At 46.9% G+C, this 144,179-nt stretch overlaps 8 protein-coding genes, 1 non-coding gene and 1 pseudogene across 9 annotated transcripts in view; 7 read left to right on the top strand and 3 right to left on the bottom strand.

The window, feature by feature from the left end:
- Nucleotides 1–430, top strand: part of LOC119436537 (sex-determining region Y protein) — a 3,798-nt gene extending 3,368 nt beyond the window's left edge. The window contains exon 2 of the mRNA XM_037703411.2: nt 1–430. This exon is cut by the window's left edge and continues 431 nt beyond it. Coding sequence (XP_037559339.2) covers nt 1–172 — 172 coding nt within the window. The 3' untranslated portion in view covers nt 173–430.
- A 16,172-nt stretch (nt 431–16,602) lies between these two features.
- LOC119436529 (sex-determining region Y protein) lies at nt 16,603–17,337 on the bottom strand. The gene has a single exon (XM_037703400.1). The coding sequence runs from the start codon at nt 17,335–17,337 to the stop codon at nt 16,603–16,605; it is 735 nt and encodes a 244-aa protein (XP_037559328.1).
- Nucleotides 17,338–25,993: 8,656 nt separating this feature from the next.
- On the bottom strand, nt 25,994–26,731 carry LOC119436519 (transcription factor sem-2). Its single transcript, XM_037703389.1, has one exon. It carries the CDS (start codon nt 26,729–26,731, stop codon nt 25,994–25,996), a length of 738 nt encoding a protein of 245 aa, XP_037559317.1.
- A 5,579-nt stretch (nt 26,732–32,310) lies between these two features.
- LOC119436510 (sex-determining region Y protein) lies at nt 32,311–33,084 on the bottom strand. The gene has a single exon (XM_037703378.1). It carries the CDS (start codon nt 33,082–33,084, stop codon nt 32,311–32,313), a length of 774 nt encoding a protein of 257 aa, XP_037559306.1.
- A 3,464-nt stretch (nt 33,085–36,548) lies between these two features.
- On the top strand, nt 36,549–38,965 carry LOC119436502 (putative uncharacterized protein DDB_G0271606; annotated as a pseudogene).
- Nucleotides 38,966–48,559: 9,594 nt separating this feature from the next.
- LOC119436492 (sex-determining region Y protein) lies at nt 48,560–49,186 on the top strand. The gene has a single exon (XM_037703356.1). The coding sequence runs from the start codon at nt 48,560–48,562 to the stop codon at nt 49,184–49,186; it is 627 nt and encodes a 208-aa protein (XP_037559284.1).
- Nucleotides 49,187–51,781: 2,595 nt separating this feature from the next.
- On the top strand, nt 51,782–96,693 carry LOC119436659 (uncharacterized). Its single transcript, XM_037703617.2, has 9 exons — nt 51,782–53,641; nt 69,282–69,530; nt 75,291–75,472; nt 76,859–77,497; nt 77,898–78,068; nt 79,323–79,423; nt 80,970–81,223; nt 84,811–84,977; nt 95,610–96,693. The coding sequence occupies exons 1-9, from the start codon at nt 53,587–53,589 to the stop codon at nt 95,793–95,795; spliced, it is 2,004 nt and encodes a 667-aa protein (XP_037559545.1). The 5' UTR covers nt 51,782–53,586; the 3' UTR covers nt 95,796–96,693.
- Nucleotides 96,694–98,582: 1,889 nt separating this feature from the next.
- Nucleotides 98,583–98,654, top strand: Trnat-agu (transfer RNA threonine (anticodon AGU)). The gene has a single exon. It is a non-coding gene; the product is annotated as a tRNA-Thr (tRNA).
- Nucleotides 98,655–106,004: 7,350 nt separating this feature from the next.
- On the top strand, nt 106,005–108,816 carry LOC125942724 (uncharacterized). Its single transcript, XM_049660992.1, has 2 exons — nt 106,005–106,681; nt 108,514–108,816. The coding sequence occupies exons 1-2, from the start codon at nt 106,054–106,056 to the stop codon at nt 108,759–108,761; spliced, it is 876 nt and encodes a 291-aa protein (XP_049516949.1). The 5' UTR covers nt 106,005–106,053; the 3' UTR covers nt 108,762–108,816.
- Nucleotides 108,817–111,653: 2,837 nt separating this feature from the next.
- Nucleotides 111,654–119,910, top strand: LOC119436484 (endothelin-converting enzyme 1). The gene is made up of 3 exons (XM_037703346.1): nt 111,654–111,773; nt 116,069–117,988; nt 119,740–119,910. The coding sequence occupies exons 1-3, from the start codon at nt 111,654–111,656 to the stop codon at nt 119,908–119,910; spliced, it is 2,211 nt and encodes a 736-aa protein (XP_037559274.1).
- Nucleotides 119,911–144,179: the final 24,269 nt, after the last annotated feature.

The raw sequence follows: 144,179 nt of genomic DNA, 5'->3' as shown, positions 1-144,179 counted from the left end.
TGCTGCCTGGGGTGGCGCTTCGGGCACCGGTCAGAAAACACCGGTCGCTATAGGCAGGCGACCACTGTCCCGGACCCAGCATCGGATCACTCGGCTGCGTGGCCCTACAACGTGCACCGGTTCCATGGTCCTCTGCCATCGTCGCTGCGTCGGGCGAACAGAGGCAGCGTGAGGCAATTTGAAGCAGCTCGCGCATTCAGCCAGTCCAAACGCCACACGCCCCATGGATGAAAATAACCAGCTATCGCCCGCACTCCTGGACGAAGATGAATACAACGACTCGTCTGTGGAGAGCTCGTCGTTCGATCACGCAGGAAGATTCCTGGACAACCTTGGTTCTGCCGATGACGCTCTCGGCGAAGGTCAGCTATCTGGCTCCACTGCTGCATAGAATCGCCAGCACGCGCCTGCGAAGCATTCAGCGCCTGCGGCTGCAGACAGCGCATCATGAGCAGAAAACTTTTTCCTCACCCACATAGTCACGGCATTTAGCGCGAGAGTGCTAGCTCGCACTAAATGTTTGTAAGCTCTATTGATTATCGCAAAGAATGCAAATAGAATGTGACTGCTGTGTGTTCTTTGTTTATGAGGAAGCAGTTACGACCTCTTAGGTGTCACGTGTTACGTGCACCAATTACGCTGCGATGTCTTTCCTAGAGACCCCTCGCCAACATAAATGTGGAAAGGAGTGAATGCTTTCCGCGTTTTGCGAAAATGAAATGGGATGCTAAGATCTCTCAACCGCTATTCTGCTCCAGGATTAAACTAGCTGTGATGAAATTATGACAGCTTATGAGCCTATATGAGAGCTGATGAAACTAGCCAATCCCTGGCTCAGTAGTGGACGTGGTATACAGTGGCTTTTGACGTGAAACATCTTTAAGATCTGTCCGGAGGAGTCGCTTGCTAAAACTACATGTAACGAAAACGTGTTTTAGCATTATTGCTTATATCTTTGAAACCACACTCCCACGCACCTAAATTTGGTATCTTTGTGTAGACAAAAGAAGCCATTATTTGATAATACTTACCGCGCGTGTGCAGATGGCGTCGTTGTCACTCCAGGCATGACGCAATCGGAGCTACACGTAAATTTAGCCTCGCGCGCGGCGTTCTGAGAGGTTTAGCTCGGCAGTACGTTTGCCCATCTGAGCAGGAATGACCGCGTTTGAGAATGTTTACCATGCCATAGTAGGTATAATTTATCAAGCTCAAACCGGCGCTCATCAGGAGTTATAAGGCTGACAAGTGTGCAATTTGTTGCAGAAATTCCACGCTTGCTCGGCTGTGCCTTCCTATATACGCCTCCTGAAATCAAGGGTTCGTGGGATCTCTGCTATCAGTGAACCAATTTGAAAAATTCTTGCGGTAGAATGCTCCCTAGAGATCGCGCAACAACTTCCAGCGTATAAACAAAATTTTGATTTGGGGCCTGGTGAGGGGTCCTTAAAGAAAAAATGCTTTGACCCGTGGAGTAAGGTGCACGATAAAGGGGAACGGGCAACAATGTGTTTACTAGTGCAGCAGAAATATCTTTGCGGGAAGCAGTACAAATATAATCCAGACTAAGACGAGCCTTTAGAAAGTAAATGTAATCGTATCCATCGTCGTCGCCTCGGTGCACACACACGTTCATGCCCGAACGATGCTTGATAACCAGGGGCGGAATTTTATAACGGTTCCGAAAGCGAACCGGTTCGCTTGCTCTTACGTGATTGGTCAGAATTGCGGTTGCGTCAGCGGCCGTCAGAGACAGCGGGGCGGTACCGCAAATTTTGAACACGTCATGCATGTATCAATCATTTTCAAAGTGAACCTGTCGTCGTCCATGAATGGAGCCGGCGAAGAGGTAGCCCGCTTTGGGTTCCGTTGCTGTGGCTTGGGTGTTTGCTTGCGACCTTCCGTCGAAATCTGTCCGTCACGTAAGACAATGAATGGCTCATACCCCCTTAAGCAATGACTCATACTCCTGTAAACGCGGTCTCCCCATTAGGACGACAAAAGGGAAGTGAAATTCTACGCTGGAATGATGAGCGGCTGAGGAAGAAGACAACGACGACGATGAGAAGTGGCACGAGCGCGTTCGCGCGGTTGCGCCGAGGGGCGCCAACGAGCCAGCTGTGGAAGAAGACGACGACGCTCGAGCCATTGCTGATGATGATAGTATTCGGCTTACGGGCGACAGACGGGCGAATCGGCTAGCCACATACAGCTTCGCTGTAATATGCTAGGGCCGACTACACAAAGCTTTTGCACGTGCTTTGTGTGGCTTGCATCTTTTCTCACGGACATTTACTGTGTAAGGACTTTTCTGTGAATACAGGCCCTGGAAGTGTCATTTCCTTGACGTCTGCTGAAGCCAAAAGATCGACGATCACAGCGGTCATGTATTGCACGGGCTATTTCCTCAATTTGATCCATTGGTTACCATCAGTCGCTACGTGTGGCCGATACCGGTGATAGCGGGGGCGCGCCTTAGTGCGAGAGAATCGCAAAGGGGGGTGGGAAAATGTAATATTAAAAAAAAGTCACTACAAAGAGCAGCTCCAGTTCTGTATTTGTAAGTAAATTAACACGGGGTTACCGAAGTAAAGTTAGATTAAACAAATTAAACAAATTCGGGCGCATATTTTAACACAAAGAAAGGGCATCTTGCACTCCTGTCTTCTTAACAATTCTTGCGATAGATGTGATAAAATACAGCAAACTTGAGCGTCTCTTTCGGATCTGAACTCATTTAGCACGACAGCAGCCATTCTCCTACAGTGAAGAACACCACCTTATTTTTGCTTGACTTTTTACTCGAATAATTGCTCTCATTCACACGGGGGAATGGGCAAGAAGCCAGCGGTTACATGGTTCTTTGTTGGGGTAGCGGAGGAATGCAGTCGTAGAATAATGTTTTAATTTAAAGTAAGAAATTGAAAAAAAAGAATAAATATTTGGTATAATATTAAAACTATAGTTATAACTTCAGTGATATTAGAGAAAGAAATTTGTCGTTTTGGCACCGACACTGTGAGTTCCAGGAGCCGCTAGTCTGTATACGTCCAAGTTGCACAAACGTTTTGGTCCTACTGTGTCGGCGATTTAAAGAAGAAAAATGCAGTATAGGTGCCAGGCTAACACCGCTACCAATACAGGTAGAGGGAGAACAGAACTAGAACCACGACAAAAAATTACTCCATATCCCGCTAAAGGGAACCATGTGTGGATGCGAAGCAGCGGGACGATGGTTAGCTTGAGCGGGAAATGGTTTCGCGGCAGCGGCCCGAGCGCTCATCGCGGCGCAGCACAGGAGAGAGAATGAGGCGCGTGCGCTCCGTCATTTTCATACCGCGGAACTACGGTGGCACCCAAAGCGGAGTATGCAGCTGTCGCACACTTGTCGTACGCGCCGCTCCGGATTCCTAGAGGACAGAAAGGGGGGAGCATAGGAGAATAGAGAGAGGGGGAGGGGACGCGCATGCACTGTGGGGGTGTGGCACACGGGCCCCGCTCCCTATAGGATTCCTAGAGGAGAGAAATGGGAGGAGCGTGGGAGAGGAGAGAGGGGGAGAGGACGCGCATGCGCTGTGGAGGTTATGGGACGCGGGAGGGATGGACAGAGCCGCCGGCAAGAAATGCTTCGCATTTGAAAGTGTGGGAATGCGTGACTCTCGCGCGTCCATTGATGTTGTTTTCCCCGCATAGCTCGCGTCTAGCGCCAGCGGTGGTCGTAGTGGTTGCGGCGCATTGCGAGAGATGGAGCAAGTGTCGCGATGCTAACGCCACCGAACGGCGGGGTGACTTGGGAGAAAAAGGTCGAAGCCTCTTCCTCTTTGGGTTGGGATGGGTGAGCGACGCGGAAGTCCCGCGCGTGCGCCGATGCACGCTTCGCGAGACGTCTCGCGTGGCTCGGAGCGGTATGGACGAACACGGATCGTTCGAACGCGCCACCGTTCGCGTGACCGTACACGTGAACGACCAGGCGATGGTGTCATAGCATGGGGCGAACATATTCGCTCGCTATCCGGCCGCGGTGAGTCGGACTTCCTTGATTTGTCGCGCGCCCATGTGAATTTTCTATGCATTGTAACTCGGCTAGCATGCATTAGTGTATGAAAGGTGCAATAAATGCCCTTTTGACTATTTGCACTACTGTGTTGTCGTTCCTTTGTCCCGAGAGCACGTGTGAGACCCCACAAAAGATGATGTCTTTATGCTTATGACAATGTCAAAATTAAATTTAAGTGTTTTAGAGGCCACAGCCACCGATGTGGCACGCCGTAGTGGGAGTCTCTGGAATAATTTTGACTTCCTGGGGTTCTTTAACTTGCACCGAAATCCAAGTAAACTAGCGTTTTCGCATTCCGCCACCATCTAAATCCGGCCGCCGCGACCAGGACTGACGACCTCGTGCTTAGCAAAACAACGCCATAGCTGCTATAAGTTACCGCGGCGGGTGCATGATAGTGCGACAGAAGACATAAAGTAAGTCTGCTAACAAGCTGTCAGGCAATATAAAAGGAAATCTGGATTATTGGTTGTTAGTACAAAAAAATGTCACAGTTTCGCCCTAAGGGCGAAGCAATGAATGCGATAGCAACACAGCAATGTCATACGAAGTAAGGTGAGCGGCTTGGTAGCAATATGAGTTGTAGTAAACATGAGCTGATTAAGTAAGCAGGCGTGCTGCGGCGTAAGTAGACCGACATGAAGAGAGACTCGATGACCACGAGAAGGCGCGTGTGAAACGGTGGTGTTGATGAGAAGCGCTTCCCGTGGGCAGCGCTTGTAGGCAGCGCTGACACACCTGTAGCGCTGCACTGCCGACCCGGGCAGCATTGGATGTGTAGCGTGCGTTGGAAAATGTGGCCCGACTATTACTAACTGTTTGAACAAGCGTGGTGTGAGCGCGCACAAACAAACATGAATCGATCACACTGAATGACTGCAGACAACGACTGTCAAAACGCTGGCAGCGAGCGCATACGCCGCGCAGCGGGTGAAGGTACGTGCGGTCTATCGCTTCAACGGAAACTGAGCGGCGAATGCACGGAGCATAAAGGTCAGAGCCGTGTGGAGATAAGAGACTGTGCGGGCGAGCGAGCGACGAGCACGGTTGTTGGCAGAGTAGAAGTGCGCCCCCCCTCCCGCGCTCCCTCCGGCGCTGGCTTCCCGCTTCCTTGCTTGCGCGTGGGTGTTTCAGTGCGTTCGCTCTCCGTGATAGCGCGCGTCCCCGCACGCTTCCGCTCGGGCATACGGCGCGCGGCGAAGATTTTATCTATAGGGAACCTCACGCCGACGGCGACGGCAGAAATCCGGTTGAAGTGTCCATATAATTGCTATCGCAATAAAAATAATGCAAAAGTCGGGACATTTGGCGTTGCGACAAACAGGGCCAAGTCCCTACTCGGGACATTTACGCAAAAGTCGGGACTGTAACGCTAAATTCGAGACGGTTCGCAAACCGATATTAGTCAGCTTTATCATGTTTTCTTTCCCACATCGGACGAATAACGTCTCATGTGCTTATAAGAGGACGGTGCTGTTGCCTCTGTGACACGACTTTGAAGGGGCGAACGTCTTTGTCACCACATGAGATGATTAGGATATGGGCAAGTTTTGCCCATTCGAAAGCCATTATACCTAGATCATTATAAGGTAATAAAAAGATTCGGGCGCAGCTAGAGTGGACGCAGGACGCAGCTAGAGTGTGGTACGTGCAACTTTGTGTGCGTGCTGCAGACGGTGTACATGGGTACTAGTTAGGGAACAGAAATGACGTAACCAAATACATAAGTTACATTTAATTAGGCATTAGAAAACTTAGATGTCTAACTTATGTTACAGTTGGTGGCAGTCTTACGGTCGAATTTTGCACTTGTGCTCACTCCCTGTTCGTAGTGGGCTCGTTTGTTTTGCAGAGGGTGTTTGCGAACTATATATAGTAAAGAAATGACCCCCCCTACTGGTGGCGCCCGACGCTGTCCTTCGCCGTTCGAGCCCGCCGCACTCGAAGATGGGTGGCACTCCTGCGTTTTCCTCAGCCTCCTAGGCTTGCCCTCCCTATGAAGATGTACATGCTCCACCCTGGTCAAAAGGGTTGGGTAACCCTGTGTCTTACTGCCCGAATCTCTTCACGCCATTTCTGGGCCCGTGTCGAACGCAGGGGGCCATAGCCGAGCAAGCGTGAAATTTCTGCAAAAAATTGCACACTTGTCGGCCTAATAAATCTTGATGAGCGCCGGTTCGAGCTTGATAAATTATACCTACTATGATATAGTAAACTTTCTCAAACGTTGTCATTATGCTCAAATGAACACATACAATGTCATACATACAAGCTTATAAGCCTCTCGGAACGCCGCCCGCGAGGCTAAATTCAGCGCAGATTGCGTCATGCGTGGCGTGACGACGACGCCATCCGCGCATGCGAGGTATCGATGATCTGATAACGGCTTATTTCGTCTACACAACGACACCAAATTAGGGCGCGTGGGTAGTGCGGTTTCAAAGATATAAGCGGTAATGCTATAACACGTTTTCGTTGCACGTGGTTTAAGCAAGCGACCCCTCCTGCCTGATCTTAAAGATGTTTCACGTCAAAAGCCAGTGGGTATACGACGTCCACTGAGCCAGGGATTGTCTTGTTTCATCAACTCTCAGATAGGCTCGCAAGCTGTGATCAAATAAACTAGTTTAACCCTGGGGCAGAAGAGAGCTTGCGAGATCCTAGCTTCCCACTTCATTTCCTCAAAACGCGGAACGCATTCGCTCCTTTCGGCATTTATGCTAGCGAGGGGCCTCTGAGAAAGACATCTCAGCTTAATTGGCACGTGACACCTAAGAGGTCGTAACTGTTTCCTCATAAACGAAGAACACACAGCAGTCGAATTCCCTATGCATTCTTTGTGATGATCAATAGAGATTATAAAACTATAAGTGCGAGCTAGAACTCTCGCGCTAAAAACCGCGACAATGTGGGTGAGGAACAAGTTTTCTGCTGCTGGTACACTGTCTGTAGCAGCATGAGCTGAAAGCTTCGCAGGGGCGTGCTGGCGGCTCTATGCTGCAGTGGAGCCAGACAGCTGACTTTGGCCGGCAGCGTCATCGGCAGAACCCAGGGTGTCCAAGAATCTGCCCGCGCGATCGAACGACGTGCTGTCCAGAGACGAGTCGTTGTATTCATCTTCGTCCAGGAGTGCGGGCGATAGCTGGTTATTTGCATCCATTGGGCTGGCTGAATGCGCGAGCTGTTTCAAATTGCGCCACGCTGCCTCTGTTCGCCCGACGCAGTGACGGTGGCAGAGGACCGCGGAACTGGTGCACGCTGTAGGGCCGCGCAGCCGAGTGATCCGACGCTGGGGCCGGGACAGTGGTGGCCTGCTTATAGAGAGCGGTGTTTTATGACCGGTGCCGCAAGCACCACCCCAGGCAGCACTGGTTGCACAGCGTTTCTTCATCTGCGGCGGCCGCGACAGCGGCAGATCTTGTTGCTGCTGCTGGCACTCCGGGGTGCCTCGACCATGGGTCGCGGCCGTGGAAGGGCTCGACTGCTGCTCCTCGTTCCCGGAACTGTCATTCTTTGTCTTGCTTGCAAATTTCTTGGTGCTGCGCTCCTGCTCCTTGCGCCGCCGGGCCTTACGCGCATTGTACATGTAGTCGAGGTACTTCCTTCGGTGGACGGCGGCAGCTTCGGCCGCCTTGCGCTGGTAGGGCTCCTTGTCGCTGGCGCCGAGAGTACGCCACAGCTTGCCCAGGCGGCTGCTCACTCGCTGGTTGTTTTCATTCGCATTCTCGGCGACCATCCATCGCCTATTCTCTTGTGCAAACATCATGGAGGAGTTCGGAAGCTGTGGAACGTGCGATCGCTGCTAGTAGCTATGCTGCAACTCGTTGCTCAACGATGCATCCGCCAAGTCGTGATCGGAGGCCAGATCACACACCACCGCCGTCACCGCTTCTGCTGCAGATGCGCTGTTTGTAACAGCAGGTGCTGAATGCTTCACAGGGGCGTACTGGTGGTCCTCTGTTCCAGCGGAGCCAGCGACCGACGAGGATGGCTGATCTTCGCCGGAAGCGCCGTGTGCAAAACCCAGAGTGTCCAGGAATCCACCCTGATGATGATGATTATGATGGTAATAATGATGATGATGCCTTATTAAATGACACCAACTCACTGTGGGGCATAGGCCACGAACCAGGTGGTAATATGATAAAAAAATGGAAAATAAATAAATAATCGGAGATGAGAAAGAAACCAATATAAATGAAATAAAATAGTGTGAAAAAGGTAGTCAGCCTTGCATATACACGTAGAGTAGCATGAACTTAATAATAAAAATACCTAAAGTAAAAAGTCAACGTAAGAAATAAGTTAAATGTCTAAAACATAATATTATTAATATTATTGCGGTGAATTTGTATTTTTGCTATTCGAAATTTGTAATTTGAGAATTGATGGATAAATAAATCAATCATGGTAATGGGAAATATTATGCAGGTAGTCTTTTTGTGTCGCCGAGGTAATTATAACTCGACAAACGTTCCTGTGGCTGTATCCTGATAGCAATGATCAGAGTGAGAGTAGAACAGCAGTGCATGAATGCAGCCCTAGATTACGGAGCGCAATTTACAAACATCGTTTTCGTTGCGTAGAAAACCGCCGGCACGAATCCACCCTGTCCGAAAGACGATCTGTTACCTTCGTCTTCTTATCTTTTCCTCTTAGCTCGTGGCTCATACCCACTACACGGGAGATTGCCCGAGACTCGGAGGGATAAGAAGGAGAGAGAGAAATTTAATGATACGAAATGCAGAGAGGTCGGCCTGAGGTATATTCCTCTAGCCAGCTACTCCGCGTTGGGTGAAGGGGAAGAGGGAAAGAAAGAGGCGCATTATGGGTGACGACGTCGAAAGAAGGAGGATGTAGAATGACAAGCAATTTGGTATACTCAAAGCCTACAGTCCAGGCCCGTACTTTTTAAAAAGTCCAGAAACGCCAGTACTCAACTGAGCGTCTGGCCAAGGACCTAAAATAACGTCCGCTGAAAACGCTGGGCTGTCGAGACGCGTAAGGTGACTGCTCAACTTTTGACGCTCTTTTGCGTCCTTAGGACAGTCACAAATCACATGACCTCTAGTCTCATTCACCTTGCACAACTCACAGTCTGGAGACTCGGTGCGTCGCATGAGGTGCACGTATCCACGCGTAAACGCTACCCCGAACCTTATCCTGTGCAGGAGACTGGCACGGCTGCCTTTAAGTTTCGGTGGTAGGCTAAATTTCATGGTAGGGTCCAATCTCTGGAGTCCTCTGTGACCATTATCCGGATTGTCCCAGTGCTTTTCTGTCGATTTTCAGATGGCACTGGAGAGAAGGCAGTTGGCGTCCGCTCTTGAAAAAAATAATTGCAAGCATGCAGTTACTCTGGTTCTTTGAGTGCTTTCTTCGCTTCGGTATGGGCCAGGTTGTTGCCGTGTATACCACGGTGACTAAGAATCCACTGAAATGTAATGTGGTGGCCGTTCTCTTGCGCTAAAGTTCTCTTGCGTTCGGCAGTTTGAAGAGCCAACACTCTGTAAGAGCTTTCTTTCAATATCACTTTAAGTAGTTGCAGAGCTGATTTTGCGTCATTGAAGACCGCCCATACTTGAGGAGGCTGTCGCGAAATATATTGAACTGCCTCTCTGATTGCCACTAGTTCCTTACATGTTGTAGTCGTCTTGTTACACAGACGAAAGCGTCGAATGACTTGATGCACAGGCACGACGAAAGCCGCACCAGACGCATATGACGAGACCGATCCGTCTGTATACACTTTCACCGAGGAGCCATATTCTTTCGACATATATTCAAGTGTTAAATGTCTGGAGCCGACGATAGGTAGTAGCGAGTTTTGCGAAATTCCGGGAATAGACAGATGTTTTTTCGAGAAAGGTAATGAATATGGAAATATAAATTGCACTTTTAAATTTACGAGAAAGGATCAATTCAATAAGAAAGATTCAAGGAAATAATGACGTCAGCCTGAAATAAAATGTACTACTAGTGCCATTACTAATAAATGAACCACGTTAATTACTTGAAATCGATAATAATATCCTCGACGGCGGCGCAAACATCCCCGTTGTTGTATCCCCGAGAGTCGAAGCTCCAAATGGAGGATAACGGGAGCTGTCAGATCCGGGCCAAATTGCGAATGAAAATTTCAAATATTTTTTTTATGAGTATAGTGAAGCCGCGGTACTACAAAAAATGTGATCTATCGAATCGTCTCCGTTACAGAAAACGCATAGAAAGAGTTCAACAGACTAAATCTGTGTAGGTAAAGAAAGATTCAGAGAGAGAACTCGGCAGCGTAATTCGGTGAGAACTACTTCAAGCCCGTGTGTATTGAAAAAAAAATCACTAAGCCAGGAATCTAAGAGCTTCCGATGCTCAGGAGAAGCAGTCAATATGGTTTTAGACACCGCTTGCTCAACTGTACGCATTTGGAATCAAGCCGCAGCGAAGCAGGTCGACGATGGTACCACCAGAAGGACTGCGACGGTACCACCTGTACCACCGGAAGGACTGCAACCTTGAAGGGACGCCGTGGTCATTGAGTCTGCAATCTCTGTCAGAACGCTCAGATGCAAAGCAACGTTGGAATCTCAGTGACGCGAAGCTTGTTCGAGTGGAGGCAGCGGCAGTAGTGGATGACACGAGCACAGAATGTTAGCTATATTCGTCAAGAGTACGAAGGCGTGCATGATGCTTCTCGAGGGAAGAATGTTGATGAAAGGTGCATGGGTGCGGAACAGTACGACAAGTATCTAAAGATATCGGCGGATCCCACGCATATGTGATAAGCGGAGCTTTCTTTGATGTTTAATGAAAAGTCTTCCTTCACTTCTGCTTCGTCCATTTTATTAATATTGCTCAACGCTTCTCGTTCAATGAACACTCTAGTTCCATTCTGTAAATTTCCTTATTCACACTTGGCTGATTCTGTTGCCGACTTCTCATTCACTTCTCTATAGCCGACTTCTATTTTTTTGTTGCCAACTTCTTCACTGATGTGTTAGCTCAACGCTCCTCATTCCATGCACGCTCTGGTCAAATTTTGTTCCCTTTGCATCTTTCTCCACATTCTGCTTTGGTTGGCAGCTTCTTCATTTCCCTCCTCTTGTCCCTACTTGTCTATTTAGGCTCCCACCCCATTTGCACATACCTCAGATACTCAGTGCAGACACCCAGTGGCAAATATTCACTGGTCCATGTGGTATAATCGGCAAGACAGCAGAATTCAGCAGCTAGCACCCGCAACGAGGGGAGAAGAGACAAAGAAAGGTTCGCTTTAATATATTTACGTCTTCACATCCCTTGTGGCAGAGTAGCACATCCATTCTGTGTAAGGTGACCAGACCAGACGTCCCGATTTGGGCGGGCCCGCGTTTACAGCCATAGTCACACTGTCCCACGAGTTACGTCTGGGACGGTAATTTTTGTCCCGCTTTAGCCTGTCCGGACCCCGAGTTGTCCCGAACTGCCTGTCCTGGTAGGTCTAGGGACCAGCCTGGAAGTGGTACCTAATGGGCTGTTCACTTTTTCGGGTTTTCATGGTGGCGCCACCTTCAAAAGGAATTGAAAGGAGGCGGCAAAGCCAAACAGTGTCGGACGTTAGTCAACTGCATCTACGATCTTGCGACTGTTCGGAAAGCGAACAATTCGGTTGCCCTAACGTGATTGGTCAGAATTACGCTTTTGCTGGCGACATTTAAGCGCGATAGCAGACTCATACACTAAGTGTGCGTTCCAATTCTTCCGGCCTGGCTGAATCTGCTAGAACCGACACCGACAGGAGGCTCTAGATGTCGTTCAATTCCTCGTCGAGCTATGGAAAAAGAAATACCAGTCTGCTTCAGCATCGGAAATGCGTCAATGTGCTGAGATGTTCTTCATTGATACACGCACATTCCCAGTCTAATAGCTCTAATAGTTCTGCCAAGCCTGCAGCTGCAATGTACTTCTCAATGCAGTGGCTAATGAGCTGTAGCTGCCGCAGCCAAGCCAAAGCGCACTGACCACGCCACCTTACTTGTCACACGTGTGGTGATGAAAGCACAAGGAATAATGCTGAAACCAAAGTGCAAACTTACTGAATAGCTTGGAAAATATGGTTACCCGTCGCATAAAAACACTTGAAATAAATGTTGAATTTCGCTGGATTCTCCGCCCCCTCCGCCCCCCGGATAGGCTGCGGAAAGGGTCGACGAACAAAGAGATAGACTCTGTGACTAGAGCAGCTGTATTATTGGAAGCGCTTTTTTCGCTGGGCGAGAACTACTGCTCTCAACTCATTCAAAAAATAGAAAAAAATAAATATCTGTATAGGTATTTATGAAATCTGGCAATCGAAAAAGAAAAAGACCAATCAAGTTCAGAACAAAAAAAATTATTCCTGATAATTCTTCACACTCCGATGAGTTAGTTGAAACGACAACGCTTGTTGAAATTGTCATTATATGATCTTGAAGTAGTCCATTTATAGTGCACCATATTATTTCAGTAGAGGCAAAATAATCATTAGTTGGAAGAATATATCTCGAATTTTCTCATTCAGTGGCTTTCGTAATCTAGTCAAGTTTGCACAGAATAACCTGACGCGTATGAAATTGAGGCCACTGAACAAGAAAAAATAAATAAATGAAGCTTCGAGGTAAACTATTTGCGAGCCGCTCAAAGATGATTCATAAAGCCTTAAGAAGTATCCTTCGGTCAAAAGACGAAATCGGCACGAAATAAGCGTAATTCGCGCTTCCAGATACAATGTATGGTGCTTGCCTCAAACGATGGCAGCTCATAACCAGGACATAAGCGCAACGCTTCTCGCTCCAAGAGAATCGGTGGTCGAACCTTCTACGCAGGAGACCAATAAAATAAAAAGCCGCCAAATTCTAGGCCAGGACGAATGTAGTACGTGCGGTATACCATTAAAAGTGCCTGTCTACCATAGTCGATCTTTGGTTGCTCAACTTTCGCAGTATTCCGATCGCACGCAGACCTTTTGCAGCAACACCATCAACATGTGGGCTAGAATTAAGATATTCCTAATAAATTGCACCAAGGTACCTAACGAATCCTGCTTGTAGAATAACATCAAGGTGATATATGAGTGAAATATGAACTGGGTCTGTGATGGTGAAAACTAGAACCGCACATTTACCAATATTTTGGGCCATGTGTAATTTACCCAACCTAGTTTATCTAGGTACGCCTGCAAAATCTGGAAACGTGGGTGAATACACAAGCCTTGGCGAAATCGGCAATGTCATCAGCGTAAAGTAAATATACTGACACAACGTAGCCAGCTGAGGAAGAAGACAACGACGACGATGAGAAGTGGCACGAGCGCGTTCGCGCGGTTGCGCCGAGGGGCGCCAACGAGCCAGCTTTGGAAGAAGATGACGACGCTCGAGCCATTGCTGATGATGATAGAATTCGGCTTACGGGCGACAGACGGACGAATCGGCTAGCCACATGCAGCTTCGCTGTAATATGCTAGGGCCGGCTACACAAAGCTTTTGCACGTGCTATGTGTGGCTTTCTCACACAAAGCACGTGCAAATCTTTTCTCAGGGACATTTACTGTGCAAGGACTTTTCTGTGAATACAGGCCCTGGAAGTGTCATTTCCTTGACGTTTGCTGAAGCCAAAAGATCAAGTATCAAAGCGGTCATGTATTGCACGGGCTATTTCCTCAATTTGATCCATTGGTTACCCTCAGTCGCTACGTGTGGCCGATAGCGGTGATAGCGGGGGCGCGCCTTAGTGCGAGAGAATCGCAAAGGGGGGTGGGAAAATGTAATATTTAAAAAAAAAACGTCACTACAAAGAGCAGCCCCAGTTCTTTATTTGTAAGTAAATTAACACGGGTTTACCGAAGTAAAGTTAGATTAAACAAACTAAACAAATTCTGGCGCATATTTTAACACAAAGAAAGGGCATCTTGCACTCTTGTCTTCTTAAGAATTCTTTTGATAGATGTGATAAAATACAGCAAACTTGAGCGACTCTTTCAGACCTGTGCTCAATCAGTCAGGTCTTATTTTTGCTTGACTTTTTACTCGAATAATTGCTCTCATCCACACGGGGGAATGGGCAAGTAGCCAGCGGTTACATGATTCTTCGTTGGGGTAGAGGAGGAATGGCAATCGTATAGAATAATGTTTTAATTTAAAGCAAGAAATTGAAGAAAACGAATATTTTTTAGTATAATATTAGAACTAAAGTTATAACTTCTGTGATATTAGAGAAAGAAATGTGTCGTTTTGGCACCGACACTGTGATTTCCAGGAGCCGCCAGTCTGTATACGTCCAAGTTGCACGAACGTTTTGGTCCTCTGCGATTTACAAGAAAATGCAGTACAGCTGCCAGGCTAACACCGTTACCAATACAGGTAGAGGAACTGTGAACGGTTAGGGCCTACAACAGAACTAGAACCACGACAAAAAAGATGTCTTTATGCTTATGACAATGTAAAAATTCAATTTTAGTGTTTTAGGTGCCAAAACAGCGACGTGCGAGACCGTAGAGGGGGATTCTGGAATAATTTTGACTTCCTGGGGTGTTTTAACTTGCACCGAAATCCAAGTAAACGAGCGTTTTTGCATTCCGCCACCATCCAAATGCGGCCGCCGCAACCACGACCGGCGACCTCGGGCTTAGGAAAACAACGCCATAGCTGCTATAAGCTACCGCGGCGGATGCATGATAGTGCAACAGAAGACATAAAGTAAGTCTGCTAACAAGCTGTCAGGCAATATAAAAGGAAATCTGGATTATTGGTTGTTAGTGCAAAAAATAATGCAAAAGGCGGGGCATTTGGCGTTCCGGCAGACAGGGTCAAGCCCGGACTCGGGACATTTATGCAAAAGTCGGGACTGTAACGCTTAATTCGAGACAGTTGGCAACCCAATATTAGTCAGCCTTATCATGTTTTCTATCCCACATCGGACGAATAACGTCTCATGTGCTTATAATAGGACGGTGCTGTTGCCTCTGTCACCACATGAGATTTGTCACCACATGAGATGATTAGGATATGGGCAAGTTTTGCCCATTCGAAGGCCATTGTATCTAGATCATTATAAGGTAATAAAAAGATTCGGGTAGGCTGTATGATGGACGCAGCTACAGTGGGGTACGTGAAACTTTGTGTGCGTGCTGCAGACGGTACACATGGGTACTAGTTAGGGAACAGAAATGACATAACCAAATACATAAGTTACATTTAATTAGGCATTAGAAAACTTAGATGTCTAACGTATGTTATAGTTGGTGGCAGTCTTAGGCTGTAATTTTGCAGTTGTGCTCACTCCCTGTTTGTAGTGGGCCCGTTTGTTTTGCAGAGGGTATTTGCGCACTATATATATATATATATATATATATATATATATATATATATATATATAGGGTAAAGAAATGACCTCGCTATTGGTGGTGCCCGAAGCTGCCCTTGGCCATTCGAGCCCGCCGCACGCGAAGATGTGTGGCACTCCTGCGCTTGCCTCAGTCTCCTAGGCTTGCCTTCCCTATGACGATGTACATGCTCCGCCCTGGTCAAAAGGGTTGGCTAAACCTGTGTCTTAGTGCCCGAATCTCTTCATGCCATTTCTGGGCCCATGTGGAACGCAGGGGGCCATAGCCGAGCAAGCGTGAAATTTCTGCAAAAAATTGCACACTTGTCGGCCTAATAAATCTTGATTAGCACCGGTTCGAGCTTGATAAATAATGCCTACAATGACATAGTAAACTTTCTCAAACGCGGTCATTCCTGCTCAAATGGACACATACAATGTCATACATACAAGCTTATAAGCCTCTCGGAACGCCGCGCGCGAGGCTAAATTCAGCGCCGATTGCGTCATGCGTGGCGTGACGACGACGCCATCCGCGCATGCGAGGTATCGATGAACTCATAACGGCTTATTTCGTCTACACAACGACACCAAATTAGGGCGCGTGGGTAGTGCGGTTTCAAAGATATAAGCGGTAATGCTATAACACGTTTTCGTTACACGTGGTTTAAGCAAGCGACCCCTCCTGCCTGATCTTAAAGATGTTTCACGTCAAAAGCCAGTGGGTATACCAGGTCCACTGAGCCAGGGATTGTCTTGTTTCATCAGCTCTCAGATAGGCTCGAAAGCTGTGATCAAGTCAACTAGTTTAACCCTGGGGCAGAAGAGAGCTTGCGAGATCCTAGCTTCCCACTTCATTTCCTCAAAACGCGGATGCATTCGCTCCTTTCCGCATTTATGCTAGCGAGGGGTCTCTGACAAAGACATCTCAGCTTAATTGGTGCCCCTAACACGTGACACCTCCGAGTGCGTAACTGCTTCCTCATAAACGAAGAACACACGGCAGTCGAATTCTCTACGCATTCTTTGCGATGATCAATACAGATTATAAAACTATTAGTGTGAGCTAGAACTCTCGCGCTGAAAACCGCGACAATGTGGGTGAGGAAAAAGTTTTCTGCTGCTGGTACACTGTCTGTAGCAGCAAGCGCTGAAAGCTTCGCAGGCGCGTGCTGGCGGTTCTATGCTGCGGTGGAGCCAGACTGCTGACTTTAGCCGGCAGCGTCATCGGCAGAACCAAGGTTGTCCAGGAATCTTCCTGCGTGATCGAACGACGAGCTCTCCACAGACGAGTCGTTGTATTCACCTTCGTCCAGGAGCGCGGGCGATAGCTGGTTATTTGCATCCATTGGGCTGTCTGAATGCGTGAGCTGTTTCAGATTGCGCCACGCTGCCTCTGTTCGCCCGACGCAGTGACGGTGGCAGAGGACCGTGGAACTGGTACACGTTGGAGGGCCGCGAAGCCGAGTGATCCGACGCTGGGGCCGGGACAGAGGTGGCCTGCCTATAGAGAGCGGTGTTTTTTGACTGGTTCCCGAAGCGCCACTCCAGGAAGCACAGCGTTTCTTCCTCTGCGGCGGCCGCAACGGCGGCAGATCCTGTTGCTGCTGCTGGCACTCCGGGGTGCCTCGACCATGGGTCGCGGCAGTGGAGGGGCTCGACTGCTGCTCCTGGTTCCCGGAACTGTCATTATTGAGCTTGCCTGCAAGTTTCTTGGTGCTGCGCTCCTGCTCTTTGCGCCGCCGGGCCTTACGCGCATTGTACATGTAGTCGAGGTACTTCCTTCGGTGGACGACGGCAGCTTCGGCCGCCTTGCGCTTGTAGGGCTCCGTGTCGGTGGCGCCGAGAGTACGCCACAGCTTGCCCAGGCGGCTGCTCACTCGCTGGTTGTTTTCATTCGCATTCTCGGCGACCATCCATCGCCTCTTCTCTTGTGCAAACAACATGGAGGAGTTTGGAAGCCGTGGAACGCGCGACCGCTGCTAGTAGCTATGCTGCACCTCAACGATGGATCCGCCAAGATGTGATCGGAGGCCAGATCACACACCACCGCCGTCACCGCTTCTGCTGCAGATGCGCTGTTTCTAACAGCAGGTGCTGAATGCTTCGCAGGCGCGTGCTGGCCGTTCTCTGCTGCAGCGGAGCCAGCGACCGACGAGGAGGGCTGATCTTCGCCGGAAGCGCCGTGTGCAAAGCCCAGGTTGTCCAGGTATCCACCCTGATGATGATGATTATGATGCTAATAATAATGATGATGCCTTATTAAATGACACCAACTCACTGTGGGGGACAGGCCACGAACCGGGTGGTAATATGATAAAAAAGGGGGAAATAAATAAATAATCGGAGATGAGAAAGAAACAAATATATATGAAATAAAATAGTGTGTAAAATGTAGTCAGCCTTGCATAAACACGTAGAGTAGCATGAACTTAATATTCAAAATACCTAAAGTAAAAAGTCAACGTAAGGAATAAGTTAAATGTCTAAAACATATTATTATTAATATTATTACTGTCAATTTGTCTTTTTGCTATTCGAATTTTCTAATTTGAGAATTGATGGATAAATAAATAAATCATGGTAATGGGAAATATTATAAAGGTAGTCTTTTTGTGTCGCCGAGGTAATTATGACTTGGCAAGCGTTCCTGTGGCTGTATCCTAATACCAATGGTCAGAGTGAGAGGAGAACAGCACTGCATGAATGCAGCCCTATAGATTACGGAGAGGAATTTACAAACATCGTTTTCGTTGAGTAGAAAACCGCCGGCACGATGATGATCGATGATGATGATGATGATGATGATGATGATGATGATGATGATGCCTCCTACACTTTGCACAACCCACTGAGGGGGATAGGCCACGAACCGGGTGGTATTATGATAGAAATTTAAAATGAATTAATTTATAAATGCATAAGTATAAGAATGAAAATAAATGACTAATTGCAAATGAGAAATAAAGCAATAATAAAATAATTAAGTAGTCTATACTAAGTTAGTCAGCCTTGCCTGAATAGGAATAGTAATATGAATTTAATAATAAATAAAATACAGCAAAGGAAATACGTAGATTTTGAATAAAGTAATAATAATAATAATAATAATAATAATAATAATAATAATAATAATAATAATAATAATAATAATAATAATAATAATAATAATAATAATATTATAATTGTGGTTTTGTGACTTTAATTTTTGAATTTGCTAAAACTATAATTTATTGAAGGATAAATAAAGCAATCACGTAAAAATGGAAAAATGATTAATAAGGCAATCTTTTTGTGTCACACAGAAACTTATAAATGGCTCGGCAAACATTCCCGTGGCCATATCCTAACACCGTGGCTCCAAGTGAGAGTAAAACTGAACTGCTTAACGGCAGTCCTAGATTACGAAGTGGGATTTCTAAACATCGTTGTCGATGAGTAGAAAACCGCCGACAGGATAATAAAAAGTGATCGATAGATTCTGGTTCATTGCAGAGGTAGCATAATGGTGATGCCGCCAGACCACATCTGTGCAAGTAAAAGTTTAGTTGTGGAATACGGCAACGCAGTCTTGTAAATGTTACTTCGAATTGCCGGTTGGGACACCACTGTCGATTCCAAGAATAATTTAGATGTATAAAGTGTGTTGATTTTGCTAGTGCGAGGCTTTTCTTGTCTTCAGTCAAAGAAAACTGCATATATCTGGCTGCAGTTATATACGCAGTTGCCGGCAGCACAGATATCGCCGGACCCTTTAAAGAAGCTCGTGCTAAAGAATCAGCTATTTCATTAAGTTGGATGTCTCGGTGGCCTGGTACCCATACTAAATGAACTAACTTTAATTGGGGAGGAGCTAACGTACAAAACGTGTTTAAAGCTGTCAAATTTGTAGATGCGTTAAGCGCGCTGCATACAGAAAGTGAATCTGTGAGAATCATAACTTTTGTAACATGTAGCGGTAACTTTCGCAATGCAAGAATTATTGCCAGAAGTTTGGCCTGAAAAACTGATGTGTAATCTGGCAGGCGAAGTGAAAAAGACCAATCGAGGGATGGTGAGTATATTCCCACGCCTGCGTTCTTTTCACACGAGGAAGCATCAGTCGCTATTACATTTATTGGGAAATGGGCCAAATAATCTTGCAAAAGGGCATTCAAATATGTTGGTGGCAGCAGTTTTGCGTTATTGGAGAAAATATCCGCAAATTTTATTTTAAAGGGCAATGTGGACCTGTCAAACGGAATGATTTCCCTAATGCGAACATTTAAAGGTGCTAATTGTGCCTGCACAAATACAACCTGTGGGGTATGTAACCGAGGCCACGTGATCTCAAAAAATGAATTTGGTTCACTAATAAATATATATTCTGTACGTCTAAGAGGCGATTTATAGGTTTGAACTGTAAGCATACAGAATCTCGTGTGAAGAGAAGGTAAGCGCGCTTCCTGGTATAACGCATTATTAGCAATGAATTTAGGCAGGCCTAAACATATTCGAAGAGCTTCTCTCTCTAATAGAACAAGTGGTCTTATTTTATATTTTGCACCTCCGGAAAACAATACACATCCAAATTCTAGAATCGGTCGTACATACATACGGTAGATCATAATTAATGTGTCACTTCGCATACCAGAACGCCGGTTACTGATTCTACGTAATAAACCTACAGCTCGTGTCCCTTTCGTTGCAATATTTGCAACGCCAGCTAAGTTTTCAACGCCAGCTAAGTTTTTCATCATATGTGATACCCAGGTACTTAAGCGACTCTACTTGTGGAATTGTTCTCTGATCATATACAAATGATAAATGTATCGGCCCGGAAAGCGGAAAGACAAGGACTGCACTTTTGTTTACGTTTAGAGACAGGTGAAGAGTTTGAAGCCACGTCTCTAGCATACTGAGGTATGTTTGCAAGGACAGGAAAAGGGAATTGATGTCTCTTGCTGTCGCGAAAAATGCAATGTCGTCTGCATAGACATAGAGATGAACTTCCCGGCTCAGTGGAATTGAACTCATCAACAGGTTAAATAGGACAGGAGACATAACAGCCCCCTAGGGCACCCCTCTTGTCTGATCGAATTTTGTTGAAGAAACGCCGTTTTAAAAACAATAAAATTTTCTGTTTTTTAAAAATGCAAAAATCCATGTCGTTATATATCTCGGAAAATTGTAGGACTGTAACCTGTCCAGTAGTAGTGGGTACTCGACACTGTCATAAGCTTTCGCCACGTCAAGAGTCACTAAAGCACTCAATTCTTTTCTATTTCGAGCAAGTTTCGAGCAAGTTTTCCTAGTCTACATGCGCACACCAAATAGAGAGACCAGGCGGGAAACCTATTTGACTTGGGCTCAGTAACGAATGTTTAGATATATGATCTCTCATGCGATCATATAGAACTCTTTCAATAAGTTTTACCATATTTGAGGTAAGAGAAACAGGTCGAATTTGTCAAGATTGTAGCCAGCTCCTTGTTTTTTAAGTAGCGGGATTATTTTGGCTGTCCTCCATTCTTGAGGAATCAAAGCATTTTTTAGAGAGTAATTCAAGGTGTTTAGAAGTTCCTCAGAAGACATTGCAAACAAAATTTTTAGCATGGCATTGTAAATGGCATCAGGACTTGGTGCTGAGGCAAGCAAAGATCTAACGATATTGGAAAGCTCCGACACTGTGACTTCCACAAAGTAATCCGCGATGGGAGGTCTTAATTGTCGATTCGGCAAACGTGATGTTAAGTGTTGAGCTAATCCCTTTAGTATGAATTTCCGGCACGAATCCGCCCTGTTCGAATGACGATCTCTTTCTTCGTCGTCTTATCTTTGCCTCTTAGCTCGTGGCTCATACCCACTACACGGGAGATTGCCCGAGACTCGGGTGGACAAGAAGGAGAGAGAGAAGTTTAATGATACGAAATGCAGAGAGGTCGGCCTGAGGTATATTCCTCTAGCCAGCTACTTCCGCGTTGGGTGATGGGGAAGAGGGAAAGAAAGAGGCGCATTATGGGTGACGACGTCAAAAGAAGGAGGATGTAGAATGACAAGCAATTTGGTATACTCAAAGCCTACAGTGCAGGCCCGTACTTTTTAAAAAGTCCAGGAACGCCTGTACTCGACTGAGCGTCTGGCCAAGGACCTAAAATAACGTGCTCCGAAAACGCTGGGCTCTCGAGACGCGTAAGGTCATTGCTCAACTTTTGACGCTCTTTTACGTACTTAGGAAAGTCACAAATCACATGACCTATAGTCTCATTCACCTTGCACAACTCACAGTTCGGAGACTCGGTGCGTCGCATGAGGTGCACGTATCCTCGCGTAAACGCTACCCCAAACCTTAGTCTGTGCGGAAGACTGGCACAGCTGCGTTGAATTTTCGGTGGTAGCCTAAATTTCATGGTAGGGACCAATCTCTGGAGTCCTCTGTGTCGATTATCCGGATTGTCCCAGTGCTTTTCGGTCGCTTTTCAGATGGCACTGGAGAGAAGTCTGTTGGCGTCCGCTCTTGAAAAAAAGAATTGCAAGCATGCAGTGACTCTGGTTCTTTGAGTGCTTTCTTCGCTTCGGTATGGGCCAGTTCGTTGCCGTGTATTCCACAGTGACTGAGAATCCAGTGAAATGTAATGTGGTGGCCGTTCTCTTGCGTTCGGCAGTTTGAAGAGCCGATACTCTGTAAGAGCTTTCTTTCAATATCACTCTAAGTAGTTGCAGAAGACGAGTTTGCGTCACTGAAGACCGCCCATACTTGAGGAGGCTGTCGCGAAATATAATGATTTGCTTCTCTGATTGCCACTAGTTCCTGACATGTTGTAGTCGTCTTGTTACACAGACGAAAGCGTCGAATGACTTGATGCACAGGCACGACGAAAGCCGCACCAGACACATATGACGAGACCGATCCGTCTGTATACACATTCACCGAGGAGCCATATTCTTTCGGCATATATTCAAGTGTTAAATGTTGGGGCCGATGGTAGGTAATAGCGAGTTTTGAGAAATTCCGTTAATAAACAGATGTATCCGTATTTTGGACAAAGGTAATGAATATGGAAATTAAATTGCACTTGTAAATTTACGAGAAAGGATCAATTCATTGGGAAAGATTCAAGAAAATGAATGACGTCAGCCGGCAATAAAATGTACTACTACTGCCGTTACTAATAAATGCACCACAGTTAATTACTTGAAATCGATGTCCATGACGGCGGCGCAAACATCCCCGTTGTTGTATACCCGAGAGTCGAAGCTCCAAATGCAGGATAACGGGAGCTGTGAGATCCGGGCCAAATTTCGAATGAAAATTTCAAAGATTTTTTTTTCTGAGAATAGTGAAGCCGCGGTACTACAAAAAAAAGTGATCTATCGAATCGTCCCCCTTATAGAAAACGCATAGATAGAGTTGACCAGACCAAATGTGTATAGGTAAAAATTCAGAGAGAACTCGGCGGCGTAATTTGGTGAGAACTACTTCAAGCCCGTATGTATTGAAAAAATCACTAAGCCAGGAATCTAAGAGCTGCCGATGCTCAGGAGAAGCAGTCAATATGGTTTTAGACACCGCTTGCTCAACTGTACGCATTTGGAATCAAGCCGCAGCGAAGCAGGTCGACGATGGTACCACCAGAAGGACTGCGACGGTACCACCTGTACCACCGGAAAGACTGCAACCTTGAAGGGACGCCGTGGCAATTGAGTCTGCAATCTCTGTCAGAACGCTCAGATGCAAAGCAACGTCGGAATCTCAGTGACGCGAAGCTTGTTTGAGTGGAGGCAGCGGCAGTCGTGGATGACACGAACACAGAATGTTAGCTATATTCGTCAGGAGTACGAAGGCGTGCATGATGCTTGTCGAGGGAAGGATGTTGATGAGAAGTGCGTGGGTGCGGAAAAGTACTTCTTCTTTCTGGGGTTTTACGTGCCAAAAGCAGTTCTGATTATGAGGCACGCCGTAGTGGAGGGCTCCGGATTAATTTTGACCACCAGGGGTTCTTTAACGTGCACTACAACGCAAGCACACGGGCGTTTTTGCATTTCGCCTTGAGCGACTCTTTCAGACCTGAACTCAATCAGTCAGGTCTTATTTTTGCTTGACTTTTTACTGGAATAATTGCTCTCATCCACACGGGGCAATGGGCAAGAAGCCAGTGGTTACATGGTTCTTCGTTGGGGTAGCGGAGGAATGCAATCGTAGAATAATGTTTTAATATAAAGCAAGAAATTGAAAAAAATAATAAATTTTTAGTATAATATTAAAACTATAGTTATAACTTTTGTGATATTAGAGAAAGAAATGTGTCGTTTTGGCTCCGACACTGTGAGTTCCAGGAGCTGCCAGTCTGTATACATCCAAGTTGCACAAACGTTTTGGTCCTACTGTGTCGGCGATTGACAAGAAGAAAAATGCAGTATAGGTGCCAGGCTAACACCGTTACCAATACAGGTAGAGGAACTGTGAACAGTTAGGGCCTACAACAGAACTAGAACCACGACAAAAAATAAAATGTCTTTATGCTTATGACAATATCAAAATTCAATGTTAGTGTTTTAGCTGTCAAAGCCACGATGTGGCAGACCGTAGTGGGGGATTCTGGAATAATTTTGACTTCCTGGGGTGTTTTAACTTGCACCGAAATCCAAGTAAACCAGCGTTTTTGCATTCCGCCACCATCGAAATGCGGCCGCCGCAACCACGACCGGCGACCTCGGGCTTAGGAAAACAACGCCATAGCTGCTATAAGCTACCGCGGCGGATGCATGATAGTGCAACAGAAGACATAAAGTAAGTCTGCTAACAAGCTGTCAGGCAATATAAAAGCAAATCTGGATTATTGGTTGTTAGTGCAAAAAATAATGCAAAAGGCGGGGCATTTGGCGTTCCGGCAGACAGGGTCAAGCCCGGACTCGGGACATTTATGCAAAAGTCGGGACTGTAACGCTTAATTCGAGACAGTTGGCAACCCAATATTAGTCAGCCTTATCATGTTTTCTATCCCACATCGGACGAATAACGTCTCATGTGCTTATAATAGGACGGTGCTGTTGCCTCTGTGACCACATGAGATTTGTCACCACATGAGATGATTAGGATATGGGCAAGTTTTGCCCATTCGAAGGCCATTGTATCTAGATCATTATAAGGTAATAAAAAGATTCGGGTAGGCTGTATGATGGACGCAGCTACAGTGGAGTACGTGAAACTTTGTGTGCGTGCTGCAGACGGTACACATGGGTACTAGTTAGGAAACAGAAATGACGTAACTAAATATATAAGGTACATTTAATTAGGCATTAGAAAACTTAGATGTCTAACGTATGTTACAGTTGGTGGCAGTCTTAGGCTGTAATTTTGCAGTTGTGCTCACTCCCTGTTCGTAGTGGGCCCGTTTGCTTTGCAGAGGGTATTTGCGCACTATATATATATATATATATATATATATATATATATATATATATAGGGTAAAGAAATGACCCCCCTATTGGTGGTGCCCGAAGCTGCCCTTGGCCATTCGAGCCCGCCGCACGCGAAGATGGGTGGCACTCCTGCGCTTGCCTCAGTCTCCTAGGCTTGCCTTCCCTATGACGATGTACATGCTCCGCCCTGGTCAAAAGGGTTGGCTAAACCTGTGTCTTAGTGCCCGAATCTCTTCATGCCATTTCTGGGCCCGTGTGGAACGCAGGGGGCCATAACCGAGCAAGCGTGAAATTTCTGCAAAAAAATTGCACACTTGTCGTCCTAATAAATCTTGATTAGCACCGGTTCGAGCTTGATAAATAATGCCTACAATGACATAGTAAACTTTCTCAAACGCGGTCATTCCTGCTCAAATGGACACATACAATGTCATACATACAAGCTTATAAGCCTCTCGGAACGCCGCGCGCGAGGCTAAATTCAGCGCCGATTGCGTCATGCGTGGCGTGACGACGACGCCATCCGCGCATGCGAGGTATCGATGAACTCATAACGGCTTATTTCGTCTACACAACGACACCAAATTAGGGCGCGTGGGTAGTGAGGTTTCAAAGATATAAGCGGTAATGCTATAACACGTTTTCGTTACACGTGGTTTAAGCAAGCGACCCCCCCTGCCTGATCTTAAAGATGTTTCACGTCAAAAGCCAGTGGGTATACCACGTCCACTGAGCCAGGGATTGTCTTGTTTCATCAGCTCTCAGATAGGCTCGCAAGCTGTGATCAAGTCAACTAGTTTAACCCTGGGGCAGAAGAGAGCTTGCGAGATCCTAGCTTCCCACTTCATTTCCTCAAAACGCGGATGCATTCGCTCCTTTCCGCATTTATGCTAGCGAGGGGTCTCTGACAAAGACATCTCAGCTTAATTGGTGCCCCTAACACGTGACACCTCCGAGTGCGTAACTGCTTCCTCATAAACGAAGAACAAACAGCAGTCGAATTCTCTACGCATTCTTTGCGATGATCAATACAGATTATAAAATATTAGTGCGAGCTAGAACTCTCGCGCTAAAAACCGCGACAATGTGGGTGAGGAAAAAGTTTTCTGCTGCTGGTACACTGTCTGTAGCAGCAAGCGCTGAAAGCTTCGCAGGCGCGTGCTGGCGGTTCTATGCTGCGGTGGAGCCAGACTGCTGACTTTAGCCGGCAGCGTCATCGGCAGAACCCAGGGTGTCCAGGAATCCGCCCGCGCGATCGAACGACGAGCTGTCCACAGACGAGTCGTTGTATTCATCTTCGTCCAGGAGCGCGGGCGATAGCTGGTTATTTGCATCCATTGGGCTGGCTGAATGCGTGAGCTGTTTCAAATTGTGCAACGCCGCCTCTGTTCGCCCGACGGAGTGACGGTGGCAGAGGACCGTGGAACTGGTGCACGTTGTAGGGCCGCGAAGCCGAGTGATCCGACGCTGGGGCCGGGACAGAGGTGGCCTGCCTATAGAGAGCGGTGTTTTTTGACTGGTTCCCGTAGCGCCACTCCAGGAAGCACAGCGTTTCTTCCTCTGCGGCGGCCGCAACGGCGGCAGATCCTGCTGCTGCTGCTGCCAGCACTCCGGGGGGCTTCGACCATGGGTCGCGGCAGTGGAGGGGCTCGACTGCTGCTCCTGGTTCCCGGAACTGTCATTATTGAGCTTGCCTGCAAGTTTCTTGGTGCTGCGCTCCTGCTCTTTGCGCCGCCGGGCCTTACGCGCATTGTACATGTAGTCGAGGTACTTCCTTGGGTGGATGACGGCAGCTTCGGCCGCCTTGCGCTTGTAGGGCTCCGTGTCGGTGGCGCCGAGAGTACGCCACAGCTTGCCCAGGCGGCTGCTCACTCGCTGGTTGTTTTCATTCGCATTCTCGGCGGCTAGCCATCGCCTCTTCTCTTGTGCAAACAACATGGAGGAGTTTGGAAGCCGTGGAACGCGCGACCGCTGCTAGTAGCTATGCTGCACCTCAACGATGGATCCGCCAAGATGTGATCGGAGGCCAGATCACACACCACCGCCGTCACCGCTTCTGCTGCAGATGCGCTGTTTCTAACAGCAGGTGCTGAATGCTTCGCAGGCGCGTGCTGGTCGTTCTCTGCTGCAGCGGAGCCAGCGACCGACGAGGAGGGCTGATCTTCGCCGGAAGCGCCGTGTGCAAAGCCCAGGTTGTCCAGGAATCCACCCTGATGATGATGTTTATGATGGTAATAATGATGATGATGCCTTATTAAATGACACCAACTCACTGTGGGGGATAGGTCACGAACCTGGTGGTAATATGATAAAAAAAGGGGAAAATAAATAGATAATCGGAGATAAGAAAGAACCCAATAATAAATGAAATAAAATAGTGTGTAAAACGTAGTCAGCTTTGCATAAACACGTAGAGTAGCATGAACTTAATAATAAAAATACATAAAGTAAAATGTCGACGTAAAGAATAAGTTAAATTTCGAATAATAATATTATTAATATTATTACTGTCAATTTGTATCTTTGCTATTCGAATTTTCTAATTTGAAAATTTATGGATAAACAAATACATCATGGAAATGGGAAATATTAATAAGGTAGTCTTTGTGTGTCCCCGAAGTAATTATGACTTGGAAAGCGTTCCTGTGGCTGTATCCTAATACCAATGGTCAGAGTGAGAGTAGAACAGCACCGCATGAATGCAGTACTAGGTTACGGAGAGGAAGTTACAAACATCGTTTTCGTTGAGTAGAAAACCGCCGGCACGAATCCGCCCTGTTCGAATGACGAGCTGTTTCTTCCTCTTCTTATCTTTTTCTCTTAGCTCGTGGCTCATACCCACTACACGGGAGATTGCCAGAGACTCGGGTGGATAACTAGGAGAGAGAGAAGTTTAATGATGCGAAAGGCAGAGAGGTCGGCCTGAGGTATATTCCTCTAGCCAGCTACTCCGCGTTGGGTGAAGAGGAAGAGGGAAAGAAAGAGGCGCATTATGGGTGACGACGTCGAAAGAAGGAGGATGTCGAATGACAAGCAATTTGGTATACTCAAAGCCTACAGTGCAGGCCCGTACTTTTTAAAAAGTCCAGTAACGCCTGTACTCGACTGAGCGTCTGGCCAAGGACCTAAAATAACGTTCTCCGAAAACGCTGGGCTGTCGAGACGCGTAAGGTGATTGCTCAACTTTTGACGCTCTTTTACGTGCTTAGGACAGTCACAAATCACATGACCTAAAGTCTCATTCACCTTGCACAACTCACTGTCCGGAGACTCGCTGAGTCGCATGAGGTGCACGTATCCGCGCGTAAACGCTACCCCGAACCTTAGTCTCTGCAGAAGACTGGCACAGCTGCGTTGAATTTTTGGTGGTAGCCTAAATTTCATGGTAGGGTCCAATCTCTGGAGTCCTCTGTGTCGATTATCCGGATTGCCCCAGTGCTTTTCGGTCGATTTTCAGATGGCACTGGAGAGAAGGCAGTTGGCGTCCACTCTTGAAAAAAAGAATTGCAATCATGCAGTGACTCTGGTTCTTTGAGTGCTTTCTTCGCTTCGGTATGGGCCAGTTCGTTGCCGTGTATTCCACAGTGACTAAGAATCCACTGAAATGTAATGTGATGCCCGTTCTCTTGCGCTAACGTTCTCTTGCGCTCGGCAGTTTGAAGAGCCGACACTCTGTAAGAGCTTTCTTTCAATATCACTGTAAGTAGTTGCAGAGCCGATTTTGCGTCACTCAAGACCACCCATACTTGAGGAGGCTGTCGCGAAATATATTGAACTGCCTCTCTGATTGCCACTAGTTCCTGACATGTTGTAATCGTCTTGTTACACAGACGAAAGCGTGGAATGACTTGATGCACAGGCACGACGAAAGCCGCACCAGACGCATATGACGAGACCGATCCGTCTGTATACACTTTCACCGAGGAGCCAGATTCTTTCGACATATATTCAAGTGTTAAATATCTGGGGCCGACGGTAGGTAGTCGATGGTTTTTCGAAATTCCGTAAATAGATAGCCGTACCCGTATTTTGTACAAAGCTAATGAATATGTAAATTAAATTCCACTTGTAAATTTACGAGAAAGGATCAATTCATTCTGAAAGATTCAAGGAAATGAATAACGTGAGTCTGAATTAAAATGTACTACTACTACCATTACTAATAAATAAACCACAGTTAATTACTTGAAATCGATAATATTGTCCTGGACGGCGGCGCAGACATCCGCGTTGTTGTATACCCGAGAGTCGAAACTCCAAGTGGAGAATAACGGGAACTCTCAGATCCGGGCCAATTTGGGAATAGAAATTTGAAAGATTTGTTTTCTGAGTATAGTGAAGCCGCGGTACTACAAAAATAAGTGATCTATCGAATTGTCCCCCTTACAGAAAACGCATAGATAGAGTTGACCCGACCAAATGTGTAGGTAAAAATTCAGAGAGAGAACTCGGCAGCGTAATTTGGTGAGAACTACTTCAACCCCGTATGTATTAAAAAAATCACTAAGCCAGGAATCTAAGAGCTGCCGATGCTCAGGAGAAGCAGTTAATATGGGTTTAGACACCGCTTGCTCAACTTTACGCATTTGGAATCAAGCCGCAGCGAAGCAGGTCGACGATGGTACCAGCAGAAGGACTGCGACGGCACCACCTGTACCACCGGAAAGACGGCAACCTTGAAGGGACGCCGTGGCCTTCGAGTCCACAATCTCTGTCAGAACGCTTAGATCCAAAGCAACGTCGGAATCTCAGTGACGCGAAGCTTGTTCGACTGGAGGCAAAGGGGGGTGGGAGAATGTAATATTTTAAAAAAACGTCACTACAAAAAGCAGCCCCAATTCTGTATTTGTAAGTAAATTAACAAGGGGTTACCGAAGTAAAGTTATATGAAACAAATTCAACAAATTCTGGCGCATATTTTAACACAAAGAAAGGGCATCTTGCACTCTTGTCTTCTTAACAATTCTTGTGATAGATGTGATAAAACACAGCAAACTTGAGCGACTCTTTCAGACTTGAACTCAATCAGTCAGGTCTTATTTTTTCTTGACTTTTTACTCGAATAATTGCTCTCATCCACACGGGGGAATGGGCAAGAAGCCAGCGGTTACATGATACTTCGTTGGGGTAGAGGAGGAATGCAATCGTTTAGAATAATGTTTTAATTTAAAGCAAGAAATTGAAAAAACGAATAAATTTTAGTATAATATTAAAACTAAAGTTATAACTTCTGTGATATTAGAGAAAGAAATGTGTCGTTTTTGCACCGACACTGTGAGTTCCAGGAGCTGCCAGTCTGTATACATCCAAGTTGCACAAACGTTTTGTTCCTACTGTGTCGGCGATTGACAAGAAGAAAAATGCAGTATAGGTGCCAGGCTAACACCGTTACCAATACAGGTAGAGGAACTGTGAACGGTTAGGGCCTACAACAGAACTAGAACCACGACAAAAAAGAAAATGTCTTTATGCTTATGACAATATCAAAATTCAATTTTAGTGTTTTAGGTGCCAAAGCCACGATGTGGCAGACCGTAGTGGGGGATTCTGGAATAATTTTGACTTCCTGGGGTGTTTTAACTTGCACCGAAATCCAAGTAAACGAGCGTTTTTTGCATTCCGCCACCATCGAAATGCGGCCGCCGCGACCAGGACCGGCGACCTCGGGCTTAGCAAAACAACGCCATAGCTGCTATAAGCTACCGCGGCGGATGCATGATAGTGCAACAGAAGACATAAAGTAAGTCTGCTAACAAGCTGTCAGGCAATATAAAAGGAAATCTGGATTATTGGTTGTTAGTGCAAAAAATAATGCAAAAGGCGGGGCATTTGGCGTTCCGGCAGACAGGGTCAAGCCCGGACTCGGGACATTTACGCAAAAGTCGGGACTGTAACGCTTAATTCGAGACGTTTGGCAACCCAATATTAGTCAGCCCTTATCAGGTTTTCTATCCCACATCGGACGAATAACGTCTCATGTGCTTATAATAGGACGGTGCTGTTGCCTCTGTGACCACATGAGATTTGTCACCACATGAGATGATTAGGATATGGGCAAGTTTTGCCCATTCGAAAGCCATTATATCTAGATTATTATTAGGTAATAAAAAGATTCGGGTAGGCTGTATGATGGACGCAGCTACAGTGGGGTACGTGAAACTTTGTGTGCGTGCTGCAGACGGTACACATGGGTACTAGTTAGGAAACAGAAATGACGTAACTAAATATATAAGGTACATTTAATTAGGCATTAGAAAACTTAGATGTCTAACGTATGTTATAGTTGGTGGCAGTCTTAGGCTGTAATTTTGCAGTTGTGCTCACTCCCTGTTCGTAGTGCGCCCGTTTGTTTTGCAGAGGGTGTTTGCGCACGATATATATATATATATATATATATATATATATATATATATATATATATACATAGCTGCCCTTAGCCATTCGAGTCCGCCGCACTCGAAGATGGGTGGCACTCCTGCGCTTGCCTCAGTCTCCTAGGCTTGCCTTCCCTACGACGATGTACATGCTCCGCCCTGGTCAAAAGGATTGGCTAAACCTGTGCCTTAGTGCCCGAATCTCTTCATGCCATTTCTGGGCCCATGTGGAACGCAGGGGGCCATAGCCGAGCAAGCGTGAAATTTCTGCAAAAAATTGCACACTTGTCGGCCTAATAAATCTTGATGAGCACCGGTTCGAGCTTGATAAATAATGCCTACAATGATATAGTAAACTTTCTCAAACGCGGTCATTCCTGCTCAAATGGACACATACAATGTCATACATACAACCTTATAAGCCTCTCGGAGCGCCGCGCGCGAGGCTAAATTCAGCGCCGATTGCGTCATGCGTGGCGTGACGACGACGCCATCCGCGCATGCGAGGTATCGATGAACTCATAACGGCTTATTTCGTCTACACAACGACACCAAATTAGGGCGCGTGGGTAGTGCGGTTTCAAAGATATAAGCGGTAATGCTATAACACGTTTTCGTTACACGTGGTTTAAGCAAGCGACCCCTCCTGCCTGATCTTAAAGATGTTTCACGTCAAAAGCCTGTGGATATACCACGTCCACTGAGCCATGGATTGTCTTGTTTTATCAACTCTCAGATAGGCTCGCAAGCTGTGATCAAATAAACTAGTTTAACCCCGGGGCAGAAGAGAGCTTGCGAGATCCTAGCTTCCCACTTCATTTCCTCAAAACGCGGAATGCATTCGCTCCTTTCCGCATTTATGCTAGCGAGGGGTCTCTGACAAAGACATCTCAGCTTAATTGGTGCCCCTAACACGTGACACCTCCGAGTGCGTAACTGCTTCCTCATAAACGAAGAACACACAGCAGTCGAATTGCCTATGCATTCTTTGCGATGATCAATAGAGATTATAAAACTATTAGTGCGAGCTAGAACTCTCGCTCTAAAAACCGCGACAATGTGGGTGAGGAACAAGTTTTCTGCTGCTGGTACACTGTCTGTAGCAGCAAGAGCTGAAAGCTTCGCAGGGGCGTGCTGGCGGCTCTATGCTGCGGTGGAGCCAGACAGCTGACTTTGGCCGGCAGCGTCATCGGCAGAACCCAGGGTGTCCAGGAATCCGCCCGCGCGATCGAACGACGTGCTGTCCACAGACGAGTCGTTGTATTCATCTTCGTCCAGGAGTGCGGGCGATAGCTGGTTAATTGCATTCATTGGGCTGGCTGAATGCGCGAGCTGTTTCAAATTGCGCCACGCTGCCCCTGTTCGCCCGACGCAGTGACGGTGGCAGAGGACCGCGGAACTGGTGCACGCTGTAGGGCCGCGCAGCCGAGTGATCCGACGCTGGGGCCGGGACAGTGGTGGCCTGCTTATAGAGAGCGGTGTTTTTTGACCGGTGCTGCAAGCACCACCCCAGGCAGCACTGGTTGCACAGCGTTTCTTCATCTGCGGCGGCCGCGACAGCGGCAGATCTTGTTGCTGCTGCTGGCACTCCGGGGTGCCTCGACCATGGGTCGCGGCCGTGGAAGGGCTCGACTGCTGCTCCTGGTTCCCGGAACTGTCATTATTGAGCTTGCCTGCAATTTTCTTGGTGCTGCGCTCCTGTTCTTTGCGCCACCGGGCCTTACGCGCATTGTACATGTAGTCGAGGTACTTCCTCTGGTGGACGGTGGCAGCTTCGGCCGCCTTGCGCTGGTAGGGCTCCTTGTCGGTGGCGCCGAGAGTACGCCACAGCTTGCCCAGGTGGCTGCTCACTCGCTGGTTGTTTTCATTCGCATTCTCGGCGGCCAGCCATCGCCTCTTCTCTTGTGCAAACAACATGGAGGAGTTCGGAAGCCGTGGAACGCGCGACCGCTGCTAGTAGCTATGCTGCACCACAACGATTGATCCGCCAAGATGTGATCGGAGGCCAGATCACACACCACCACCGTCACCGCTTCTGCTGCAGATGCGCTGTTTGTAACAGCAGGTGCTGAATGCTTCGCAGGCGCGTGCTGGCCGTTCTCTGTTGTAGCGGAGCCAGCGACCGACGAGGATGGCTGATCTTCGCCGGAAGCGCCGTGTGCAAAGCCCAGGTGGTCCAGGAATCCGCCCTGATGATGATTATTATGATGGTAATAATGATGATGATGCCTTATTAAGTGACACCAACTCACTGTGGGGGATAGGTCACGAACCGGGTGGTAATATGATAAAAAAGGGGAAAATAAATAAATAATCGGAGATAAGAAAGAAACCAATAATAAATGAAATAAAATAGTGTGTAAAACGTAGTCAGCCTTGGATAAACACGTAGAGTAGCATGAACTTAATAATAAAAATACCTAAAGTAAAATGTCGACGTAAAGAATAAGTTAAATTTCGAATAATAATATTATTAATATAATTACTGTCAATTTGTCTTTTTGCTATTCGAATTTTCTAATTTGAGAATTTATGGATAAATAAATACATCATAGAAATGGGAAATATCAATAAGGTAGTCTTTGTGTGTCGCCGAAGTAATTATGACTTGGCAAGCGTTCCTGGGGCTGTATCCTAATACCAATAGTCAGAGTGAGAGTAGAACAGCACCGCATGAATGCATGCCCTAGGTTACGGAGAGGAAGTTACAAACATCGTTTTCGTTGAGTAGAAAACCGGCGGCACGAATCCACCGTTGTCGAAAGACGAGGTGTTTCTTCCTCTCCTTATCTTTTCCTCTTAGCTCGTGGCTCATACCAACTACACGGGAGATTGCCCGAGACTCTTGTGGATATGTAGGAGAGAGAGAAGTTTAATGATACGAAATGCAGAGAGGTCGGCCGGAGGTATATTCCTCTAGGCAGCTACTCCGCGTTGGGTGAAGGGGAAGAGGGAAAGAAACAGACGCATTATGGGTGACGACGTCGAAAGAAGGAGGATGTAGAACATATGACAAGCAATTGGGTATACTCAAAGCCTACAGTCCAGGCCCGTACTTTTTAAAAAGTCCAGTAACGCCTGTACTCGACTGAGCGTCTGGCCAAGGACCTAAAATAACGTCCTCCGAAAACGCTGGGCTGTCGAGACGCGTAAGGTGATTGTTCAACTTTTGACGCTCTTTTACGTACTTAGGACAGTCACAAATCACATGACCTATATTCTCATTCACCTTGCACAACTCACAGTCCGGAGACTCGGTGCGTCGCATGAGGTGCACGTATCCGCGCGTAAACGCTACCCCAAACCTTAGTCTGTGCAGAAGACTGGCACAGCTGCGTTGAATTTTCAGTGGTAGCCTAAATTTCATGATAGGGTCCAATCTCTGGAGTCCTCTGTGTCGATTATCCGGATTGCCCCAGTGCTTTTCGGTCGATTTTCAGATGGCACTGGAGAGAAGGCAGTTGGCGTCCACTCTTGAAAAAAAGAATTGCAATCATGCAGTGACTCTGGTTCTTTGAGTGCTTTCTTCGCTTCGGTATGGGCCAGTTCGTTGCCGTGTATTCCACAGTGACTGAGAATCCACTGAAATGTAATGTGGTGGCCGTTCTCTTGCGCTAAAGTTCTCTTGCGTTCGGCAGTTTGAAGAGCCAATACTCCGTAAGAGCTTTCTTTCAATATCACTCTAAGTAGTTGCAGAGCCGAGTTTGCGTCACTGAAGACCGCCCATACTTGAGGAGGCTTTCGCGAAATATATTGAACTGCCTCTCTGATTGCCACTAGTTCCTGACATGTTGTAGTCGTCTTGTCACACAGACGAAAGCGTCGAATGACTTGATGCACAGGCACGACGAAAGCCGCACCAGACGCATATGACGAGACCGATCCGTCTGTATACACTTTCACCGAGGAGCCATATTCTTTCGACATATATTCAAGTGTTAAATGTTGGGGCCGACGGTAGGTAGTAGCGAGTTTTGAGAAATTCCGTTAATAGGCAGATGTATCCGTATTTTGGACAAAGCTAATGAATATGGAAATTAAATTGCACTTGTAAATTTACGAGAAATGATCAATTCATTGGGAAAGATTCAAGGAAATGAATGACGTCAGCCGGAAATAAAATGTACTACTACTGCCATTACTAATAAATCCACCACAGTTATTTATTGAAATCGACAATAATGTCCACGACGGCGGTGCAAATCTCCCCGTTGTTGTATACCCGAGAATCGAAGCTCCAAATGGAGGATAACGGGTGCTGTCAAATCGGGGCCAAATTGCTAATGAAAATTTCAAAGATTTGTTTTCCGAGAATAGTGAAGCCGCGGTACTACAAAAAGAAGTGATCTATCGAATCGCCCCCCTTACAGAAAACGCATAAATAGAGTTCACCAGACCAAATCTGTATAGGTAAAAATTCAGAGAGAGAACTCGGCAGCGTAATTTGGTGAGAACTACTTCAGCCCCGTGTGTACTGAAAAAATCACTAAGCCAGGAATCTAAGAGCTGCCGATGCTCTGGAGAAGCAGTTAATATGTGTTTAGACACCGCTTGCTCAACTGTGCGCATTTGGAATCAAACCGCAGCGAAGTAGGTCGACGATGGTACCAGCAGAAGGACTGCGACCGTAGCAGCGGTACCACCGGAAGGACTGCAATCTTCAAGAGACGCCTTGACCAGTGAGTCTGCAATCTCATTCTGAACGCACAGGTCCAACGCAACGTCGGAAACTCAGTGACGCGAAGCTTGTTTGAGTTGAGGCAGCGGCAGTAGTGGATGACACGAGCACAAAATTTTAGCTATATTCGTCAAGAGTACGAAGGCGTGCATGATGCTTGTCGAGGGAAGAATGTTGATGAGAGGTGCGTGGGTGCGGAAAAGTACGACAAGTATATAAAAATATGGGCGGATCACACGCATATGTGGGAGCAAGCGACCCCTGCTGCCAGATCTTAAAGATGTTTCACGTCAAAAGGCACTGTATACCACGTCCACTGAGCCAGGGATTGTCTTGTTTCATCAGCTCTCAGATAGGCTCGCAAGCTTGATCAAGTCAACTAGTTTAACCCTGGGGCAGAAGAGAGCTTGCGAGATCCTAGTATCCCACTTCATTGCCTGAAAACGCGGAATGCATTCACTCCTTTCCGCATTCATGCTAGCGAGGGGTCTCTGAGAAAGGCATCTCAGCGTAATTGGTGCACGTAACACGTGACACCTCCGGGTGCGTAACTGCTTCCTCATAAACAAAGAACACACAGCAGTCGCATTCCCTTTGCATTCTTTGCGATGATCAATAGAGATTATAAAACTATTAGTGCGCGCTAGAAGTGCAGCATAGCTACTAGCAGCGGTCGCGCGTTCCACGGCTTCCAAACTCCTCCATGCTGTTTGCACAAGAGAAGAGGCGATGGGTGGCCGCCGAGAATGCGAATGAAAACAACCAGCGAGTGAGCAGCCGCCTGGGCAAGCTGTGGCGTACTCTCGGCGCCACCGACAAGGAGCCCTACCAGCGCAAGGCGGCCGAAGCTGCCGCCGTCCACCCATGGAAGTACCTCGACTACATGTACAATGCGCGTAAGGCCCGGCGGCGCAAAGAGCAGGAGCGCAGCACCAAGAAAATTGCAGGCAAGCTCAATAATGACAGTTCCGGGAACCAGGAGCAGCAGTCGAGCCCTTCCACTGCCGCGACCCATGGTCGAAGCCCCCCGGAGTGCTGGCAGCAGCAGCAGGATCTGCCGCCGTCGCGGCCGCCGCAGAGGAAGAAACGGTGTGCAACCAGTGCTGCTGGGGTGGTGCTTGCGGCACCGGTCAGAAAACACCGGTCCCTATAGGCAGGCGACCAGTGTCCGGGCCCCAGCGTCGGATCACTCGGCTGCGCGGCTCTACAACGTGCATCGGATCCACGGTTCTCTGCAACCGTCACTGCGTCAGGCGAACAGAGGCAGCGCCGCGCAACTTGAAGCAGCTCGGGCATTCAGCCAGTCCAAACGCCAAACGCCCAATGGATGCAAAAAAACCAGCTATCGCCCGCGCTCCTGGACGAAGATGAATACGACGACTGGTCTGTGGACAGCTCGTCGTTCGATCGTGCGGGCAGATTCCTGGACACCCTGGGTTCTGCCGATGACGCTGCCGGCTAAAGTAAGCTGTCTGGCTCCACCGCAGCATAGAACCACCAGCACGCGCCTGCGAAGTTTAAGCGCTTGCTGCTACAGACAGCAGCAGCAGCAGCAGCAGCAGCAGCAGCAGCAGCAGCAGCAGCAGCAGCAGCAGCAGCAGCAGCAGCAGCAGCAGCAGCAGCAGCAGCAGCAGCAGCAGCAGCAGCAGCAGCAGCAGCAGCAGCAGCAGCAGCAGCAGCAGCAGCAGCAGCAGCAGCAGCAGCAGCAGCAGCAGCAGCAGCAGCAGCAGCAGCAGCAGCAGCAGCAGCAGCAGCAGCAGCAGCAGCAGCAGCAGCAGCAGCAGAGCAGCAGCAGCAGCAGCAGCAGCAGCAGCAGCAGCAGCAGCAGCAGCAGCAGCAGCAGCAGCAGCAGCAGCAGCAGCAGCAGCAGCAGCAGCAGCAGCAGCAGCAGCAGCAGCAGCAGCAGCAGCAGCAGCAGCAGCAGCAGCAGCAGCAGCAGCAGCAGCAGCAGCAGCAGCAGCAGCAGCAGCAGCAGCAGCAGCAGCAGCAGCAGCAGCAGCAGCAGCAGCAGCAGCAGCAGCAGCAGCAGCAGCAGCAGCAGCAGCAGCAGCAGCAGCAGCAGCAGCAGCAGCAGCAGCAGCAGCAGCAGCAGCAGCAGCAGCAGCAGCAGCAGCAGCAGCAGCAGCAGCAGCAGCAGCAGCAGCAGCAGCAGCAGCAGCAGCAGCAGCAGCAGCAGCAGCAGCAGCAGCAGCAGCAGCAGCAGCAGCAGCAGCAGCAGCGCAGCAGCAGCAGCAGCAGCAGCAGCAGCAGCAGCAGCAGCAGCAGCAGCAGCAGCAGCAGCAGCAGCAGCAGCAGCAGCAGCAGCAGCAGCAGCAGCAGCAGCAGCAGCAGCAGCAGCAGCAGCAGCAGCAGTAGCAGCAGCAGCAGCAGCAGCAGCAGCAGCAGCAGCAGCAGCAGCAGCAGCAGCAGCAGCAGCAGCAGCAAGCAGCAGCAGCAGCAGCAGCAGCAGCAGCAGCAGCAGCAGCAGCAGCAGCAGCAGCAGCAGCAGCAGCAGCAGCAGCAGCAGCAGCAGCAGCAGCAGCAGCAGCAGCAGCAGCAGCAGCAGCAGCAGAAAACTTGTTCGTCACCCACATTGTCGTGGTTTTTAGCGCGAGAAGTTTTATAATCTCTATTGATCGTCGCAAAGAATGCAAAGGGAATGCGATTGCTGTGTGTTCTTTGTTTATGACTATGAGAAAGCAGTTACGCACTCGGAGGTGTCACGTGTTACGTGCACCAATTACGCTGTGGTGTCTTTCTCAGAGACCCCTCGCTAGCATAAATGCGGAAAGGAGTGAATGCATTCCGCGTTTTGAAGAACGCATTTCCGACGCCCAAGCCGACTCGTATTTCCTTTTTCATAGCTCGACGAGGAATTGAACGAGATCTAGAGCCCCCTGTCAGTGCCGGCTCTAGCGCATTCAGCCAGGCCGGAAGGATCGGAACGCACACTTAGTGTATGAGTCTTCTATTGCGCTTAAATGTCACCAGCAAAAGCGCAATTCTGACCAATCACGCCAGCGCAACCGAATTGTTCGCTTTCCTAACCGTTGTAAGATCGTAGATGCAGTTGACTCATTTCCGAGAATGTTTGGCTTTGCCGCCTCCTTTCAATTCCTTTCGAAGGTGGCGCCACCGTGAGCATCCGAGAAAGTGAACAGCCCATTAGGTACCAATTGCAGGCTGGTCCCTTGACTTACCAGGACAGGCACTTCGGGACAACCCGGGGTCCGGACAGGCCAAAGCAGGACAAAAAATTACTTCCATCTCCCGCTAAAGGGAACCATGTGTGGATGCCAAGCAGCGGGAGATGGTTAGCTTGAGCGGGAGATGGTTTCGCGGCAGCGGCCCGAGCGCTCATTGCGGCGCTGCTCAGGACAGAGAATGAGACGCGCGCGCTCCGTCATTTTCATACCGTGGAACTACCGTGGCACCCCGAGCGGAGTGTGCAGCTGTCGCACCACCTGTCGAGCGCGCCGCTCCGGATTCCTTGAGGAGAGAAAGGATGAGCGTAGGAGAGGAGAGAGAGGGGGAGGGGACGCGCATGCGCTGTGGGGGTGTGGAACGCGGGATGACAGAGCCGCCGGCAAGAAATGCTTCGCATTTAAAATACTGTCCCAGACGTAAGTAGTGGGACAGTGGGACCGCGGCTGTAAAAGCGGGCCCGCCTAAATCGGGGCGTCTGGCCTGGTCACCTTACCCAGAATGGATGTGCTACTCTGCCACAAGGGATGTGAAGACGGAAATATATTAAAGCGAACTTTCGTTGTCTCTTCTCCCCTCTTTGCGGGTGCTAGCTGCGGAATTCTGCTGTCTTGCCAATTATACCTAATGGACCAGTGAATATTTGCCACTGGGTATCTGCACTGAGTATCTGAGGTATGTGCAACTGGGTGGGTGCCTAAATAGACAAGTAGGAACAAGAGGGAGGAAATGAAGAAGCTGCCAACCAAAGCAGAATGTGGAGAAAGGTGGTATTACATAAGGTGGTACCCCTTATGTAATACCCCCAGCCCTGGGGGCCTTTAAGGTAATAAAGTGAAGTGAAGTGAAGTGAAGTGAAATGGAATGAAATTTAACCACAGCGTGCATTGAACGAGGAAAGTTGAGCTAACACATCAATGAAGAAGTTGGCAACAAAAAAAAAAAAAAAATAGAACTCGGCAACAGAGAAGTGAATGAGAAGTCGGCAACAGAAGCAGCCAAGTGGGAAGAAAGAAGTTTACAGGATGGAACTAGAGCGTTCATTGAACGAGAAGCGTTGGGCTATATTAATAAAAGAGACGAAGGAGAAGTGAAAGAAGAGCTTTCGGTAAACATCAAAGAAAGCTGTGCTTATCACCGATTCCCACATATGCGTGTGATACGCCGACATCTTTAGATACTTGCCGTACTTTTCCGCACCCATGCACCTCTCATCAACATTCTTCCCTCGACAAGCATCATGCACGCCTTCGTACTCTTGACGAATATATAGCTAACATTATGTGCTCGTGTCATCCACTACTGCCGCTGCCTCCACTCAAACAACCTTCGCGTCACTGAGATTCCGACGTTGCTTTGGATCTAAGCGTTCTGACAGAGATTGTGGACTCAATGGCCACGGCGTCCCTTCAAGGTTGCCGTCTTTCCGGTGGTACAGGTGGTGCCGTCGCAGTCCTTCTGGTGGTACCATCGTCGACCTGCTTTCGCTGCGGCTTGATTCCAAATGCGTACAGTTGAGCATGCGGTGTCTAAAACCATATTGTCACGTAGTAGTGACGCTGAAGAAAACAGTCGTAAAACTGTGTACGACGAAACTGGTTGTTTATTGGGCGAACCTGTGCCCACAAAATCAAGGTACACTCAAAGCACAACGATAGCGGCGAACACAGTCGGCGATCGTCGAAATCTGATCAGCGGCGAAACGCGTCGGCTTTTATACCTGAGTCATCGAAGGTTCTAGATTAATCCCTGATGCCCGCGTGTCTTCCAGAAAGTTCTAGACAATTCGCGTCAGTCATGCAATCAGATAACATAAGCGTCGGTGAAAACAGGCAATGGAAAGAAGCATCGATAACGTTCTAGAAACTTCCGATACAGGCGCGTCCTGCGCCGAGCGATAACGTTTAACATTTGTTAGCCGGTTGAAAGCAGCCACCGGTGAAACATAAACATGTATACGTGTCAATACCCTCCCCTTAAAAAGCATCGTCCCGATGCTACAAACAAATGTGAAAGCGAAAACAAAACCACGCGTAATAAAGAAAAAAAAATAAAGTAACAAAGTACCTAAGTTCGTCAGCGGGCGTAGAAAGGCTTAAGACGCACCACATGGATGACTTCGGGTCGTGCGCGGCGCCGCTGTGATTGCGAAATGCCGTCTGGCACGACCTCATAGTCCAGTGCGCCAATACGTCGGATGATCTTATATGGTCCGAAATAGCGACGTAAGAGTTTCTCGCTAAGTCCTCGTCGGCGTATCGGAGTCCAGACCCAAACACGGTCTCCGGGCTGGTACTCGACGTAGCGTCGTCGAAGATTGTAGTGTCGGCTGTCGGTTCTCTGCTGGTTCTTGATGCGCAGGCGGGCGAGCTGTCGACCTTCTTCGGCACGCTGCAAATAGGTGGCAACGTCGAGATTTTCTTCGTCAGCGACGTCTGGTAGCATGGCGTCAAGCGTCGTAGCCGGGTTCCTTCCGTAGACCAGGTTGAACGGCGCCATGTGCGTCGTTTCTTGCACGGCCGTGTTGTATGCGAAGGTCACGTACGGAAGGATGGCATCCCACGTCTTGTGTTCGACGTCGACGTACATTGCCAGCATGTCGGCGATGGTCTTATTTAGGCGCTCGGTGAGGCCATTCGTCTGCGGGTGGTAGGCGGTGGTGCGGCGATGGCTTGTCTGGCTGTACCGCAGGATGGCTTGAGTTAGTTCTGCCGTAAAGGCCGTACCTCTGTCGGTGATGAGGACTTCCGGGGCACCGTGACGCAGGAGGATGTTCTCAACGAAGAATCGGGCTACCTCGTCGGCACTGCCTTTGGGCAAGGCTTTTGTTTCGGCGTAGCGGGTGAGGTAGTCCGTAGCTACGATGATCCATTTATTCCCGGACGTCGACGTCGGAAAAGGCCCCAGTAAGTCCATCCCGATCTGCTGGAACGGTCGGCGAGGTGGCTCGATCGGCTGTAGAAGCCCGGCTGGCCTTGTCGGCGGTGTTTTGCGTCGCTGACAGTCTCGGCATGTCCTTACGTAATGGGCGACGTCAGCAGAGAGGCGAGGCCAGTAGTATTTTTCTTGTATCCTCGCGAGAGTGCGGGAAAAACCGAGATGTCCAGCCGTTGGGTCGTCATGGAGAGCTTGCAGAACCTCTGGACGCAATGCTGAGGGTACCACGAGGAGGTAGTTGGCTCGGAGAGGCGAGAAGTTCTTCTTTAGGAGAATGTCGTTTTTCGACTTGCGGCGTCTCCCACTTGAACTCGACGTCGGCCTTCGTGAGATACGTCAGTGGCTCTGCGATCCGTGAAAAATTCTTGACGAAGCGCCTGTAATAGGCGCACAGTCCAAGAAATCTACGCACTGCCTTCTTGTCAGCGGGCGGAGGAAAGTTGGAGATGGCCGCAGTTTTCTGAGGGTCGGGGCGCACTCCAGACTTGTTGATGACATGGCCCAAAAACAAGAGCTCATCATATGCGAAGCGGCACTTTTCTGACTTCAACGTGAGTCCGGAGGTCTTGATTGCTTGAAGAACTGTTTCAAGGCGCCGGAGGTGTTCCTCGAAGCTTGAGGCAAACACAACGACGTCGTCCAAATAGACGAGGCAAGTCTGCCACTTCAAGCCTGCCAGTACTGTATCCATGACACGTTGGAAAGTGGCAGGCGCCGAGCAAAGACCAAACGGCATGACCTTGAACTCGAACAGTCCGTCTGGTGTTATAAACGCAGTCTTCTCCCGGTCCCTCTCGTCGACTTCGATTTGCCAGTAGCCGGTTTTGAGGTCCATCGACGAAAAATACTTTGCGTTGTAGAGTCGATCCAAGGCGTCGTCAATCCGTGGGACGGGGTATACGTCCTTCTTCGTGATCTTGTTGAGGCAACGATAATCGACGCAGAAACGTAGGGTTCCATCCTTCTTCACTAACACCACGGGGGACGCCCACGGACTCTTCGACGGCTGGATGATGTCGTCGCGTAGCATTTCGTCGACTTGTTGCCTTATGGCCTCGCGTTCGCGCGCCGAAACTCGGTACGGGCTCTGACGGAGTGGCCGGACATCTTCGTCGGTTATGATGCGGTGCTTGGCGACAGGGGTTTGTCGAACTTTTGACGACGACGAGAAGCAGTCCTTGTATTGCAGGAGCAGATCCTTTAGTTGTTCTTTCTTGTGCCTGGGAAGGTTCTGATTGACGTCGAAAGTTGGTTCAGGTACTATAGTCGTCGTTGCAGGTGCACTGGAATCCGTGAAGGCGAACGCACTGCTGGCTTGTACTATTTCGTCGATGTAGGCGACCGTGGTGCCTTTGTTAATGTGCTTGTATTCGGGGCTGAAGTTCGTGAGCATCACCCTTGCTTTCCCTGCACGTAGCTCAGCTATGCCTCTAGCGACGCAAATTTCACGGTCGAGCAGTAAGTGATGATCGCCCTCGATGACGCCCTCCATGTCTACAGGCACTACGGTACCGACGGAAATCATTACGCTGGAGCGAGGCGGAACGGTGACTTGTTCTTCAAGCACATTCAAGGCATGGTAACTTATGCTTGTATCCGGTGGTATCGCGTTGTGCGTTGAAAGCGTTATCGACTTGGACCTTCAGTCGATGACTGCACCGTGTTGATTTAGAAAGTCCATGCCTAGGATGACATCCCTGGAGCAGTGCTGCAGGATTACGAAGCTCGCCGGGTAAGTGCGGTTGTTTACCGTGACTCGCGCTGTGCAGATTCCAGTCGGCGTTATTAGGTGGCCTCCCGCTGTCCGGATATCGGGTCCTTGCCAGGCTGTTTTCACCTTCTTCAACTTGGCGGCGAACGGGCCACTGAAGACGGAATAGTCGGCTCCAGTGTCGACGAGAGCGGTGACGTTATGGCCATCGATGAGCACGTCTAGATCGGTAGACCGGCGTCTGGCGTTGCGGTTAATTCGTGGCGTCGGATCACGGCTGCGTCGGCTTGCTCTGCTGCTGCTACGTCGCGTCGGAAGGTCTTCTTTCGGCGGCGAAGTGTTGTCAAGGCTGTTGCTAGGCGGCGTGCTGATATCTCGTCGTGATGAATCGCGAATCGTCGTCGTCGGCGGCGTCGGAGGATCTTCGGCATTGCGTCGTACAGCAACCGCACCTCCATCGGTTGCTGCCTTTAGTTTCCCGGGTAAGGGCTGGGAGATCGGCCCCGGGTGGGACCGTTGTACTGACGGCGATGCGGCGAGATGTAGCGGCCTGGTGACGGCGAGCGTGAGGATCGTCGTGGTTGCCACTGGGCTCCGGCGAGGTAGTCGGCGATGTCGCGCGGTCGTTCACCTCGATCGGGACGCGGCGCGTTGACGGGGAACCCTCGTAGGCCCATTTCGCGGTATGGGCATCGGCGGTAGACATGGCCGGCTTCCCCGCAGTGATAGCAGAGCGGGCGGTGGTCGGGAGCGCGCCAAATGTCCGTCTTCCTCTGGTAGCTGCGCTGGGCGACGGGCGGGCGTGCTGGCGGCGGCGGCGGTGGACGACGGAACTGCGGCGTTACGGGGCCCTGGCGCGAGCGCGGAGGGGGGCCTTGACGACGGGCGACGGCGGCGTAGGTCAGCGCTTCCGGCTGGGGTTGCGGCGATTGTGGCTGCACATCGGGAACTCCAAGTGAGCGCTGAAGTTCGTCTTTGACGACGTCGGCGATAGATGCCACGTGAGGCTGCGACCGGGGAAAGAGCTTATGCAGCTCCTCGCGAATGACCGCTCTGATGGTCTCGCGCAGGTCGTCGGCGCCTAGCGCTTGAGCGTCGGCGTAGTTGGTCAGGGCACGGCGGTTGTATTGCCTGACGCGCATTTCAAGCGTCTTCTCGATCGTTGTAGCCTCGGAAAGAAATTCGGCGACAGTCTTGGGCGGGTTGCGCATCAATCCGGCGAATAGTTGGTCTTTGACACCCGGCATCAAGAACCGAACTTTCTTTTCTTCAGACATGTCGGGGTCGGCGTGGCGGAAGAGGCGAGTCATCTCCTCCGTGAAGATCGCGATGTTCTCGTTCGGCAATTGCACTCCGGTTTCTAAGAGAACCTCTGCCCTCTCCTTTCGTACGACACTCGTGAAGGTCCTCACGAAGTTTTCACGAAAGAGGTCCCACGTAGCCAGGGTGGTCTCTCTGTTCTCAAACCAGGTCCGAGCAGCGTCATCCAACGAAAAATAGACATGGCGTAGCTTGTCGTCGTCGCTCCATTTGTTGAAAGTCGCGGTCCGCTCGTATGTCTCCAGCCAGGTTTCAGGGTCTTCAGCCGATGATCCACGGAAGGTCGGGGGCTCCCGAGGTTGTTGCAGCAGGATGGGGGACGCTGGGGCTGCCATTGAGGTCGTTGACTTGGCCTTGATCGCTGTGGTTTTCTCGGGAAGAAGTCCGTACTCCGGCAGAAGTCCTTGCTGCCTACGGCTAGCTCGCTGGTCCTTGGTGACGTTGGCGTTGTCCTCCGGTTTCGGGCTTGGATCGCGGCTTTGCGGGGGCGTTCGCTGCATGAACGCACTAGCACCTCCACCAGATGTCACGTAGTAGTGACGCTTAAGAAAACAGTCGTAAAACTGTGTACGACGAAACTGGTTGTTTATTGGGCGAACCTGTGCCCACAAAATCAAGGTACACTCAAAGCACAACGATAGCGGCGAACACAGTCGGCGATCGTCGAAATCTGATCAGCGGCGAAACGCGTCGGCTTTTATACCTGAGTCATCGAAAGTTCTAGATTAATCGCTGATGCCCGCGTGTCTTCCAGAAAGTTCTAGACAATTCGCGTCAGTCATGCAATCAGATAACATAAGCGTCGGTGAAAACAGGCAATGGAAAGAAGCATCGATAACGTTCTAGAAACTTCCGATACAGGCGCGTCCTGCGCCGAGCGATAACGTTTAACATTTGTTAGCCGGTTGAAAGCGGCCACCGGTGAAACATAAACATGTATACGTGTCAATATTGACTGCTTCTCCTGAGCATCGGAAGCTCTTAGATTCCTGGCTTAGTGATTTTTCAATACACACGGGCTTGAAGTAGTTGTCTCCAAATTACGCTGCCGAGTTCTTTGTCTGAATCTTTACCTACACAGATTTGGTCTGGTGAACTCTTTCTATGCGTTTTCTGTAAGGGAAACGATTTGATAGATCACTTCTTTTTGTAGTACCGCGGCTTCACTATACTCAGAAAACAAATCTTTGAAATTTCTATTCCCAAATTGGCCCGGATCTGACAGTTCCCGTTATCCTCCATTTGGAGCTTCGACTCTTGGGTATACAACAACGGGGATGTTTGCGCCGCCATCGAGGACATTATTATCGATTTCAAGTAATTAACTGTGGTTCATTTCTTGGTTATGGTAGTAGTAGTACATTTTAATTCAGGCTCACGTCATTCATTTCCTTGAATCTTTCAGAATGAATTGATCCTTTCTCGTAAATTTACAAGTGGCATTTAATTTACATATTTATTAGCTTTGTCCAAAATACGGATGCATCTGTCTATGCCCGGAATTTCTAAAACTAGCGACAACCTACCGTCGGCCCCAGATATTTAACACTTGAATATATGTCGAAAGAATATGGCTCCTCGGTGAAAGTGTATACAGACGGATCGGTCTCGTCATATGCGTCTGGTGCGGCTTTCGTCGTGCCTGTGCATCAAGTCATTCGACGCTTTCGTCTGTGTAACAACACGACTACAACATGTACGGAACTAGTGGCAATCAGAGAGGCAGTTCATTATATTTTGCGACAGCCTCCTCAAGTATGGGCGGTCTTCAGTGACGCAAACTCGGCTCTGCAACTACTTAGAGTGATATTGAAAGAAAGCTCTTACGGAGTATTGGCTCTTCAAACTGCCGAACGCAAGAGAACTTTAGCGCAAGAGAACGGCCACCACATTACATTTCAGTGGATTCTCAGTCACTGTGGAATACACGGCAACGAACTGGCCCATACCGAAGCGAAGAAAGCACTCAAAGAACCAGAGTCACTGCATGCTTGTAATTCTTTTTTTCAAGAACGGACGCCAACTACCTTCTCTCCAGTGCCATCTGAAAATCGACCGAAAAGCACTGGGGCAATCCGGATAATCGACACAGAGGACTCCAGAGATTGGACCCTATCATGAAATTTAGACTACCACCGAAAATTAATGGCAGCTGTGCCAGTCTCCTGCACAGAATAAGGTTCGGGGTAGCGTTTACGCGTGGATACGTGCACCTCATGCGACGCACCGAGTCTCCAGACTGTGAGTTGTGCAAGGTGAATGAGACTATAGGTCATGTGATTTGCGACTGTCCTAAGTACGTAAAAAAGCGTCAATAGTTTAGCAATCACCTTGCGCGTCTCGACAGCCCAGCGTTTTCGGAGGACGATATTTTAGGTCCTTGGCCAGACGCTCTGTCGAGTACAGGCGTTACTGGACTTTTTAAAAAGTACGGGCCTGCACTGTAGGCTTTGAGTATACCAAATTGCTTGTCATTCGACATCCTCCTTCTTTCGACGTCGTCACCCATAATGCGCCTCTTTCTTTCCCTCTTCCTCTTCACCCAACGCGGAGTAGCTGGCTAGAGGAATATACCTCAGGCCGACCTCTCTGCATTTCGTATCATTAAATTTCTCTCTCTCCTTCTTATCCACCCGAGTCTCGGGCAATCTCCCGTGTAGTGGGTATGAGCCACGAGCTAAGAGGAAAATATAAGAAGAGGAAGAAACAGCTCGTCTTTCGACCAGGGTGGATTCGTGCCGGCGGTTTTCTACTCAACGAAAACGATGTTTGTAAATTCCTCTCCGTAATCTAGGGCTGCATTCATGCAGAGCTGTTCTGCTCTCACTCTGACCATTGGTATTAGGATACAGCCACAGGAACGTTTACCAAGTCATAATTACCTCGGCTGCACAAAAAGACTACCTTTATTATATTTCCCATTACCATGATTTATTTATTTATCCATCAATTCTCCAATGAGAAAATTCGAATAGCAAAAAGGCAAATTGACAGTAATAATATTATTAATATTATGTTTTAGACATTTAACTTATTACTTACGTTGACTTTTTACTTTAGGTTCATTTTAATATTAAGTTCATCCTACTCTACGTGTTTCTGCAAGGCTGACTACATTTTACACACTATTTTATTTCATAAATATTTGTTTCTTTCTCATCTCCGATTATTTATTTATTTCCCCCTTTTTTATCATATTTCCACCCGGTTCGTGGCCTGTCCCCCACAGTGAGTTGGTGTCAGTTAATAAGGCATCATCATCATTATTACCATCATAATCATCATCATCAGGGTGGATTCCTGGACAACCTGGGCTTTGCACACGGCGCTTCCGGCGAAGATCAGCCATCCTCGTCGGTCGCTGGCTCCGCAGCAGCAGAGAACCGCCAGCACGCGCTTGTGAAGCATTCAGCACCTGCTGTTTCAAACAGCGCATCAGCAGCAGAAGCGGTGACGGCGGTGGTGTGTGATCTGGCCTCCGATCACATCTTGGCGGATCCATCGTTGAGGTGCAGCATAGCTACTAGCAGCGGTCGCGCGTTCCACGGCTTCCGAACTCCTCCATGTTGTTTGCACAAGAGAAGAGGCGATGGGTGGCCGCCGAGAATGCGAATGAAAACAACCAGCGAGTGAGCAGCCGCCTGGGCAAGCTGTGGCGTACTCTCGGCGCAGCCGACAAGGGGCCCTACCAGCGCAAGGCGGCCGAAGCTGCCGCCGTCCACCGAAGGAAGTACCTCGACTACCTGTACAATCCGCCTAAGGCGCGGCGCCGCAAGGAGCCGGAGCGCAGCACCAAGAAATTTGCAGGCAAGACAAAGAATGACAGTTCCGGGAACCAGGAGCAGCAGCCGAGCCCTTCCACTGCCGCTACCCATGGTCGAAGCACCCCGGAGTTCCAACAGCAGCGGGATAGATCTGGCGCCATCGCGGCCGCAGCAAAGGAACAAACGCTGTCCTTCCTGGGGTGGCACCTCGGGCACCGGTCAGAAAACACCGGTCCCTATACGCAGGTGACCACTGTCCCGGCCCCAGCGTCGGATCACTCGGCTGCGTGGCCCTACAATGTGCACCGGTTCCACGGTCCTCTGCCACCGTCACCGCGTCGGGCGAACCGAGGCAGCGCCGCGAAATTTGAAGCAGCTCGGGCATTCGGCCAGTCCAAAGGCCACACGCCCAATGGATGCAAATAACCAGCTATCACCCACGCTCCTGGACGAAGATGAATACAACGACTCGTCTGTGGACAGCTCGTCGTTCGATCGTGCGGGCAGATTCCTGGACACTCTGGGTTCTGCCGATGACGCTGCCGGCTAAAGTGAGCTGTCTGGCTCCACTGCAGCATAGAACCGCCAGCAGGCGCCTGAAAACTTGCTCCTTACCCTCATTGTCACGGTTTTTATCGTGAGAGTGCTAGCTCGCACTATTAGTTTTGTAATTTCTATTGATCATCGCAAAGAATGCAAAGGGAATGCGACTGCTGTGTGTTCTTTGTTTATGAGGAAGCAGTTATGCCCTCTTAGGTGTCACATGTTACGTGCACCAATTACGATGAGATGTCTCTCTTAGAGAACCCTCGCCAGCATAAATGCGGAAAGGAGTGAATGCATTCCGCGTTTTGAGGCAATGAAGTGGGATGCTAGGACCTCGCAAGCGCTATTCTGCCCCAGGGTTAAATTAGTTGATTTGGTCATAGGTTGTGAGCCTAGATTAGAGCTGATGAAAGGTGAGAATCCCTGGCTCAGTGGGCGCGGTATACAGTGGCTTTTGACATGAAACGTCTTTAAGATCGGTCAGGATGGGTCGCTTGCTAAAACCACATGTAACAAAAACATGTTGTGGAACAACCAAGCACAGTTGGCGCTTTAGATGTACGTCCCTTCACTTTATCTACTCCATCGTTTCACCTCCTCTCTTTCACCGCACTCAGCCATCCCCCACTACCCGGTCATCTCTCCGGCGACGCGCCAGAAGAAGAAGAAAGGTTTGCCGCAGACGCCCCCCCCCCCCCCCCCCCCCCCTTCAGTCAAGTGGTCGTGGTCACTTGGATAGGTAGTCAAACGGAGGTGTTGATAGTGGGACAGTGGGATATTTTCAGTGAGAAATTTGTAGAGTAAGATGAAAAACTCCCGATACAGCTTTCTGTTGCTCAATATACGTGCTACATAAAAGTGATTTTCCGAGCGTGAAAGAAGCCGCGAATACACGCAAAATTGCCGCGCGACTGGCCGCTCGAGGCACTTTGCGTGTATTCGCTGGCTTATTTCACGCTCGGAAAAACACGTTTACGTAGCACGTATATTGTGCAACAGAAAGCTGTATCGGGAGTTTTTCATGTTGCTCTACAGCTTTCTCGTTGACAGTTTTCGTCTAATTATACTATTTGAGAAGTTTATTTAATTAATTAAGACTGCTTGCGTAATTAGGCGGAATGCAAAAAATAATCTGAGTATCTCCAAGCGACGGCAAAGAGCATTACCTTGGTTCTGTCCAGCTAGTGGCATTTGCATATTTTTAAATCTTGGCGCATGATAGTTGGGACACCCTGTATAAATGCTATATAGTATCCACCGCCATTCAGGCGTCTCAAACGAAGGAAGTGCTCTGCGCGCGTTCGTTCGAAAAGAGAGAGATTAGGTGAGAAAGGCGGAGACCTCGGATGGGAGCTGGACGGGCGAAAACGGCCACGTGCCTACTTCCACGCGTAGTTATATAAATGCACGCGATTCGACAGGCGGCACCGCAGCACCGGAGGCACTAAAATTAAACTGCTTTCTGACAGTTGCGCATAGGTCCTGCGCCTGTAAGAATGCGCATGCGCCATGCGCTTTTTAAGTTTATCCAGTGGCCATGTAAATCAGTCAATCAATCAATCAATCTATCAATCAATCTTTATTAGTGGTATAATAAGATAATACAATGCAGGTAAATATGGAGAAGGAGATCCCAAGGTTACAAACCGCAGGCGGGAGCTCCTGTGTAAATACACTATAGAAAACTGATAAAGCGAACATAAAATAATACAAAACAATTTCAAAATGCTACTCGTAGCAACGACAGCGTCAGATATTTCAGTGATTACCTCGAAAATCATCATGACACACACAGATTTAACAAAGTTAGCGTAACGCAACAGTTACACATTAAATAAAAACATTTTTAGCTTTTGCCTAAATACATAAGTAGGCATATATTTATTTCAGTTCAGATGTGAGGGAATTCCATAACGAAATGGATGAGAAAACAATGCTTATTTTCCTGTAATTTGTCTGTATTTTAGGCAGAAGAATGTTATTTTGAACCGCAAATATTGTTATATTGGGTTTAGATAACACGACGGCTAGAAAAATGTCGATTATGAGCATGCGACGAACAACCTTAAAAAACAAAACACACATACTGTAAATAGATAGTACAGAGATAGGTAATATGTTAAGCTGGACGAAAATAGAATGTGATGGCGTCAGTCGAATAGCGGAAGTAATAAGTCGCATGGCTTGCTTTTGCACTATCTTCAGAGGCCAAATGTGAACTGAATATGAATTGCCCCATGATGTACTACAGTAACTTATGCAAGGATTTTCTTTTTTTTGTTCGATTATATTTATGCCTAATCACCCGTCATAGTGAGTGGCCGATGACAAACAAAGTAGCGTTATGCCAGCCAATGACGAAAGCCAGAAGGAATTGAAAAAAAAATTGTTACATTATGTGCGGTTCCATGAATAGGACAGCATCATGCGCAGTGCGCCGTCGTAGGCGTGGAGATTGAGAACGTCGCGATGTATGTTCATATAAAAACACGTTTTTGATTACGTGTGGACTTAATTTTAATCGAATAAACCGCGATTAGTAATCAGTAAAATATTGCATGAGTGAAATATTCAGGCGGACGCGTGGCTTAACGTAGTACCTTTTTAGTATTTATTTTCTTTGTCTTCAAAGAACAATGTAAATAAATCAGTGCACTGACTTTCACAGACTTTTCGATAGCCGAGTCGAGGCTTTCTCATTGAACACGGCACTCGCTGCCTATCATTTTTGTCGCTTTCCTAGACGTGTCAGTGCGTCCGCAAGCCGCTCTGCGTGATGTCATTTTCGTTTGGTTTATTTTCAGTATAAACAGATATTCATCGCATGAGCTAAGACCCTGGAACACCAGAAATGAGTGAGCGGAAGTATACAGTGGGCAGCCAACCCAGCAGTGAACACGCGCTGAGAGAAAATGCTCAAGAAGCTAGACGCCTTCCATAAGTTTTGCAATAGCAGCCAGTAAGGTGCACGATGAGTCGTCGGCGTAGCTCAGCCGCTTTGTATCCTGACAGGTTCAAGTTCGAAGAACTGCTTTATATGAACCGTGCTTGGCATTGGCAAAACAACGTTCGCATCGAAATGGGCACACGCAGGGGGTTCTCATGACTATATATTTCACTCCGTTTCTACCTGCGCGACAGCCTTGCCATTCCGCAAAGCGATAAGGCTATGGAAAGCTCTAGCTTCCTGTTAAGTCACGAAACAAATAGACGCGCGATCGCAAAGGCGTCGCCCACTGTTTTGTAAACACGGTGGCATCACGGAGCTACATTTCCAGCGATCACTCGTCCTTGCTGGAGAGGAGAATCATGAAAGCGCTCTGGTCGTTGCACGCGTTAGCGTGCGCGAGCGCGCTCGCGTCCAGGCGGAACTGTTTCTGGAGCGCGCAGGGACGGTTGTTTACCGAGCCACGACCGCTGCGTAAGCACCAGCGTGGACCGCTGAAAACCGGCGCGTTCCGAGAAGGGGTCTCTCGGCGAGGCCGGGGCAGCGCAGGCGACAACGCGCTTCCACGTCGGCGGCGCACGTCAACGCACCTTGCGGCATCCGACGCGCGTCCACCGCTCCCAGGCAGCGCTTCCTGAAGCGCCTTCTTCGGAGGGGCCCTCGCAAGCTGGCCGCGAGGGCTCGAAGAACTGTTCGGCGAGCGTCGAGCAACATCCGTGGGAACACAATGCACGAACCGCTGCCTCTCCAACCACAGTCCGATAAGAGAACGCGCTTCCTCGCGCCGCGCACGTCAGCGAAGGCGTTCAAGCTGCTCAAGCAGGCCGGGAAGAGTAGCGGCGGCGGCGACGAGGACGTGAGCCGCGACGTCATCGGCGCAGTGCTCGCACCCGGAAGCCACCGTCGCGGGAAAGTTTGAAAAAGGGGTGCGCGCGATAAGCGGCCGCAAGAAAGCGTCGCCGTTCGTTCCAAGCGCCGGTGTCACATCGCCTGCGGAACCGTGTGCGGAGTGTGTAGCGAGCCTCGTGCATCTACGTGGCCGCGCCGCGTGTGTTTTTTCCCCGCGCCGACCCCGACCTCCGCCCGAGGAGAGGAGTCGCAGAGAAAAGAGAAGTGCGCCGAACCCGAGCAGCGCGCGGGTAATTTTCGACAGGAAGGGAGAGGGACCGACACACGAGAGGAGAGCGCACGGGCGGCCGCTGTCCGGAGTCCCACCGAAACGTCAGTCGCACAGAGGCAGCGGTCAGGCTCGTACCTGTGCGCCCCCCGGGTCGTCGTGCCAGCGAGTCGGCCTCTGCAGCCTCCTCTGGACGAGCACGCCGCCGGGACCACGATGCGCGGAGGCGCCGGAGCAACCATCATCCTCCTGCTGCTGCGGCTCGCCCAAGGTCAGTCTGGCTCTTGTCTCCACCGGGGGGTTCACACTGCGGGTCGCGCGATCGCCACGGTCTCTCACCTCTGCACTGGCGCACAGGTGGGAAGATCGCTGGCGCGGGACGGGGGAACCAGGGCACGTGGCTGAGCATCCCCCAGTGAATACGCCCATACGCTCATCTTATTGCGCTTGTCATTTGAGTTGCCCTCTAGCCGCTGTGGCTGAGTGGTTAAGACGTTGTTCCGCTGCTGAGAACGAGGTCACGGGTTCGATTCGCGGCTGCAGCGGCCGCATTCAGATTGGGGCGCGATTAGACAAGCTTATGTATAACACCGAAAAAGGCCATGTTGATCAAAACTAATTCGAAGCCCTCTTCCACGGCGGCGTCTTTCATATGGCCGGTACGTGCTGCTTCGGGAGCCTAAGGCCTATTACTTCTTACCATTCATAGGACTTCTTGATTTCTATAAAGAATATTCATTATACTTAGTCAAAGGTTGCATGACAGTTAAACTGGTCAGGGCAACTTAAAATTTACGTCTTTCACAAAAGACACGCTCAACACACAAGTGTTGCTTGTTAATATTTCTCTCATCGCGCGGTTAACTTATTTCTCGAAGTAACCTAAGAAAAAGAAAAAAAATAAACATTTTAATATACACAGTGACTTTATTTTGACATAGCGAAACAACAGGGTTTTAGCGTCGTTGTTATCACGGTCGCGCAATTAAGAACTTACGGCCGAAATTCGTACAGAGGCCGCGTATCACATGCATTTACGCGCCTCCATATACTAACCTTGCGGTGAAAGCGCATTCTCTCATCGGCGTCGTTCGCGCAGATTCTTTCTCCTTTCGCTCGATCATTAATGTGGTTAAAGACACTCGCATCTTAGTGCCGGTAACGCGAGCTTTCACGCGTGTTATTTTTAGCATCATGTCATCTGTGTGTGTGCAGCTCGTTGAATACCACAGGAAAAAAATGGTTTTGCATCAGCCTGGGCAGCACCATGCTCGGTCCCTGCCCCCTAGTTCTCTTCCGGCAATACCATATATAGATTTGAGCCCGCACTCACGACAAGCTCTTACGCTAAAATTGTTTGGAAGAGAAAAAAAAATTTCAACCAATTCTGAAGACAGCCATCCAACGGTAAAGAGCACTTACGAACAAACATGCTTTGTGAATTCGGTCTCTGTAGCTTCCTGCCCTCACCAGCAGAGCCACTCATTGGGCCAAATTCACAAGGCGTTCGTAAATGCATGCTCTTTGTCATTGGATGGCCGCCTTTGCTATAATAACATATCCAGCATCAGGATTGGCTGGAATTTGATCTTACGAACAATTCGAGCGTAAGAGGTTTTTGTGAGTACGGGTCGTTATCTTTTCTAGCGCTTTTTTCTATTCATCGAATAGGGCCGTTGGAAAACATAATTTTAGGGCGCTAAATAGACACAAGCAAGGGAGAAACACACACACAGAGCGCCCTAAAATCATGTTTTCCAAATCGCTCCAACTTGCCCAATAAGTTTTATTAAGAACAGCGCCGAGTCACAGGAGCACTAACTAGTGACGGTGGCGCCAATTATTCGATTAGGAAGGGGTTTTTCTTCTTTCTGCGTAATTCTCCCGTGCCGCTAAACTATGCTTGTTCGCTCCTACGGAGCGCGAGAGATCCGCCATGGCCACATTTCTCGGTATGGTTATTTGGACAGCTGAAAGCAGCTCCATAAGTCACGCACGACAGCGTAATGGGCTTTGCCTTTGAATATTTATCGTCTTCGGAAAGCCCATATGACAGAGCGGTTCCCTTTATAGTATAGTTTGCCTCCCTTTACGTGGTCGTTACTCGCCGCGTTGGGAGTTATTGCACTCGTCGAATGAAAAATTGTGCCGGTCTATATACAGAAGGTCAAAGAGCCAGCTTAGATCGGACATTTGTATATCGGACGTTGGAGGTTCAGACCAGTTTCGGCGAACGTGCAACTAAATGGCCGCGCAATGGAGTTTCTATATAGTGTCGTGGCATATTTATCGTTGACAGGAAGGATTGTCGCTGGCAGCTTTGAAGGATATCAAGAAGGTTTGCACAGCTGCTTTGTGGGTTCTGCGTTCAGGGAGCGTAAACAAGGGCGAGTGCCAGCGCTCTTATAAAGTGACTCCGTGAAGTTGGAAACGGAGATGCGTGGCGGACGTTTGCCAAGTAGACCACACTTGAGATATTTCGCAATCCTCTAACGCGTAAGATTTAATTGCAGGCTGTCAGTATACACAAGACACGATCGGCTTGCAGATGAACTACAAGAACGAAAACAGCGGTTGCTATAGCAGTTATGGCAGAAAAGATACTTGTTTCGGAGCGTTAGTTTATTCGTTTAGATAAAGAATTAATTATCATAATGAGTTGGTCGCTTCAGAAGCGTGTTGTAAGAAACTACGTATATACAGATGAATATATCTACGTCCCTACTGGCTGCATGATTGGCTGTGAGGCATGAGGTTTAGTACGGTCACAACTAAAGTACATTTTAACCCAAATTGAAATCATATGGTGTCTCTGCATTTCGTTTTTATCAAAATGCGGTGGCCTTGACCGGGTGTTCGAGTGAAGAAGTACGGGATGCGATGCATTTGCGTTATGCTTCGTGTTGCCGCCTCGGTAAATTTTGTTTTCTTCCGATGTTCGTGTTTTTTTTTTTTTTTGTTACATAGCTCTCACTGCGCTTGTACGCCACCAGGGACTCGAGTGGAGACAGAGGGAGAAAAAGAAACGCGGAATAGGTTGCAGCAGATGCATATATGGGCTCTACTTTACATGCATACAGAACGCCAACAGATGCTCCTAGCCAGTTAGCGGCCGAGCATAGATGAAGTAAGCTTCTGGCGACGATTGATAAACAAAGCGCCTATTGCGGAATAGTACTCATGCCAATTAAAAAACTTTGTGACAGAGCTATAAAGAAGACGTTTTGAGATTACTTGAAGAAGACGACGCTTTGGACTTCGCGAGCTAACTATGATCTTCTCAGCCGCTGCCATTCTTGTAAATAAAGTGTAAATATATTTCTCACTTCTTTTCCCCGTAACATTATGTATATATATATATATATATATATATATATATATATATATATATATATTAGCGCTTCCTTATCTCAAAAAATAACCATTCACGCACTTCGTCTGAAACTGTTTGTATTGCTCATTTTACACACTAAAATATGGGATATAGGGCCCGTATTCGCAACGTAGTTCGTAGGCTTACGAACAAAGACCTTTTAATTTCAGTGGTATATATACATTTTTCAGTAAAAAGAACAAAACAATAAGAAATTTAAAGGGAATATTCCGGAGATTTGTGGACGAGCTCCGTGCCGGATTTTTTTCTCGCCATCTGGCCATACGCGAAAAAAAGCTCCGGTGACGAGAGAAGCGTACAGTTTAGGAGCAAACGGAGTCGTGCAAAGCGCCCTGCAGTCTCACAGAGCCGTACCTTCAACAACATCCAAATTTCGAGGCCACCATTGGTCGCGTTGGGACAAAGATCTCATTCAGGAGAAATGAAAGGCAAACTTAAGAGAGACGACAGTATTCTTTCCTTTATATATATGAACAAGAAGAAAGGGAACCGATGGGCCCGATTTTTATTAATCATATCATCATCCGCCGCCCACGTTTGTGAGTGGTGGCGCTGGCTAACACTCCCAGGGTTAGTTCTAGTTGTAAGATACAAATACCCCAGAAAGTGGATGGGAAAACGGCGCCGCGGTAGCTCATTGGTGAGAGCATCGCATGCGTAATGCGAAGACGTGTGTTCGTTCCCCACCTGTGGCCAGTTGTTTTTTCATCCATTTTCATTTTCATTAATTTATAATTTCTTACATTCAAATAGTAAGTACAAGTAATTTCCCCTATGTTGGCCTCGGTGTCATTGTTTGTTGGCTTCTTATGATTATATATATATATATATATATATATATATATATATATATATATATATAGAAAACGATAAGCACAACTTCGCGGCTATCTTAGCTTTATTTACCCAACACTTTCGGTCGGTGGCCCAACCTTTTTCAAGGTCGGTGCACCGACCGAAAGTGTTGGGTAAATAAACCTGAGAACCGCAAAGTTGTGCTTCTCATTTTTCGAAATACGCTTGGCCCATTGAAAAATCCAGTTACTCTCTCTCTCTCTCTCTCTCTCTATATATATATATATATATATATATATATATATATATATACAGGGTGTTTCAGCGAACACTTTCAAAAATTCTGAAAGGTTGCCTCTGGCAGATAGCACAATTCTAGTTCATGAGCTGGTCTACTCGAAGAGGCGGACATTACTTCCACAATAAATTGAAATGCATAATCGAATAATTAACAGAAATGTACTAATTCAGTTTTTACCTAATTACCTGATGGCCCATATCGCAATTTACAAATTGTAGCCGTGGAGTTCGCAAGGCGGATCCACTTGGAATTAATTCTCAGGATGACACCAGTTTCGAGATATTAATCCCCGAACTTTGCGGAAAAATGGATTGACGTTCCAGTTAAGTTTGGGCTTCAGTGCATAAAGCGACGTTTTGTTAAGAACGCCAATGCATTTCTCCGCGAAGTTCGGGAATGAATATCTCGAAACTGGTGTCATCCCGAGAATTCGTTCCAAGTGGATCCGCCTTGCGAGCTCCACGGCTACAATTTGTAAATTGCAATATGGACCATCAGGTAATTAGTTAAAAACTTAATTAGTAAATTTCTGTTAATTATTCGATTATGCATTTGAAATTATTGCGGAAGTAATGTCCGCCTCTTCAAGTAGACCAGCTCATGAACTAGAATTGTGCTATCTGCCAGAGGCAACCTTTCAGAATTTTTGAAAGTGTTCGCTGAAACACCCTGTATATATATATGGCTAACACTCCTAGGGCTACATCTAGTAAACATAAATACCCAAGTTAGTGGACGAATTGATGGCCGTCGCTGTAGCACAATTGGTAATGCAACGCACGCGTAATGCGGAGGTTGCGGGTTCGGCTCCCACCGGCGACAAGTTATCTTTTCGTCCACTTTCATTTCCCTTTTCTTCATTATTTTCTACATTCCAATTTCAACTACACTTAAATTCCCCGATGTTTTCCTTGGCTTCGTTGTCTGTTGGCTGAATGTGGTTAGGACTAATAAAAATCGAGCCCCTCGGTTCCCATTCTTCTTTCGTATATATATATATAGAGTGCATACGGCAGGCATTACCAAATTCTGACTGGGAGCTCACCACTGTCGTTGAAAAGACAAGTGCACAATCATTGAATTCTACCGGTGCTAACATATGGGGCAGAAACTTTGAGGTTAACAAAGAAGCTCGAGAACAAGTTAAAGACCGCACATAAGGCGATGGAACGAAAAATGTTAGGCCTAACGTTAAGAGACAGGAAGAGAGCGGTGTGGATCAGAGAGCAAACAGGGATAGCGGATATTCTAGCTGACAATAAAAGGAAGAAATGCAGCTGGGCAGGCCATGTAATGCGTAGGATGGATCACCGTTGGACCATTAGAGTTACAGAATGGATACCAAGAGAAGGGAAGCGCAGTCGAGGACGGCAGAAAACTAGGTGGGGTGATGAAGTCAGGAAATTTGCAGGCGCAAGTTGGAATCAACTAGCGCGAGACAGGGGTAATTGGAGATCGCAGGGAGAGGCCTTCGTCCTGCAGTGGACATTATATATATATATATATATATATATATATATATATATATATATATATATATCCATGCGCTTCTCTGTCGTCAGCTTCGTACATTACTAGGAATTTAGGCACGCAACTAGTGCTCTCTCTATTTTCGTCGGTAGCAAACCGAAGGTCACGTAATGCTAAGCTCTCGGCTTTTCCTTGCGGCTCTCTCTTGGCGAACAATGCCGCCACCAAATGACTTCAAAGTTCACGCTTCGCTGTTTGAAAGAAAAAAAAAAAAAAAAGAAAGCACAACGAAACATTGTTTTGCTAGCGGCACTGTAGGCCCGATCTTGTTTTCTCGTGTTCCTTGCAAGGTCTCTTTCTCTCTTCCTTTTTGCTTTGTTCATGTTGAATCGAAGCACTGATGATCTCTCTGCAGTCACTGTTGATAGGTGTCCATTCTTCCTGGTGTATACTACCTTCGGTTGTGCTTAGTGTCAGAGAGAGAGAAAGGACGTAATATGCTCCTCCTCTACCGCCCCGTGACGAACGCAGCAGTACGACCGCTCACGCGCGCATCATTGGAGACATCCGAAGCGGGTTCACGCCGCCGTCACCCCACAATGCTGCCCTGCAATCTCGGTCCTCGGCGAAAGGGTCAATGCTACCCGTCTGCGCCGCGCGACGCGGCCTCAGCCTACACCGGAACGGATCCTCAGTGTTCTCTGGGGAACCGACCGGCCGCCCGACTCATCTATAGAAGCAAAAGAAACAGGCCCTGCGGCAACTTGTCTCGTCGTGGTCAGCGTTTCTTCCTCCTATATAGCCGCTGCTATCAGGTGTTTCTCTCCGGCTTGTTCGTGGCGCGTGAAGAGCGTAACGAAGAAAACGACAAATGACATGTTTTGAAAAGCAACAGCACGCAAACAGTAGGAAAATAGGGGATCCGCCTTTAAGAAAGAAGAGGGAGGGGGGGGGGGGGAGGGGGCTGGAGGGGAGGCGGTTTGAAGGGGGCGATCTGTAGAAGCAGAGAAGTGCGCTCGTTGTTGACTCTCGCTACGGCTGACGGTACAGCCGCATAGTACGATATCGGTCGTAACCACATGTATGCAAATAGACATGGCTGTTGTCTCACAGTCCTTAGATATACAGGTTGATGGATGAAACGACGCGCGCAACATACACCTACGCGTACACACTCAAAATTGCCCAGAAGGTCTCATCGGGACCCTCCTACGCCAGCAAAACTTTTCAAAGATAGTCGCTAATTTTGAATCCTCTGTGTAGTGATTTTGTGGGGTAAATTGAATGTAATTTAAGCGTCAATTTGTACAGAAGCCAAGTCGTTAAGAAACCACGATGTTTTCTATACTGATATCACCAAGTGAAGGGCCAATTGACGCCGCTATCAGTGCAATATGCTGAAACGAAGCTCGGAGCAGAAGCGTCGACGGCGATGTTTTGACAGCTTATGCTTGACGGAAAAGTGCTACAGCAATTATTGCACTTCGGTTGACCGCACATTGGCTGAACAGCTACTCAGTAGGCGTCGTTGGTGGCCATGTGACTTACACACTTACGCAACACGGTACGCTAACGGCAATGCATGCGCGTCAAGCTAGAAATTGCTAATGCTACCATGACGCTAGTCACGCTCCCATACTCTGGGAGTCAGGACAGCTGTGGCAAGCCAGCGCGCTATCAGTGAGTGGTAGAGATATAGTGATCCCAAGGGGCTTGTCGATGTTATAGGACCCCTGCGAGCCCAAGCAGTATCGTCGGCTGTGCCGCGCATGCGTAGACACAAAACTCGGCTTGGACGCTGTTGCATGCAGGGCCGATATAGCGTGCGTTAAGTTTGGGTATGCTACTTCGAAAACTTCAAAATAGTCTTTCCTAGCTTCTGCGCACATGTAGCCGTCTTACAATGCTTAGTGACGTGTAAGTTTTGTCTTACCGAGAACGCTACACGACGTGCTGTTAGAGGGACTGATCGAGCTCTGGATTCATAAAGCCGTTAGTGTCGAGGACACTGCGGACGCCGCCGGCAAGTCGTGGCAGGGAGCAATATGGTGTCGAAGAGGCTGGCTGTAATGACAAGCAGTTGTCAACAAAAATGTTTTTTCGGATGTTCCCAGATGCGCACAATTTGTTATTTCCATTATGATATTCTGCTTTGATGCACCTGTCAGAAAATTGGAAACATTGTTTCTTCCTATCTGAAGCGAGGCATAATTCGTTTCGAAAACAACGCGGGCGGGAAAGCAGCCAGGACTCATGCGGCTTCACCTCAATGCGCCTTGGCTGCTGCCACGGCGGTTCCATAGGATAAGGAAACAGGTCGCCAGGCCGTAACACGCAGTTCCGCCACGGAATGTCTATCCTTGCGAAGAACAAGCTGGTGCGGACTTATGGTTTGCCAAGCGTATTTTGTCGTTTGCGTGCAAACCGATAGTACGCTGCGCGGGGTAATGTCTGGTTGGCTGGGACAAACTGCGGCCAAAACGTTCCTCGGATCCGGATATCAGGAAGGGTGCCAGGAAAGTTTGCGACGGCCTCCCGAACTCCTGCGTGTGCGATACGAGACGACTCCGGTGGAATAAATTGAGCTGCAACAGTCTCGCTATAGACCCCGTAATTTGCCTCTATAGTCGTTTTCTGTGCGCATGCGCGTGCAACCTTGATGATAAATTGTGCACCACGGATGACAGCTGTATTGCAATGCGCTAGCACGACGAATAAAATTTATCTTGTTTTTTTGCTTGTTGAGCGGCACACCAGTTTAAGAAGTAAGCGCCAGCTTATTTATTTACTTATTTATTGACTTCTTGCTCTTTTAGTCCGGTGCACTAAAAGCAGCAGTGGGTGCAAAGACAGTTCCTTTGCATTTCTCTTTTGAATAAAGAAGTCCCAGGACGCTGAGAGAATAGGAATGCAAAGCACGGGCAAAAGAACTGAGACTGCAAAGATCGCAGAATCCAATGAGTTATCTTCTTCGAAGACCCCGCGCGCGTTTCGGGTGGAGTGGCCCGCAAACTACTTCGCCAAACGCGCGCGCGCTCCGCATGGTTAAGCTGCGGCAGATGCAACGAGGCAAAGCGCGCGCTTTGAAGTTATACCAGACGCGCGTTATCGATTATGGTGCCGTTGAAAAGTCACGCATTCGTGAGTTAATCAGGTATCTTTTGCGGCCATCTCCGCCCCAAAGTGGTACTCAGCTTTACTTTCTCATTTTTTTTTTCGGGCGGTAACCAGAGGACTTCGACGAAGACTTCGGCGTGCGCTGCCCTCCTCGCGCGGGGCCAGTTCTTCGAACCTGGCTGAAGCGGCGGGCCTGTAGGGTGGGGAAGGGGGGTGGCGACCTTGCCGGCGGTGTTCAGCTGGAAGCCGCGCTGCCGGCCTTGAGAGAACTGGCGCCCTCTGCGCGGGCTCAGGAAGCGACCAGGACGAAGCCATATAGGAACGGGCGCACCGCACCTAAACACAAGCCTCGCACGCGCGACTCGCGCCTCAGCGCTTCCCAGCGGCACCTCCGCGGAAAGCCGCGAACCACTTCGCCGTAATTTCGCTTCGCGTCGGCGGCTATTCGCTTTCCCGGGATTTGAGCCGCGCTGGACAACCTATAGGTTGTGCAGCACGAGAAAAAGACGATAAAGGAGAAATGAGTGTAACAGTTCACGAGCCTTCGAACGTTATACCGGTTATATACCTCCGCGACGTTCCCTGCGTGCCCACGTTGCATGCGTCGGGTGCGCAAGGTGTCGGGTACCTCGTACTCATTAGCTTCCTATATTGTTTGTTGTTTCATCATCTTTGTTTTCTATACGAGGAATAAGGATTATAAACAGGGATAAGGTGCCTCAGAAAGGCTGGCCAACGTTTTGATAGGAGGACCTATCTTCGTCAAAGGCGGCCTCGTCATCCTCGGCGGGTTAGTTTTAAAGGGTTAGTGGAGTGACGTCACTCCACTAACCCTTTAAAACGTCACTCCACTAACCCTTTAAAACTAACCCGCCGAGGATGACGAGGCCGCCTTTGACGAAGATAGGTCCTCCTATCAAAACGTTGGCCAGCCTTTCTGAGGCACCTTATCCCTGTTTATAATCCTTATTCCTCGTGTGCTACTCCATTAGTCAGCCACCTTTTTTGATTTTTTGTTTTCTATAGTGAAATTCGCCGCGCCAAGAAATACTACTGTGAAGCTTATTCAAAATGGTTGCCGTTTTCACTCGGTTTGTGTTGTCTTCTTTATCGTTAGTTCTCGACAGAACGTTTACATAACGCCAGTTGGCGCGTTCGAGCGCGGAGATAATCTTCCAAGGACACCGTCCGGCGTTTGCGAGCAACGTGCCCGGCTTATGGTGCTAAGAAATAAAGCTTGCTGTTTGGTGGCTTCGTTTTGACGTCTGTGGGGATATAGTGGGGCAGCAACGTCGCGTCTTTGATTTGCGGCCTTGCGTTACATGCGCATGCGACCACCACAGTCGCCGTCCCTTGCGGTGATGCCCCTGCGACGACACTGAGGTGCATATGTTGTGGACCAGCGGCGGCCCATCCAATGTTTATCCTCGCAAAGCCTCCCTACGCCTCTGCCTGAGAGCGGGGCGTCTCCAATATACCTTGGGCTATAGCGCTACTACCTAGGAGCTCGCTTCACTGCAGTTAAAAGATCACACCGCGACGCCATCTCGTCCGAGGCAGTGCCGATTAATCAGGAGCCTCAGGCGACAATCACGTGAGGATAGCGTGACGCCTTCATTAGCCGGTCCGACCCACTAGGTCAGAAGTTGCGCCGAAGCATTCTCGACTTTGCCCAAGCGCGCTGAGCCCAGAAAGCTTTCGCTAGCTAGTCACCCGAGAAACTACAGCATGTAGTAAATAGCTGTAGTATAGCATAAAGCTTCGTTCTTCAGTCCACAGCATGAAGCAAACTTTAATTCACAGAACGCATGGTACGGTAACAGGGGAGGCCATCTTCAAAGAATTTGTCCGCATGCAGCTTTTGTGAGTCAAACAGAAAAAATGTCACGAATAATGGGGGCAAACATGTCCAAAGTTAAAAAAGGACTCGCAGGGCAAATAATAAAAACTGCTGAAGTTTGCAGATTATCAAAACCAGTGTTTCTGTACTGCATGATTCACGAGAAGGCCCTCTGTGGAAAGTACGTGAGCATGTAGTGCGTTCTGAATCCAGTTGTTTCAGCTGTTTCAGCTGTTAACGTTATGAAGTCGCATGGACTGACAAGCTCCGTGAATTTCTGAAGGCGACAGAATCTGAGTTCGTTGACCTGACGTATTAAACGGCAGTTCAATGGCTGCGGAAAAGTTTCGCCTCGTTTCTTTAACCTTAGAGAAGAAATAAAGAGCTCCTTCCAGAGAAGGATCCCGCCTAGCCACTACTGTCCAGTTACGAGTGGCTCTGCAAAATGTCCTTTATCGTGGACTTAGCAGACCACGTAAGCTCAATGTGAAGCTGCAAGGACAGGTACACCTCATTCGTGACCTGTACGCGGACATAAAAGGCGTTAGGACAAAACTGTAGCTTTTAAGAAGTCTAACATCGAAAGTGGGAGCGTGTTCACTGCTGTTCATAATAAGGCATTCAGTTTTCTATTTATGTCGAGAATCCTCGGCGTTCTGTACACCCAATTTCGCGACCCATTATCTGATGCCAGGGAGGAGGAACTACAAATCTTCCAAAATCCGTTTAGCCGCGATGTGGATACACTATCAGGTTACTTTCAATTAGAAGTAAAGGAAGTCAAAATACATATTTACGACAAGTACAAAGAAGAAAATCTAATGAATTTCTGTACATTTCTAGGCTCTGAACAGTTCCCAAACGGAAAGGAATTTACCCTCAGGTGCATGTCCATTTTTGACACCACCTACCTTCGTAAGCAAGCGTTCTCCATAATTAAGAATGACAAGTTGAGAGGGCTAATTTACCTGACCAACACCTGACATGTGTGCCTATCATTGGCTCATCAGGCTTGCCACCATAGTTCACTGAAATAATAAAGTTAACGCATCAGGTCCACGACTCACATTAGCCCCCGTCCTACGTCTCGGCAACGGTACGCAATTGCCATGCACTCAAATATAGTGCATTCTGCTTAGTGCCCGGTGCGGCATTTTGCTGTCATCACATGCTTCCCCATTTGAACATATGATGATACTATGTGTATGTAACATATATATATATATATATATATATATAAGTGTTGTCTCTCCGCCTTGGATTTTTTCGTGAGAATTCGACTCCACATCTCCACATTTATTTATTTGCATGATTATTGCCTTTGATATTTTTGTTTATCAGCGCTTGCGTTTTCAATATGTTGCTCTTTGTATGCGTTCCGATTCGTGCAATTCTGATTGTACGGTGTCTATATATTGTACGTTGCACTCAGCGGCCCTCATCGCTGGCATGTTCTGCTTCGTGCCTTGCTTGAGTGCTGTCGCACGGTGTCACTGCCGTATGTGCCATTTCGATTCATCTCCTGGTCTCTGTAATTATTCGGAGGTTCGTACGTGCTATAGAAGGCGTTTAATTATGATTGAAGTGTTCTGTATCACAACTGTACATTGTGGTTATTACGTAATTACGGAGTTCCAACATGAATCACCTGTAAACACTTGCCTCAGATTGTTTTTTTTAACCCCTTTGAAAACCTGCGATGGAAGGCTTATATTTAATAGCTTGACAATTTGCTGAATTAATTATCGAGTAATTTATTAGTGGCTGTCACGGTTAGTTTTTTTTTTCAACACGGTTAATCGGTTCAACCACGCAACAAGATTAGCTTAACGTGCCATCCAAAAGTGCTTGTGCGCACTTGAAGGTATATCTTGCCGTAACTCGTCTTCTTAAAGAATAAATTATCTGGTACGGCAATAATTACTGTTCATAAATAGGATACCGCAAACTATATCAATTAAGGTTGCATGGCTGCCACCACAGAGAACCGAAAAAAAATGGGGTGGCTTTTCAAACGCGTATTCGCGTAACGTTTCTAAGTCTAATTTTATTAAAATATGCCTATACTATCCCGGCCGCGGCAGCCGCATTTCGATGGAGGCGAAATGTAAAAACGCCCGTGTGCTTGCGTTGTCGTGCATGCTAAAGAACCACAGGTGGTCAAAATTAATCCGGAGCCCTCCACTACGGCGTGCCACATAATCAGAACTGGTTTCGGCACGTAAAACCCCAGAAAGAAGAAAATAGAGCAAGATACAGGACAACGAACCAGACGAAACAACACGAGCGCCCTCCTGTCCTGTGTATTGCGTTATATTATTCTTGACAACGCTACACCAACCGACCTACGCTTCTACACTACTGAAACGTAAACGCTATGCACAAAAGTCAATGCGAATTCCCAGAAACACAGCAGTTGCGGCAACGACTCACCAGTAAAAGAAAGGGCCATTTGTAAAGAGTGGTGACGCTTCCCAGACCACTTCAATGCCCTGTAGATATCTGCTTCGTGCAGATAGAATGACGGCGAACAAGCAAGAAAACTGCAGGCTACTAGAAAATCAAAACAACTTTGTTTGCCACAACGACTGTTTGAAGCGATTCTCACATGTCGTCGACAGAAGACATCGCAGCTGAAGGCGCCGAAGGGACAACTTAGGTTTTTAAAAGAAACGGGCTTGGACAAGTGGCTGTGACAGTGATGCCACGTACCACGCAAGAGTGACGGACTGTGACTGACGATGTGTGTGCTGTGTTATGTGCTCTCTCTCTCTCCTCCCCATCTTTCATTCCCCTCCATTCCGCTCCCATGTGTAGGGTAGAAACTCAGTTGTGCTAAACTGGTTAACCTCCCGGCCTTTCCTTCTCCACTCTTTCCTTCCTTCAAGTTCATATACAAACGGTGACTTAGCGTTAAAAGCGAAATTCTAGTCCTAAAACAGTTATTCCGCTTCTTTAGACGTTACGCCTCAAGGTCAGCTCAAATGGTAAATATAAGAAATTAGTTGTAAAAGCACGTCGATTAATTGGAATAGACTGTTTAGTCTACGCTCAGTAACGTTGGTTAAGTTTACGAATGGGAAAATCACGTCGATTAATTGGAATAAAGTGTTAAGTCTACGCTCAGTGCCGTTACTTATGTTTAGGAATTTATTTTCAATAATATTTAATTGTTTACAGTCCGGCCCTCGACAGCGCCACTGGTCTCCAATCCGGCCCTCTGGCCAAAAAAGTTTGGAGATCCGTGCTCTAAATAATGGAAAGGACAATCCCACAATTGTCTTTATAACTTTGAAACACTAGGAACGGATTGGCGTTATCCCGCTTCCGTATTGCCGAGTGCGAGTGTGTACCAACTGGTCCAGTTTTCTATAACTCTGAGGCGGTCTATACCCTACAGAGGGGTCGAAGACGAAGTTTCACTCATCGCAAAGGAATAGTGCTTCGAAATTCCGTTCCGATAATTAGGCATTGCTGTAAACACTGAAAACATTCTCTCCTTTGGGGCATCAACATCGGGTTTTTAGCCACAGGAACGTATGCAGGGCCATATGCGAGTTCCTTGGTGACACAAGGAGAATACCTAGTTAGTTTACTGATTTATTATTTATTATTTTACAAAATTCTAATTTACGTTCATTTGCTGATTTATAATTTATTAATTTAGAAAATTCCAATTAGACTGATTAAAATTTATTGCCTTTTAGCTTGCTCTCCTTTCAAAAAGCACACGTTTTCCTACAAGAAAAAAAAAAGTATCTAACACAAGTTGGCTTCATTGGACAATTCCAACTGTTCCCTCCATCACAATACTTTCTCCCTCAAGTTTTCTCCCCCCGCCACACCTGTTTAACCGCCAGCTACTTGGCCAATCCCCCGTAGTGGGTATGCGCCATGGATTAGGAAGAAAGCAAGCGAGCAAGCTAGTTCCTGAGAAGACGGTGGTAACCACTGTTATTACTGTCGTAGTGATTTAGTTCAGAGCCGGAGGTATCGCTGAAGTCTGCGAAACTGTTTTCTTCGTCACGCTTCTTGGTACTCCCGGAACGCGCAAAGGGTAAAACGTTCTCGCATCTGAGCAAAGCTTTTTATAGATAACACCAACTTGGGTGCACAGAGCCGTGTCACCACGCTTGTTGATTTGTCTGTCGATTGCTTTGTGGCTTAGCATGACACAAATGACAAGGTTAGTATATATATATATATATAGGATTACGATTCGTCGCGCGGGAGTTTCAAGCATCATGTATAACCTGGGACAGCGGGCTCGCAAAATTTTCTGTGTTGACAACGCGTTGTTTTGAGCTAGCAGGGTAATGTTTACTCTAGAATAAAGCCAAACAGCCGCTTAAAGGCAGGGTGCAACACGAGTGTCAAGGACGCCCTTCGCATCTGTTCCATCCCTTCTCAATGCGCTTACCTTCGTGTTTTCATATAGTGCAATTGGGAAACAATGGTGCTGTTGACGCTCTGATACCAAATTAACGGCGGACGATCGCTTATCGCGAGATCGGTACTACAACCTGAGTTCGATTCCTGCCAACACTCTCATTTTTATTCTAAGGGCATTTTTTTTCTGAAATTCGTTGAGAGCGAGCGAGCTGCCCTTCTGTTTGGTATTCAAATAAAGAAAAGGTTGCGGGCGGATTCACAGCGCTGTAAATGCGTAAATTTCGCATCATGCGCGCCTTGGCGTCTTACGAAGGCATGACGCGGCGCCATCTATGACGCCTTATATTACATGACACTTTAACGAACACCCCGTGTGCGAGGTCACTTGGAACGCTGGGACTTGGAGGAAATACGAGTATTGCTTGGCCGACAGGAGCTAGCTACTTAGAGCACGTAAACGTGCGCGTACAATAAGCCCAACGGAATTAGGATTGAATTGGGAAGCGTTCAGCCTTCACTTATCTGTACTGCTTCTTCATGAACACGTCCGCGTAAACAGGGGTTATAGGACACATGAAGCAAACGAGATACTTGATGCGCAGGATCGCCAACCGAGCGGAGCAAGTACTTGCCCATCGTGTTTCCCGAGGACAAGCCGCCGTGTCCTGCTGGCCTCGTGTGCCGGGACATCACGCTATGCTCGTCGGCCATCAACCAGGTGCGCAGCGGTGGCAGGCCCACCATCTGCGGCTGGAACCGACATGTGGCCAAGGTGTGCTGCCCGCAGGACTCCCGGGTCGGCACGGGTCGCCCTTACACGCCAGAGTTCATTGCTTTCCGAAGGCCTTCGGGTGAGTAGTTCGGAAGACATCTTTCGCATTCGCTGCGCCAATGCCAAAGAGCACTTACGAAAGAAAACATTTGTGAATTCGGCCCCAGGTGCTTAGCGCTAACTTTGAGTTTGCTTCGCTATGCATTAAACTTTGCGCGCTCCATTGTTAAGTCGCATTATATGTATATAGAGTGCACGAGAGCTGGCATTCCAACTATACAGCAGTGCATCCGGGATTATCTGCATTTTGGTACATGAATGTGGCTCAGTATAAGGTTATTCAGGAGTTGCGGGGTGATCTATGCGCCTATAGCTGTTTTTTATTTATTTATTTATTATCTTTTCCCCACTCGCTGTTGAACGATACTGACAGAGTGTTCTGCCTGACAGAGTGTTCTGCCTGATCAACTTCGACCAAGTGATTGACGATAGAATGGGAGCTATCTGTATTAACCGAATAGTTGTGCAACGACGCAATAAGCATGAGAAGGCTCAATAACGCACCTTTCCGATTTGGTGCCACGCTCAGAAGGTGAAATTTCTGGCGCCAGAGCTCGGCTAGCGCCTTTCCGGTGGCCACCCAACCTTGGTGTTTTGGTTTGTGTTCGACGTCTAAGTTTGACGCATTGAGAAGACACTGAGGTGATTTTCGTTTTGCCACCGCATACCAAAGCCCCTGAAATTGGTTGCATAAGTCACTGAACGCTGGAATATTGGCAGTGCGGTGAACACTGGCTCTCTCGTCTCATTTGTCGAACACCGCAAACCGGTCCAAATGACGTTTACACTGAATTCGGGTTGTTAAATGTGAGGCCCCCTCGAATGCGAGCTCGCGTTCCTGACTCGACCGAACTAAGCCTCGGCTTCGCAGCATTCGCAGAGTTCACGGCGAGAAGCGCTATTTCAAGAAGCGTACCCGTGCGAAGGAACGTGGAAGGCGCTCGTGCGTCCGAAGTGTCGCACATCCTGCGCCGGAAACGCGCACCTCAGAGCTCGTGATTTCCGATTCAATAAGCTGGCCAAGGGGAACGTCCCCAGTTGTTTCCCGGGAAGGAGCACTATGGCGGTCAGCAATGACGGCACACGCTATACCGGGAGACCACCCATTGGAAGCACGTATAAAGGCTGGAACAATCTCGCCACTTTAATGAGAAGCACTTCAGAAATGTCGAATGACAGAAGGAAGCGGCGTTCGGGTATGGCACATTGCGAAAGTCAATGGTAGGAACTCTTAACTTGATCAGCTGATAAATGAAATGTTTTTAGGAAATACTTCGTGACGATTCATGAATTCAGAAAGCCGGCGCGTATGCCACCGTATCGCTCACTATAGTGGTTGATCAGGATCCGTTAACAATAAGCCGAGCCGAACAGCTGCACGAAATCTGGCTCCGCGGTCTAAACACGACTAGAATATTCTGTTGGTATTATTGCCCATAATAGTTCACCCCTGCAAGAAACGCGAGAAACAGATGTTCTGAGAGCTTTGCAGAGTTCTGCACGTGTCAGACCCAATTCAAGTCTGCAGCTGGGTGCCGGTACTATATCATTACCATTTTTTCCTCAATAATTGTGAACGCCTCCCTGTGCGTCTATATGTGTGGGCGTGTTACGGGAGGCGCAGCTACAGCCTTTGACAAAAATACGCAGACCACATCGAGCGTGACCGGAGCAGCTCGGGCACACGCGTAATATGTGGCAGCGGACCAGCGTGTGCTTAGCGGGATAGTAGATCTACAAAACGCATGCGCAGGAGCCTATCGGACACGTTGCGTTTTTGCGAAGGCTCACTGCGCTAGGCAGGTTATAAGCTGCTGTACTCGATCGCGCTCTTCCCAAAACTCTACGCACGTTTGTACAAATAATCACTAGGATTGAGCCCCATCGAGTTGATCAGTAACGTCCCTATTTCGTTCGTGAGTTCATATGCTATCTTTGTAACTAAGAGAGAGAAAAATCGAAGCTACGGGGCAATAAACACACACACACAGACACACAAGATGCAAAACTCTTGCCCATGCAATACTGATGCCATGTACTTGACGCCCGCGGCACCAGACGGAGGTGCGCATGTCCGTTTCCTCTTACAGAGTTGCAGTTCGCGCACATTGAACTGGTTTCTTCAGCCTCTACACAGGCCAGCATGTGAGCTACAAACGTCAACTGCCCTCCCCTTCTACTTCGCTAGTTGTTTGGCGAAGAAAAAAAAGCCTGCTCTCCTGCGGAAGTGCTTTTCTTTATTTTCCGCACACGTTCCCCGGGGTTTCGTCACCGATGGGGGAATCGCCGAAGCTCGAGTCAGCGCGGTATTTTTCTTTTCTTGTTCAAGGCCGTCGCGAAAGGCCGCCGCTGGGCTGCCGTGCACTGTCGCTAAGAGGGCGCGAACGGCGTTGCAAGAACTTATCAGACACGCTCCGTCTGGCATGGAGCGTGCGCTGAATAATACGAACCGACAGCGCGCCGCTGAAATGGACGCTTCCTGGGACGGTTCAGATGCTAAACATGATTCAATTCTTGCAACTGAATTCAAGCGTCCCATGTGTTCATTGCTCGCTATAGTTCACTTCCTGGGTTTAAGTATTTTCTAGAAGCTGCGACGACCACCCGAGAAGATGTCAACGACGTATAGTCTCGCTCCGCGCTTTAGTTTATCGCAGTGTTATGTCGGCCAAGTGGGTTGCTCGCTGATTTACACACCTCAAGTTCGCCTCGAGGCTTGGGCAGTTGCTTTTGTATTTGGCGCGCAATGGGAAAGCGCGCCCATTACTTATATTTTGGGGAGCAAATTTAAGGACATTAAGGTGTGTGTCACTGAAAGAGATCCCGAAGCACTGCAGTGTGGTCATCCCCATAGTCACGGCGCCTTACCTTGGGACGTAATAGCGCAATATATAGTTTCATTTAATCTGCGCTTCATCGATATTCGATATACGGGGTGGTCATTTTTAAGTTTGCCGGAATTTAAAAAAAAATCGCCTGTGGCAGATAGCATAGTTCTTGTCCTTGAGCTGGATTATTTGAACAGGCGGACATTACTAGCATGAGAAATCGAAGCACATTTTAAACTAATTAACACTTCACTAATTAACTTCTTACTTAATTACTTTGCGGCACATATTTCAAATTACGTACGAATGGTAGCCGGTGAGCTTGCAAGACGTATCCATTTGAAATGAATCTCCAGGATGACACCAGTTTCGAGATATTATTTCCCAAAGTGTGGGAAGAAATACACGGGCCTTCCAGTTACTTTCGTGCTTCAATGCATTGAAAAGCGTGCTGTTAAAAAAAAGTAATTAGGACAGCAGTGACATTTTACGGCGAGTTTGATGGCGCATATCTTCAAACTGGCGTCATTCTGGAAATTCATTCCAAGTGGATACGCTTTGCAAACTCACCGGCTACAATCAGTAAACTGCAATATGTGCCGTAAAGTAATTAATTAAGAAGGTAATTCCGGAATTTTTAAAATTATTTGAATATATCTTTCGATGTCTCGTGCAAGTAATGTCCGCCTCTCTGAATAATTCCAGATTAACGACTGGAATTACGTTATCTGCTATAGGCTATTTTGAAAAATTCCGGGAAACCTAAAAATGATCACCCCGTATATATGGAAAATAATAAAATAAGATTGCGGTCTTTCCCATGCTTACTATTTGGACTTCTTTTGGCAAACAACTCTTACGTGCGTAAGGGGGAATTCTGCTTGCTCACGTGGCACCCATTTAACTCGGCCAGACTTTTATCAGACCTATCTGTGGGAGGGAGCCAGGTTCCATGTGTTTATGGTGCTCGTTGAAGAAAGTAATTACCCGAATACAAAAATTTACGCCGCCGATGAGCTCTACATGGCCTTCGCCTAGGAACCTGGTCTGCTTCGAGTGTATAAAAGTACACATGAACAATGTGGAGAATGCTATGCAAAGGCTTGTCCTCATATACCTGACACCTTTCTTTATAGAAATGCTTACCCGGAAAGCACGCCGCGTTACCCGCCGCGGTGGCTCAGTCAGTTGAGGCGTTGCGCTGCTGAGCACGAGGTCGCGCGATCGAATCCCCGGCGGCGGCGGCCGCATTTCGATGGAGGCGAAATGCAAAAACGCCCGTGTGCTTGCGTTGTAGCGCACGTTAAAGAACCCCAGGTGGTCAAAATGAATCCGGAGCCCTCCACTACGGCGTGCCTCATAATCAGAACTGGTTTTGGCACGTAAAACCCCAGAAAAAAGAAAGCACACCGCGTTGAAGTACGCTTTCTGCGACTATCTTTTCGCCGTCTCTATAACTACAAATGAGCCCACGCTTTCGCACTGATATAAAAATGTTGTAAGAGTACATTACACATTCACAGAGGTTACTGCGAGCGAGGCAGGTGTAGCGATCAGTTCTGCGCGTGCTCGTCGCGATGAGCATAATGTATAATGTGCAGCCTTGTGGGACATCTCCAGTCGTCGACAGAGCCGGGCAGCGCTGTACGTGTCCGTCGTCTTTATCCCAGTTGAACGGCGGCCAGTTTATTGCCGACGTCAGCAGGTGGGCGCGATTACGGCATCCGCTTCCTCGCGCTGCACATTTCGTCTCCACGCTCGGCCGCCGTCGCCGCCACTGATCGGAAGTGCTGCCGGCCAGCGAGGAAAAGGCGCCAGAGGCGGTAGAGGTGTGCGCCGAACCAACGACGACGGCGGATCCAACGGTCAAGCACGCGTATTGTTGTTTCCTGCAGAGAACTCGACGGGAGGAAACGCGCTCGTATATAGCGCCTATACCTGGCGGCGTGGACAGCGAAAACGACCAGAGGCGCTGCACACTTATAGTAGGGCTCCAAGGTCGAGGCCGCAACCAGCGCGGCGGCGGCTCGATTTGCTCGGCCAGAAAGACAAAACACGAGCGGGGTAAACGGAAAAAACCGTGGCACGCGACGCGCGATATCGCGAATCCGCGCTCGCTCACTGAAGGACGAGGGATACCCAGGTTTCTCGCACTCTTATATATATATATATATATATATATATATATATATATATAGTGTGTGTGTGTGTGTGTGTGTGTGTGTGTGTGTGTGTGTGTGTGTGTGTGTGTGTGTGTGTGCTGATTTTGCAGCAGCTATACTTGCCGAAGATTATTGTTCCAAGCGGGAAGAAGCAAGCGGAGTGCTAATGTCTGCTCTCTTTGCTGACGCTAATCGTCGCCGCCACGCCCCCCTTTCTTGACAACCATGTTGCTTACGCTGCCGTTGCTGTACGACGAAGAGGGTAGTTTACCAGTACAACGACAGAAAGCTGAAGAAGTTGGTAATATTAAAAGGCAGGCGCGTAAAGCAGCGTTTATTACTGTCAATTTCATTCTTCTTGTGTTCGTGTTTTGTACACGTTTTAGTTTTCATACAGCGTATCCCTACTTTGCGGAGAACCTACATGGTAGCGGCAAGAATTGCGGAAATATGAACCTTAAACCCGAAAGTGGCAGCGGCTGCCACTTGCGTCTGAGACTGCAAAAATGGCTGATTTTGCTGGAACAGTAGCAGCACGAATGGCGACACAAGCGGCAAGTGTACGCAACTGAACCAAAGTGGCAGTCAATCCTGCTTTCTCGGCCTCATTTTGTTTTACTCCGACTGCGCACGTAAACATGCTTAGATTGTCCGTGCTACATGTTTTTATTGCCATAGCCCACGGTTATGTATACCAGCATTATTGAGCTCTCTGCCGTGTCAGTAGATAAAGCCTCTTCCGAGACACCCCAGTAAAAGGAAATGTTGTACACGTTTTGTATCACGCAGAATGCGGAATTCTGGTCGTCCCCCAAGTCAACGCTTCGGCCACGACGAAGATACCGAAAACGTCCACGCTGAAATCGTCCACCAGTAGTAGCACCTCGCGGTCTACAAGTTCGAGTTCGACACGGTTTCCTTCAACTGTGAAGAAAAGCTACGTTTACTCGACGGCGACCTCTTATTCAAAGGTTAGAGATCTTTGGCAATTTATTTATATTCTCTACTAATGAATGCAGTTCAGGCGTATACGTGGGGTTCCGAGGGCTTACACTAGTCAAGACGTATTTTTGTGCTAGTTGGTTCATATCCGTAGTAAAACAGCGCCAGAGAACACAAGGGGCCAGACGAAGAACGAGACATACACAGGACGTGTCGTTCTTCTTCGTCTGGCCATTGCGCTCTCTGGCGCTACTTCACTACGGCTTACACTAAATGTGTCGTTGATGCAAATTTATTTGATGTGGCGGATTGTACGTAACGTAGCCACCTAAAGGAAGCAATAGAGCTTTGTGTCAGACGCTGACTACCGTATTCTGCAAACATGATTAAACTGCGAGCTTTTAACATAACATCGAAAAAGAAACTTTGGTGACCTGAATGTAGGTGGAACAATTTTTGCTACACTCTACCAGACGTATGACGTTCGAGTTTATGTGCTTGTGGTGATGAAACACCAAATGCAGTGCAAGTGACTGAGGGGAAACGCTTGGAATCAATGCTTAAAAGAAAGTTCAGCAGACATTCAACGGCCAAGGGCTGAAAAAGCTAATTTCCTTTGATATCTGCTGAGCGGGTGCCGCACGGCATCTCCAAACATGCATTGTAATTTCACACTATATAAACATATAGTGCTGAATAACGATATCTTCCAATCTGATTGCTAAATAGTAATGTGGAATCTGCTATGGAACTATGGAGATTATCAAACTAGAGTCATAAAGTGACAGTGGCACACAGCAAAAAGAAAAATACAGCGTTTGCATTTACAGTTGTTTACATTTGTTGCTAACTACTAAGTGGGAGTAAGTATCAGTGCGAGCTGCAGAGGGTAGTAGACAATCTATCACATGAAGACTACCAAAACGGCTTCAGAAAGCTACAGCGCTTGCGCTCCCTTAACTTTCGTACCGCCCTCCACGCACACGTCAAAGGGGTTAGTAGTTCGAACCGATAGTTCCAACAACGTGAAGTGACAAAGGAGGGAAGGCACGCATTCCTTTCGGGCTTCTTTCCAAGATTTTCCGTTGGGAAAAAAGAGTTGAAGCTGCGCGATAGCTCAGGGTTTTCTTATTTTTTATGTTGTCGTTGTCTTGTAGAAGAGGTTATATGGGAAGTCTCTCGCACTTATGAAATATTTAATGGCGGCTTCGCTGCGACAAACTCAGGGAAGAGTTTCATGAGGGAGGGAAGGTGAAGGCAGCGTCCACTGGCGCGCGAAAGCAGGAGCCAATGCTCGTGCTCCGGAATCGTGCCTGAGGACAGCAGCCTTCAAGTGAGATATAGGTCGGCCGCGAAGTGAACGATGCGGGAAGGATATGCAAACCGACCTGGGCCAACGGCTTCTGAATGCGCAGGCGGACGCGAATGCGAGCCGACGAGCATCGGTGGCCCCACCGCTCCGGGGCCACACACAGCCCACGCTGAGGCCCAGCGCAAACTTCGGTTACAACCTGAACCAGCGGAGCACGTCCGCCTACCTGACCACCACGCCCCCGTACTCGGCGCGGGCATCACCGCCGCAGCGGCAGGCCCCTGCGGCGGCAGTGGGGGTGGCGGTGGCTCCGGCGTTGGCTCCGGCGCGGAACCCGGCACGGAACCCGGCGCCTGCACCGGCGCCTGCACCGGCGCCCGCACCGGCGCCCGCGCCAGCACCTGCACCGTCCGGTGGAGGCCACGTGCACTACAATGTCTACCAGAGCAACCACGTGGTGAGCAGCCACAACCAGTACGAGTACACGGAGTTCCGAGGCTCCTCTGGCGACCGGAACCAGATCTCCGGTGGCGGCAACCACCACCAGTATTGGGAGCCGCCGCCGCAGAACCATCGGGGCTCCAACGACTGGTACAGCTACAACACGTTCGCCAAAAGGCAGGCCCGTGCCATCCGTGACTGGGGCAAAGGTTCGCGCGACCACGGCAACGACGTCCTCCTACAGAAGGGCTTCTCCAGAGCGGACAAGAAGCGACGCTACGACTGGGCGCCCAAGAAGAAGGCAAGGAATCGCTTACATGACGCCTTGCGCGGCTGCTCTTGGTGGTCGGGGATATGACGGAAGTATTTCGTCGCTGTCGAAATGCTTCCGCGGGTATAACGTCTATAGTATGGGCACGCATTTCTCGATTTCCCGTCTCTTTTAGCGATCTTTTGAAGACAATGCTTATTCGAAAGGTTGTTCAGAGAGTAAATTCCTAGCCTTATGTATAACTTGGCGCCTTGTGGTTTCAAGCAGGACATGCGTCAAAAATAGGGCCACCGCAAGCGGTGCATATTGCGTATTTTCGCTTGATACTTTTGTAAAGTCACGACAGAGTCACGCAAGGACCCCGAGCACTTGCCCCACATACTGCGACCGTCTTCGCTAACCAGCATGGACGGTATCTATGCGGCCGCAGGTGGGTGGTGGCAGAGCCAAGCCGCCGGGCACCACGCACCGTCCGCGGCGCACCAAGCGGACGGGAAAGGTGGACGCCCGCGTGCCAGACCCGGACCTCATCAAGGCCATCGCACCGGCGGTCAGCCTCGTGGTGGGAGGCCAGGCCGACTACAACACCTGGCCCTGGATGGTGGGTTCCTCCCTACACTCTGTGCTATAGGCGCGACACCCACGGGCCCGCAGACACCTAACGCTGTGGCTACATGTGCTTGCAGAGTGCGATAATAGTGCGCTCCGGAGTGCGTTTGCGCCGGCTGCCGGAGGTGCGCTTAGACAAAGTACGCTTCTGTTGCTACTATCTATATCGAAGGTGAACATTCGACTGAAAATAGCCTAGTTGAGGAAGACTTGAAATTACACTAGTTATACAAACACCAACTAATTATTAGATTATTAGATTATCAGAAAAGCTTATTAGATTTAACTTCACGTTTCGGAGTACTTGGTTGTTTTGTAAAATTAGACTATTCTCAAACGCAACTATGCCTGCACTGCTAAGTTACTCGCGCGTTTCGTTTTTTATTGCTGTGTGTCACTACAGCTTTAGCCCCGCACTATATGTACTATTGCCACGCGACTGGCCGCTCGAGGCACTTTGCGTGTGTTCGAGAGCTCCTTTCACGCTCGGAAAAACACTTTTATGTAGCACGTATTGAGCAACAGAAAGCATGTATCGGGGGTTTTTCATGTTGCTGTACAATTTTATTATTGACACTTTTCATCTAAGTATATTATTTGAGAAGTTGATTAATTGATTAAGACTAATTATGCAATTAGGCGGAATGCAAAAAAATAACCTGAGTGTCTCCAGGCGACGGCAAACAACATTACCTTGGTTCTGTCCAGCTACGTGGCATTTGCATATTTTTAAATCTTGGTGCATGATAATTGGGACACCCTGTATAGTACTGTATAAGCCAGGGAAGGCTTACCCCCGCATTTTAGGCCGGGACGAAAAGCTCTTTGTCGGCTTTAACAATTCCACATGTACAGACCTCTCCATATAGTCCGTATACGTACAGGAACGTTACTACAAAGTGGAGCACAGCGCCGTCCCTCGACTGAAGAATACATTGCACTTCAAAAACACGTGGGCGTGACTCCCTTTTTCGAGTGTTCGATACATCATGATCCCAAAACCCGTATGATTCGACGAAGATGTCCGGACACATTAACGGCAATGTGATTTTCGGGGGCGCGCTATTAGCCTCATTTACATTTTCCTTCTGACTGCGGTTGTACATCTCAGAGTAACACAAGCACAAGCTACATACGAACACATTCGCGGATAACACTCGCACCGAGCCGACCGGTGTTACGCATTGACGATATTTTGGTAAGTGGCTATCGTTAATGCTTTCTTTACGTTCTTTGTTTTGTCCAGGCCGCCATACTAATGGGCAGCGAGCTGAAGTTTCTCTGTGGTGGATTTCTGATCAACGATCGATACGTTTTATCTGCTGCGCACTGCTTCGAAAGGCACAGGTGAGTTACAGCGACTCTGGTTATATGCGACACAAGCACTATCGTGGAAAGTCATTTTATGCATGTATGCGCGCCCAATCAATTCATTAACACGTGTAGGCGCTTCTCTCTTCTATTATAGTCTTATTTACATATTTGTCCTTACGCCCCTAACGATCGATAACTTGCATTATTATTTAAGATAATCGAACGAGTACGCTTACAAAAATCTAGAAAATCTGGGCTCGTATTCACAAAGCCTTTGCTTCGTAAGAGCTATTTACTGCAACAGGATGCTAACTTGGCCTGGTTGGTAGATGATGAAGTTAAATAATCCGTTTCTTTCTGTATGTCCGGTCTCTTGCGCTGTTATTCGATTTAACTTTAGCTATTTATTCTTGGTCGGCCGCCTTGGCTAATAATATAATCAGCATCAGGATTTGCTCGAATTGGCTCTTACGAATAATTCTACCGTAAGAGCGAATTCTAGCCAATCTTGATGCTAACATATTATTATCGAAGACAGTCAACTAATGGAGAAGAACACTTACGAACACGAAGCTTTGCGAATTCGGTACGTGGTCCTTATACCGTAATTGACCGACGCTCGTCGGTTGCCAATTATTACTGAGTATGAACTTGTTTATGAGTTCAGGCCTTTGTTTTCACTGAATCCAATTAACAAATTCCAATGACGCTAATTGAACCACTACACTCCCCTCGATTGAGGCATAAGGCAAATGTCGAGTAAGTTAGGCTTGCTGCTGTGTATACTAAACGCTAACCACTACGAAGGAAAAAAAAAAAGTAAAGACAGCATCGAGGTACAAGATGCGACTTTATAACGAACGTGGGCCCGCATTCACAAAAAGTTCTTACTCTAGAATTGTTTACTCTAAAGTTCTTACTCTAAAAAGTTCTTATTCTAGAAAGATAACTTTCGAAAGCAAAGCTTTGTCAACAGTTGACCATTTTCTACTTTGCTGTTGTCGCTTCTTCTCCCTCCGCAGAATGTTTCTCGAATTTCCGGCAAGTCATCTATAGCTTTAACTGTACCGCTTGGTGCATGTCATTTGGATGCCAGCCACGAGTACATTATAGCAACTCTCCATATTGATTAATGCATCTGGAAAGTTGTTGTGATATGTGATAGGAGCGCTGATCGGTATGCACTTCTCTCTCTTTCTCTCTCCTTTTTTTGTGTTTGTTGTGTGTGTCTGCGCATGCGTGTGCCTGCGCGCGCATTGTTCCAAAATGAAATTCTACTGTCATTGTGTCACCTAATGTTGACTTTTTTGGCTGTTTATTTCATTTCTTTTCTTTTTTTTTGCTGTCTGTGGTTAATGTTTCCATCTTCGTGGCCAATCCCCCTCGCAGATGTGAGCCGTGTCTGAAGGTCACAGCGAAAACAAATACTTTATTATGGGCTACACACAATTTATTTGCAAACCACGGCTTCTCTCAGGCGGCAGGCTAATAATATCCGCCTGATCGTCTCTTTCGTATAATACAAACAGCGCGTGGATGAACAACGGCAGTGGGCGTTTTCTCTCTCTCTCTCTGACAGGCCCTCGCAGAAGTACGGCGTTCGCCTGGGACAGATTCGCGTGGACGAGGGCCGCGTGTACAACGTGGAGAGGTTCGTGCAGCACGAGGACTACGTGCGCCGCGAGTACTACAACGACATCGCGCTGTTGCGTCTCACCGAGTCCGTCCCGCTGGCGCTCATCAAGCCTGTCTGCCTGCCTGGCCCGGACCTCGCCCACTCGGACCTGGTCGGCAAGGAGGCCACAGTCCTCGGATGGGGAGACACCATGTTCGGTGAGCGCCGTCACTTACTTCGTCCGTGCCATTGCGAAAGATGACGAACTGTCGACAAACTAAACTGTGACGTAATGTTGAAGAAAAGCGTGTTGGAAAGACCAACGTCATTGCAGCACGCTCGTCCGTGGCCTCACGCTCCTGACGTGTGCCGAAACAACGCTATTGTGCAGCCGTCTGAAGCAGTCAGAAGGGGTTCTGTCTTAGGTAGGATCATTGCAAATAAAAAAAAGAAGAAGAAGAAGAGGTTAAGGAGCAGGGTATGAATGCGTCACTGTCTTACACGACACATCAGCGAAGTATGGGCCATAGAAAGGCACACAGACCGTCGGATGTACAGTTGGTGCCAAACGTTTACGGAGAAAATGTTGAATTTCCGATTAATTTTAATCGTAGCCAGAATAGAACCGTACGAGTCGGTACGGCACTATGCTGTTTCAGGCTTAGCGCCCGGCTCCCGAAATACTTAGTTTTTTTCTGCGACCCCGCCGTCCGTAAACTTTTGACGCCGACTGTCACGACGGCGGTAAGAAAGGTTACTTACAACGAAGTTTTTATTTGACCCTTCCGTCCCTGGAATTTTTTATTCGCTCCAATAGCTAGTATTGTTGCGTCCCCCTTCCTCGCCGTTATTCTGACGTAACGACGAGGGATGGGTTACGCCAGATTACTCCGCGGTTATTTCGTCTGCTCGTCGTCTACATGCTGTTTAGGATAACATGACATTTTAAGTTTTCTTTTCTTTTTGCAGTAAAACGTCACGATATGAGTGAAAGTAAGTTTTCATTACGACGCAGCAGATGATGTTATATTTTACTCTTTTGTGTGGTTTGCCTTACAATTTTACACATCATAACTCTAATGCTATTTTCTGTTGTAACCTGCGAAGTGTTTATTTCGGAACTACAACGCGTCAGCCCTGCACTCTAAACGTGCTAATTTTGATAAAACTGATCAATTTTACGTTTTCTAGGTAACCGGTGCAGTTTATACCTTATAAATAATTGTAATAGCCGCCTAGTCCGGTGTTTTGAGCACATTTCGTCAGGCCAAATGTTGATATTGGCAGTACAATTTACAAGAGTTAACGATAGGTCACTGCGGGGCCAGGTGTCGTGTTACAACATGACTACTTGCGCTGAATTTAAGTGCTTATTGTCCCCGTTAATTTTAGTAACAGGGGTGCGCTACCTCCAGACCTAGCTAACGAAGAATAAACCAAAACATCGAAGCCCGCACTGCTGCTACTGTTAGTTACGGTTACAGTGTCGGTTACATTTAATATGTAAAAATTTGCATGTCACCGCTTTTAAAGTCCACCTCTTTACGCGTTCGGGACGGAGCATCGCGGAAGCCTCGGAAAATACCCCATAGGATTCATTCTCGATAACAGCGCAAGTCAAACAACCACCCAGAGAAAGCACGCAAATAAAGGACGGCAAGAGCGCTAGCTAACAACTGAACGTTTATTCAGGAAACACACATTATACAAGCACAAGGCTGCGCTTTACCCACTGGCTATGCCACTTCACAGAATCTCATCATGCACAACCTTCAACCACGTTTCAAAAGAGCTGTTTCGCTATCTGATAGCGTTAAGGAAGCTCGACTTACGTATTTATCACCATTGCCAACTATCTCAATTTAACGTACTTCGAACTCCATAGTAACTGCTAAGGTTAGTAATGGAAAATGCAAATACGTACGTAAAGCCAAATGAGTGATTTTAAACGTTGCTAACCGTTTTGTAAATATTTAGCGTTTTCTTCTCTCTCTCTTTTCTTTTTCTTTCTTTTTTTTTTTGAGCTGACTAAGTGGCACACTGGTTCGCTGAGACTTGCAGTTGGGACACTACGAGTTTAAAAGCGACACGCGTGTATAAAAGTGTAATAATATACGCGTCGGTTTTTCCCCATTCGTTTATCTTGGTTATCTTGTTTTATTCCGCTTTCACGAGGCTGCTTGGGCCGCAATATGCTTCTATATAAAGGAACGGCGGCGCAGAAAGGTCACGTGCCGAGGGAGAGCAAGGGAAACCACTCGAGATGTCGGGGTCTTTCGATGAGTTCGGTACACTCATGATAAACGCCTCCAGAAGACGGCGGCTGCGGTTGAGTTAGCGCAAGCCGCTTACCCGCCGTGGTTAATAAGCTGCAATCTTAGTTGCTTCAGAGCGCCAAAGAACACACTCACATGTACGAATGCACTCACACACCCAAACACCCCAAGAATAGACCCCCCCCCCCCGCACGCACCACGCACGCACGCGCACACACACACACACACACACACACACACACACGCGCGCACGCACACACACACGCACACGCACACGCACACACACACGCACACGCACACGCACACACACACACCACACGCACGCACACACACACACGCACACGCACGCACGCACACACACACACACCACACCACACACACACACACACGCACGCACACACACACACACACACACACACACACACACACACACACACACACACTTTTTAGTACAAACGCTTCGATGTAACTTTCATGTTTCATTGAATGATCAAACGGCAATTGCCGTTTGATCATTTCTCTTGGCGTTTCGTCACGCTCATAAAATGGCGAAGTTATTGAGGGAGTCGATGGGTGGATCAGGTCATGAATGTTTCACATCAAAAATACATGTCTGCTCTTATCCAAGCAGTAGATAGAGCTCCTACTCTAGGGAAAAGAAAAATGAAAAAAAAAAAGACAGAGCGCTGACCTAAATAAAGCTTTGATGACAACACACTGTACACTGACAATGAACAACAACAACAACAACAACAACAATGCAGAACTAGCGCATGACTTATGACAGGCATGAGCTACATTCAACATCGCTCGAATAGTTGTGTGTACACAGTGAGGCGCACAAAATTTCGGTGGCGCTAGAGAGTCATGTTAGAATATGAGAGAGAGGGAGAGAGAGAGAGAGAAAGAGACACATCACCCATTTACCCGCCGCGGTGGCTTAGCGGCTGTGGTGTTGCGCTGCTAAGCGCGAGGTCGCGGAATCAAATCCCGGTCGTGGCTGCCGCATTTCGATGGGGGCGAATTATTCGACAATGCCCGTTACCCGTGCATTGGAGATGTTAAAAATCCCCTGGTGGTCAAAATGAATCCCGAGTCCCTCACTATGGCGTGCCTCATAATCAAATCCTGGTTTTGGCACGTAATGCCACATAGTTAATTTCACCCTGTTGCGACACATGTCGTCGACAGAAGACATCGCAGCTGAAGGCGACGAAGGGACTACTTCGGTTTTTAAAAGCAACGGGCTTGGACAAGGGGCTGTGACAGTGATGTCAGGTACCACGCAAGAGTGACGGACTGTGACTGACGATGTGTGTGCTGTGCTGTGTGCTCTCTCTCTCCTCCCCATCTTTCATTCCCCCTCATCCCGCTCCCATGTGTAGGGTAGCAAACCGGTTATGCTGAACTGGTTAACCTCCCTGCCTTCCCTTCTCCACTCTTTCCTTCCTTCCTTCACCCTGTTGCGTAACACTGTCCGCACTAATCTAATCAGGGGCTGGATTCACGATCGAAACTGGCGTTTGCAGGTGGTCCTCGCAGTGACATCCTGCAGGAGGTGAACGGCCTGCCCGTAGTTCCCGTGAAGCAGTGCAATGAGTCCTACTCAAAGCTCCGGGGCAACCCGTTCCGCCGAGGCATCACCTCCGAGTTCATCTGCGCCGGACTCCCTCAGGGTGGCAAGGACGCCTGCCAGGTAAGGAACCCGCCAGCAGCCATTCTCGCCGTCGCGTCCCGGAGCCCGAAGGAGAAGCTTTCTCTGCGCTGTACACGTTTGAACAGTTACACGTATTTCGAAGCTCATCCACGGGTCTTTCGAATAGCTGCGCTGGTCGCGGGCATCGTAACAGCATCGCTGTGCTGTGAGAAGCTATAGGGCCCTATTTGCGAATCTTCTCTTACATAGACTTGATATAGTTAACCGGGGGTCGGGTTTTCGCCACTCACAATAGCGATCGGCGTGATAAGGAGACGATCGCCCTTGCAGCGGCCAATCGCGATCAGCACGTACGTGAGATATGGGCTCTGAATTATCGTATAAGATACGGGCTCTGAATTATCCCGTGGCCATAGGGAAAAGATATTGACAGGAGTAAGGCGGGAAAAGGGGGCACGGAGGAAGATAAGAACGGATGGTTGGCTGAACGGTTGGATGGATGTCATGCAGAGGAAGGAAATTTTTTTCTTGAAAAGACGTATCAAATAATCAGCTGAAGCGCTACATTTGATTTCCGCGAACATGTGTTTTGTAATACATTCTCCTGTGTACGAATCGATAATGAGCAACGAAAGCCCCTGCTCGCGATACAGTAATTGCGTTTTTACCTATAGATCCTATAAGGAGTTTAAGAATATATTGCAATCGGTCTTTATTTAGTTTTGTTATAAATTGGTTGCTGTGGAGTGATTGAGGTAGAACATGCCTCGGCTACTTTATTTGGTTTGTGTTCGACAGTAAAAAAATAAAAATAAAAAAAAATATAATAATTGCTATAGGTACTACTTCTTTCTGGTAAATAGCGCTGTTGACTCGTTTTATGCAATAATTGTCAAATGAGCGCTCTGAAAGTGATCGCCACTCCAAGCAGCAGCTCATATGACGATAACATGACACCAAAGGGATCGCAAAGAGCGCCTTCATCTCTACAATATAGGGGGAAGGGAAAAAGAAGAAACGGTGATATAACATAATGCACAGGGGCGGCGTTTCCCATATAAAAATGTGGTTTTCTTCTGTATTTATTAGAAGTGGGCGGATATTCCAAGTTTCGAATACGCATAGAATATTTGACACTAACTATTCGTATTCGTATTCAAAACGAAACTATTTGGTATTTTCAAATGTTAAAAAAGTTATCAAATATTTCGCAACAACTGACTGTTAAAGTATTGTTACTGTCCTCTGTTTGCTAAACAAAGTATCGCAAATTAGCGCGAAGTCAAAGTAAAGAAAGTTGGTAATGCAAGCCGTTGTTTTAGGTTTTGCGGCGGAAGGGCCTACATGACAGCGTGTGGTTTTTTGCTTGTATTCTGCCATTTAGTGTTACTGGCAGTCTAGTCAAGTAGCAGTTTTATATTTTACGCTACAACCAGTGATGCTTTCCTTGCAACGGGCCATTTTATATGTGTCTATGGCATACGAGTCCTTCAACAGCATTTTCCCCCCACAACTTCTGATCTTTTTCCAGCAACCATTTATTCGGCGTTTTTGGAAAGCTAGTCATAAAGGAAACGTCATTCCGTAACGTCATTCTTGGAAAGCTGCGCAACCAGGCTCTGAAAGTGGTTGAGCGGATAACCTGTGCAGTTTATTAAATGAAATTTAACGATATTGCGTTTAAAGCTGATAATTTCCACCTGACTTAGTTAGCTGTCCTATTTGCACTAGCCAGTATAAGCGTGGTACCTAATTATACCGGAATACATGTTCCTTCTGTAAACACATGCGTCTGCATTTGACTACTCGATATTGGATTTGACATTCGATTCTTAATATTCGTATTTTGATTCGTATTCGGAAAATTTGATATTCGCCCGGCCGCCGTATTCATACATTTTAGTAAAGAAAAAGAAAGGCGAAAGCAGCCAACATAACATCTACATTGTGTGCGAATGTAAGTGTAACTTCCTGCATGCAGTTCTCTCAGAATCGCGAAAGTATTATCTCCCGCGCTTGCTGGTTCTCCAAGCGGAAGCGCGTTTTGTTTTACCATATATGGTAATTTGTATCTTACCATATATGGTAAATAAAGATAGAGACGACTAATTAAAAAAAAAAGGCAATTTTTTTTTCTTTTGAGGCGAGAAGTAGGAGAATGACCTCCGTCGCGCAATAGACTCTTCTTGGAAATGTTCATGCGTACTGAATGAACATCTTGCCACCAGTTCCCATTAGTAATGTGTGAGAATATACAGGGTGTTTCAGCGAACACTTTCAAAAATTTTTAAAGGTTGCCTGTGGCAGATAGCAAAATTCTGGTTAATGAGCTGGTTTACTCGAAGAGGCGGACATTGCTTGCAGAAGACATTGAAATGCATAATCTACTAAATAACAAAAATTCACTAATTATGTTTTGAACTAATTACCTGATGGCCCATATTGCAATTTACGAATTGTAACCGTAGAGTTCGCAAGGCGGATCCACTTGGAACGAATTCTCAGTTTGGCACCACTTTCGAGATATTAATTCCTGAACTTTGCGGAGAAATGCATTGGCGTTCTAGTTACTTTTGTGCTTCAATGCATAAAGCGACGTTTTGTTAAGCAAGCAACTGGGATGCGAATGCATTTTTCCGCAAAGTTCGGGAATTAATATCTTGAAACTGGTGTCCTCCCGAGAATTCGTTCCAAGTGTATCCGCCTTGCGAACTCCACGGCTACAATTTGTAAATTGCAATATGGGCCATGAAGTAATTAGTTCAAAACTTCATTAGTGAATTTTTGTTAATTAAGCAATTATGCATTTCAATTTCTTGTGCAAGTAGTGTCCGCCTCTTCGAATAGACCAGCTCATGAACTAGAATTGTGCTATCTGCCACAGGCAATCTTTAAGAATTTTTGAAAGTGTTCGCTGAAACACCCGGTATACTCGTATACAACGAACTGGCGCGAGCTTTAGTTTAATGTCCGTTCTTCGTGCACTGATGCATGTTGGCCGTTCCAACAACTGACGCGAGGACAGCTTTTTTGAGATTTATTTGGATGTTTACTTCAAGATTTCAAGCTTTCGCCAGCAGCAGCAGTAAGTGCACATCGCAGTGTGAGATCATTACCGATGATGCCAGGGTGATAGCCGGCTCCTGGTACTTTTTTTCTCCCCAGACTTCCACGTAATAAACAGCAACAACAATAAGGGAATATGTTCGTCCAGGCCAGGGGCGCGCATTTGATCCGGGAAGGCTTGATAAGCCAAGGGGAACACACCATGTCCCGCAACGCACGATTATATACGACCACCGGCGCTATAGCCGAGCGCCTTCGAAGACGGCAAGCAGATAGATAGGCTGTGCGTCCCTGCGCAGAACTGCGCCCGGTGGAGGAGGGCGCAACTGTCGACCAGAAGTGCGTCCAGAATAGGAACTGGTTGCGCACTCTTGGCCCCTTGATTATGACCCCGAGGAGCTGCTTAGCCGAAGTGGCCCGGATGCCCTGTCCTTTTGTGGGCTATTAGGGACGGTCACGTCGTTAGCCCGACTGCTGCACCCAGTCATTGCGAAAAACCGCTTCCATTAGAGGGCGAGACGTACACAAGCTTTGCCCGATCTTGGTAGCCCGTAACTGCCTGCATCTCGATACGCGTCTTACGTAGACGCTCTCGTCCGCTGGCTACCTGTCGTGAGCTGCAATTTTGGGACAGCACTTATACCGGGCTTGGAACTCAGCCAGGAATAGACCTTGCGGGAGGCGACCAGCTTTGTGTTTCTTCGTGTGCGCATGGACGTTGCGGGAGTGTCTTTCCGTTTGCGAACATCCTTGAACTATGCCTGCGCCATCAACAGGTCACCCCCCAGCTCGCTTCCCTGTTCCCTTACTGAGAAACGATTGCGTCACCACAGTAGAGTGCGTGACTCATTCTGTGCTGGGATGTGCAGGTAAAATTATCCATTCGGGATGTTGACTCGGCCTCAATTCAAAACAGTTCGATCGCTTCTCAGCATTTGAGCTATAGGATCGAAGTGTACCATTTCGCGACGCCGGTCAGCGACTGCAACACGAAATTTGTTGTCACAACGAGTATTCGGATATACAGGGTGTCCCAGCTATCACGCAGCACGATTTAAAAAAAGGAGGAAAGGCGTTACGCGAAGCAAACCTAGTGCGTATTGTTTCCAGTACAGTAGAGTAGCCGCCAGTAATTTTTTGGTCACTGAGATTTAATTAGGTAATTGTAATTAATTATCTAACTCGAGAAGTACTGTCCTAATTATCAAAGTGTCAATGAGAAAGTTGTAGAGCAACATGAAAAACTCCCGATGCAGCTCTCTGTTGCTCAATACGTGCTACATAAATGCGTTTTTTTTTTTTAGTGTGAAAGAAGCCCGCGAATACACGCAGAATGTGCGCGCGACTGGCCGCTCGAGGCATTTTGCGTCTATTCGCGGGCTTCTTTCACGCTCGGAAAAACACATTTATGCAGCACGTATTGAGCAACACAGAGTTGTATCGGGAGTTTTTCATGTTGCTCTACAATCTTCTCATTGACACTTTGATAATTAGGACAGTACTTCTCAAGTTAGATAATTAATTACAATTACCTAATTAAATAAACCTCAGTAACGAAAAAATATTACTGGCGGCTACTCCACTGTACTGGAAACAATACGCACTAGGTTGGCTTCGCGTAACGCCGTTCCTCTTTTTTTTTTAATCGTGCTGCGTGATAGCTGGGACACCCTGTATAGTTGATGCGTGAGATATTTATCACTGCCCCCCCCCCCCCTTCCCTCCGCGAGATGTATTAGGCATAAACGCGGGATCCTACATTTGCCTTCATGGTTGCTGACACCCTGGGAGCTCGCAGTGCCGCACCCCCCTCCTGTCGACCGCGCTTTCAGGCACGAGGCTCTTTCTGGAAAAGGTCTCCATGAAAATCGCATGCTTCGAGCGTACTCTGCATTATGATTGCGCACTTGTCGGTATAAGTGCCGGCCCTGTGCTCTGCGGCCGTCGGCGGGACGCTGTCTGGGGGCGCCGTCTGGGGCGCCTAGAACACGGCGCGTGCGGGGAGTTCCCATGCGGCGGTGCGCCGGCACAGCGCGCGTGCACATCGCCCGCGGTGAGCCATCGGAGCGAGTCGGATGAACCAAGGACTCATTTCTCGCTTTTAATTATTATAATTTTTTTTATTTTGCGGTGCAACGCTGTTGGGCAACACTCCGGATTACCCGAGCCTATAGGTTTTCCCGCGGCTTCCTGTCATTGTGCTGATGGCGACGTGCGAAGGAGGGAAAATGCCGACAAGCGCTCCGACAATCATCAATTAATGGCGCGGAGGAAATAGTCATGGAAGGAAAACGTTGTTACACCGCGTGTACGCGGTGAACGTTCGAGGCTTTCTGCGCATCCTCTGAAGAATCGACTTCACTGTCGGGATACTGAGTAAAAAAAAAAAAAAAAATGTTCCCGCCTCCGTCGAGAGCGCATCCTTTGAAAGACAGAGAAGTGGCCGACCTAATAGGTTTCTTACTAACCCGTCCGCTTCAGCACTGCTATGGTGTTCGCATCCGTCAAATACAAGCGCACATAAAATGAACGCTGGAATAACCTAAACACTTCTGATTATCTGCGCCTATGGGCTTCGACGCTCGTGAAAACCTTCTCCCCTCACTGAAGTGCGCAGCATCAAAGACTAAGCTTTGCATCATCTCCGGTGGAGTGGTAAGCAAAGGCGTACCGGCGCGCATGATCATGGCTCCGCGGTGATATTCCTCCTCCATGCGCTCGTCCCTATATTCTCAATTGTCCTCCAAGGCTGGATGTTCGACTATACTATTACGAGTCTGTGTGCGCACAAGAAAAGCATTTCCAGAGTGCATTACGCAATATGCTTGCAAGTGTTAGCCCGTACGTGGCTCATGTTGTCGCCGAGAGTAGACAAATACGGACTTTTACGTACACTTCGCGTCTTTCTTCCGCCCACATGCCTCCCACCGACATTTTAATACGCCTCTGAGTGAGTGTTTGCATTGACTGGCCAGTCTCTTGGTCGGGGAGCCAAGCGTCTGGTTGTCAGCAGGCCGATTGTTTGGCTTTCATCACTGGGCTACTTTGATTCATGCTGCACCTTGCCGATACTACCACCCTATTTTCCTTTGTTCATAGCCGGCTAGCTGCATATTTTCGGCGGCTGCAGAGGTCATCGCGCCGGGTCAGGTGACTGTCGAGTCACTGTTTTCGGCGTCCGCTCACGGAAGTAGTCGCAGTTTGCCCGCAGCTCGACGCTCTAGGCGCCCGCAGAGGCGCCTATACTTTGGACGACACCCCTTGTCTCTCGATGCACGCACACTAGGCGCCTCGAAGCGTAACGAAAATGCTTTTGTTGGCGGCGAGTAGTACACAATGCGCCCTGACGCATCATCGCCAAGAAAAGCGGCCACGTGAAGGACGCCCTCTCCCACATGCTAGTGAACTAAGCTTTGCATTCTGTGACGGGAAATTTTCGGGCTTTTAAAGAGGGGGCGGAACGTTTGCCAAAAGAAGAAAAATAACGTTGTCCCGTAGTACCGGTGCGTAGCAGGAAGCGACTGTGTTTTGCCCCAGCTCCGTGATGTAGCGGCAAACAGAAAACGTTGGCGCGCAGGTACGTCGACTGCCACCAGGCCGAGGCGGAGAAACGTATTTCGTGAAATAAGACATCACCGCTCCTTGCTCTCAACCTCCGGTGATAGCTTCATGCTCGGTGACTATTACGAGTTCGCCAACATGTATGCCTGTGAGAAGCAAAAATAAAAAAAGAAAGAAGAACAAACAGAGAGAGAGAGAGAGACTGGATTGCACGCGAATTCAAAATCGGATGCGCGCTTGTCGTCCGGGGCGAATAGAATGACCGTTGTGGTCTCAGCGCTGCCCCTCAGTTAGTGTGCGTGCGTGCGTATACGGTTCGTTTTGCGACGGTCCGTCCGGAGGCAGTGACCAGGCGCCGGTCTGGAACCGCCCGCCGATTACCCGCGAGGTGAGGCAACGACACTGCTCGCCGTTTTTTTTTTTTTTTCTTTTTTTTTTCGGCAGCGACCATTACGGTGCTGGAAGCTCGCGCTCGCGACTATGCTCCATGACTGGCAGGCACGCGGAGGGCAATCACGGACAGCCGCCTCTGAATTGGCTCCCCCACCCCCTTCCTTCCCCATCAAAGACAGCGGCAGCAAGTGGCAGGCTGAGAGCAGAAAGTTCGCCGGGCCTGGCACTTGAGGCTCGCGTCTCCCGTACGGTCATTCTGTTTCGTGACCGGCAGTGGGAATGGCAAGCGAGGTTGTTCGTCAAATGCCCCCCCTCCCCCCTTTTTTTTTTTTTTTACTCTCGCACAAGCAAGACCACAAAAGAACTAAAAATAATATTAAAGGGCATGGCACTGTGACAGGGAGAATTATCGTTCTAGGAACAGCTGCATTGGAAGAAGGCAAAATGTGCAGAGGAAATGGAAATACGTAGATGTCGAGACCAAGCATGCAACATGGGTTCAAGGAGCCGTGGCCACGTGCGTGTCTGGGTTGTTGCTTGGCGGGGCAAGGGTTGAACAGGTTTATCGACTCGTCAAGATTCATTTTCCTATTCGTGTTCAAAAGAAAACGGTGATCGAGGGAAATGCCCTCAGTGAAACGCATTTTTTTTCAATTTTTTTTAATGCATAGAAAAACAACGGGAACTTTGTCATCAAGGCGCATAGACGGCTTATTCTCATTGCTCAGCCATTAGGAAACGTTTACAAGAATGTCTCAAAAATATAAATTTTTGAGTTTTACGTGCCGGAACCACGATCTGATTATCAAGCACGCAGTAGGGGAGGACTCCAGATTAATTTTGACCACCTGCAGTTCTTTAATGTGCACCTAAATCTTAAGTACACAAGCGTTTTTGTATTTGACCCCCATCGAAGTGGGGCCGCCGCGGCTGGGATTGAACCCTCGAGCTGAGCAGCGCAACGCCATAGCCCGGTGGGTTAACTTGCACGAATGTTGTTTTATGATGAATGTTTATTGAAATTGCGTGGCTAACCTTAGCAGATAGCTCATGGTCTGTCAGCGCAACAACTAGGCACAGACGAAAAAGAAGAGACGATCACAGGCGTCTTTGTCTACTTGCTGCGCTGACAGATCATCAACATTTTCCAACTCGCCCAGTTCTCGCAACTTGTGCAGGTAGCTCACTTGACTAGGCCGGCATTAAGCGCACCAGCAAACTTGTAAACGATAAATAAATTAAGCGCATGCGATAAGGCTTTCTCAAATCTAATTCAAGGTACGCATTTAAGTCGATCACATAATTTAGTGAAGTTAGGAATATATACGCACAAAGTAAACTTGAGCACAGTTGTTCACAAGTACTTCGTTCGTGTAATAGTGAAACAAGCCCTAGGCGTAGTAAAGCTGCGAGAGGGGCATTAAATGAAGGAAAACGTAAGACACATACAGACGCGGACTAACAACTTGTCAGTCAGCGCTTGTGAGTGTTTTACGTTCTCTTTTCGTCTGTGTCTTTCACGCTGCTTTACCACTCCTAATGTCGAGCCAACTAGCCAAAGCTATATCAAACAAGCACGTGGCATTCGCCATGATTTTTACACTATGACAACGAAACTTTATAAAGAAAGGAGGGGCCACGATGAAGGGAGCCAATTATTGAAGTTATATGTTTGATTTTGTTTATTTTTTTTTCTTGCCTATTCGCTTGCTTTGTTAACTGCGCTCAAATGCGCAGTCATTAGGTCGGTGCTGAGGTGAAAGTGATTGGTGGACGTTTTAGGGGAAAGAATATGCTTATGGGAGCATCTTGTTTGTACCGCTATTAAGCAAAACAACCAGTCAACTGATACATTTATGCGTTCTACCTAATTAATTAAGCGATCCGTACATTAACCATACGTCTTATGTATACGACCAGAAGAATAATTAATTCGTCTGCAAGGCAACCATCCACACAGCGATTATCGTCAACTTGTAACCAGTATGTAACACCTCGGGCCTACATTATCGCTAAAGTGAAGTTCATTTCGTAATATCGTTTATTTTCTCGCGCGGGATCACACTTGTGGCGCGTTGGGTCGAGTCTTACGCCCGCGCGAGTTGGGCAGGTCTTCATCATTCTTAACACCGATGAAAACTACGAGCGCACCAAGGCCCCTAATCGCTTTATGACCCTGTCAGCGTAAGAGCTATGGTTTAGGTCGGAGAGGAAGCTGCGGGACGCCCACGTCGAAAGTGTTGCCGGCGCGCCTTCCCTGAACTATAGTTAAACCGAAGCAGACGCGTTTCCACGTAGCCGCGGCATTAACCCGCCCAAGTACCCGTTAAAATAAAGCATCTCCTGGTGTATGGCGCGCAGATAGGCACCGCGGCACACGCTCACCGGCCACATGCGGGCCCGGCGGTGCAACTTTCACTGACCCACTTGGCCGCGGCGGGCTGAGAGAGGAGCGACCACGCAAACGGTCATCGATTGGGCACTCCTATCCGTCTCGTCGCGGGCCAAGCTACCGCTGTGCATATACGGGTGCGAAACCGCTATAGCGTGCGCGCACATCCATTCCGAGCATCCGGAGAGGCGGCGCACGCCAGCGCATCACCCCATGCACGGCGGTCACGAAAGCCGCACCAGCCGTCGCATACTCGACCAAGCATAATTGCTGACATGGCACCACACCGTGGTAAGCTCGGGCGCCGCACTCTTCGGTAGCCGCAGGGTCAGGGTGGGGAAGCTGAGAACGCTGCGTCATAGTGGCAGGGTCAAAGTTCCATGGCCAGGCCGCAATCCGGTTTCGCAACGAGAGGCTCGCCTGACTATCCAGCACGACCGCAAATTGATCCCTCTGCGGCGGGTCCTTTGCTTATACTTTCTCGAACTACGGACGTCGCGTATAGTCAGGTGCCCTTCTCAGCCACACCCCAGCGGGGTGCCATTGCCTCCGGTTGCTGTTCTTTTTCATTCGTGTCCCATTATTATTCACCGTCTAGTGAACGCAGATGCCTTCACGTGTGCATGCGGCTGCTGGGTACGCTGAGAAGTGCCTCCCCTAATGGTTGCTTTGCGCGTAACTAGAGCAATTACATTTTCGGTTGTGTTATGTAGATGTGGCTGTGCGGCTAGACCACCCATGTACAGGTAGGATGCCAAAGGCTGCTGTGATGCTGCGGGGAGTTTCTCTAAGACGGCAGCTCATGGTCAGACCAATTGGATACAGCGGTGACGTAGATGGTTCTTTCGAGATGTGGAGTAAACCGATTTAAGCTGTTTACGCATTTTCAGCAAATCTGATGGCTATGATATGACACTGATGTGCGCTACGATGAAATGTTCTCGCTGCACTTAAAACAAAGTCAAAATTAATGCGGAGATAATTCTCACCATAGAGAATGTCTTAAAGTACGATACTGGCACATGAATCACTAACAAGAAAGAGAGAGACACAAAACTTTCATTATAAGCGGCGCTGTCAGCCTGGCTGACTCCTCTCACTTTGTTGTTCGCTTAGTTAAGGCCTTCCACGCGACGTGACCATTGTCAAAGAATAAACCTTGAATAAGCGCTGAGAAATGTGATAGTTGTATCACTTGTTCTATTTTTGTAGAACTTAGCAGATTAAGGCATGGTGCGCGTGTTCTGGAACATTCGCAGGGTGACTCCGGCGGACCGCTCATGCTGGACCACGAGGGACGCTGGACGGCAGTGGGAATCGTGTCTTTCGGCTATCGCTGCGGGGTGGCTGGCTACCCCGGCGTGTACACACGTGTCTCGAGGCACCTGCAATGGATAGACAACAACATATACATGGACTCAATTGGCTACAACACCATTGTGTGAGCCGTGAGAGCCGACGCGACCATCGCAGTGTACTGAGAGAGAGAGAGAGAGAGAGCGAGTGCCTGGACGCGTTATCGACGCGGACTATTCTCGGTGCCTCCAAGCCGGCTGCTCCAAGACGACCGTGTAAGAGGGGACGATCGCATTGAGGGAAGTCAAATCCATCGACTGACGCGATTCTATGCTCCGGAGCGTGAGATCCGACGACATTTATTGACGCGAGCGAGAGATAGTGTCGTTCAACCTACAGCTGTGCTAATGCCTTCCATACTTGCACAGACAAAGCAGAGCTTAGCCGAGGAGTCTCGCTATGTATGGCCTCGCAAGAAACGTCTGTGAGCAGGTGCTAAAGCTACTGCTAGTGTTTATGCACCTGGAAGACGGAATGTCATCACCGAAGCAGGTGTCATCCAATGAATTTTTTGCTGCTTTGGACACAAAATAATGCTCGCTAGGCGCTCCACTTCTTGACATCGTGCGCTGGTGATTTCTTTTCAATCACTGCCTCTGTTTTATGTATGCTTGGTTGTGTGCATGACCCGGCGGCATACACGTCATTTGAAATGTTCGGGCACCACCACCGGACACTGCCGTCCAGAACAAGCGTATGGCTGTGCCATCTTTGTGCGAACGAGTGCGTGAGCGTGTGTGCTCTTAGATGAGTGAAAGCGTGAACAAAGACTGGAATAACTGCCAGAAACTACAACTTTCGGTATTTTTTTAGGTTTTTTTTCTTGAATGTAGTGCATTGTGCCCAAGGGATTTACGTATGTAAAAGTGATAAATGGCGATAACCGCGGTGCTGGACCTCACGGTATATCGCGAAGTGCCTTTTTTTAATACTCGGTGTTTGTTTGCACTGTAACCTGAAGGAAATAAAATTGGTAAACATAGACACCGTAAAAGGGTTTGTTTGCTTGTGTTGTATTTCACTGATAACGCTGCAGACGATGTCACAAGTTACGAATGAAAGACGTTCCTGAAAGAACGGAAGCTTATTTTCGATTAAAGATAACAAATGAGGTGAGTTTCCAACACTTCAACTTCTAGATAAATGTTTCGCTACAAACTGTGCAGATTTCACGGGCGTGATCACGTACTGTATTAACCAAGATGTTTGTCATTGGAAGGTTCCTTCACTATAATCTCGTGTGCATCACGATTGGCCACCGGTTCTTCTTACGAGCTGTTATTGCGCATACGAACGACTTTGACAGAGCGGAATTGGTTCCGTAGCTTAAAAACTCCGTAATGTCAACATTTCACGTCCAAAAATCTTACGAAAGACACTAGCATGAGTAGCAAACTTGCATACGTTTGAGAAATATTCTACAGCCGACAACTGCTTTGCAATTTGCCTCTTACTTGGGCACTTCACTGAACTGTTGGCTGGCACTTTACACCAGCTAACATGTGGTTTGGTAAAGACCAACACATGGTTTGTTAAAGGCGCCTTTTCAAAACACCCGGGACAAGTTCTTTGTGACTCTAACCTGTTTACTGTGAGGACATGCCACTTGGTATCGGTACAGTTTTTCAATCGAGACGCGCATTGAACCACGCATAATTTTCAGTCCAAGCAGAACTCATTTTTTGATAAATACTCGCTCAGAGAACCTAAAGAAATCTACTATGTCTCTTAATTCTACCATTTCTCCCGTGAAACAATATACTCGCATTTAAAGAAAGAAGTCAGACATTGTAGTTTATTTTCTGAGTGTAGGTATAATATCCATATCGTTCCTGAAATTCCTGTGCTCTCGCGACCCATTGCATTCCTGCGCAGCACGAGCTCCCACTCGCGGCAGTGTTAGGTTAACCTGACCTATGACTATACTTCTTCACGCCCTCATTCCCACTCCTCAATGACTCTCTTCCCTTTCCCCCGGAATCTACCGCAGGCCGACTTCTCTGCCGTTTTCTAAATAATTTTTATCTCTTTCATTCTGATGAAGTAAGAAAACGTCTCAAGTATAAAAACTGTCAATGATACCGCGCGACGATGTTTATTTTTCTTTTTTTTTTGTACACTTTTTATAATTGTTATGATTTCGAAGCATACGTAGCATTTAACTCGCCCCCGTAGATTTAGTTAGGCATTAAAGTATGAAAACAAATGCATTGGCATTCTATCTGGTTTTTACCTGCATGTTTCACGAAGAATGTTTCTGGCAAAGTATTAACTGGAATGTCATTGTATTTCATGAGACATGAGGCAGATATCTCGTAGCTGGCAGTATAGTCACATTTGGGCTAAGTCGACATGATTTTATTACCCGGTTTCATTTCTGCAATTGCAACGTGTGCCACACAGTCAATTAAAAACGTTAATTACAGAAAGTTCGTTAATTAGCCGAGTCATCATTCTTATTACTTGTGCAAGCAACGTCCGTCTTTTACAGTAAGTCACCTGAGGAGGCTGCGTTGCACGATATGCCACCAGCGAATAATGCGAGCATTAGTCATAGCAGACGCTAACACACACACACACACACACACACACACACACACACACACACACACACACACACACACACACACACACACACATATATATATATATATATATATATATATATATATATGAACGAGAAGAAAGGAAACCGAGGGACCTGATTTTGATCATTCATATAAGAAGCCAACAAACAACGATACCAAGGACAACATAGGGGAAATAATGTTCTACATCCGCCCCCAAGGTTTGCGAGTGGTGGCGCTGGCTAACACTCCCAGGGTTAGTTGTAGTAGTAAAACATAAATACCCCAGAAAGTGGATGGGAAAATGGCGCCGCAGTAGCTCAATGGTAAGAGCATCGCACAAGTAATGCGAAGACGTGGGATCGTTCCCCACCTGCGGCAAGTTGTTTTTTCATCCACTTTAATTTCCATTAATTCATAATTTCTATAATTCACTTCGTAAGTACAAGTAATTTCTCCTATGTTGTCCTTGCACGGTATCATTGTTTGTTGGCTTCTTATGATATGATTATATATATATATATATATATATATATATATATATATACAGGGCGTTTCAGCGAACACTTTCAAAATTTATTTAAGGTTGCCTGTGGCAGATAGCCAAATTATAGTTCATGATCAGTTCTACTCGAAGAGACGGACATTACTTGCACAAGAAATTGAAATGCATATTCGAATAATCAGCAAAAAATTACTAATTAAAACTTTAACTAATTACCTGATATTGCAATTTACAAATTGTAGCCGTGGAGTTCGTAAGGCGGATCCACTTGGAATTAATTCTAAGGATGACACCAGTTTCGAGATATTAATTCCCGAACTTTGCGGAGAAATCTATTGGCGTTCCCGTTAATTTTGTGCTTCAATGCATAAAACGACGTTTTGTTTAGAAACTAACTGGAACGACAATGCGTTTCGCCGCAAAGTTCGGGAATTAATATCTCGAAACTGATGTCATCCTGAGAATTATTTCCAAGTGGATCCGCCTTGCGAACTCCACGGCTACAATTTGCAAATTGCAATATGGGCCATCAGGTAATTAGTTGAAAACTTAATTAGTTAATTTTTGTTAATTATTCGATTACGCATTTCAATTTATTGTGCAAGTAATATCCGCCTTTTCGAGTAGACCAGCTCATAAACTAGAATTGAGCTATCTGCCACAGGCAACCTTTAAGAATTTTTGAAAGTGTTCGCTGAAACACCCTGTATATATTTGTTACTTGTTGCAATTAAACTCAGTTCCATAGCTCAGACTCAGTACATCAAAATTTACTAGCTTCAGAATGTTTACATGCATAACACAGATAAGGCGGCATCTGCACGACTATGGCACGGTTTTATTTTCTGTCTTTTTCAATACAGCTCGTTGCGCTATTGGCAGGTTTAATGCTTTACGTTTACGACTTTACCGCTACGCGACCAAGCTATGGAACAAAACCAACCCTAAACCTGATGTGATAATTTGTAAGTGGGCTTCTCCGCACACCTCATATGAAAAGTGGTGCAGTGCGGCAGCAGGGCGATAGTTTAAATCTGGCCTCCTGAGGGTACACTACGTAACTGCAGCTTGAGGAAGCTAAGCAGAGCTTATGGATAGTGTCCGCTCCAATTGCAACACCACACCAAAATCGCGACCATGCCAAGTGCCAGGTAACTGACCCTTTGACCGGCTTAAAACATTGCAGAGATAACGGAGGCATTGGATGTGATCAGTAGATAATTCAAGATGTGAATTCCATGTGGGAGTCATCAAAATTTCTCAAAACCTGCTTATTTAAAAATAAACGACACCAGGGCATTTCAAGCTATTGCTGTAAGAGAGCTAAAGGTCGGATCGGAATCAAGCTATAAAGATATAGAGCGTATTTTGTGGAGCAGGCTAGAGAAACTATATAGGGATGGCAGGTGATTTTCGGAGTCACAATCAATTGATTGGCCCATAGAAAGACAAGAAGCAAAAGCTTCGAAACCAAAACCGGTGCTTCAGATGCACGAGTCCAAACACAGTGCAATATTTTTTTAAGACAACCGTAGTTTGTAAGCGTTGCCAAGCAAGACACGCAACTTCTATGTCAAGGGCGAAAATTAACCAGATCAGCAAATCAAACGACGTGAAAGTGGAAGGAAAAGACGATGCGGCTGATAGCAAATTACGTAACTTATTAGCATCCTCTGAACCGCAAGGAGAAAATCACTGTGTCCGACTACATAGCATGGACAGAAGGCGAGAGTAAAGGAGAGTATACAAGAATTTTATTTGACAGCAGAAGCCAACGAACCTTCACTCGTACCCGTTTGGCACGAAGAATAGGTTTTACATTCCTCCGTAGAGAGAGTCTCACGGTGGGAGCATTCGGAGGAAGAGAAAATGAAAGTGAGATGAAGGTAGTAGAAGTAGTATTGAAAGAGAATCCAGATGGTGAATTATAGGAATCAAGGCTATTGAAGTAGACATAATATCAAGAGCACGACTTCCTCGACCAAACGAAAAGTCAGTCATATATGAAGAGGATGGGGCTAAAGATTGCGGATGACAATAATGAAAAGCAGACAATGCAGGAGACAAGTTGACTGCTATATAGGATCCGATTTTTACTGGGAAGCGATAGGTAGGAAAAACAATTAGAGTTAGGTGGGGTTATGAGGCGTGGCTACTTCAGGCGGGCCAGATGACCAGCAAGCGATACTAGACATGTAAAAAAACTAAATTAACGTACAGTGCTAATGGAAAGCATTCTTGGCTGGATTGTCCATGGACTATGTGGAGTAGAATCACCAGTACGAAACGCGAAATCAGTCATGGTTCTTAACGCAGCAGAAGAAACTGACAAGATAAATGACGCCATCAAAAAGGTTTTGGAGCTGGAAAACACTGGCATATGTCATCAGAAAAAAACGATGGATGGATTGAGCCATGTGATTAGATCATTTGCAAGGAGTGTTCAGAAGGATAGATAGAGACATGATGTAAAACTACCATGGCAAGATTAAGTTAACGTGGAAAATAACAAAAAAGCAGCAATCAGATGATTGATACAAGTATCTCGAAGACTACATAAAGATTCAGTACTTAGAGAAAAGTACAACTGCGCAATGCAAGAATATTTCACGTCTGAGTGGCAGAATGAGCGACGTTGGAAGAATCTGAACAGCTGAAATACTAGAAATACTATATGCCGCATAAGGCAGTTATTTGAGAAGACCGGCTAACAACAAAAGTAAAGATAGCATTTGACCCTTCGTCGTCATTAACAGCAGAAATGTCTTCAAGCAGGAGAAAATTTTAATCCAGAGGTACTAACATTGATATTTCATTTGAGAAACCACTCAGTTGCAATGGCACAAGACGTGGAAAAGGCAGTCTTGCAGATAAGCGTACAAGAGGACGACAGAGACGACCTTCGTTAACTGTGGTGCGACAACGAACAGTGCGATTTAAAGAAGGAAAGCATCGTTACCTGGCGGATGACACGGGTGACATTTGGAACGACGTCAAGGAGTTTTTTGCTAGCAGAGACTATACAACATCACCTGAACGAGAAAAAGCAAAACTGCCCGAAATCGCCAAAAAGCTTCAAAATTCGATTTACGTTGATAATGTTATGCTCGGAACATCATACGAAAATCAGGCAAAACGCGTATCCATGGACGCAAGAGAAATTTTTCTCCGTACTGAAATGAATCTAAGAAAATGGACGCAAAACAGTGAAGAGATGAAACAATCTTTTTAATGCGCATCAAGATGCCGTTCCTACATCATCAAGCAAGACCAGCATTCTAGGAATGACATGGAACACGCCGACAGCAAATTATTAGACAGCTATATGAAGTACGGATAACCGTATAAACTTGTACCGGCCGTATAAACTTGTAGACATTCGCTTACAAACTAAATTAACAAGCGTAGTGTCACGCGTGCACAGGCAAACATGAACATATCTCACTCGATGACTGCGGACACTCGCTTTTAAAACGCTGGCGTGAGGAAGGGCGGCAGCAGCAGCGTGCGAATTGACTTTGATGCTGCCTCGATCTCCCTTCAACGCAAACTAAGCGGCGAGAACACAGTGCACACGAAGCTATCAGCCCTCGGTGAACCTAGACTCTGTACCCATCGCGGATCGCTTTCAAGATAGGGCCTGCGAGCGGCCGCAGTCGCAGCCGGAGTAACCTCCCCCCCCCCCCCTCCGCGTTTTGCGCGCGATGTATCTGCTCTTGCACGCGCGAGGTCGAGCCACAATTCTCGGCTTACCCTCGCACGCTTTCACTCGCATCCACAGGATACGGCACACGGCTACGATGTTATCGCACTTGGGCTTCAAGCGGAACATCACGGTGACGACGACGGCGGAAATGCGCCTGGTGTGTCCATGTAATTGCTATCGCAATAAAAGCACTTAACGACACTATTAGTTCGACCCATACATGAGCAAACTATTCGCGCTTGAGTACGTCACACACTGAGTCGTATAAGAACCAGATTTTGAGTAATCAGAGGATGACAAGAAGTGAAAGAAGTAATACGACAGTGTCTTGTGTGCAGACGATGCGATTCCAGACCGTTGCAACAAGAAGTAGCTCCTCTTCCTGCTGATAGAGTGACGAATCCCACACCAGCTACCATTAGAAATAGTTGGCCTAAGAATTCACCGGTCCTCTGCGAGAAACTACAAAAAAGGAGACATTGTCAGAGATTATGTGGTAATTTTTACATGTGCCGTCACAAGAACAGTACTCTCGGAAACTGTTAGCGTCGACGCTTCATCTTAAAGCTTTCTACAAGCTTTTCGGCACTTCGTAGCTCGACGAGGAATGTGCTCAGTAATCTACAGCGATAACGTCAAGACTTTCAAGAAAACTGCCAAGGAATTAAATGTGGTCACGACAGCATTACATCGCGAGAAAACTCAAGATTGAATCGTCAATCACCATGTTAAGTGGAAATTCAGTCCGGGAAACGCACCGTGGTGGTGTGGTTTCTGTGAAAGGCTCATTCGTAGTTTCCAAACATCTCTGCGAAAATTGGTTTGTCGACGTTTTCTGCATATTGAAGAACTGAATACCTTAATATACAAAGTAGAAGATATAATGAATAACCGACCTTTAATATACGTTTACGGTGAACCTGGACAACGCACTCCTTCAACTCCTGCGTGCCTCATTGGTGGAAAGAGAAAACTGGGAAGGAGGCAGCAGTGAAAAACGGGACGACAACGTTCAACAAATGTGGAGACTACGCTAAGAAGTTACTATAGCATGGGGGAAATATGGCCCTCTGAGTACACGAAAAAAATAAGAGGTGCATTAATGAAGCCTGCTAAGAAATATCCCCGGGAACTGAATAAAGTTCTTACTTGGAGAGCGACATCGTAAAGCCTTTTGGAAAATCTGCGGGCTGAAGGAAGTTGTTTTCAGGCAAAAAAAAATATCTCGAGGGTCTGCATATTGAGGACACCTGACAACAAATATTTTCGGCGGCACACACAGTTGGTTTATCCGCTCGAAGGATGCTTCTAAGCGGACATTTGCTGCCCCGGGAAGATGTAGCAACAGGAGGAAGAAGAAGCGAACTCAGAAAGAAGACGAAGAAGAGACGTTATCGGAACAGCTCCATAACAACAACGAGGCATCATCATCATCATCATCATCATCATCATCAACAACAACAACAACAACAACAACAACAGCACAACTCTATGTTCTAATCGTCTGAATCAATGGTTCTAACCGTTACAGCTCCTCGGTACCTTCGCTCACAACATCATGGTCATGGAGCCTATGAGCGAGTTTCGGGCGCTTACATGTAGGTTTTCAATAATGAACTGCGTTCCAGAAGGTCATTTTTGAAGCAACTTACCTAACTTCGAAGTAGCTAAAATGTTGCAAATTGTTCATTCAAGTCTCCAAAATTGCGGCCGGTCGTTAAACAGAAAACGTTATCGCTAAACAGACAAGAAAGTCGCTAAATCTAACCAAATATCGCTAAAATGTCAACACTGATTACATAACACTAAAATATGAAAAGCAAAGCTGATTTTGTTTTTCAAAGATAGTTAGTTTAGAAGGCAATAACAAACGCGGGATGATGCAAGTGGCGGAAGGTGAACTTGCTTTGTACTGTCCGCCAACAGCCTCCTCTGCAATGCAGGCGTGCAAGGCGCGTCCCGCAGACGGCTCGCACCGCGATCAACCGTACCCTTAACGCCACTCTATTCTAGCGATAGATACGCCTATGAACTCATATAGTTATGTTGCCGCACTCAGCGCGCACTCAGCAATCACCGTCGTATCAAGAATCGTACATTGTATCTAGGATCTTATCTCACACAAGGAGAATCTGAATAACACTAATATAACAAACTGGCCGAGCTCGTTTGAATTTTCACGCCAACGATGTTTCCTTTGACCGCTTTCTCCTTTTTACACCCCGCGGGTTGGTGGTCGCAAGTTGCGGCTAATGTGACGGCAATTCTGTTATTTGTGAGTGAGCAAGGCTTTCTGCCGGTTGAACCCGCGCGTCGGTGCTTCGGAACGACTTTGTGCCTCACATTATCTTGAGGAGCTTCGACTTGTCCAGGCGCGCCCGATTCTATATATTTCACGGCGCGTGTGTCTCGGGGCAGTGACTCTTGCATTCGGTTGTACATAGATTTCTGTTTCGTTGCACGAACAAGGCAAGGCCCGAGGGGCAAAACCCTCGGGCGCTCTGAGAGGCTACACGGACGTCCGAAAAATCTGGGATTCCCCTTCTACGGGGTGGCTGACCAACGCATGGTCACGGAGGTCGTAACTCTGTGGCTAAGAGGAGACTGGCTAAACTATATCACCGACAGGTGTGAACTTCAGTAATGAATACACACAGCTCGTGGTATACATAGGACCTGCCTGTCATATAGTGCGCGGTACAATTCTAATAAATATTCATGTCAGCATTTGTTCAGGCGTGGTCGCTTCCTCAATTTAGCGTTTGACCGTAAACTGAAGCGAGTTTCGCTGGGGGTCTCCGCGGCTAAAAAATGTTTGTAATCGTACAACTCTTTGCTGAGGAGGCCTTCGCCAAATGTGCCTTATATAGAGCTGTAAATTTTTATGTGTCCACAAAAGAACTTCGTGATGGACTAGTTGATGCATCATCTATAATAATAATATTCGCACAACGAAATAAAATGAAGTCACAAGAATCGGATCCGCGGGGCGCTCGCTGTGATGATGATGATTCCAGACACCGGTACATATCACCTACGGGGGCTTGAGCAAGAAGCGGGTCGTAGAATGATAAGAAAACAAAAAAAAAAAAGGGGGGGGGGGTTGTGGTAATCGTAATAATAAGAATAACCTTCTTTTTTTTTACCTTGTTAGCTTTGTTTCTGTGAGCCAGTGTTCTCGTTGTATCGTTAACTGCGCTCATATTTTTCACGTCTTACGCTTCGCACATTCATCGCTTGTCATTTTGATGATAATTTAATGGTGAAAATTTTCGTAAACACTTTCTTTGAAAATAAATCACAGGCTCCTGTATATATGTCTAAGTGATACGGACATCTTGCATGCTTCTTTAGGTCGTAGAGATGTCTAGAAATTTACGCGTTCGTTATGCTCGTTTTGTTCGTATACGTTTTATCGCACTTTTCCTCTGATCTACCACCGACTTACTCTAATGTGCTCTACTTCATCATTTAGCTGCCGTTTGTAATACCCCCTGAAGCTGTCCCAATACCTGGGACAGCTCGTATTAGGCACCGGATGTTGACAAAGAAGAGTAAGACCGGCGACCATGCCTGCTCGTGGCCACATGCACCACGAGCTGCGTGGGCCGCGTTCAGCACGGGCCACGATCACCCCGGGCCACGATCACCCCGAGCAGACAGAGGCCATCGGGAACAAGACGGAAGATGCGATGAAGCCTCGCGAAGGTCGCGCCTGGCCGCGACCGACACGGACTCTAGCTTCGATGAACTCCGGCGAAGCGGTTGAAGGTCCCGTCTGGTCGCAACCGATGCAGACTCCAGCGTCCATGAAGTCGGGCGAAGTGGCCGAAGGTCCCGTCTGGCGGCACCCGATGCAGACTCCAGCGTCCACGAAGTCCGGTGGAGCAGTCCAAGGTCCCGTCTGGTCGCACCCTATGCAGACTCCTGCGTCGTTCAAGTACGACGAAGTGGCCGAAGGTCCCGTCTGGCGGCACCCGATGCAGTTTCCAGCATCCATGAAGTCCGGCGGAGCGGTCGAAGGTCGGCCCGCACGTCAACACGTCTGGCGGCACCCGAGGAATATTCCAGCGTCCATGCTGTCTGCGGGGAGCCGCGATGGTCGACCGGAGGAACGTCGACTACCAGGGTCGGGACGACGGGGACTGCCGGAGCCGGCGAACGACGAGCAGGAATACTGGCGAAGGCGACAGGCTGGTAAGTACAACACGGGGGTTGTCAGATGAGACGGCCGAGAAAATCAGACACTCTTTAGGTCGGCTAATTAAGTTAATAACCAGTCGGTTTTAACGCGGTGCGCTCCCAGCCGCCGTCCTTAAAACCTCATCTGGTCAGTGCAGAAGCGATAGTCTTTACGTTGGATCTAGGGCCGAATTCACAAAGCTCTTCGTTCGTAAGTCATTTTTGCCTTTGGCTAGCACCCTTCACTAGTGATATGTGCAGCATTAGTTGGCTGAAAATGCTCTTATCAACAATTATATCATATGAGAATTTTGGGAATATGGGTCCTGATCCCCATCAGGACCCATATTGGTGGAAACGTCGTCCTGGCTTCTATCTTGCTGCGCGAAAGAAGCGCGGGCTTCTTTCCGAGCGTGAAAGAAGCCCGCGAATACTCGCAAAGTTCCTCGAGCGGCCAATCACCCGTCAATTTTGCGCGTATTCGCGGGCTTCTTTCACGCTCGGAAAAACACATTTATGTAGCACATATTGAGCAACAGAAAGCTGTATCGGGGAGTTTTTCATGTTGCTCTACAATCTTCTTCTTGACATTTTCATCTAATTATAATATTTGAGTTGAGAAGTTGATCAAATAATGAATACTAATTATGTAATTAGGTGGAATTTAAAAAATAATCTGAGTATCTCCAATCGACGGCAAACATTACCTTGGTTATGTCTTGCTACGTGACATTTGCATATTTTAAAATCTTGGTACATAATAGTTATGTCTAGCTACGTGGCATTTGCATATTTTTAAATCTTGGTACATGATAGTTGGGACACCCTACATAAAACGCTATTTCGCCCCATTCTTGAATATGCGTCCCTGGTTTTGTGCCCCTACAAACACTGTGAAATAAGCTCACTCGAAAACGTTCAAAGAAAATTCATTCGTTTAATTTGCCAAAATTACAGCCGCAGCTTCTCGCCAACACAGGCGCTACAATCACTGAACATGCAACCAATGCTTTTGCGTTATCACGTCGAAGATCTTAAATTCTTATATTCAGTATTTAACTACACCTTTGGCCTTTGTGACGGTAGCCATATCACAATCGCACGCACAAAAACAAAAGTTGTGCCCGAAACTCCGACGCTTTGAACACTTTTTTTCTTTCTTTTCTTAAATTTTATTTTTATTTTTATTATTATTTTTTCTTTGCTCGTGCTAACACATTCAAATACGGCTGTTTTTTTTTTCCACGCATAATGAAGATTTGGAATTTGCTGCGCGGTAACATTCGTTCCTTACCACAAACCGAGTTTTTAGTTAGCACAGGCGAACACCTTGCTGACATGTAAACTGCTTCATCTGTATTACTGTTCTTTTTGGGTATTGTGTTTCCTCTTCAATGACACTTGGTGCAATTATTCCCTTCTATTTGCTTTCTTGTCTTTTACTGATATTGTGTAACGTTCTCCACTCCTGCTAAAGCGCTAAATTTGGTCTGCAGTATATGTAAATAAATAAATAAATAAATAAATAAATAAATAAATAAATAAATAAATAAATAAATAAATAATAAATAAATAAATAAACGCACATCCTCAAAACAGGGTGCTCAGGCCACGGAAAATTGTGTGGCCTGAGATTTGCCCCCTCCCCCCACCCCCCTCACCCTGCATTATTCAATCTTGCCCTTGTGGGGGGTTATCGGAAAGGCGCTTGCGTATAAACGTTGTCACTGCACTTCTTTTGCCTGCTCGAATAAGCAATGGGCGATGTATCTCGCGTTCCTGTTCGCGTGTAAGCTATGTAAACTCTCCCCAACTCACTCCTTTCTTTTTTTATTATTTTTTTACAGAGGGTGTAGCGCAGGGAACACCACCTATTGATGGTATCTTTCCTGCATTCCGGCGGAACACCCTCAACCTGTCGCGCGCCTGCCTCACCTTCATCGTCTTAGTTGTCGTTGTCATCACCTGCTACATCATCGCCACGCGGATCATCTTCCTCGCCCAGTGGTCCCCGTCGGCCCTGCTGAACAGCTTCTACGGGCCCTCCCGGACCAGCGCTACCCAAGGCACCCAGCAGCCAGCCATGTGGCGGTAGCCGCCAGAATCCGGAGTGGCTGTCCCTTGCAGCTGCCCTAGGCAATATAAGCGTGCGCCCGTCTTGTCTGCAATGCTGCCGTTTATTTCTGTATCCCGGAAACACACAGCCGGCGTAACTGGGCCCGTGTTTACAAGACTTGCCTTACGTAAGAGGGTCTCCTCATTTGGCCAGCATTTGGCCACCGGCCACTTACAATACCGGTCACCCGGAAAGACCACCCCAGATGTTTTGCAATTGCCGACAGCAGTTACGAAAGAAAAGTTTTGTATATGACGGGCCCTGTTCGCAAAAGGAAGAGCGAAATACGTATTACATGGTCGTCGGCGTTGTTGGTTTTACAATTGCACTGCAGTATGCACAGATGTGGAACACATTCGCAATGGTCTTTTGACCTTAGTTGCACAGATACTCTTCCGCAGGGCCAGAAGCTTTACAAAACATGCGCCACTGTACTAGGTTCTGTACTGCTTCCGAGAGGCAGAACAAAGCGTTTTGTGTGCTGGACAAGCCCCATCAAAACGCGAAGTGACATACGCGCTGTTGATGAGCTGGAAAGGGTTCTCATAGGGGAAAGGGGAGGAGAAATTTGATCGGAGTAAGACATAATTAGGAGTGGAGCAGTAGTATCTTCGAACTTCATCGCTTACGTAACTATGCACATAAACGTCATACAAACGCCAGAACACATGATCTCGTGTTTATACAGGATGTTCCAGCTATCATGCGCGAAACTAAAAAAAAAAAAAAAAAAACAGTGATCATTATGCCCGAAGAAGGTCATGTGCAAGTTAAGAGCCTTTTGCGAAACCGCCAGTAATTTTTAAGCTAGCTAACTTTTTGTCTCTATAGTAGCGATGCCAACCAGGGAGCTGTAGAGAATCTTAGAATACGTCAAAAGTGGATGTTTCCAGTAATGCACAGATCTCGTGCTTGCTTTGGTGTGTCGAAGAGAGAGAGCCCGCTAAATGTTACAGTATGTGACTACGCACCGGGTGCCGTGCACTGCATCGCAGCGCAATCAAGCAGTCTCATCGGGAAAACAATCTGTTCCCGGATCTGGTTACGTCTTCTCAATGAGGCTGTTTCCCAATGAGACCTTCAAACAGTGAGCCTTCATCCCACAAGATCATCGAACTACGATTCTTGTATCCATGAGCCTAACCATCGAGCCTCACTGATATTGACAAGGCCGGCCTGCATTTGTATATACTATAGGTGGGCTAGTATCAACTTTTTCGAATACGAATTGAATATGAATAGTAAAGAATATGTCCACTGCAGGCCTTCGTCCTGCAGTGATGATGATGATGAATATCGAATCGTACATCCAATAGTCAGACGCATACGGATATATTTACAGCAGGAATATTTATTTGGATATCATTAGGAACCATGCCTGTACTGACTAGTGAAAAAATGTCAGCTAGGTATCGGGGACCAAGAATCAATCTTAAACACAAAATCACTGATTACCATAAAAAAAACTGCAGGAATAGCCTCTCAACATCTTTAGAGTCTGGTAGCAAACAAGCTTTCCAAAAAGAATGGCCACTGTATGTCAAGCTTTCCCAAAGCGCTAAATAAATGGTTGCCTAAAAAAAAAAAGATCAGCCATTGTAGAAAAAAAAAAAGAATTTGCAGAAGGACTGGAGTGCCGTAAACACATTTAAAAGGGCCCGTTGCAAGAAAAACATAACTAGTTGTAGCGTAAAAGATAAAACTGCTACCTAAATAGGCAGTAGCGAAACCGATAGCAAAGCTTGCATTGCCCATTTTGTTTCTGCATTGCTTCGAACACTTTTGTCGTTGTCTTCTACTGATAATTTGCGACACTTTCTTTAGCAGACGAAGAACAGTAACCAAGGCTTTAAGAGGCATTTGTTGCGAATATTTGGTTAGTTTCGAATATTCGAAAATACCGAATATTCGAGTAGTTACTGTGTCATATTCTATTCGCATTCGAAGCTTCGAATATTCGCCCACCCAGAGTACATACCTATAATCGTTTATGTATATAATCATTTATGCCGTTGTGCAAACGTTCGAAAAAAGAAAAACAACAAAAGCAAGCTTTTCATCTCTGGCTCGCAGCTTTGGGCAGCTCGTTTCCTTGGTGTTGGATGGCGATAATCCCCGGAGCTGTTGGCACGCCGTGAAAACAACACACGTGCTGTTAACCACTCGGACCAATGCTTTCAGTTCGATCCTTGGACCAGGACGAGCTATTTCCAACTGCGAAGCTTGCTTTATTTTCTTTTTCCGTCTCAGAAAGCCGTATCGGTTTGTTTTGTAGCTGCGTGACAACTCTCACTTGGATGACATTTTTTTTCTCTTTCATGAAACTTCTTCTACCGAGCGGATTTCCGCACAACTCACTTGCCATATTCACTGTACTAGGCACTTCGTGTAATCGACTAATTTGACCTCACCCTGTGACATACTAGCCTCCTGGCAAGCTCATGCGGTCGACCGACCGCCCCGGAAAGGCGTAGATTTCAGGTTCGATCATCGCGCTAGAAGGACATTTTTCCTCAGATGCAAAGCTTTCTTTCCGAGAAATCTGCGTCGGTTCCCTTTGTATATAGTTTCGTGCAGCTCTGGAGTGGTTGGCAATATGTTTACTTTTTTCTTCGTTAATGGCATTATTTTAACTTGCATTTATATTTCTAGATTTTAAAAATACTATTCGCATTACTATCCACCCTGCAACCAGACTGGCACATTCTCCGTAGTGGGTTGCGCCATTTCACTTGTGACCAACCAACCAGCCCCACCATTTCCATTGTCGTACTGCAGATATAATGTCATCAAAGTTTATTAGCCGCCGCGTACGCCTGTAGAGTTTGCAAGCGAAACCAACGTGTCGCGCGAAGCCCACCGTGAAGCATCATGAACATCGAAGAGACAGACTCCGCGCCTACTCCTGTAGAAACACTACCTCCGCCGACTTCTTCAGAGAAACCACCAGAAGTGCAGCACCAAACCGGGGAACAGGGACCGCATAGGAAGGTGAGCCGCGCATCACGGCTCTCGGAGGACAACCGCACGGACTCTTCGACCGTCGGCCACGACCGTCAACGGCAGGAAAGCAGCAAAGCGCTCAATCGCGAATCGACTGGATCTCCGTCCAGCAGTTCGTTTCGGGAAGACCCAGAGGATCCGAAGTTCTTTGCCTCCGAGACTCTCGACATTACAACCGAAAGGATCTCCGAACGCCTGGGACACAGTCCTAACGATAGGTCGCGGCCCAGCGAGGCCGCATCGTCATCGTCGAGCTGCTTTCTGAATAATCACGTCACCCAGCCTCAGCTATCAAAAGAGCCAATTTCCGTGGTTCAAGATGCGACCAGTAGGTACACCACCGGCGAGAAAGCGAAAGCGCCAATCGGAAACCATTCGCCGCCGCCGATGACGCGAAGCCAACGTTCTCATAGTGACACAGCGTGCCACTCGCCCCCTAAAAGGGAAGAAAGTTCACCACTTAGAGTTCAACAAGCGGTAAACATTTCAGGATTGACGAAATCGCGTGCATGGGCCCGGTCGCGTGATGAACGTTCACATTCGCCCGCAGACGTCGCACGTAGGGCCCGAAAGCCTAACTCTCCCCAGCCACGGGCGAAATGGGACTCTGACCACGCTCTGCCGCTAGCCAAGAAAACCGAGCCGTCATCCGCTTTCACGAGGGGTGGGGTGGCGCCAAATGCCTTCGGAGCACGAGAAGAAGGAACAGCACACGCGACAAACTCAAAGTGGCTAACTGAAGGCAGCTGTCCAGTCAACAAGTTGGAGCAGCGCCCTTTGAAGCCATACTTTTGGCGATCGTCACCGCAGCGGCAGCGTGCGCCTCTAGAGCCCGGCAGGACTTTTTTTACTCCGACGACAAGCCCCAGAAGTTGGGTGAGTACACAGCACAGCATCGCATAAGGAACGCGCCAGCTAAAACAATGCGGAGACTAGAATCACTTAGGGGTTAACGGGCCCAAAGCCCGGGAACACTCCCTTCACTTTAACGATGGGGCAGAGTTCACCTATGGACGGCGTGGACGATTTTTAATTCTTTTGGCACAAACCACGAGAAAGCGGGGCACATCATGCGACGTCAAAACAAAGTGCTTGGTGGATGACGGTGCTAAAAGGGTATTTTTGGTCTCACTTGAGTGGGCGAAAACTAAGGATCAGCCACTTGCCGCTGTGATGTCAACTGGGGGTTTCTTACCATGGGTGATGTCTGAAGTCCGTGATGTTGGATTACTTGTTGTGCAACGTCAAAGGTGACCCAAAGAACGCGAGCAGAGAAGACAACGCGCTTGGTCTTGTCTGCCCCGGTATCTGACTCGTTGTCTCCCTCGTTCCTGCTTACAGCATTCACAAATGGGGGGCCCTGCCCGCAGGAGACACGACTACTACTGGCGGGAAGAAAATGTGCGTAATTATTCTTCAAGACCACATTTTTCCTAACCAGACGCACATATTTGTTACACATTGCCTTCAACGTTGTAGGTCAACCAATTTGAATTCAAAAACACTAAATGAACTATGCGAACACTAGTTTGACGTTGGCAGACTTTTGTGCGCATGCAGTAGTACTCAACAAGCACGAAATGAACTAATATTTGTTATCTACGTCTTAATTAATCGCTTTTGTGCACATATTGCAATTGAGTAATTGAAGTCGGTTAGGGCTGTAGACACGCGCACTTGCTAGAAATTTCGAGATTAGCAACATTTCGAGAAATACGTTCTCCAAGTCTGGGGCGAAGTGCATTGCTGTCCATTTAGCACAAATAGCAGTGCCCTGGCCTTTGAAGCGCGAGCTGGCTGTCTGAGAACAAGAACATACAAGAGCAAATATTCTCAATAGGGTGGGGCATGTGTCTGCTGCAGAACAAAAAATGTTGCAGTTTCGCCTCAAAGGCGAAGTATACATCGATTGCGATGGCAAATTATTAGACGGCTATACAAAGTCAGGATAGTAGTTTTATCGGCCGTATAAACTTTTGCACATTCGCTTACTAACATAACTTAACAAGCATGGTGTCACGCGCGCAGAGGCAAACATGAACACATCTCACTCGATAACCTGAGACACTCGCTGTCATAGCGCTGGCGTGAGGAAGAGCGGTAGCAGCAGCGAGCGAATTTACCTTCGTGCTGCGTCTCGCTTAAACGCGAACTAAGCGGCGAGAACAGAGCGCACACGAAGCTATCAGCCCTCGAGAACCTAGACTCGATCTGTACCCATCGTAAATCGCTTTCAAGATAGGGCCCGCGCAGCCGCGTTCAGTCGCGCCATACGCAGCCGCCGCCAGAGTAAACCCCCCCCCCCCCTCCCTCCGCGCCTAGCGCGCTATGGAAGACGGCGCTCCTCCTCCGCGCCTTCCTCCCTTGCGCGCGCGAGATTGAGCCACGATCCTTGGCTCACCCTCGCACGCTTTCACTCGCACCCACAGCATACGGCGCCTGGCCACGATGTTATCGCACTCGGACGTTATGAGGAACATCATGGCGACGCCGACGACGACAGCGGAAATGCGCCGGGGAGTGTCCATCTAATTGCATCGCAATAAAATTTGGAGAACGCTCAGGGCGTTCTGTTGAGCGGTCAAATGCCATGATATTCATTTTGCCAGAACCATAGGGAACGTCTACTTTCCAGAAGCGCTGAGATAAAACCTGATAGGGGTGTTGGCTCGACAGCGGTCGAGATCAGCAAAACATTTTGTAGTATTACTGGAAAACAGCAGGGAAGAGACGGGGATGGTATTGTCACAGGCATAAGTAACATTACGAGATAAAGCAGAGATATGCGGAACGCTAGTTTACGATATGGTAACATCTGTGTAGCTCACATAGATTAGGTTAGATTAGATAAGAATATGATTCCTGTGATGAATGACAGCACTTACACTTGCATTACGATTCACCGGGACACTTATTGCACCATGCACCATGCAACGTCCTCTGCTCAAATTTATGGGCTTTCCACTATGCATATGCAATCAAACGCCTTAATAACGAAGCACTTGGGAATTGCAAAATCCTTCGTTATGCATGTTACTTCGTTGAAAAGATCGCGCGTCGTACGGCTCGCTAAAAGGAGCTAAGCACTTAATGAAAGGAGTCCTCTTCTGCATACTGCGTTCGATGGAAGGTGCCAGTGCAGTTGACATGGCATCGAGGTTCACGGCATACTCCGCGGTGAAGGCGGCGAGCGACAGTGGACTTTTCTTTTATTCATTGAGGTGGGGGATTGATTGACTTAGTTTTTTTATTAATACCATAGTTATAGCTATATATTGCGCGGTCCTCTCGGTCTTCGGTATTGTGTCAACCGGCGCTCCTTATACACTAAAGCTCAGTGGCGGCTGTGGAGAGCGGAAGCGACGCCTCTACTTACCTCCGTTGTACATGATCAAATTAAACATGGGTCCTCAGGGACGCCTAAAATCCGCCGTTGTACAGTCAAATTCGTAATAACAGTTTTCGCTTTAGACGCGTTCACAAAACATATGAAAGATAGGAGTTCGCCCGGGACATGCGGAATTCTTCGTTGTACATGTCATTTACTTATAGTTCGTTGTAAGTATTGTAAGTACATGTAACACGTGGTCTAAGCGATCAAGGCCATGCGCTGTGCACATTGTCCTTTCGATTCCGAATGCTTGAGCCCTTCAGGCCGTGTTTAATGGAGTGAGACCGGTCCAAACGTTTGAGCTCTTTTAGAGGAAAATGACCGGCAAACAGAGGAACGAGTTGTTTTACAAAAAATCCGGCAGAACTCATCTCACGATTAATGTTGACGTCAATGCGATCAGCATGGAAGGAATGTATCCACACACCATATCGCAACCGCCGAAACGAGTCATGTATGAAGCGTGTTGCAGTCGGGCTGATCCTAATGCTGCCGCAACGAAGTCACCGCGTGGCGCGTTTGGGAATGTCTATTCAGACAATATTATCTGAATATACAGGATTTCTCAGCTATCATGTATCAATATTTTTAAATATGCAAATGCCACGTAGCTGGACAGAACCAAGTTAATGTTGTTTGCCATCGCTTGGAGATACTCAGATTATTTTTTTTGCATTCCTACTAATTACATAGTCTCAATTAATCAATGAACTTCTCAAATATTATAATTAGATGAAAAGTGTCAATGAAAAAACAATGTAGAGCAACATGAAAAACTCCCGATACAGCTTTCTGTTGCTCAATACGTGCCTCATAAAAGTGTTTAAAGGTACTCTGCGTCACAGTTATATTTTTCGCGTAACCTTTATTGTACTTTTTTTATCCTCTACAGATGCCAGAACCACCCCAGCGTTCTAACAAAGACGCGGCCGTTAGTGACAACTCAAGACTGAAAAGCCGGCTTTTCCTGATCGTGTTCATCGTTGTCCTTGGCTTGCTGCTTACCATAGCCTGGTTCTTCTTGCGGGACACGGCACACGTGGGCAGCCAGAAACCGCTACTCTGCCTGACGGATGATTGTCGCGAATATGCTTTGTACCTAGACTTCCGCCGCAATCTTTCCGTGGACCCTTGCAACGACTTTTACACACACGCCTGTTCCTCGTGGCAACCCCCCAATGGCTATGGCCTGGTCGCCAGCACCACGATGGGTGAGGTCATGATCAAGTTGACACTGTCTTTCGCACAATTTTTAGACCAGGCAGCGAACGCCAGCAGCGTGGGCAAGAAGCCGCAGTCTATGTTCAAGGCTTGCGTCTCAGAACGTTCGACGGATCTTTCCGACGCCAAGCGCTTTCGTGAATTCCTTTCTGAGCTCAACATGTCGTGGCCGGAGCAGCCACCTGTCGGGTCAAGTGCGCTCGGCGTGTTGATCGACCTAGCCTTGAATTGGCGCGACACCTTCTGGCTGACACTCAGGGTTGAGGTGGTCAGCGACGCGCAAGTGAAGAAACATCGCAGAAAGAGGCTGTTGATAACGCCGGGAAACGAAGACGTACTCACCTTCTTCGCCAGAAATCATTTTCACGTGCAAAAGCGCGGCGCATACGTGGATTACTGGAAGATGCATTTTAAGGCGCTCTACGGCAATCAAACAATTCCTCTCACGGAAAAAGAAATCCTCGAAAGCGGCTCGCTACAGACGGCGGTCGTGAATCTGCTGCTTGGTGCGATGAGGAGGAAACCGAAGGTGCCGCTTCTCATTCCACTCTCTCGCATCGGTGATTACATGGGAGCACTGAATTCATCGCTGTGGTTGGACAAGCTCAACGCTCACGTTAGCGACGACTTTTCGTTCACCAGCGAAGACGAAGCGTTTGTCGAAGACCGCTACTTTCTTCAGACAATCGGTCGACTGTTCAAAGAGTATAAAGACGAAGTCCTGCTACATCAGATGTCCTGGGAATTCGTTCAGACACACATCGTCGTAGTGGACAAAGCGCCTTTGGAGATAACACTCTGGGGAAAAAACCACGCTGCACCATACATTCCACTCTATTGCGCCATGTACGTCGAAGACGTCTATAGGCCACTCCTGGCTTTCTTGTACTCTGCTTCGAGATTGACAGCCCGCGACCGCCTCCTTGTGGACGCTGGTCTGAAGAGCCTTGTGCGGGAAGTCACGGAGAAGGTGAACTCGTCCTGGTTAAGCGAGCCAAGCAAAGTCACAGCCGTGCAGAAGTACAAGTCTATGCGTGTCAATCTGTGGCCGCCAGACCTTTCCCAAGAAGAAGTGGAAAAGTTCTACAGATGCTTTCCCAACAGTGGAAGGTCCTTCGTGAACATATGGATCGAAGGACATGACTGTCTACGTCGCGTGGCGGGCACTCCGTTCCAAGAGAGCACTCGTGGCATGCATAACGTTATATCTCCCAGCTTAGCCATCTACGACTACATTTCGAACTCTGTTGACGTGGCCGTTACAACTTTCGCTCGACCCGTGTACTACTCACATGGAACGAGAGCCATGTTTTACGGTGGCGTAGGGTTCTTGCTCGCCTCGCAGATAATGAGGGCGCAAGATCCGACGGGAGTCTTCATACTAGCTAATAGAAGCGTCGTGGACGGGTCCTGGATAACACCTTCTGACTCAGCAGAATTCCAGAACAGGATTCACTGCCTTGGCATCGGCACCAAATATTACCTCGTATCCCACGTTGCGGCGCTGGAAGTTGCGTACTCTGCATTCTCCGCGGACGATGGCCTCGATTACAGTCGCCGTCCAATAAGCAGGAACCTCACGGAAGCTCAGGTAGGTGGAAGCAATAGCATGCTGACTTTTGATACGCTTTGAATAACTTAATACTGTATAATTATCGGCTCACTATTCCATGCGACCAGACCGACGACAGGTATCGGTTTAGGTATAAGGCACACGACGCAAAGAAAAATTCAGTATTGAATGTAGTCTGATTCCCTTCACTGGACAGTTGGCACCTTCCCCTGTGTGAGGGTTTCACTGCATAATTCTTTTTTTTCTCTCTCTCTTTGACAAGCATATTTTCTCCTCTTCACAGCAATTGTTGTCATCTACCCAAAACGGAGGGAGAAGGCAGCAGGTTTCACTGGTTAAGAAATATGCGATGAGGCGTATTTACTTTTCTCCCATTACTTCGAATGGTATAGTGAAACAAATCGTCGCGAATTAGTTATTGCCCTCATGAAACACAGTCTTACTTACTTTTAATTGCGACATACAGTGTATATATTGTGAGCCAAGACTGTCGTGGTATAAAATTTTCACATAGCCAAGACAAGCTTAAATTTTATCATCCCGGCGCGACTTCTCAAATGCGCAATTTTAAAGGGGCCCTGCGATCATTTTATACCCACCAGCTTCTGCATCATAACGCGTTGCTTCTGTTATCCCGAGGGGAACGAAAAAAAAAAGAAATATTCACGCGCCCAAGCAAAATCTGTTAAAGTTACAAATTGAAAATAAAAGCAGACGACAGAAAGAGGAAGATACGCTTTCTCATCTCATTCATCCAGCGAGGACTTATGCTGTTTCCAGTCAGAATGCGGCATACATACCACGACACCGGAAGCTTTCTTCCCATTGTGGCCTTCCTACCACAAGCTCAGCAGTTCTAGCGACGCTATTTTACGGCGTCGTTACCATGGTTACAATAACCACGTCTAGTACGAGTAAAGTTGAGTTCTCCGCACGAGTCAACCGCAAGCGCAGACGATGAGATGTGATTCAGACGAGACGCGCGATCGCACGCGCTTCCAAGACTCGCTGGACATGTTCGGGCCGTCTAGTTAAGGCGCCTACAAACGAACTCTCTCACGCACAGTAAATTTTATAAATAGCCATCGGATGTTTGTCAAAATTAAACGGAATGCACTTTACACACTATTCATACGTACATACATGCTAGGTAGAATTTTTTTTTTCATTGCACTTCAAGTTGGACCTTTGGAGAGCGCACCTAGTGTCAGTTGCAAACGAAATTAAATTCTATTGCACAAATGTATGTCACCTTCGTAACTTTGAAAAGCATAAAACGCGTTTTTGTTTATAAAGTCGTCATTGTATGTACAGCATAAACACGCACAATATATTCTTCATGCCCAATCAATCAAAACGAACAACATAAGTCACGGGCCCTTGCGTCACATCCACTGCCGAAAATTGTCGATGAATGTCACAGCAGTCAGCGCGGAAACTGATTTCAGGAGCAAATAAAAATATCAAATGCTCTGACTTCGGCGCTATCTGTGATGCTGAAGGCATTGCTCAGTACTATAGTAAACAAACCTGGAATCAAAACAACATGCATAATTTGGGGCGCAGGGCCCCTTAAGGATACCGATAAATTTAGGCTTGAATTCACCAGTCAGCAAACCTCCCATTCTTCTCAATCAGCGGTCACCCGCTATCCTACCGTCAAGAGCACAGTTCTTTCTTTCAAAAGCAAGCAAAAACTGCACTGTCGACTTTACATGCCGTTTTTTGTTTTTCGTTTGCTTTCTTGTGTTTTCTGCAACTGCACGCAGGTCTTCTTCTTGACGCTGTGTCGCACCATGTGCCACGTCGTGGAAGCTGACCAGGATCCTGTCACCGACTGCAACGCACTGCTCAAAAACTCGCTGCACTTCTCCGAGGCCTTTAACTGCGCTCGCGGGTCGCCAATGAACCCGGAAAGAAAATGCGGCTTCTTCGAATGAATTTGGCGAAAACGCAGTCCCGGTCCCGCAAGATCACACGTTTCGACGGCGCCAGCGTGTTGCGTCGAAGCGGCACCATCTCAAAGCACTTCGTTAACTCTTACAACTTCGGGCGTGGCCATCAATGAAGCTAGTTTACCTGCAACACGTCGTAGATTTCAATTCTAACAGCTACGTTTCCCAATGTGAGAAGAACTGCAACTGCTGAAATTGTCACTCGATTTAAATATATTTGGCCATTAGTGTAACAGTGGAGTTGAAGACTAATATCCAGAAGACAAACATAATGTTCAGTAGCCTGGCAAGGAAACAAGAATTCAGGATCACCAGTCAGCCTCTAGAGTCTGTAAAGGAGTACGTTTATCTAGGTCAATTACTCACAGGGAACCCTGATCACGAGAAAGAAATTTACAGAAGAATAAAGTCGGGTTGGAGTGCATACGGCCGGCATTGCCAAATCCTGACTGGGAGCTTACCACTGTCGTTGAAAAGAAAAGTGTACAATCATTGCATTCTACCGGTGCTAACATGCGGGGCAGAAACTTGGAGGTTAACAAAGAAGCTCGAGAACAAGTTAAGGACCGCACAAACAGCGATGGAACGAAAAATGTTCAGCCTAACGTTAAGAGACAGGAAGCTAGCGGTGTGTATCAGAGAACAAACGGGGATAGCCGATATTCTAGTTGACATTAAGAGAAAAAAAATGGAGCTGGGCAGGCCATGTAATGCGTAGGATGGATAACCGGTGGACCATTAGAGTTACAAAATGGATACCAAGAGAAGGGAAGCGCCGTCGAGGACGGCAGAAAACTAGGTGGGGTAATGAAGTTAGGAAATTTGCAGGCGCAAGTTGGAATCAGCTAGTGCAAGACAGGGGTAATTGGAGATCACAGGGAGAGGCCTTCGTCCTGCAGTGGACATGACATACATATAAGCTGATGATGATGATGATTGTGATGATGACGATAATGGTAATGATGATATACATACAATCCCTGCAGAATTCTAGGGAATACACGTTTGTGTCTTCATGCATGCTCTAAAGCATTTCAATATTTGTTTTTTTTTATTGAATTATCATCATCAAATGGTGGATACATTATTTTGGACATACTATAGAGAATAAAACATATGGAAACGTGCTAAGCCTCTGTGTGCTGGCAAGGAAGCACCTAGAAAATCTAAAGAAGCGTAAGCTTAAGAGCAAGCTTTAGCTCGCGGGCTCCTGTCCAAATACAGACGGGAACGGGGAAATATTTTTCTCGGCGACCGCTTCACCGAATTTGAAGAGGTCTGTTGCATTTAAAAGAAAAGGTTAAAATCTAGTGACTGTACTAAGTAGAAACATGATTTAGGACGTCAATGTTTTTGTCAAATTTGAAAGCCACAAAATTTAAAGAACTAAGTTATCGGGTTTACAACTTCCTAACTCAAGCATAAAAATTGCATCACAGTTATGTAAACTGCACCTAATAATACCGGACAAAATGGATGTGTTTCACACCGCTATGAATTATATTATTCATATGTAAATAGGACTTATGCAAACCCCTCGTAGACGTTTCACATAAGCTGTAAATTAATACATCAAATTTGTCCGCCTTAGAGGCTCTCACGGATGCAGTTTACAGAAGAACTGCTATATTCGTTATTTAGTACAGAGTTGTGGATTTGTAAACTCCTTGCTTTTGATTTATTTATTTTTTGTGAAGCATACGTATTTCTGGCTATTTTTCTAAGAAAATACAGTCACTAAATCAACAATACGCTTCCTACATTCACTAGAATTGAAGTTTCTTCCTCAAATGCAACAAATTTCACTCAAATTAGTCGAGGGGTTTTTTCATGAAAGCATTTCTGCGTTTTACATGTATTTCAATAGGCTGCATCGGAGTCGGCCCCGAGCTAGAGCTTCTTCTGAATGGCAACGAGTAAAAAGTAGTTTTTTTATTATTCGCCCGTGGCATATCATGCAGTTCAGTCTCTTCTTTCCGGGGTTTTTACGTGCCAAAACCAGTTCTGATTATGAGGCACGCCGTAGTGGACGGCTCCGGATAAATTTTGACCACCTGGGGTTCTTTAACGTGCACTACAACGCAAGCGCACGGGCGTTTTTGCATATCGCGTCCATCGAAATGCGGCCACGCCGCGGCCTGGATTCGATCCCGCGACCTCGTGCTTAGCAGCGCAACGCACAGACGATTCCAACTCTCAGTCTGAAGCTGCCGAGGTCGACAAAAGTACGGGCGTGGAATCGGCATTGCTTTCGGAACTATAAGATATCAAAAAGAGCCTAGAATGCTTACCGGAGCTTCATACCAAGGTTAATTCACGGCTCGTTTTGAGAACAGAAGTGACCACATTAACCGAAACAGTCCAAGAATTGGAGAGCTCGGTGAATTATATGTCACAACAGTACGATTCTGTTCTCGAGGAAATAAAATCAGTCAAGGAACAAGCGGTTTCTCGAGATGCAGAAGTATCCGCCCTTAGAACAGCTGTCCAGATGCAAGCCGAACAGCTAGAACGGATACAAACCAAACTAAATGACAGTGAACAACACAGTCGCAACATGAACATGGAAATCCATGGGCTCAATGAAGAAGCGGACGGAAACCTCAAGGAAGTCTTACATCGCCGGAAAGCTAGAAGTCCAAAATTTTTCCCTGTCGGAAGTTGAAACAATCCATCGGCTACTGGGCAGACGTGACGCTATTCCTAGGATTCTAGTGCGCTTCACTTTCATTGCTTCCAGAGAAAAGTTGTTTGAAGCCCGTAGGAAGCTACAAAGTCTCTGCGAACCTGGAAAGCGCCAAAAGATATTTTTCAACGACAACTTGACAAGACTGAACCGGGATTTATTTTGGCGTGCAAGGACCAGGGCAAAACAAAATGAGTACAAGTTTCTTTGGGTTAAACGTGGCAAGATATACGTGAAAAAAGACTGAAAATGCTTCCCTTCTCCGAATAACCAGACCGGCAGACTTGGATCAAATTATGTAACTACCATGGCCAACACCTGCAGCCAGATCCCAAACATTAAGGACACATTTGGTCACAGCTCAGAGAATGAATTTACCGTCGTAAACACCAATATCAGAAGCCTTCGAAAATACTGGGAAGAATTTAGGTTACTTGCCACGTCGGCAATTGGATTTGTTGACGTGTTCGTCCTGACAGAAAGAAATGTTTCAGATGCTTGCCTGCATACGTTTTCAGTACCAGGCTATCAATGCCGTTTTGTGACGCGGCCTCACCGACGAGGGGGCGGGATCGCTATCTTTGTTAGAGATACGTTTGATATTGCACCCATTGACGTTAAATTCGTTCATGCGGAATGCTTAGCGCTGACGATATCTTGCAGTACTCGATGTATAAGGTTCCGCTAGCTCTATATCGACCACCTTGCAACAGTGTTACCAGTTTTCTGCTGGAACTCGAAGGAACATTAAACTCATGGAATTCAGTGGAAAAATTATGTTTAGTGGGGGACATACATATAAATACCATGTGTCCCACAGTAGGCTCTGTATCCGATTACTTGTCCCTCTTGTCCTCGTACGGTATTGCTAACACAATAACCGTTCCTACGCGGGAAGAAGTAGTTGATGACCATGTAACAACGTCTTGTCTAGACCATATCGCTTCACGTGCTCCTAACTGAAAATTCCCTTATTTCTTGTGTTATTTTGAAACGTTTTGCGGATCACTATCTCGCCACTTGTCGTTCGTCTCCATCTTTTCCAATGCCAACGGCTCGTCGAACTACTACACCCAATAGCTTAATTTACATCACTATAATGGACCAGAGGGTCCTAGATAACCTTATTAACAGTTTTAATTGGATGGCTATAACTGATTCTAATTCACCAGAGAAGCTGTATAGTATCTTCTGCGACCAAATAAGAAAGTTCCAAAATCTTTCTAAACACGTCGTAATAAAGAAATGTAGAAAGGATTATAATTGGTTGACCGTAGAGATAATGCTTGTCATTTCTTACAGAGACATGCTTTGGTAACGGTGTAAACATGCCTCAAAAAATAAAAACCTACGTCTCGAGTACACAGCCGCAAGAAATAGTGTAGTTGCTTTGATAAGATACACGAAGCGCCAGTACTTTTTCGAAAAATTTCACCGGTCATCAAGGAATGCCAGAAAAACATGGTCACTGGTAAATTATCTTCGCGGCAAGAACGCCGCAAACATCAGCCCAATTTCTTTCTTTCCAGGCAAATCGGTCGAGGTCGCAGATAAATTCAACCATTTGTTCGCACTGGCTTCCGAGAACGCATCTTCATGTCAGGCCATCCAATACACGCCTAAGTAATCTCTTTCAGCTTCCACATTTCTACCTAGAATTTCAGAAAGTGAACTCCAGGAAATAATTTTCAGCTTTAAGCGCAGTAAGCCTCCTGGTATCGACGGTTTATCAGCGAATCTGTTACAAAGGAACTTTACAGCGTTATCCAATATTCTGCTCTTCATGTTAAACAATTTTCTTGACACCGCGCTTATCCCGCAAGAGCTTAAGACCGCAATTGTTAAACCGCTTTTTAAAGGAGGGCAAAGGGATGACATGAAAAACTATCGACCGATTTCTATACTACCTATACTTTCTCATATCATTGAAAAATTTCTCTTGAAATCTATGTCATCTTTTGTTGAAAAATTTTCCATTTTGTCGACTCGACAGTTTGGTTTCGTTACCGGTCGTGGTATGGTAGCCCTTATAGAGGAATTTCCTGATGAACTGTTTTCGTCTTTTGATCAAAATTTGTTTAGCGTTGCTTTATTTTGGACATATCTAAAGCTTTCGATACAGTTCATCACGGGATTCTATTACAAAAAACTATATTCCAGCGGTTTTAGGGGTCCATTTTACGATGTCCTCAAAAACTATCTCGCAGAACGGTCGCAAGTACTTGTCGTAGACGAAATGATAAATGCAAGTTGTAAGCTTCCACTTGAGGCCGGAGTTCCTCAAGGTTCTATCCTATCACCTTTACTTTTCAATATATTCATCAATTATTTATCTCAGGTTGTTTCAAAATGTTTGGTGTTTCAATAGGCTGACGATACTGCGTTGCTCTCAAAACATTTTTCATACGACATGGCTATCTCGAATCTTCAGAACAATGTGGTCAAGACAATGACTTGGTTCGCTGATAACTGTTTAGAGGTTAACGCCTCAAAAACACAACTCGTTTGCTTCAGGTCCCCTTTAAAACTAACTGCAATAGACGCACCAATTTTCCTGCACAGTCACAACTGTCATCCCTGTCGATGCGTGCCAGTCAACTACGTGAACTCTGTAAAATACCTGGGAGTATTCTTCGACAGCGATATGGCGTGGCATAGTCAACTATCACATATTTACGATAAGCTTAGAAGCGCTGCGTGGTTATTCTTTCACATTAAATCTATCATCCCGTTTCAAGTAAAAAGAACTATTGCGCATGCCTTGGTCTACAGCACTCTTTGATATGGGATTACCCTTTTTGCGTTGTGCCCCACCCGATGGCAAAATCGTGTTGATTCTTTGTTAAAAAATACACAAAAAAACATAGCCTACAACACTCCGTCAATCACAAATCCTAACACCTTCTCAGCGCTTGGCCTACCATGCTTCTGGGCTCTGTGCAAACTGTGGTGCTACGGCATTTTTGGTTCAGTGATTTAAATTAAAATATGGGGTTTTACGTGCCAAAACCACTATCTGATTATGAGGCACGCCGTAGTGGAGGACTCCGGAAATTTGGACCACCTGGGGATTTTTAACGTGCATCTAAATCTAAGTACACGGGTGTTTTCGCATTTCGCCCCCCATCGAAATGCAGCCGCCGTGGCCAGAATTCGATCCCGCGACCTCGTGCTCAGCAGCCCAACACCATAGCCACTGAGCAACCACGGCGGGTGGTTCAGTGATCTTAAAGTATGTTACACAGCCCCCCGAAGCCTTCGTAGTAGTGTTCGCTTTGTAGTTCCGCGTTCCTCAACGAGATATGGTGAAGCTAGACGTTGTGTTTACGTGCCGAAAATTCTGAACGATTTGCCGAATGAGGCTTTCTCCATAACATCAAAAAAGGCACTGAAAAACATTATTTGTTCACTGTAACATGGTTGCTTTAGCATTTGTAGTTTATACTGTTCATCATTTCTAAAACATGTACTTTTATCCTCTTGGTGTCGATTGTTGGTTCTTGATTTGCTCCTTGTTCGTGTTAAGCTTCCTATGTTAGTCCTCCTGCATTATCTTGTTATATGTCGATGCTAAAGGGAATATTGCAGGCTCGTCCGCTGATGTTGCCGGGCCAAGTCCCTCAAGCCACTGGTGGCTTTGACAGGCCCGTTTCTTGTGCTCTGTATTCCTTTGTGCAATAAAATTATTATTATGATCATTATTATTATTATTATTATTATTATTATTATTATTATTATTATTATTATTATTATTATTATTATTATTATTATTATCTAGATATCCCCACTGGTTTTCGTCTGAACTCATAATTGCCCTAAAGCATAAATATCGCGCACACCGAAAATCTAGAATCCCGTTGCCTAATGAGTGCAGAGAAGAATTCCGCTTTTTTCGGGCTCTCTGTAAACATCTCTATAAGCGGGATCAAGACTCAAATATGGCATTCTTGGAAAAGAGCGCCTCCGACCGGCCGGCGGAATTTTGAAAGTATATCCCTAAGCGCTCCAATAAATGTGGAGAGGGTTTTCGCTTACTTTACTCTAGAGGGGCAGAAGTCGAAGCAGTCGCGGATTGTTTTGCAGCCCGTTTCTCTCCTTATATAAAGATGCAGGTTTCAACGCTGGTGTCAGTCAGCAGCACACGACGGTTCCTACATCTAGTGCGGTGTTGTTCGATGAAAAGCTTGTCCACGATTGCCTTAAGCGCTCGAAGCCTTCCCTATCCTGCGGCCCTGATGACATCCCCTCCGCAATTCTAAAAGCTTACGGCAGTATATTTGCTCCAGTATTGACATATATATTTAATAACTCTTTGACTGCTTCCACTTTCCCTCACATGTGGAAAACTGCTCGTGTTTTTCCTGTATTTAAGTCTGGATGTAAATCAGATGTGTCGAATTATCGCCCAATTTCTCTTCTCTGTGCTATGTCCAAGATTTTTGATCTTGCTCTTCACAACATATTGTCTTTTACTGTGAAGAACTCGCTCATTCCGAATCAGCATGGATTTCTCACCGGCCGATCCACTATCTCAAATCTCGCAAGTTTCATGACACACATCTCCACGCCGGTACTTCAAAGGGGGCAAGTTGACACCATTTACTGTGATCTCAGCAAGGCTTTTGATGTAGTCAGCCACTCGCTGCTTCTGATCAAGCTTACGCACTTTGCTGTTGACTCGTCAGTTGTCAATCTCTTGCGCAGTTATCTTCTTGATAGAACGTGTTATGTTAACGTCAATGGCCAAACGTCTTCTTCTTACATGGCAACTAGCGGCGTCCCTCAAGGGTCAGTATTAGGACCACTTCTTTTTTAAAATTTTTATTAATGACGTTCTTTCTGTTATTCGGAACTCTTCTTTCCTTCTATATGCCGATGACATCAAGATTTTTATAAAAATTCACACTGTTGATGACTGTCGCGCCCTGCAGTCTGACCTGTTTTCCTTTTCTAAATGGTGCAAGGATAACAACCTTACCTTGAATGCTGCTAACACCAAAGTCATGACCTTCACACGCAAAACAGCAAGTATCTATTTTTCTTATTCTGTAGATTCTGTGCCGTTGTGTAAGGTCTGCGAGATCAATGATCTTGGCGTACTTTTTGATGCAACCTTACACTTTTCGTCTCACACTAAACGTCTTGCAATGCGGGGTATGCGCTCTCTTGGTTCTGTATATGCAGACTGTCGAGGGAATTGCAGTCTCCTACACCGTTCCGCAAATTGTACACAACCATATGTCTTCCTCAACTCAAATATGCGTCGGTCGTCTGGAATGGCTCTTCTAGATCCAACAGTGACATTATAGATCGTGTCCAGAAAAAGTTTCTAAGCATATATAATCACCGCTTTGCAAACCTGGACATTGCCCCTGTACTAGCACTGTTAGATTGTTGTCATTGCCCCTACTTCGCTACCGACGTAATCGCGCTGACCTTCTGTTTCTCTTCAAACTCCTTCACGGTAACCTCACGTGTCCCGAACTTCTCAGCTGTATCATGTTTCGTATTCCACGCAAGATCACCAGAGAACATAGACTTTTCCAAGTTCCTGCCTGTCATCATGAACATGCAACCGTCCACAGTATACAGAGTCTTTATAACGCTTACTTTCGTGATCTTGATATCTTTCATCACCCGTTGTCATCGTTCTTTTCCGAGCTTTGCTTTGTTGTGTTATAATTTCATGCATTGTTAAAGTGCCCTTCTCCTCCTTTTTCTTTTGTATTTACTTTGCGCTTTGTTGTTGGTACTCTCTTCTTTTCACAACTTTTCTTTTTATTCATTTATTTTTTAATGATATTGCCCTGGAGTGTTTTTGTTTTTGATTTTGAATGTATGCGTGCGCCAGCAGTCAGACTATAAGGTTGTTCCTGGGCACGTTAAATCAACCTGATTGATTTATTGATTATTATTATTATTATTATTATTATTATTATTATTATTATTATTATTATTATTATTATTATTATTATTATTATTATTATTATTATTAATGCATTTTAATGAACTCCCCACTTCAGTACCGTAGCAACGAAGTTTATACGGCAAGTAGGCTTCATTCACTGCAACACTGAGCGTGGGAAAGCCAGCTTACAAAGACCAAGCTTACACCGATCCCCTTAAAGTCGGCTTCACTTTTAAACAGAAATTCATTGCTGAAAAGACGTTTTTACAGGGGCAATATAAGTGGTATTATAAAAAATGTGAAGGCCCTAGCACCTTCTTTATTATTTTAATAATTGTTTGCTATTGCTCCGACGCGCGCGCGTGTCCAAAACTAATTAGCAGGCGAAGTCCCAATTTGACCTGCCTAGGATGCGAGCGCCATCTGGATATCATTTTCGCAAGTAAAGTAAGCGAACGCGCGGCTGTAGGTCTGGTAGAAATGCTGGAAAAGGGGTTTGTGTTTGAGTTTCCTCGTAGCAGAATTAGGTTTTCTCGTACATTCAAATTACAATCCGACGCCGATTGAGAAAGTCGTACTTTACCATTTTTCTGACGAATTTCACTGTGAGAAATTCAATTTTTGTTCATCAAAACCTTGCACCACGTGGAGGGCCTGCGCGGTCGGGGTGGTTGAGGTGTTTATGGATGATTTTCTCCGCCACCCGCTGACATCGCATGCCGACGCCGGATTTTCTGCGACCCGGGGCCCTTAACGCGATCGCGTTAAAATGGGCGAGGTTCTGTGTCGCACAATGCCGGCCGGTTTTTTAACATCAGCTTCGCCGCAGTACACTTGCGTTATGCAGTAAAACATACAAACGCAAAATTTTCACGAAAAGAAAAAAGCCGCGCCTTATAATTGGGTAGATAACGTACTCAGACATTAAAGATTCTCCAGGGGCAGGCCAAACATGGGTGTTTGCGACAGGAGATAACGTTCGTTCAATGCATTCGCTGTGTTCTTCCTTCTGGGGTTTTGCGTGCCAAAACCGGTTCTGATTATGAGGCACGCCGTAGTGGAGGGCTCCGGAATAATTTTGACCATCTGGGGCTCTTTAACGCGCACTACAACGCAAGCACACGGGCGTTTTTGCATTTCGCCTCCATCGAAATGCGGCCGCCGCGCCCGGGATTCGATCCCGCGACCTCCTGCTCAGCAGCGCAACGCCTTAGCTTACTGAGCCACGGCGGCGGGTCATTCGCTGTGCCATAAGCTCCGCTGAGACAGACGCTGCCAGTATAGGGGTCGCTACTGGGGTCAGAATGGGGGTCAGGCGCGTGCGTGCTGACTGGTCACGCTCGAATTATCCGGCGAAGGCCAATTTTATGATGCAAATAACGAAAGTTTGAGCCCATAAAAAAGCATGGGCACCGGCCGGGACCTTCGGTCGGGATCGAATTAGCCGAAAAATTGCATTAACCGGAGTTGAATTACCAGAAGTCTACTTATTATGTTTATGCACTGCATCGCTCACAAGCTATGCCAAAATGAAGAGACTAAATCAGGCAAATGCACAGTGCGAGACGAATACAAAGCGATACCATGAGGACGAAGGCGATGTACGACGCTTGTAGAGGGAAGAATGGTGACGACGGGAGTCTCTACAGAGAAGTACAACACATGTGTTGCTACATTTAAGGATTCTGCTCCTCTTGTGCCCGATTAGCTAACACAAAGAAAATGAAGGAAATTGGATAATTCGTTAAATAAAATGTTCCATTCCATCAACAGGTCGGTGTGCTTTAGGAATACCTATTAGCCGGCATTATAGGGTCAAATTTTATGTAGTAACTTATTATTATTTTATAACGTAGAACAGAGGTGCACTTACTGGCACTACTTTTCAAGGTTTATAATAGCCCGCTCACTGGGCTAGCTTTTGGTTCACACACAAACTTCGTATATACATATATCGGCACATATGTCTGCCGAGATACCGACCTACCCAGTAGCAGACAGCAGGAGCCACCAAACCCGGGAGCGAGAGGGCAGGCAAAGGAAGCTTCGCTTTCAAAAATCGCGTTACAGACCTCGATGTAGGAAAATGTTCTGGGTGTAGAAAGACAACGAAGCGCATACGAACGAAAAATCTCTCAAGATTTCGCGAGCGGTGTGTTTCATATAAATGACACGAATGTAATAAATACTCATCAGTGTAACGTAATAGATACACCAAGAACGAAATGTAAGTATCTCACGTAATATTCCAAGTAAAAGGACGCGTTCAGACCGCGTTATCCTCGCCAGACCATGCCGACTTTGTCAGCGGAGTTGAGAACAGTTTTTTTTTCTATACTAGCCGCTGCTGTCGGCTCGGATTGTGCGCCACTTGCTGAAATGCAAAGATTAAGGTTCGCTCTCAAAATAAAGAGAGAGAGAGAGAGTCATTTTATTTGTCTTTTGCCCCGGCAGTAATGTGATAGAAGCAGACATTGGTCAAATAGAAAGTTCATTATGAGAAGACAGGACGCGATGCGCCGACGAGAACTGCATGCCCCTGACACGCAAGGCGATCTTGCCAGAAGTAGAACTCTATCATTGCGTGCATGGCATTTTGTATTTTAGCGTCTAAACTTTATACAATGCTAGCGCAAAGCCTTGCCGCACACCGCGTCTTTAGTTCACTACCCGAAGGTAGGGAGTGTGGGCGAGCGGGTGGGAGAGGCTGCTGGGACAAAACCCCTCTATTCTGGAAAGTAGCGGCTCTCTCCTTCACCCGTGCGCTTTCCTCCTCAATTCTCCTTAGTGTTGTAATGAACACAAAATATAACTTGAAACTAATTATGTGCGCAATGTACTGTGCCCAGTGAACTAACACCATGCACGAACGCTCACTGCACACCAACAGAGCCGACCAACAAATTTGTGTGGAATTCTTTACTTTTTGCACAAAAAGTCAAGCAATAATTCAAAGTACTCGCTGGAGGCATCTTTAGACATACACACAAAATATAACTTTTGTTTATGACTAACCAGTTCTTTATGACATGTTTATGACAAACCAGTTGTTTATGACTAACCAGTGGGCTCGGTGACACGACAGCCATAACAACAGCCGCTTACCTGCGACGCCTTTTCGTTCTGCAGGTTCTGCTCTGGTGTAGCCCTCCACTATGCGACAACGGACGCGCTGGCGACATCCCGGAGGTCTCTTGGCTCCCGGCTTGGCCAGACGCAGAAAATAACCTTGATTTGCCACACCGGACGGAGCGTACCCCACCGACATCGCGAGAGACTACTACATCGCCACCACATGCTCCGCTTCACGAGCCACCGCCTTGGCTCTTACAACTGCGCCCCCTGGTTCTACCGATACCAAGCCACCAGATAACGTCGCATTCATCACAGGACTATATAAGCGTGACACCGTGCTGCGCGGCATTCCATGGGCTCGATGGCACGACAGCCATGACAACAGCCGCCTACCTGCGACGCCTTTTCGTTCTGCAGGTAAATTATCAGTATTCATTGTATGCACGACGTACTCGCTATATGGCCCTTGTTGTGCTGCCGAGCCCACAGTGTTGTATCTATATTGCTTTCAATTGTGCACGTGTCCTTCATAAACTACTAATACTATCAGGAGACGTCGAGTTAAACCCCGGTCCAAGCACCCGTGCAAGCGAAACGCAAACGTCCGGTGACATAATGACAGTACTTGCAGAAATTCAATCTGGAAAAACTTCACTGCTAAAGGAAATGAAATCCCTGCAACGTAAGCTGTCCCAGAGGGACAGCGCTATAAAGAAAATTAAAGACAGTCTTGCCAAAATTGAAGAAGACTGCATCCCTGGTAGTAATAAAAAGCAAGTTGACGATATCCGGACACGCTTGCCGATAAAAATGCAAAAGATATCGCATCGATTAAGACCAGGCTGGATGACTCGGAAGACCACGCACGACGCTCAAACCTAGTATCCGTTTCTATATTTTAAACACTACTGAAATGTGACGATGTGACGCCGTCTGTTGAAGCATTGCCCGCATAAATGCACGGCAAACATTTCCTTTTGGTCTACACACGCCAGCAAAATTCTCCTTCTTTCAATTTCTTTAACTGGACAATATTCAGTGACGCGAAATTGGCTCTGCAGCTACTTAGAGTAGTAACGAAAGAAAGCTCCTACAGAATGTTGGTTCTTCAAACTGCCGAGTTGCATGCACTAACGGAAGAGAACGGCCACCACATTACATTTCAGTGGATTCCCGGTCACTGTGGTATACATGACAATAAACTGGCCGATGCCGAGGCGAAGACGGCTCTCGAAGACTCGGAGCTACTGCTTACAATTTCATTTTCAAGAGCGGATGCCGACTGCCTTCTCTCAAGTATTATACGCAAAGCGTGAAAAAAAAAGCGCTGGGATCATCAGAAAATTGCCACAGACTCTAGAGATTGGAGCCTTACATAAAACTTAGGCTACCACCAAACATTCAGCTGCAGCTGTGCCAGTGTTCTGCACAGACTTAGGCTGGGGGTGGCGTTTACGCGTCGGTACATGGACTGAATGGGACGCACCGAGTCTACAAACTGTGAGCTGTGCCATGTGCATGCGACTATACGACATGTGCTGTGTTACTGCACGTGGAAGACTGTACGTGGAAGAGCGACAGAAGTTGACTGACGATCTTGTGCACTTCGATAGCCCACCGTTGCCAGAGGACGTTATATTGGGCTATTGGCAGGGCTGCAGATCTGGTTTTCAGGCCATCAGGCCTTACTTGCCTTTTAAAAAGTACGGGTTGGGACTCTAATATACGAAAAGGCTTGCCCGTTATGTGTTTTGCCTCTTCGTTCTGTCGCCATCGTCACCCATCTTGTTTCTCTTTGTTTCCCTCTTACCCTTTCCCTTGGCTGACTAGAGTGGCTAGGTAGAAGAATGTACTTCACGCCAACCTCTCGGCCATTTATATCATTAAACTTTTCTGTCCCTCTCTTGCGCCCGCCGACGTTGCTTCGCGTTGCGTCTTCACTGCATGACAACCGTCAATGCAGTGAAGATGCAGTACAGGACAATGGTGAGAATGGAGCCGGGACACTAAATGATTTATTACAGCGAAGCTGTTAAGGGCTAGGTTCCCCAGGATCGTGTCCGCTTGTATAAAAAACTATCATCATCAGCATTTGCTTTGGCTCCATGTGCGTTGTGGTTTCCCGCCAGTTGTGCCTTAGCACAGGTGTCAAAACGGATGATGGATGGCCCATTGTTATACCCCTTGCCACCGCCGATGCCTCTTTAACAGGTGTCGCGATACTCGGCGGCGGCACGTCCCACCAATCGTGCCCCTTTGTCTCGTGACGTAGAGATCGCGCGAGCGCCGTTATCAGCAGTTGCCCTTTGGACTCGCTATGGGATGGACGCTCGTTTACCCACATCTTCCAGGATCCTGACGTCAGGATCCTGACGATGCCGTCTAGTGTGCCGCAGCTATGAACGCTGTGGCTCATACGCTAGTCTATGACGATGGGGCGGACTTGGCGCAGCAAACGCACTGCACTATTTGGCCACCTGCGTCCGGCGAAAACAAGAAGCCTGTGTCCTTGCTCTTTGACGACCATGTCGAAGACGCTCAATATAGTCAATAATGATAATATAAAAATTCACTATAGCAATATTCACTATAGCAGACCCACCATAGTCACAGTTTCGCTGGCTTCCTTCTTCACCATAGTGGAAGGGCTCTGAAATTTTTTCTCCTAGAAAAGACAGCCTGACCCTGGAGGTTCAGCTCTGGCTTAAAAACAGCGCGGCGAGGACAACTGACGACCACGACTTCCTGGACTGAGGAAGCCGGCCAGAATAAATGCAACAACCACTTCGATAAACGTTTCTTCAATGACTTAATCCCTTTCAAAAAATATCCTCCAAATAAACGTTTTACTTCTCGTGTACATGGCAATGGAAAAAGTTCTCTATATTTAAATTTCTTTAAAGGAGTAATGACATGCAATTTTTAACTTCAAATTTTTTTTAGTGGAATGTAGGTCCTCGACGTCGCAACCCTAGAAAAAGTACTGGCAATCCTCAGATCGTCCTAAATGCTTTACTGTAATATATTACTTGAGAACCAGTTTCAGCTTCCTTTTGTAGGATTTATAGCATGCGTTCAGGCGTCGGGACGAAGAGGGCGGTCACGTGGCGACCGAACGTCGGGACGCCCGCCGTCGAGGCGTAGTGGCTTTGGCGTTGTGCTGCTAAGCCCAAAGGATCAAATCTCGGCCGTGGCAGCCTCATTTTAATGAAGGTGAAAGGCAAAAACGCCCGTGTGCCGTGCATTAGGTGTACGTTAAAGCACCCCAGGTGGTCGAAAGTAATCCGGAGTCCCCCCCCCCCCCCCCCCATCACGGCGTGTTTCATAATCCTATCGTGCCTTTGGCAGGTAAAACCTCAGAAGTTATTTTAATTAAATTGACATGGGGACATTTTGGCACGCACTCTCTCAGTCGTCTGCTATGCTGAGCGGCATAGCAAAAGCAAACGACCGAAGGAGTCAGAGCGAATTTCCTTTTTTTTTTCATGTACCCTAAAGGCCCTTTTTACAGGCATTACATAAAGGGGTTGAGAAAAAAACAATGAATGAACATTATACATAGCACTGCAAGTGTAAAGGGAGAAATCTTACACCTAATACAAGATACATGATCACAAATACAAGATTGAAATATACAAATACAAGTTTGAATTACAAGCTTAACATATAGGTCGTGGAAAGGCTTTTATTTATCAGTGTGCATCCAGCACTTCAGTTTATTAACAAAAGCATCATGACTGTTCTCGGAAGCGATTTCAGCTGGCAGTCTGTTCCAATGATAGATGGCAAGGAATAGTGGTGACTGATGCATAAGTTTTGTACGAGCGAACTTTGGCTGCACTTTAAAATGGTGATCTAATCGGGGAAAGACGCGAAGGGCTGGTTTGATATGGGCTTCTGTGAATGCCGATGGATTATGATACAGTCGGTGAAAGTGAGATAGCAGTGTAACAAGTCTTATTTTTTTTTTTTGAGCATGTATAAATTTAGAGATAATTTAATATCAGTTACGCTGTAGTAACGGGAATATTTTTTCATGACAAATCTAGCAGCCCTATTCTGTAGGGATTCGAGTTTGTTGTTGATGTATTCTTGATCCGGATTCCACATGATAGCGGCATATTCCAGTTGCGGTCTAACTAAAGTAATGTATGCTAAAATCTTGGTCGCCTGGTTTGCGGAGTACAGGTGGCGCCTGACAAAGCCGAGGGTTTTGGACGCTTTGCTACTTATATAATCGATGTGCTTGTGCCACGTCAGGTCTGAAGAAATGTGAACGCCTAAATATTTCACTGTGGACAATTTTTTCAATGGCCGCGTCATTAACAGTGTAAAAGCAAGTTTGGGGTACACTGGTCGTGGTAAATGTCATGGCTTCTGTTTTGAAGATGTTTATCTGCCATTTTTCGCACCACTTAGCGATTTCATCAAGGTCCGACTGCAGCAAATTAGTGTCATCAGAATTATTCATCTTTCTGTAAATAGCACAGTCATCAGCAAATAACCGGACAGTGGAAGTAAGGTTATCGCTTAAATCATTAATGTAGATAAGGAACAGAGCTGGTCCGAGCACCACTCCTTGAGGCCCACAAGATTTTACAGGTATTAGTGTGGAACAATATTCATTTGCGGAAACAAACTGCTGTCGGTTACCTAGAAAACTGACGATCCTGTTCATCTATAATTCCTGCTTATATTGAGGTTATGCATTTTCAGTATAAGACGATTATGATCCACCTTATAAAACGCTTTTGCGAAGTCGATGAATGCAGCGTCTATGCTAATTAAGTTGTGTACAGCTTCGTGAAGGTCAGCCATCAGTTCAAATAACTGCGATTCGCAGGAACGTCCATGCAAGAAACCGTGCTGGTTTTGGAAAAAGAAGTTGTGCTGATCTAAGTACTTCATTATTGCAGATGAAATTATGTGTTCAAGTATTTTACAGCGTATGCTTGTTAATGAGATAGGTCTGTAATTTGTGAGAGCAGAATGGTCTCCAGATTTAAATATAGGTATAACACGAGCAATTTTCCATGCATCAGGCACGCAACTTGTGTCAATAGACTGCTGAAATAATGCAGTGAAAATGTGGGATATTGTTGATTTAGTTAGTTTGAGCACTTTGGGGCAAATACCGTCAGAACCATGACTTGAATTATTTGGCAAACGGTCAATAGCTTGTTCTATTCCTTCTTGAGTGACCAGAACGGCCGTCTATGGTGGCACTTATAAACCAGCATGCGCACTTTGGGGGATTGGGATTTCATCGGTAAACACTGAGCTAAAAAATATATTACATTCTGTGGCGAGCTGTGAGGGAAAAAAGATCTCCCCATTATTTACTATAGATATAAGACGAGCTGTAGAGGACTTATGATTTATTACTTTCCAGAATTTTTTAAAACCGGTTCTCAGTAACGTTGAAATATCGAGGTTAAAGAATTTATCTTTAGCTGTTTCAATTTCTGCTTCACATAGTTTTGACTGTGGTGGTGGTGGAAACCTTTTATTGAGAAGGCCCGAAGTAAAGAAAATTAAAAATCAGCGTTGTGGGTGGCCTTCAGGCTGCCGGTTGTGGCGTCCAGGCCGTCGCCGTAACTTTTCCAATCGTCCTCGGAGGCCGATCGTTTTGCCTTAGCGTAAAGGCTCTTCTTTCTGCTAGTGCAGCGCTATACGTGTCTTGTAAACTACATGTTTTGAGACGGCGTCGTGAGTGTGATTTTTGGAATGGTTCTTTCTTTTAGCTTAGTCAGTTTGGCACTAAATAAAGTCTAGTTATCATTTGTACAGCGGCTTGATACAGATTCCAAAAACTGCTCACAGAATAATGACAATTCACTGTTCAGTCGATCAACGTTAGCACGGACGTAGTCGTAGATAGTTTTCCTTGGTGCTTCTGGTTTGTTACTATTTAACACGTATTCATAATGCAGAGCATTGTGATCACTAAGACAATCTAAAACGCGCACAGTCATATTTTCAGGATGGGTTGTCAACACCAGGTCTAAAATCGACTTTCCACGCGTCGGCGCAGAAACCATTTGTGATAAACCAAACTGGGAAAGCAGATCGATGAATTCTTTACAGATATACATTGAAATCAAATAAAAAGAAATCACTATGATATGCTCCCACGTGATCACCTTTTGTATCACGACGTCATAGCAGATGTACCCTAGCTGCGAAGCGAAATCGAACCTGGTTCGCAGAAAAGCTGCCGTAGTTAATTATTTAGGGCGCTCTTAGGCTTGCCAGTAACTTTTTCTAGGGTTTCGAGGCAGGGGATGTTCATTTCCAGGAAAAAAATGAAAAGTTGAAAATGTATAGTAAGCTCACTCCTTTGAGCCCGCCAACGTTGCTTTGCACTGCATTTTCACTGCATGACAACCATCAATGCAGTGAAGATGCAATGCAAAGTAATGGTGAAGTGGGAGCTACGACACGAATTCAGATTTGTTTTTGTCCCTGAAAGCGAAAATTCCCCAAATAAACATTGGCGAGGAGAACATTTCTCCAGTGTTTTATTATAACAGCCTCAGTATTAAATAATGCTTTTTCAGATTTCTAAACTTTAGAAATTATGTCTGTCGTCAAGCGATAAGAATCCGGGTAAACTCTCTGAAAAAAAATTGCTATATATATATATATATATATATATATATATATATTGTTCTAGTATGCTATCAAATGCACAACCTCTTGTATTTTTGCACGAGTCATTTATTCCGCAATTTCACGACTGCGTATATGTCACAAAATTACACTGCTTAAACTTCAGAACTATATTTTCGTGTCTTTCGCTTTTCCTGCGTGCCAAAATCGCTTTTAACGGCAGACCCATACTCAACGGCGTATATAGATATATAGTGCATGTCTGTAACTGCATATTTATACCTAAATTACATTGATATACTCGACAGTTAGCCCCTATACGTTTTCTTTCTTTTTTTTTATTCAAGTGGCGGAGATCAACGCGTGGTGCATTCGGCGTGGAATGACCGACATGGAAAGAAAAAGTAGTGCGTTCATCTTACAATTTAAAAGGAGTCCAGACGTCATGCGTAACGTGTTTGGTAGAGATTTGTGTTCTTTAAGCGGTGGTTAGTTGAATGGGCATCCGACATATAAACGGTAATAGCTAAAGTTTCCTCTGTACCCCGACATTTTCTACCCTTCTGCTCCAAGGTGCAGCCATGCGAGTCGGGCTTGCCTTATATGGTGACAACAGGGGAGCATATGGGAGCAATCTCTCCTGCCGATATCGATTTCCCGTGTCGGTCACATGCGCGCTCGCTTGCCAGACGTCCATGCATTCCTTGGTGTTACTTGATCCAAACACGCCGGTATGCAATATGAGGTGCAATCGGCAGACAATGGAAGCTTCGTTTCGCTGAGAACGTAGTCGTGTCTGGGAATGTGGCAGTGAACCGGCAGTCTCACGGGATCTGGAAGCGCTAAGCATAGTGCCAGTATTGAGTAATCTCAGAATGGAGCGACTCAGACGCGAGCCGAAACAGACCGATTGATACGTGGTCTGATCGGTGTGGTGTATTTGAGTAAAACAACAGGCTGATCAGAAGTTGACTAGTGTACCCGCCGTCGTGGCTTAGGGGCTATGGCATTCTGCTGCTTAGAACAACGTAGCGGGTTTGATCCCGTGCTCATTCATGCATTCATTATGAACCAGTACAATCCTGACATGCCGCTACAGTAATACTGAAAAAACGGAGACGAATGGGCGCATATAAACAGGAGTAGCGCCATATGTGTATCTCATTGTCTCCGATTTCTTCACGCCTTAATACTTCTACCAGTGTGGCTGACCAACCAGCTAAAACAGAAGCTATGCTACTGTAAATCCTGCGACGCATGCATCCGTATGTGGCATAGGTTCAGTACTTGAAGCAGTTGATCGTCCTGGTTCTTATTGTATGTTTAGCGGAAATGAGCACAGTAAACCGAATATTTGGCTTTCTTCAGTACAAAGATTTCCTATTAAAAGTTTCGAACATTCAGTTTCGATCATCCAGATAAAAGCGATGTCCTGTTAGTTATAGTAGCTTCAAAGATCTAGAAAAGAGGGCACTGAGGGGCCCGACTTTTGTTAGTCACAACGGCATGAATGTGTACCATAAAAGTACCGTAGCCTTTGAACATGTGTGTTCAGGCTGCGAAGTCTAGGATTACACTTATTGCTGCCTGGTAGCGCTTAGGTTACAGTGGTTAATACGTGCTTTCCTAATGGAGTCGGGAGTGCCAAATACATTTTCTCCCCTGAAATTGCTCAAATGCGATGCTCCTGGCAGTCTTAACTCTAACCACACTTCTTGTGGAATGAAAACGGATGCTCGTGGGAGGCGATTGTGGAATTTGGTTCACAATAACGATTTACATGGCCACAATTCAGGTCAAGTTATTTTTCTACGCGGGCGATCTTCATCTGCATTAGACCTTATCTTCGCTTCCTCTCATTTAATCTTGGACCGCCTTTGACAATGGGACAAGTTGAACGTTGAAGAACCCAGGTTGTCAAAATTAACTCGCAGCCCCCCACTGTAAGATGTCTAATAGCTCCAATTAATTATGCTTTGAGATGTTAAAGGCCATAAATCAATCAACAATGGGACAAGTATAGTGGTCATTTTCCTAATATCTTCGTAGATATTCTCTCGCGTTAGGCTGCTGTCGTACGGCCAGCGCACGTTCGTCAATTATCAGCTCTGTAAATCTGCTATAAGAGAGAGGGACAGAAGAGAGGGGAAAGGCAGGGTGGTTAACCAGAGGGGAAGATCCGGTTTGCTACAGAATAATTTCAGCGTTGTCGTCAGTGACTATATGGGATGAGGAACGAAGATGAGCTTTGGTTGTATCGCTTTTGCATACTGATATCGAGCCCACCGGGTTTACGGTTAGATGTGGTAGTCCCTCTTCAAGATCCTCCTAGTGGAATGATGCACGCACACGCGATTACAGGGGAAGAAAATCAGTGTGGAAAAGTCTCCAACATAATAATTCACCTACATATTGGTTGGATTGTAAGCTCTACGCTGCTGTGTTTAAACGAACTGTGGCGGTAGCAAAAGATGAACACAAATAACGGATTGCATTCTTTTTTGGCAAAACCAGATAAAAGCAGTGTACTTTATAGATTTTTACGCGGCAATAAATCTCCCGAGCAGTATGTGTGGTAGCATGCCGTCGTCCTGTCCCTCAAAGAGGTAGCTTATTCGCTAGAAATATACACTAAGAGACTTTAAGCACGTTTTCCTTCGCCATAATCTGTACCTACGAGATTAACAACTTTGACTTCTGAATTCATTGAAACTACCTTGACAGAATTATCTGATCTAATCTTAATTGTTGAACAATCGGCTCTTGGTTGCGACCGTATTACCATTGCCATGATCAAAGCTATTGCTTAATGCCTTCTCTATTGACCTTCTGAATATTATATTCTGCTCTCTACAATATATAAACGGATTCCTCGCTCATGGAATATTGAAGGAATTGGGCTTTCGCTTAAAAATCAGTAGCGGTTATGTCCTGTATAACATTCTAGCAATTTTCTTACATTCAACCTAGCTAATTTATTCAAAAAGTAATCCATGTTCATCTCAGTGAATTTAGGAGGAAGAGGCCGGATCTAGCCTTGCAGAGGCGTGCTGGCAATCACTCCGCCAATACATCTCCATTTTAAGTGTGGCAACTCGGCAACCGAAGAAAAGAGCATGTGCGTGAAGGAGGGGGTGGGGTGACTGTCGCTCTCTCGCTCGTTCGTTCCGTTCCATTCGGTTCCGTTCCGTTCGTTGGTTCGGGCTCTTCACTTACTTGACAATCATCATCGATGGTTTCTGCACATTTTATTTCTCTTCATTGTTAGCATAAGCACAATACCGCAATTCCTTAAGTCAGATCATTAAGGTATTTGAGGACTATTTACGACGGTAATCTGAACTGACGTCAGCAGATCGAGGCAGATAGAGGTAAATTTAGTAAAGGATAACGTGTAATGGGGTTGTTGCACCGGTTGATTCATAAATATACTGATATGCGTAGAGCTACATTATTGATTATTTACAAACTTTATGTTCTACCCATTTTGTAATTCGGCTGTGTATTTATTTCAGGATGTGCAGCTTACAGGCTACGCCCTCTAATACTGCTGGAAACAAGCTCTGCCGAGCTACGTGGCTCATAATGTGCTTTGCCGAATTGCTCGAATTATTCCGCTAGATAACCTGCCGTGGTTGCTCAGTGGCTATGGTGTTGGGCTGACGAGCACGAGGTCGCGGGATCAAGTCCCGGTCACGGCGGCCGCTTTTCGATGGGGGGAAATACGAAAACACCAGTGTACTTAGATTTAGGTGCACGTTGAAGAACCCCAGGTAGTCCAAATTATTCCGGAGTCCCCCACTACGGCATGCCTCATAATCATATCATGGTTTTGGCACGTAAAACCCCATAATTTAATCAAATTTAATTAAATCGCTAGATATTACATTGAAGCAGCTCACTTCAGAATATTTTCTGTGGCTTACATAGGAATCCCGTCCGCAAACCGCTTTCATAGCTTCTCGTCATTTTTTTCCACAGCGCATCGGCACGGTACGTTATTGGTTGCCGGAGGATACTTATACCCAATCACTGATCTCATAAACTTAAGTTAGCATGTTTGCTTTACTTTTTCCAAATTCAAATTCTATACATGTTGGCTCGATTTTTGACGATACATTTCCAAACAACGCAAAATCTTTACCTCCTAGAGAAGCCTTCAAGATCACCTGGTTCAATATCCTCGTCCCTCTGTTATTTCTACGGATACAACTCCATATTTAAGGAAGGCCGGAGTTGGCATCTTTTCTTGTCAACTTAGGTTGTCTCTCGTTCTCCGTCTGCCTCATTACACTCTGATATTTCTGGCAGGATGTATGGCAATTATCTTGGTCATCAGAATGATGGGTCCTTGGAAATCTAAGGTAATAGTTATTACAGATGATGTTTCAGTCTGCACCCATTTAACCTCTATAAGCAGCCGCCTCCGCTGCGCATATTTGCGGCACTTATGCCGACCAGCTTGTGTGAAGACTGCTTTGTGTGGGTCCCCGGACACACAGGACTCTCCCTAATTCAGCCCGCTGACTATCTTGCATGGTCGTCCCTTAATGGTTCGGTTTTAAATGTTCTCCCTAAACCTTCTTTTATTACAGGCGCTCGATTGCAACCTCTTTTATTTCTAAAATGCACAGAATGGCTATCCATGATTTCAACTGATAATTTCAGACACTTCCGTAGAACACGAGAAACACGACAACAGGGCTTGATCAACGTTCTACTGTAGAGTTCCGTGTCTAAATTTCTGCCCATGTAGATCTGGTTTCTCTAGAGTGATAGAAAACTCAGATTGTTGTTCTTTTGCTCCCATAGCAGAAGGTTCTACAAACTTCCGACTAGAAATCTAGGCTAAACTTGATAGACACCAAACCTATTGTCTTTTGGCGCGTGTAACTTGGATATTAGCCACAACTCCATTATTCAATAAAGCGCCCAGTAGGTTACGAGGGATGCCGACCGTCGTGAATTTAAATTTCTTTTGTGAAGTATGTCCTAGCAAAATTTTGTTGCCCTCCTATTACATAATTCTTCCTTTATTGATCTTTTTTTTTTATTTGTCCTTGTTTTGCGCACTTTTCATCAACTCCAGTGTGGCCAATCCCCTTCGTCAGTATGAGCCATATTTCGAGGACACAAAAACAACAAAAAGCGTTTCGACCGGTACCCGGCCTTCAGTGTTTTTTTTTTCTTTTTTCTTTTTGCTAAAGACCTTCTCAGAGTTTGTGCTGAACGGTTCGCTTAATCGGGATCTAAACGACGATCTGAAGCAAAGTTTCGAGAAGTTTCGAGCCTTTGCAGCTAGGATGTCTGGTACTTCGTGTCGTGTAATCGTTTCTCCGCGTTTCCACTCCTTTATGCTTCAGGAAATGCATCCTGTGAATCGCGATGACTAAAACGTTGTCGAGAAAATACGTCTAGTGCACAATCATGAACCGGGACATATATAGTGGGCAGGTGAGCGCACGACCCAGTCACGCCAGTCAGAAAGTGCGTAGTTTGCATTGTGCGGCTCCACTGCACCCATGGGCTTGGCCTACCCGTACTTTGGAATGAGTTCATGTAGACGAAGACTTCTCTGGTTCCTACGAAGGACCAGTGATGTTGATTGCATAGACGCGCACTCCAAATGGATGTAGCTATTTGCAATAGGAGTGGACGAATATTCAATATTCCGAATACGGATCGCGAATAGACTTTGCTACACGGTTCGTATTAGATTCGAGATTCACTATACAATTTTGTCGAATATCTGTTACTTTTCGAATATAGGGGATAACAGTCTGAGTCTTGGTGGAGAAAGACCGACGCAAGCTGGCCGTGTTTCGAACTGCTTTGCTGCAGGACATCCACGGATGCGGTAGAGAGGCGCCAGTTCCTCAGCGATAGCATGAAGTAGCCAACTTCTGTTCAGTAAGGTGCAGTCGTTCAATAAAAATGCCTCAACTTTAGGTAAACTGAATTTGTTGTCTCGAT

The sequence above is a fragment of the Dermacentor silvarum genome, chromosome 1, assembly GCF_013339745.2.
Source record: "Dermacentor silvarum isolate Dsil-2018 chromosome 1, BIME_Dsil_1.4, whole genome shotgun sequence".
NCBI lineage: Eukaryota > Metazoa > Arthropoda > Arachnida > Ixodida > Ixodidae > Dermacentor > Dermacentor silvarum.
Note: the sequence above shows the minus strand (reverse complement) of the source record. Positions and strands in the feature narration are given on the sequence as shown.

Coding starts and splice junctions, on each gene's coding strand:
- LOC125942724 (XM_049660992.1), top strand. CDS start 106,054: ATGCCTGCTCGTGGCCACATGCACCACGAGCTGCGTGGGCCGCGTTCA. Junction 106,682..108,513: donor CTGGCGAAGGCGACAGGCTG/GTAAGTACAACA, acceptor ATTTTTTTACAG/AGGGTGTAGCGCAGGGAACA.
- LOC119436519 (XM_037703389.1), bottom strand. CDS start 26,731: ATGTTGTTTGCACAAGAGAAGAGGCGATGGCTAGCCGCCGAGAATGCG.
- LOC119436659 (XM_037703617.2), top strand. CDS start 53,587: ATGCGCGGAGGCGCCGGAGCAACCATCATCCTCCTGCTGCTGCGGCTC. Junction 75,473..76,858: donor CGGCGACCTCTTATTCAAAG/GTTAGAGATCTT, acceptor CTGAATGCGCAG/GCGGACGCGAATGCGAGCCG. Junction 77,498..77,897: donor ACTGGGCGCCCAAGAAGAAG/GCAAGGAATCGC, acceptor ATGCGGCCGCAG/GTGGGTGGTGGCAGAGCCAA.
- LOC119436484 (XM_037703346.1), top strand. CDS start 111,654: ATGAACATCGAAGAGACAGACTCCGCGCCTACTCCTGTAGAAACACTA. Junction 111,774..116,068: donor AACAGGGACCGCATAGGAAG/GTGAGCCGCGCA, acceptor TATCCTCTACAG/ATGCCAGAACCACCCCAGCG. Junction 117,989..119,739: donor GGAACCTCACGGAAGCTCAG/GTAGGTGGAAGC, acceptor AACTGCACGCAG/GTCTTCTTCTTGACGCTGTG.
- LOC119436510 (XM_037703378.1), bottom strand. CDS start 33,084: ATGTTGTTTGCACAAGAGAAGAGGCGATGGCTGGCCGCCGAGAATGCG.
- LOC119436529 (XM_037703400.1), bottom strand. CDS start 17,337: ATGTTGTTTGCACAAGAGAAGAGGCGATGGATGGTCGCCGAGAATGCG.
- LOC119436492 (XM_037703356.1), top strand. CDS start 48,560: ATGTTGTTTGCACAAGAGAAGAGGCGATGGGTGGCCGCCGAGAATGCG.